The sequence below is a fragment of the Camellia sinensis genome, chromosome 15 (genome assembly GCF_055761805.1).
Source record: "Camellia sinensis isolate YWXY chromosome 15, ASM5576180v1, whole genome shotgun sequence".
Lineage (NCBI taxonomy): Eukaryota > Viridiplantae > Streptophyta > Magnoliopsida > Ericales > Theaceae > Camellia > Camellia sinensis.
This window is the reverse complement of record NC_138975.1, coordinates 67,128,657-67,272,835: the sequence shown is the minus strand read 5'-3', so window position 1 is coordinate 67,272,835 and position 144,179 is coordinate 67,128,657. Positions and strand designations below refer to the sequence as shown.

Below are 144,179 nucleotides of genomic sequence, written 5' to 3'. Positions count from 1 at the left end.
CCAAGCTACGTTAACAAACCACACACTTTTTGGGGCGCTACTCCGGAAGGAAGGCAGCACCTCTATCAAGCACCATGCTTTACCAGTCACAAGCTAGAAGGAACGCGAAACCTCCACATATCTCAACAGATTACACGCTTTTTCGTGCGCTACTCCGGAAGGAATACGGAACCTTTATTAAGCGCTACGCTTTACCAGTCACAAGCCGGAAGGAAATGGACCCTTATGCTAATATCACCATCCATCAATTCATCAAGTTATTCATTATTATAACTCATAGACAAAACCAACAATATCATTCATTATTTCCATTACACATTAACCCATCAACACATCCACCATAAGTATAAAGATTTATCTTTAGAAACAATTACAATTTGTTTCCCATTTCATTCTTTACTTCTCCACATTAACATCAACTCTTTATACTCAATCACACAACACAATTGTTATCATCCTCTACCCAAGATTTATTGATGCAATTTTCAATATTAGTTTCTCCAACATAACCCTCATATACCATAACTATTTTCACAACAACTGCTTATCAACATTTATACTCCTCTTAACCAAGAATAAACTTAATTTCAAGAATTTATGGTCAATTAAACAATCTTTCATCTTTGTAACAAAAAAACCATAACTAGAGTTTAACAACAATTGGGGATTTTTACTCTAAAGCACAAAACTACAATCTAGTAACTCCAATTTGTTCATATTCCACTTCAATCATAAGGTAATGCCCGAATTTAAATCTCACAAAGCAATCAAAATAGCATGTTCCAAACATCCAAATAATACCATTTCATTCAATATACTTCTTTCTCATTGAACTATAGATTCATTTTACAAGGATTTCCAAATATAAACCTCCGTTCTATGAGTTAGAGAAAGTTACAAAACAATTACATTCTGCCCCTTAATACAAAAATACAAAACTCAAATAAAATTAAGAAGAGGAGTTTCATTATTTCATTACAGCTTCAAGTTCACAAAAATTTAAACTATTACAATAAAAACAAAAGAAATATATTTTTCCTCTTCTTCTTCGTGAAAGGGTTTTGGGGCTCTCCATTGTCTGAAATGTTAGTAAAATAGGAATGAGCAATTGCCCAGTAGAGAATAACTTTAACCAAGTATATAAGCATTTGATTTAAATATGCATGGCCTATAATTAATGCCCAAGAGTTCATTTGTATTTTAAACTTTATTTTACAAACACAATTCATAATCAACCTCCACACCTTTTTTATCCTCACACGAAGGGCATGTGGACACCTCAAACCTTTCCACATTCGTTGTCCTCACACAAACCGGCCAGTGGATGCCTCACAACATCTCCACATTCACCACCCTCATGCGGACCGAGCAAGTGGGCACCTCAAACATTTCATAACATTTGCATTTTTCACACAATACCAACAATGAGAAGATTCTTCAATTCATAACCATCATCATCTCCAGTTTTGGTGTAAAAGTCTCAGTGTCTAACATTTCAACATCAAAGCCAAGTAAATACACTTAATTTTAGGTTTTAGAGACCAATTGGGCAAAACCCCTTTTTACTTTTTCAACCATTCATACACATTATACCAGAAGAAGAATTAAATAATGTATATGATGCATGATCTTAAAGTTTTCAATTTCCCTTAGGATGATTTCAATTCACAATAATCCAATAGTTCATATTTCAATCTCAAAGTCGAATAAACACGCCCAATTTCATGTTTTAAAAACCAATTGAGCAAAACCCCTCTTTATTGAACAAGTCTCGAAATAAAGTTTGTAGAAAATTAGGGGATTTCTCTCTTTCATGAATTCGAGACTAATTTTTATCATCAACAACAATAATTATCAATAATAAACATAATTTCATCTGTAATCATGAATTATTGCCTACATCCTTCCAAATCATTTACTAGCAAACATAATGCATACATATATATATATATATATATATACACACACGTCATTTATCTTGCTAGTTCCATACATCTTAAGATTCACACCTACTTAGATCAAAATAGAAATATACAAGGGTAAAGGTATTCCTACCTCCAAGATGAGAGTAAAGAAGCTAGATCAAGGAGATTCCTTCACAAATCCAAAATCCAATCAGTAGGGAGGAAGATCTTCACGTGTACATCATCTTTAATGCAAGATCCATGGTGGATTGTTGGTGAAAAATAGATGAAATCAAGGTTTTGAGGGCTAATGTTTCGGGTATGGAAGAGAGGGGGAGAAGAGAGGAAGAAAGAATGATTTTGGGCCAAAAACTCACTTTATAGTGCCTGATATCGACCTGACCGCTCGAGCGATCAAAGCTTGGCTCGAGTGGTGAAAACAAGCTCCCAGAATCTCTGAAATTCGCACAAACCGCTCGAGTGATGAAAAATTCGCTCAAGTTAACTTGCTTCCAACACAGATACTCAAATTTCAAACAGACATAACTCCTTCATCTAGACTCCATTTTAGGTCCTTCTTGTGTCCAAACCAATGCCCTAGAAACAAGAAAGGGGGAGAAGAGAGGAGGAAAGAATTAAGAATTTGGGCCAAAAACTCACTTTATAGTGCCTAATATCGACCTGACCACTCGAGTGGTCAAAGCTTGGCTCAAGTGGTGAAAAGAAGCTCCCAAAATCTCTGAAATTCAAGTAGACCACTAGAGTGATGAAAAATTCGCTCGAGCAAACTTGCTTCCAACACAAATACTCAAATTTCAAACAAGCATAACTTCTTCGTCCGGACTCTGTTTTAGGTCGTTTTTGTGTCCAAATCGATGCCCCGGAATCAAGATTTCCAATGGTTCTAGCCTAACATCCAAATTCAAATTGTGAAAAGGGAAAAAGAGTGAAGACTACTAATGGAACAATTATCTGAATTAATGTTTTTGGTTCAGTCTTACTTAACCATTATGATACCACCTTAATCAATATTCCAAAATGAACCAAAGGGGCTCCAAGTAAAATAATAAGAGTTCCATGAGCAAACCCACTAGTCCAAGATGTACCAAGTGTTACAATCTCCCCACCTTAGGAAATTTCGTCCCCGAAATTAAACAGTTCAAGATCTAAAGTTTAGACAAATCCAAATGAAACAGAGATTGAACTAATACTCCCACCAACTTATCACAAGTCACTTCTACTCAATAACAAGTTCCTAGAAGATTCTCCCAACGTAAAAGATTCAGTGTGATGAACTAGAAACAAGTTCCATGAAAGAAGATAAGACAACCCAAAATTTAAAGGGTAGAACAATCCTCAATAAAATTACAATCACCACTCTAGAATCTAGTTCAAAATCTAAGGTTAACTTTCATATTTTCAGGTTCCACATTAATATTTAGATGACCCCATATGATACGAATAACAACACTCAAGCGGTGTGTCTTTCTTCTAATTTATACACAAGGATTACCAAGGCCCACTCAACCCAAAAAGGCGACTCCCATTACGTACAGGTCCCCATTTAGCATGATTAAATAAAATGGTCACGAATACCTCTAACAAGCCACAAGAACCCATCGATTCTATGAAATTAAAAGTCAAGGGTCAATGTCTCACTAACATACTCTACAGTGTTCCTGCCTTAATAGACTAAACTTCCAGAGAATGAATCTTGGTTGTCTAATGGCATAGAACTTTAGAAAAATAGTTTTCACATCATATTTTACACTCTAAGAAACAACTACCAGTCACTTGGCAATCCAATTGCCAAAAGAATATTGCACATCATCTTAGAAGTCCTCAACCTGCTCTCAAAAAAGAAAGAGAAGGAAAAATTTCTGATAGGAATTCTATCCGCCAACCATGGCCTTTCAACGAGATACAACCCAACAAAATCAAAGCACCAGGCTAGGTTCTTACAATACCGCTAGTGTCACGACCCAAACTCGCCCCTATAGGTTTAGTGTCATAACCGGTCAGTAATCCTAGGATTAACAAAGGCCTCTGAACGGATCATCATGTAGTACAGGGCTGCGGAAGCAAATATATAAAAAATACATAGCCCATTGAGCTATGCAGACATACATGAGACATAATACTTAAAATTTAAATATATATATATATATGACGTCAAAATTACATAAGTCGTGCATCACCATACAGATATTATCAAAAAAGACTTAGCCCAGTTTACGGATAAACAAAAACAAAACAAAAATCCTTAACATGATCCATAAAAACTTGACTTCTTTAAACGAGAACAGACTTCCAGGCAGCCATCACTGAGCCTGGTCACGCTCCTGATCACCTACATACATAATATAAATAGTAAGCGAAAGCCTAGTGAATAATAACAGAGTAAAAGGTTTAATGAATGATGTCCCATATCAGATTCGGAAAGCAGAGTTCGGATTAGAAACAAATTCATATTCTTATTTAGAGTTCAGAAGTATGTACTTATTCAACTTCACAGATGATCATACGTGGTTTACCCATTAGTGCTAACAGATCAGATATAGAGCAATAAGGGTCATACTTGACCAGTTTCATAAAGGAACCTCTGGTACCAGGAACAGATATCATACTTAAGCCACGATATTGTCACCCCGAGCGAGGGCCATAAGACTACGGTATTATTACCCCCGGGCAAGGGCCTTGTGCTCATAGACCACGGTATTGTTACCCTAGGGCAAGGGCCATATGCCAAGAATGCCACGAATACTTTTCAATATATGAACAGTCATTCATTGATACAGAACATTGCATTTCATAAAACAGATCATTTCTTGTCATATCAAATAGGAAAATACTTAAACGTGAACATGGATTTACAAAGTTATTACTCACAGATGGCTCCAATGGAAAAACAGATATAGCAGACGGACCAAGTGATTTATGGCGCGTGACCTACACAAACACAGAACATATACATATTGAAACACACGCCCGGAATTTCTTTAACTCATTTTTTTTCTATCTCGGTGTATTTCTACTCCTTATCCTCATTATTGTGTCTCAATTAAGGCTTATGAATGCCTAGGATGTAATGAGGATGCCAAAATATATGTTGTAACACTTAGTCAAATTTCTGAAAACAAGGTCTTTGCTCGAGCACACCTTTGATCGCTCGAGTGGACTGCAAAACTCTGAAAAACTTCTAGGAGCTCTCATTTTACGCTCGAGCGCAACTTTTGTCACTCGAGCCAAAGTTCAAAAATAGGCATGGTTGCTGAAGCGCAGTTTCCCTTGCTCGAGCAGAGGCTCATGTTTGCAGAAGTACTGGGAGCATGAATTTTACGCTCGAGCCAACTTTTGGTCACTCGAGCGAAAGTGCAAAACCAAGTATGGTCGCTCGAGCGCAGGTTCTGTCGCTCGAGCTGTGAGGCAGAATTCTGGAGTTTCTAGATTGTACTCCCAAGTCCAAAACTCAAATTCAAAGCTACAAAACAGGTTCTTTTGGGCCAAAAACGTAAGAAAACATGTGTAAACTTGTAAGCCATGGTGAATTCAAAATCGTTTCGTAAAATCAAAGCCCAAAAGCATGTCAATTATTCAAAATTCAACTTGAAACATTCAAAACATAACATGCATGACTTGTCATGAACTTAAACCTTCCAAAACACGATCAAATGAGGTAAGATGATGAGAAACTTGGTAAATTGTTAAAACAAAGCCAAGTTAGACACATGCATGTGAGATTTGTCTGAAATTCAAACTCAAAATGTAATGAAAATGCGTGCATGCATGAATCATGCTCAATTATATCATCTAAGTTTATCTCTTGTATTTAATCTTTCAATTCTCTTGAATTCACATGTTAACTAACTCAATGTCACAAGTCGAAAGTTGAATTCTTACCTACAAGCTTCAATTCCTTAGAATTTTAGCAAGTCTAGTTTGATTCCTCCAATTTCTCCACAATTAGCTAGCAATTCCCTTTTCTCTTATTGATCTCCCCTTCTCAACCTCCCTTCTCTCTCTCCACATTTTTTTTCTTTTGAGTTCAAAAGATGAAAAAAGTGTAAATATGTGTCCTAGCACTCACATTAGCCTTATATAGGTTTGGTTAGGATTAAGCTAAGTAAGTGTGATTAGTTCTAAGTAATTTATTCTAATTATTTGGTTTCGAATTAAATTCGAATTAATCCTACCATAAATTTCTAAAAGTCCTGAATAACACAAATGAATTCAATTTCGTAATCGGATGCCGATAAGGCCTTCAATTCGCAGAACAAAACAAAAACACAAATAGATATTGTCGTAAATAATGCAACATACATACAATTAATTCATAATTTCTTCTTAGTTACTTATTAGGCATCCTTAATCATGGTTTAACAGTTAATCGCAGGTCGGGGTTGTTACAACTAGTGTTCCATAGCCACACATTACTCAACTCCGTTATTGAAATTCTTAAAGGTTAACAATATGTAAAAACAATCTATCTAGACCTTTGAAAATTGAAGGGATTTAAGACTGGTATAAAACTATATACATATATATATATATATATAAAGGAATGTTTTAGATACATAATAGTGAATGGCAAAAATGAAGAGTTTGAAAAAGAACAATTTTTGTAAAAATGGCTAAGGGTTATACATGTCATAAGATTCGATACACCCATTTCCTGATCATTTTTTTTTTCTTTTACTCATTAGTTTATCCATAACAATAAATTCTCAATTCCGGAAAAATAAGGTCTTACCCAATAGGAAAACTCCATTCTCAAGCATATTTCAACCGGTGACTTCCAAATATCACCCAACCAAGGATTCCATCACTATCACCGTGATGTCACACCCTATCGCAATCATACAGGCAACAATAATTCAAAATAATAACAATCAGGTGAAAGAAAACCAGCGGATAAGTTTTGCTCATAAACTTGGGAAGTCGCATTCCCCCATAACTACCATTACAAATTTCAAGCTCGCAAAAATAATCTTTCGCAACTATCCCATCTTAAGGATCACACGCGACCAACTAGAAACAATTATCAAGCAATTTGCACAACTCGCCACTCCCTTGAGGAGTGACACACACTCACCAAACAATCAATTCCCATTCACACACTTCATTTCTAGAATTTGGACAAGTTCTGAGGTGATTCCCTGTCAACCTGTCCTCATGCTACAACAATAATTAACACACTATCCAAGAAAACCTTCTACACTTACATCATCTATCCATACGTGCACAACACACTACATTCCTTGGAATCAAAGCCATGCTATTGACTCTGAAGCTGTAACACAACTCCGCACCACACTAAGATTATGATGTCCCACAAAATCAACCTAAATTCAATACCTTTCTATAACACAAACTTACTCAATGACAAATATTTACGTCGTTAATAAATAAATTAATCTCATATTACAAAAGAATCTCTCCAAATGAAATTCAATATACCTCTCTCACCAAAATAATACTACGCCTCTGTTACTAATTGCTAACAAAATCATATTTTCAATCATTCCAAAACAATCTCCATAACTAACTAAATAACAAAAAAAAAAATCGTATCAATTTATTTCCCAATATGGTGTCTGTCAAATAACTTCTAAAATAATTTCACCACAAAACACAATGGAATAAAATTGAAATAAGGAATCATCCTCTATCAAGTAAAACTAAATACCCCTTAATTTCACTTAAGCTCAAGCACACCCAACTTAAACTCATTGACAACACTAGGATAATATATCAATCAACAAAATTCTCACCACCCTTATAGGAAAATGAAGGACCAATACAAAGGAAATTACAAATTTCACATCAAGGATACAAGACAACGTATGGTCAAAGGTCAAAGGACACAAAATAAATCTTCATTTTGGTTTCCTAAACCACATTGTCATTACACACATCAAACTTAACTCAAAATACTCATCTTCACAATTTATAACTTTTAGCTAAGGTAACTTCAAAAAAATTAACATTAATTACTCTTGGTGGACCAATAACAAATTTCCATGTTCAAATTACAGTCGCATCAACTATCCCAACACAACTAGTCACAATCTCTACTGAATCATAACATTCTCACAATTTCATCCAAAATTAGTTTCTTTAAGGACACTAATTTGTTAACACAATTACTTATCATCTTGGTAAGCATCCATCTACCACACTCAAGTACATCAACAAGCAACTTCAAAACATTTGACTTTACTATTCCCAAAGGCATTCAAAGCTAGCCTACATATCCTTACCTTCAATACTCATAACACAATTTCATAGGTCCTTATTTTCCCATCACTAGAAATTTAATCACACAATGCAATATAAATCAAATTCATTCTTATCCCGAAATTATTTACCTACTTTGTTCACCTAAAACTTGTTACAAGATTCTAAACTAGATAACTCTCTGGAAAACACATCTTTTACTACACTCTACAATTTCTTTAATGTTAAGACCACACATAATTCTAAATACATACTGAGATCATTGGCCTAAGACCCAACATAATCCTCATAACTAGTCAATCAAACTATTAAAGCAATCTAACCACAATTAACTTAGTTTATCCCAAAGAAATTTGGAACTAGCTTTACTTATTTTGGCAACATTACTCTAACACATTTTACTTTAAGTCACTCCATTTATCTTTAAAGCCTTAACACTGTACTACTACAACTAGTCTATTCCTAACTAGCTCTACCTCCAAAATCCTCATATAGCTCACTTCCACAATTTGATATAAGACTTCAGAAATAGCTACTCCTCATAATGACCAACCATTTACTGTACATCATAGTCTCCACCATTTGATGGTCACACATACACCCATAATTCTACAAAACCATTTTGCTTATGATCCAATGTAAATTCTAAATCATATTGACCTATCAGTCTAGCCCTTGTAGTTTATCTTACGCCTTCTCCTAGGGAGAAACATCCTCAAGGTAAAGACAAAATCAATTCACAGTTTAATACTCTGTACAAGTTCCCACACGTCGCACATGAGTTAAACATACACCTATAAATATATCTACACCACATAAGGCAAACCATGCAAGCACATAGTCACATAGAGCATATACGAATCACTCTTCTAAGATATCACCTTGTCCTACGACGTTTAAAGACTTCTATAGACACCCCATTTTTGACCGACCTTAAGACTCAGACGTCATCGTCTGTGCATTCGGTGATTGTGCATGTTTGTGCTCGTTTTGAGTTTCCGGAGCCTTTGGCTGAGCGCCTTATCTCGGGACCTCTTAACTTTCTCCTCTTGGCCTGGTTTTCCGACCATGACTTGTTGTCTTTGCCTAGAGGGAAACAAAGGCCTGTAGGCCACTTTTTGTACCCGTAAACTAGTTTTCGGGGCTTCCGGCTGAGTGCCTTGCCTTGCGGACTCTTGTCTTTCTTCCTTTTTGGTTTGTTTTTGAACCAAACCTTGTTACCCTTTGCCTGGAGGGTGGAACAGGGGTGTAGACCGGTTTCCCCCCCTGTAGACCACTTTTGGTGGTCGGTCAGCTAGGGTGGGTGGTCGATCGACCAGCCTAAGTGGTCTACAGCCTGCCACCACCTTCTCCTCTCTTTGTAGACCCCTTTTCTCCCCTACTAGCCAGTTTTTTTCCCCTGTAGACCACTTTTGGTGGTCGGTCAACTAGGGGGGGTGGTCGGTCGACCACTTTAAGTGGTCTACGGCCTTTTTTCTGCTTTTGTAGATATTTTTGGTGCCAGCTGGTGGCCACTGAATGCATCCTCCATACACATGTATAGAGGGATTCAAACAAGTTTAAGCTTGTCAAGCAAGCTTGTGGTTGCATTGTTCTATAAGAGGGGAGCTCTCTCTCCCTTTCCAGAGGTTCTGAGATTTTGGAGTCAAAAATTTCACTCTCTCTCTTTATATTGTGTTACATTGTGCTCAAAAGTGAGTGTTCTTCACATTTTTGCCTACAAACACCTAGTCAAACACCACTACCTTGGAGCTGAAATTCTTGAAGGTTTGTTTGGAGCTTAAAAAGTTGGTTTTGGCTCAGAAAAGCTGCTGGTTTTGCTGTTCTTCAAGGGTAAGCCATATTCTCTTTAAAGCTTTGTTTTAGTTGCTTACTTAGCCATCTTTGCATGCTTCTTTTGGCTTAGCTTTCAACTATAAAAACCTTTGTTTTGAAGTGTTTAAAAAGGTTGTTTAAGGCCTTGTTTGAGTTAGGGGTGTCTCTCACTCTTTTGTGCCTTATTTGCTTTGCTTTGTGCTACCTTTTAAAGCCCTTGAAACTATCTCCTTTTGGCCTTCCTACCATTGAATTCCAGGGGAATTTCAGTGGTGGAAATGTGGTTTTGAGGTCCCAAATGGGTGGGGGTTGACCCCCCTCCTCTTCTCTTGTTTGCATATGTTGATGGCCCACCAAAAGAGCATGTGTTTCTACTTCTTAGTGGCTTTGTTTAGGCTCATTTTTGTGACTTTTTAGACCTACCATAACTTTGTTTTTGGCTGTCTTGGTCACTTCTTGCATGCTTATTGCACTTGTAGTGTAATCCTACTTGTAGTCTTGCAAAGTAGCATGTCTTTGTGCCTTGAATTTGCTTAATTCAAGCATGTTTTTAGCCATTATTTTCCATGTCATAACTCCAATTTTGGTTGTTGGAGTCACCTCTTGCTTGGTTTTGGCACTTGTAGTGCAATCTTGCCCATTTAGCCTTGTGTGCTCAATGCTTTGATCCATCATGCTAGCCTATTTTGGTTCTATCTCAGCATGTTTTTGGTGTTATTTTACCATGTTACAACTCTAATTTTTTTTGGTGAATTCATCTCATGCTCGGTTTTGGTATGTGTAGTGTAATACTTGCAAAGTAGCCTTGTATGCTTAAGGCTTTAGCTCATCTTTCTAGCATGTGTTGGTTCCATTCCAGCATGTTTTTGGGCATTATTTAACATGCCTTAACTCTGATTTTGGTTGGTGGAGTCACCTCTTGCTTGGTTTTTACACTTGTAATGTAATCCTCTTTGTTGGCCTAGTACGCTCCATGCTTCATGCCTCTAATCCTAGCTTGTGTTAGCTCTATCTTAGCATGTATTTGCCATTATTTTGACCTGCCTTAGCTCTTTTTTGAGTGGTCTTGGCAATGTGGGGCTTGTTGTGCATGGTTGTAGTATAAGGGCCTTGACTAGCTTCGAGTTTCAAAGACCTCTTGCATGCTTACTTGTGATGATTCCATGCCTTGGCCTCATTTCTCACATGATTTCAGTGTGTATAGCATAGTCACACTCTCACATATTCCACTTTTTCAAAGCTTTTGTGAGTTGTGCTTTGTGCCTCGTTTATGGGCCAACACGTATGCATGCTTGTCTAGGCTTTTGAGCTCCCATCTCAATATGTTTTGGTCTTTTTTTTGACCTAATTGAGCTTTGTCTATGGCTGGTTTAATAATTTGTGCCATGTATTGCATGCCTCTTGTGTAGTTCCCTTTACTAGCCTTGTGCCTTAGGCCATCTAACATGCCTTATTTGTGGTGTTTATGTGATATGGCATCATTTCTCACATGATTTCAGAGCATATAGCCTTCCTAAACTCTCATGTTTATCACTCTTTAATTACGTTTAAGAGTTGTGCCCTTATGCCTTGTTGGTGAGCCAATGCATGAGCATTATCATCTTGCCTTTCATGCTATCATTTCAGAGTGTTTTGGCCACTATCTTGGCATGCATGAGAGTTGTCTAGGGTTGGTTTAGTCCATTGAGCATTGTATTGCATAGCCCTAGTGTTGTGTACTTCACTAGCTTTCGTGCTTAAGGACTCTAGCATGCCCTACTTGTGTTGTTTGCATGATATGTCGTCGTTTGGCATATGATTTCAGTGCTTATACCTCTGCCATGCTCCCATATATGCCACTCTTTCGATGCGTTTGAAAGTCAAACTTTGTGCCTTGCTTGCGAGCAAACGAATGAGAATGCATTCATTGCTTTTTTGCGCCTAAGTTTTGGTGTGTTGGCCACTGTTTTGGAGCATCTTAGGTTTGTCCATATGTGGTTTGATCCCTTGAGCATTGTAGTGCATGCCTCATGTGTAATGTACTTCATTAGCTTTGATGCCTTAGCTTCTAAACATGTCTTGCATGCATTGTTCACATGATAGAGACTTGTGCATACCACTCTGGCATTGATAGATACACATGTTGTTTGCATGTTGTTGCATTGCATTGTGTTTGCATCGGACGTTAATCCAAACACGAGAAACGAGGGCGTTTCATACTTGAAGTGATGAAACGCGCCTCATTTCTTGGTCGCCGTCCCCCTTGATTGTGCATGATAGGCTGGAGGCCTCTCAAGTCTTGTATGTTACTTGTGCATTCATTGACTTGTGTAAACTTGGCTTCTTGGCCATCGTGCATTGCGATGCTCGGTTGGTGGCCCAAGAGTCGAGTACCGCACTCCCTTGAGCTTGAGAAATGATAGGGAGGGTGGTTGTGCACACATATCTTATAAATACACTGCTATGCCCCTTGTTGTTCTCTGTTGCAGCAAAACTGGAGTTTGGCAAATTTTCTGGTCGGCCGACCAGTAAGGATGGTCAACCGACCAGTTTTTCTGGTCTACAACCAGTTTTTCTGGTCTACAGCCACCTTTTCTTATCGGCAGCCCATTAGGAGGTTCCTGTGTTGGAGAAAAAGCATTCTGGAGATTGGCACAATTTTCAGAGGTCAAGGCAAATGCAAATAGAGGCAATTATAGGCATAGCAATGGATTTCCGAGCGAGGCGATCGAGCATGCATGCATCCTTCGTCCTGAGGCCTTCTAACTGTTTTGCTTAGCTAAGTTAGCTTAGTCATTGTTGTAACTGATTAGTTAAATGTGTTTAATTAATTCGGTTTGTAACTAATTAGCTTAGATTAGCTAGTTGTTCCAATTTTGTAAAATTTAGTTAACTAGGAATAGTTAATTAGCTGATTTGTATTAAGTAGCTTAGCTTAGCGTAGCTAGGTAGCTTATTATTCAGACCCTCCGTCAAGAGGGCAAATTTTCTATTAAGTGTACGTGTGTGTGTGAATGTCTTCCAACCCCACGTCTTTCTCCCTTTTACTTATCAGCTTTTGATGGTTAGTTTAGGGCATGTTTCAATTAGCATACTTATGCTTTGCATGCGTTCATCATTCATTTGTCTTGCATGCATCGGGCTCGGCGCATTATTCAAACTGCATTGTATTTCAGTACACTTTCTTCAATACGTGTTTCAAAGCATGTTATCAAGTGTTGCATTCATATGCTATCTTAGCTTGCCGAGCCTATTTTAGTTGCATTTTTGCGTATGTTGCATTAGGCATTGTTCACATAGCTAGGATCATGCATTGATTACTAACTAGCTCCAGTTTTGACTTGGAGTACACTGTAAGTGTTTATGCTTTAGCATCCTTGCATGCGTGTAAGTGTTGCCATGATAGCATGCTTGCCATGAGGCTATGTGCTTTTGTGTTTAAATGCATGAATACCTGAGGATAAAGGTTTGATTTGCCTGAATTAGAACAACTCGATGATTGTGAGTTTTAAGCCCATTTGAAGTGGCAAAATCATGTTTTTCTAAGCCCACTTAAGGGTGGCAAATCCGCGCTTTAGCCTACTTGCGAGTAGCATTTTCAAACCACTTTCAAAAACAAACATGAGTTGTGTTGTTCCAATCCGTGTGATTGAGTCTATACTTGTATGCTGTGCACATCACATAGTAAAATTAGCTAATAAACCAGAAAAAGAACACATGTGTTTTCAAAAACAACATATCATGTTAGTAAAGGCTGATCTTTGATCAGGCGAGCAGGGGTGCTCATTCAGGACCTTCCCCTCTCGTACCCAAGTTCCCGAGCCGAGGCAACTTTGGTGATGACGGACACGTGGCCTTAGGCACGAGTCAAGGTTTCCTAAATTTTCCAAAACAAAATATTTAGGTGGCAACTCTGAAATATGGCAAAGCAGTCCATATTTGGTACTTCTTGATTAAAATCGATTTTCCAAAACGATTTGCCAGATTTGGACTCTTTGGTGATTTATCAGTCTTACATTGCACTTTGTGAGATTAGATTCAGAACCGTGACAGGAGTCTGAACTATAGTAGCTAGAACTACAATTCGTGCCCTCGCGCGCGGAGCGGAGTTCAGGCGGTCTACAGTTTCTGGCGACTCTGCTGGGGATTTAGAGAACTTGTCTCGAACTCATGATATGTTGTTTTGTCTACACTTATGTGTTTCTTTGCATTGCATTTGCATTGGTGCGCCTAGGACACCGTGTTTGCCATCTGCTATTCTTGAACGGTTTGCCAGAGGCTTGCTTGGAAAAAGCGTGCCATAAGGCTGACTGATTACGGACTCTACCACGATGGGAACACAAACCTCGATTTTTACTGAGGCACCCTTTTCGACCATTCGACCTAGTTGCATATCGGAAGCCATAGTGACCATTCCAAACTAGGATAGGTTGCTTACCCGAATATAGGTTGTTTGAAACCGCTGCGTGTGTAGTGAAACCCTAGTTCCTGACGAAATTAGGACGGGGAAACCCTACCCCACCATAGGGGTGTTTTGGCTCCTACTTGCTTGATATGTGCTATCAGAGTGTGTCTCTACAGGGATGTATGTATCAGTTCCAAGTCTGAGTATCGGCCTGAGGGTATCAGTTTACAGGCAGAATTTTGGGGAGAATTTAGTAGAGAGCACGATCATTCAGCTATGCTCATATTTGTTCTGGTGAAATCAGGCTGAGGTGCTATCTGTCTTCTCTTTTGCTAGGGTACTCCTGGAACTATAGCTTCAGAAGGCTCTGATATCCCCCGGGTACACTAGACTTGTATTGATAGACTTTGTCAGGTCAGAGATTCAGTGCAACAGAGCAACTAGTGTTTCCTTCACCAGTGGGAAGGCAAAGAAGGGCCAGTCAGGCACAAATCACCAGTTCAACAGTCTCCAGTTCAGCAGTCATTATCCACCTCACCTGTGCGTAGTTGGGCTGAGATATCTGCTTTCACCTCAGAAAGGGGATACACACTTGTTTAGTTAGATCAGCAGTTTTCAGTTAATATGGAGGACATGATGCGTCAACTCCAAGAGACCATGCAAGCCTTGCAGCGGGATGCTGCCCGCCCAACGGAGGCTACTACCCGCCAGACCGAGGTCGTAGCCCAGCAGGCCGAACTCACTGCCCGGCTTCAACAGCAGTAGCAACAAACACAACAGGGAACAGCTTCTGCGTCCCACCCACCTCCAGTAGAAATTCCTGCACCGAGGGCTCATGTCCCTATCGCCAATGCCCAGGAGAATACAGATGTCCCAGTGGATCCCACTCCACCTCAGACTTCCAAAGCACAGGCCTACCCAATTGAGGCCCCTTTCGAGTTCGAAGTGGATCCAACTGCATTAAAAGTGAGCAAGCTTGAAAAGCTATTCAAGAAGGCTCAAGGCGTTAACTCCATTCCAGACATAGAGGATCGTTACACGAACTCAGCGGTGAGATTACCGGACAGGTTCAAGATGCCTTACATAGACCGTTTTGACGATTCTGGAGATCCTATAGTACATCTGCGGTTGTTCTCGGATATCCTACGGCCAATGGGCCTCTCCAGATTGCAAAAGCTTTATGTCTTCGGCCGGACCCTGTCGAGTGTTGCGGCTATCTGGTATGCGAAATTGGAAGATTCTGTCAAGAGGAGTTGGGAGGAGATGGCTGAGGCCTTCGTTGCCCAGTATTCATACAATACGCAAATCGAGGTCATGACTCGTGATCTCAAGACAACTAGGAAAGAGCTGAAAGAGGGCTTCTCTGACTTTGTAACCCGTTGGAGGGCCAAAGCTTCTATAATGACCACCAGGCCGGTCGAGAAAGATCAGATAAGGATGGCTGTGCGCAACCTGCAGCCTAACCTAATGCAGAAAATGATCGTCTTACCCCTCCCCACCTTTATGGATTTACACGAGATTGGGGTACAGATTGAAGACGCAATGAAACAAGATCTGATTGGTCATGAAAGGGAGTCACCCAAGAAGGGTTATACACGCAGTTCGAATGCGACCACCAGTGGTGATGCAGCTGCAAGATCTTCTGAAGTTGGAATGGTCACCACCACCACACCAAAAATAGCCACCCCATTCACCAGTGCGTCCGGAACCAGCTCACAAACAATCAAATATCCACCCCGAGGCAAGAGGGTTTTTACCCCACTTTATATGCCTTTGTCAAAAGCTCTAGGGGTCCTACTCAGGAAAGGACATCTGAAACCGTTGGAACAACGGCCTCTACCCGATCCTCTCCCTCCAAAGCATGACTCGGCTAAGTATTGTGCCTTTTATCAACAAACCGATCATGACACTAACTATTGCTTTCGTCTTCACCATGATATACAAGATCTGATTGACAATAAGGTCATCGCTGCACCAGTCTTGCAAAGTCTATCGACACTGGATCAGTGAACTTGGGAAATAATGTGATATGATCGGGGGATAAACCACCTGCGGATGGCGCTCAGTTTACTCTAGATGTAGTGGATGGCACGCACTATTTTGAGCAACTTGTGAATGCTAGTTTTTGTACTTTCTAACTTGGGTATTGAGTCAGTCTTGTTGTGTTGTGTTGAGTTAGTCTTTTTGAACTAAGTCAATCGAGTCTGTCTTGTTGTATCAAGTCAGTCCTGTTATGTTAGAGTCAGGTGATTTCGGGGGTATTACCTCAAACATCACTATCTTGTTTTGTGTTTGTCTTTTGCACTCTTTCTTTTGAGTCTATTCCTTCCTTGGAGCCAGTTGTGCCAGAAGATTTGAATGAAACAGTGGTGATTTTCACTCTTTTGTGTCTATTTCTTCCTTGGAGCCAGTTGTGCCAAAAGTTCTGAATGAGATGGCAGTATTTGACCAAAACTGTGTCTTTTTTATGCCTTGAAATCATTGCATTGACCTAAGTTTTTCAAAACTTTTTTTCTAACACTGTGGTGAAAACAAAAATGAAGGAATTCCTCGGGATTTGCAAAAATTTGATCAACTGAGAGAAAGAGAGGTGTGCTAAGCCCTTAATGAATGAGATCATGTTTGTTAATGTGAGTACTGAGAAGGATCCTGGCTTGATCCAAATTGGTTCTACATTGTCTTCGATGCGAGCGATTAGTCGCTTTCTTAAAAGATTTCAAAAAATATTTTGCGCAATCCTGCGAAGACCTGCGTGGAATCGCTCTTGAGATTGTGCAATATAGGATCACTCTCAGCCTCAAGACTTGACCCCTTTTGCTTTCAAACCTTGAACTTGGATTCAGAATGTTCAATGGTCAACCATCAAAGGAGGCCCGTCAGGCCAGATTCGAAGCAGCCCTTGAACTAAGGGCAAGAAAGTCAGATCAAGAAGGTCAGACGTCGTCAAAAGAAGCTTGCAAAGCTCAATCAGAAGTAGCCCTTGAACTAGGGGCAAAAATGTCAAATGTGCTCAAAGATTCAAAGGAGGGGTCATTCTGCAAACCAATGAAGACTGGCAAGAAAGCCAAATCCCAGAAGGGAGGAAAGAAGAAATTTTTTGCTAAAGGATAACTGAGTTCCTATCCACAACACTAGGGGCAAATTCAGCCCCCATTGGATGGACTTCTACATCATCAGCGAACAACAGTCATTCTCCTGGATTTAGATAGCTTCGAGATCCTAAAACCATTCGACATGGACAGGTTACACTTTTTTACCCTTGAAAGGCTCACTGGGCCGAAAACCCGGAAGGGCGACCCAGGCAAAAGTTAGAGCAAAGAAAAGAACAAAAAAAAATGAAGAAAGAAGAAAAAAATAAAAGAAATGAAAAGAAAAGAAAAACAGAGCTCGCAAGGTTGAAAACTCGGAAGGGCGGCCTTGGCAAAAGTTAGAGTGTAAAAGGAGAGGTTAATACCCGAGTGTACCTTAACCCGGAACTACGTCAGGCTTGATTCCCATCTTTGGGATACGTAGGCAACTTCATTCTAAAGTCCAACCATAAACACTTCCAAATCGACTGTGTCCATGTAATGGTTCCGATCATCTTTGTCACTTCTTTATCCAAGAGTTCGGTTGTGATCTTCACTATGAGAACTGGTTACAATGTGCTGAGGTGCTATTCAAACAAGGGACAACTTTCCGTTGTCGTGCAGTGCCATTTAGACAAGGGGCAATTTTCCATTGTTTTGGATCTGAGGTTGTGCATCTCAAGAGTAAATTCTATGTTGGTCGAGCAGTGGCCATTTACAAAAATAGTTTTGAGAATTTTTAATGAGGTTGACTAATTTTCTCGAAAATTATTCCATTTTCCAAAACTAGACCATTTCCTGGACCCAAAAAAGAAAAATTTTCGGTGCTTATAACCTGACTTGCATGATTTCAAATCAGAAAATCAAACAAGTATGTTAATCTAACTTTCATGCTAGTCAAAATTGTTTTAGTAGAAGCCAAAAACAAAAAATGGTCAAAATGATGAACTAGGGGCACAGTTGAGTTAGGTTTTCTGTCTTTTCCCCGTCGTCAGCATACTTGCCAAAAAGGGCACCATACTTGCCGAGAAGGGCACCATATTCGCCAGAAAAGGGCACAATTAAAGCTAACAGCAAAAGGGCCGAAAGCTCTCTCATCCTCCAAGAAGCGAGGTATAAAGCCAAGTGCGAAGCATGAGCTGAAAGGGAGCAGGATATTCCACTCCCTCATCTGGACAGGTCTAATCACATCTAAACTGGCCAAAGGCGTTGTCAACCGCTGTCAGTTATGGATCTACTGCACATCCTATCGCAACCCCTCTGTGGGAGAAGCTCACTGTTGTGAGAGGAAGAATAAGAATCTGGTAGAATACCAGGGACAAGAGCCCACAACTTCCTATTTATCCATCAACCACCCAGGGGAGGGATAAAAAAAAGAAGAGAGATTGAAGAATAGAGAGATGTGCGTGGGGAGAAAAGTGAGAAAATGGCTTTTCAAAAAAATAGAGATTGAGTGCCAGAGTGATGTGAGAATCACAAATGAGAAAGGGTGGGAAACAATACCCGAAGAAACTGGGCTCCCCATCAACCGAGAGGTCTCTTGCCGTTGGAACACATCTGTGTGTTGTGTGTGTTTTTGTTTGTCTCGATTCTTGTTTTGAGTCGTTTTGAGTGTCAATAGATGTGTTTAGGTTGTTTACCTTTGTCTTTCCTTTGTTGAGTCATTTTTACTGTGGTTAGTCGTAGGCTCAATACCCGGTTAAGAACTCATTTCTCAATTTCAAATTCAGAAATAAAATCGTTTTGTGCTCGGAGTGCTGTGCCATTCTCCACATTTGTGCAAAACAAAATTTGTTCTTTCATAAAACTGTAGGGTTCAACCCAGGTCATGTGAGAACAGTAAAACCAGGACCTATCTGAAGCTATATGGGTTCCAGACTGCAAAGCAAAAGAAAAGAGGGAAAATGTCGGCCATCTGAGTTTGTTTCAACTTCAGTAAGTTCCGAGATTGCACTCCATATGTACCTCTTCAGGCCTTGTCAATGCTCCGAAGTATGAGTGTGCCTCTACCTTAAGCTCAAGATCAAGCCTGCTTCAAGCCAGAATGGCAATCAAGAGTGCTCTTCCTGAGTACCATTCCCTGCCAAAGGCATCTTGGCTGTGTTTGCATTGAGTTCCTAGGAGACCACCTACGACGGTGGAAACTAGAGTTCGAATGGCTGATGCCTAGAACACGAAGGTTTGGAATTTCCGAGACTAAAGTCTGGTTTAAATACCCAGGGGTGTATCCCCGGCTTGAAATCTGTATGGCAGCCCCATAGATTGAGATAGCATGTGTATGCGCCTCAATTCTGGATACTGAACCAACCTAGTCTGTCATCCCGTTGGATAATAGGGAAAGTTGTGAATATGATCAGGAAGAAAAACGGCATCCGTGGCTTCTACATGCAGATGTCGCTACTTGTCAGCATTTCAGGACCTTCGTACTGTGAGTTGAAGGTAAGAGTTCGAAGAACACAAGGTAAGAGTTCGAAGAACACAAAGGGGAGATCCCTGTCAGAGTAGAGTGGTTCATCGCCACTCACCCCGTGAGGTGTTTTCTAAAGCGCCGCTATGTTTGTTTATTGCATTCTTTAAACATCATGCATTGTATTGCATTGTCCCTATCAAGTTTCTTTCTCATTCATGCACGATATTGTATGTACGGTTCATTTGAAGCTGGCACAACCAGGTGATATTGGATGTGCGGTTCATTCAGAAAAGTTCTGTTTAAAATTGATTATGTTTTGTGTATCTATCGCACATGTTCACTTTATGTATGTATCACACATGCTCACTTTGTGTATCTATCACACGTTCGCTTTGTGTATCTATCACACCTTGTTCGCTTTGTGTATCTATCGCACACGTTCACTTAGTGTATCTATCACACTTTGTTCATTTTGTGTATCTATCGCACATGTTCACTTAGTGTATCTATCACACTTTGATCGTTTTGTGTATCTATCGCACATTGTAGACGTCCCCGAACGTCCCGGGAGGGAATCCCATTTTGTTCATTGGGGCTTACTACAGTTTGGACTCAATGTCACGGTCCTGTATCTAATCTCGCGGAGTGCAATGCAAGACCGATGAATCATCAAAGAGTCCAAATCCAACAAATCGTTTTGAAAAATTGATTTTTAGAAAGAAGTGCCAAACATGGACTGCTTTACCAGATACAAAGTCGCCACCTAATTATTTTATTTTGGGGGAATTTAGGAAACCCTAACTCGTGCCTAAGGCCACGTGTCCGTCATCACCAAAGTTGTCTCGGCTCAGGAACTTGGGTACGATTGGGGAAGGTTACTTCGTGAGCACCCCCGCTCGCCCGATCAAAGATCAGCCTCTACTAACCATGATATTGAGTTTTGAAAACATTATATGCTCTTATTCCGGTCATTAGCCTAGAATTACTATTTGATGCACACAACATACAAGTATAGACTGGATCGTTTGAATTGGATGTTTTGTTCATTTGAAAGATGGTTTGATTGTGCTACTCGCAAGTAGGCTAAGACGTGGATTTGCCACCCTCAAGTGGGCTTAAGAAAACATGATTTTGTCACTCTCAAGTAAGCTTAAAACTCTCAATTGGTGAATTGTTCCAATTCAAATAACCCAACCTTCACTCACAGGCATTCAGGCAGTTATATCACATATGCAAATAGCCTCATGGTAAACATGCTATCATGACATGCTAAAGTATAAATACTTACCGAGTACTCCAAGCCAAAGAAAGAAGCTAATTAGAAATCATGCATGAATCCTAACTATGCTGAAATGCCTAATGCAACACATGCAAACATGCAACTAAGATAGGCTCGGCTATTCTAAAATGGCATATGAAATGCAACAGTTGATACACGTATTCAACTCGGAATTGAAATACAATGCAGTTAGTATGATGCGCCGAGCCCGGTGCATGCAAGACAGATAAATGGATGCAAACATGCGAGCATAAGTATGCTAATTGAAACGTGCCCTAAAACTAACCATTGTAAGCTAGTAAATAAAAAGGAGAAAGACGTGGGGTTGGAAGACATGCATCACACACACACGCACACTTATTACAACATTGACCTCCTCGGAGGGTCCGAATGAATAGTACAGAATAAACTAACTAATCTAAGCTAATTAAACTAATTATTACACAATATTAATTAATTAACGAATTAACTAAGTAAGTAAGGAAACTAGCATGCAAATTAAACAAAATGGACTGCCTCAGCTCTGTTCCGAATGATATGGATGCATGCATGCTCAAGTCGTCTTGTCGGGTAATCCATCGCGATGCCCCGATTTGCCTCTGTTTGCAACTGGTCCCAGAACACTGTACAAAGCTCCAGAAGGCTGCTGGCCAGTTTTTGTTGCTGGTTTCCGGTTTGCTGCAACAGAGAGCGAGAAAGTGGCATGGCAAAGTATTTTCAACATATGTGTGCATGACCACTCTCCCCACCATTGCACAAGCTCCAAGGAGTGTAGTCCTCGATCCTCGTGTCACCAATCATGCATCTCTATGCATGATGGCCGAGGAGTCAAATTGCATGACTCGATGTAAAATGAATGCACATATAAACCCAACAAAGCCTAAACTCCATCATAGGTAATCCGGAGTGTCGGCGACCGAGAATCAAGGCACGTTTCGTCACTTGGAGTACAAAACGTCCCTCGTTTCCCGTATTTGGACTAAACCCTATTCCAAACACAATGCAATATACATGGCATACACAATACGACTAGCATGCAACCCTAAACGCAATGCAACCTAATCATGCTAGCATGCGAGGGATGATATGCAAACATGCAAATAGCATACACAAGGCTATGAACTAAGAATGGCATACTCAATGCACATGAACTATATGGCATGCATACACAATGCACTAACATACGCAATGTTATGAACGAGGCATACTCAATGCAATGATCGAACATGCAACAACATGAATTATATGGCATACACAATGCAAGATGGACTTAAACTAAAATTAATGGGCCTCAGCCACACTCAAATCAATGGCCATACATGATGAAAGTGAAGTAACAACACACATGCAAACATACACAAATGCAAGGGACCAAACCTAAGGCACAAAGTGCAACTCCACCAAAGCATGGTAAGCATGAAATATGGCATACAATCACATATTTTTCAGCTCTGAAATGACATGCAAGATGGTCCCGGATCATGCAAACACCTCACACAATGCATGCTAGATGGCCTAAATACCGAAACTAGTGAAGTGGATTACACTATAGGCATGCAAAGCAATACTCAAATGGCCAAACCAACCCTAAACAGTCCCTATGCAGGCCAAAACAGTAGCAAACATGGACTAAAATGATGGCTCGCAAAGCATGGAAACGAAGCTCATGTAATGGTCCAAAAATGAGGTATTCGTGCATAACTCTCAAACATATTTAAAGAGTGGAAAACATGGGAATATGGCATACATATAAGCTCTGAAATATGATTCACAATGATGCCAAAACATGGAAACACCTCAAAATACGCATGCAATAGGCTTCAAAACTCAAAGCTAGGCAAGGGTATTGAACTACAACCATGCATAGAAAAAATCATTCGACCATGAGGCCCAAAAATAGAGCTAAGGCAGTCCAAAACATGCACAAAATCAGTTTAAGGCATGGCCAAAAGGTGCTAGAATCAAAGGCCAAAATAGCATGCAATGTAAGCTAGTAAAGAGGATTTGCACTACAAGCATGTGAGGCAATCAAGAGGCCACTAAACCAGCAAAATTTAGAGGTATGACATGCCAAGTAAAGCCCAAAAACCCACTGAAACATGGTTAATGCATGCAAGAATGAAATGCTCCTTTGATATACTATGAAGAGGGTTATTCTACACATGCAAGATGGGCATCCAATATGGAAAAACAAGCTCTGGACAGAGCCTATGCAGGTCCTAAAACTCACCAAAAATGGCCTGAAACATGGCTTGGAAGCATGAAAATAAGGGCTCCTTTGTTAGGCCAAATATGCTAGAAATCAAAACAAGGAGAGAGAGGGTCACCCCTCTCTGATTTTGGCACTTAAAACAGCATGCTAGCCACTGAAAATCCACTGGATTTCAGTGGCTAAAAGGCCAAACAAAGGCCAACACAAAGGCCAACACAAATGCTCTAAGGCATGGCTCAAAACAAGGTAAAATGAAGCATGCAAGGGGGTAGATGACCCCCAACAGAAAAATAATCTTAAACAAACATGTTAAGGGCCGCAAAATAAGACTTTTTTCAGTTTACACCAAAGCTCAAATATGCTTGCAAGTATGGCTAAAAGATGGAGCAAAATAAAGCTTAAAAGAGGGAATAGTGTATTACCCTTGTAGCTTCAGCAAAACCAGCAGCTTCTTGGACCAAAAACCAGCTCTTTGAGACCTCTCAAGACCCTCCAAGAACCTTAGATCAATGGTGGAGGTGTGTGGCTATGAGGTGTGGTGTTAAAGGCCAAGAACAAATACCCTTTCTAAGCCTAGAATGTAGAGATATAGAGAGATATATGTGCTTTTCCTTAGACAAATTTTTTTCAACCTCTCTAAAGGAGAGGGAGGCCCTCTCTTATAGAGAAACAAGAGGGTTCAAGTTTCTTGGAGAAGCTAGAGCAAAAGGTTCAAGCTTCTTGGAGAAGCTAGAGCAAAGGTTCAAGAGGTTCAAACTTCCTCAAGAAGCTAAAACAAGGATTCAAAAGGTTCAAGCTTCCTCAAGAAGCTAAAACGAAGGTTCAAAAGGTTCAAGCTCTCCAAAAACCGTGCCAAACGGAGAAAGTTAAGTGGTCCCGAACCGAGGCGCACGGCCGACGGCTCTAAAAATTAGAAACTGGTCTCCAAACGGGAACAGTGGTCTACGACCACGAAAAGCAGCATACTGTAGACACTCCATTTTTGACCGTCCTCAAGACTTGGATGTCACCGTTTGAACACTCGGTGATCATCCTTGTTCGTGTTCGTCTTGAGTTCCTGGAGGTCTCGGCTACGCACCCTGCCTCAGGATCTCTCGACTCGACTGTTTTTTGTCTGGTTTTGCACCAAACACTTGTGTTTTGCTTTGGAGGGCAGGGAATGGCTTGTGAGACATCCCCACACTCCACCGGCCATGGCTTGAGGCCACCGGCTGTGTTTTGTTGCCACCGGCCAAATATTTGGCCGACCGGCACTCTAGATGGTCGACCGGCCATCTTTTTTGGTCAAATTGCATTTTTGGCTGGCCGATCACTGTTCATCTGCTTTTGCAGATATTTTTTATACCAGCTGTTCTAGCTGGCATACACTCTGCTCCCCTCCATACACGTGTATAGAGGGATTTCCCTCTTGTTTAGCTTGATTTGGAAGCTTGACAAGAGGGATTGTCTATAAAAAGGAGGCTCTTCTCCCTCCTCTAGGTTGGACAACATTTTCCAGAGTTTTGAGTTCTAGGGTTAGGGTTTGCATATATCCTATCTCTATATCTCTTTCTCTTTGTGTATTTGTGTGTGTTTTAAGTCTTAGTATTGCACACAAACACCCACTATTACACCTTCTCTTGGAACTGAGGTCCTTGGAGGTTGTTCTTGAAGTTTTGGAGCTGGTTTGGACCTGAGGAAGCTGCTGGTCCACCTTTTTTTGAAGAAGGTCTTCAAGGGTAAGAACTTCACCCTTTATTCCCCATTTTTGCATAGCTTTTTTGTCTATCTTGCAACTGTTTTTAGGATTTGAATATAACATATAAAAGTTCTATTTTTACCTTCTTAAAATAGTTGTTTAAGAGTGTTTTGAGCTTTGGGGTTGTTTGACCCCTCTTAGGGCTTGTTTGGCCCCATTTTGTGCCATTTTGGGTGAGCTCCGGGACCATTGTGTTTGGGCCTCCTCACCGTTGAAATCTTGAGGGATTTCAGTGGTGAGGATGGTGCCTTGAGGTCCTAAGAAGGAGAGGGCCACCCCCTCTCCTTGTTGTCCTTGAAAATGGCCATTTTTGCCTCTTTAGTGAGCATCATGTTTAGGTTCATGTTGGCCATGCCTTGACTGATATTTATGCTTATTATGTCATGATATAGCTCTGTTTTTAATTGGTTTTGGTACACCATGCTTGCTTAGCATACATGCCTTGTAATGCCATGATTTGCCTCAATACATGCATAGCATTTAGACTACCATGCTCATGTGTTTTGGCTAAGCTTTGTGAAGCTTACATGCAGATTTTGATGTGCTAAGGGACTGTTTTAGGTCATTTGAGTCATTCATGTCTTGCTTTGTACAGCTACCATGCAATCCCTCTTGAATGCCTTAAGCTTTGGCCTCTCTAGCATGCCATCCTTGCTTTGTTTCAGTGGTTTAGAATCACTTGGTATGTTATTTCAGACCTCATGATGTGCTTATATGCTTGCATTTTCCATCCCTTTCATGCTTTGAAGAGTTGATGGCTTATGCTCCATGTTTAGGCCCTTGTTGATGCATATTTGTGTGTGTGTTTTCATGCCTTTGTTGCATCATTTTGGCCACTGTTTTAGGTTTGTTTGAGGGCTGCCTAAATTAGTTTAAGTCCACCCCTTTGCATGTTGTTGCATGCTCACCTTGTGTGTTGTTGCATACTAGTGTGTTGTTGCATGATTGAATGAAGCCACATGCTTGCTTGCATGCTTGAACATCCATATTGTGTCTTGCATACTTGTAGGTTGCATTGCTTCATGCCTTACATGCTTCTTTACTTAGGTTATGTGCCTAACCTACATTACACATTGCATTGCCATGTTGCATACTAGCCTCCATACCTAGGATGCATTGCATTGGCATGCATGCTTCACCTCTTGAGTTGAGTATGACAGAGGTTGAGCCTCCTTTGCTTGATTATGTGCATTGCATTCTATATCAAAATGCATACCTGGTTCCTTGGGCCATCATGCATGAAAATGCGTGATTGGTGGTCCGAGAATCGAGAATCATATCCCTTTGAGTCATGAATATGATAAGGGGTGTGATTGGTGCATACATTGCTTGAAATGCATTGCCATGCTATGTTTTGCCCTCTGCTGCTGTCAAAAACAGATTCTGCAGGAAGATTTGGCCTACCGGCCATATGCAGTGCCGACCGGCCATCCATAAGCAGCCGATGGATTAATTTGTGGCCGGTGACCATTCTCCATGGCCGGTGACCAATTCCCTCAGCCGGTGGTGTTCCACAACATTCAGGGAAGCAACCCTAAGATTTGTGCAGTCTTCAGAGAAGCAGAACAGTCAAAGCAGAGGCAGCTTATGCATGGCAGTGACTTCCGAGCGGAATTGAGCACGCATCGCATCAGACCCTCTTCCCGAGGCTGTTTATTGCTTAAATTAGATTAATTAATTTGCTTAATTAATTAGGTGGTCTGTAATATTTAATTAGCTTGTTAGTTAGTTAAATTGTATTATTCTTTTGGTCCCTCCGAGTGAGGGCTAACTTGTAATAAGTGTGGGTACGTGTGTGCATGTCTTTCAATCCCCACTTCTTTCTCCCTTTTACTTACCTACTTTTGATGGTTAGTATTAGGGCATATTTAAATTAGCATACCTTATGCTATGCATGCATGCATCCATGCATTTGTCCTACATGCACCAAGCTCGGTACATCATACTAACTGCACTTGTATTTCAATTCCAAGTTGAATACCTGTTAATTGCAGCATTTCACATGCCATCTTTAGGATAGCCAAGCCTATTGTAGTTGCATCTTGCATGTGTTGCATTAGTCATCTTAACATGAACTCGGATCATGCACATGATTACTAACTAGCTTCTGTTCTGGCTTGGAATACTCGGTAAGCATTTATGCTTTAGCATACCGCATGCGTGTGAGTGTTGCCATAATAGCATGATTACCATGAGGCTAGCTGCTTATGTGATATAACTGCTTGAATGCCTGTGGATGGAGGTTAAATTAACTAAATTGGGATAACGCATTAAAACTGTGAGTTTTAAGCCCACTAGATAGTGGCAAAATCATCTTTTCTAAAACCCACTTGAGGGTGGCGAAATCTACATTTTTAGCCTACTTGCGAGTAGCAAACCATTTTCAAAACAAGCATGAAATGTTTTGTTCCAATTTAGGCGATTTGGTCTATGCTTGTTTGCTGTGCGCATAACATAGTAATTCTAGGCTAATAACCGGAATAAGAACACATAACGTTTTCAAAACGGATATCGCGGTTAGTAGAGGCCGATCTTCGGATCGGGCGAGAGGGGGTGCTCATAGCTGACCTTCCCCAATCGTACCTGAGCTCCCGAGCCGAGGTAACTTTGGTGATGACGGACACGTGGCCTTTGGCACCGAGTCAGGGTTTCCTAAATTCCCCCATAAAAAATATTTAGGTGGCGACTCTGTATCTGGCAAAGCAGTCCATATTTGGCACTTCTTTTCTAAAAATCTGTTTTCCAAAACGATTTGCCAGATTTGGACTCTTTGGTTCAAATTTACGACCGTGACAATTTGAGAGTCCTGAACTGTAGTGTACCCAATATGAACAGAACGAGACTCATCCTCTTGGGACGTTCGGGGACGTCTATACCTACGGCCACTGAGAGATGGTCTAGGAGACCTCTCCCTCCCTTCGGGAAGAGAAAACAGAACCTGGTTCGCAAACCGAGACAAAGCACAAAAGAGTCTCGAGGTCCGAAGGTAAGGCTCTCAGCCGAGACTCTGTAACCTCAGAATGAGCACAACATGCGTCATCACCGAGCGCTCAATCGATGACGTCTGAGTCTTAAGGTCGGTCAAAAATTGGGTGTCTACACACATGTTCACTTAGTGTATCTATCACACTTTGTTCGTTTTGTGTATCTATCGCACATGTTCACTTAGTGTATCTATCACACTTTGTTCATTTTGTGTATCTATCGCACATGCTCACTTTGTGTATCTATCACTTAGTGTATCTATCACACTTTGTTCGTTTTGTGTATCTATCGCACATGCTCACTTTGTGTATCTATCGCACTTTGCTCGCTTTGTGTATCTATCGCACCTTGCTCGCTTTGTGTATCTATCGCACACGTTCACTTAGTGTATCTATCACACTTTGTTCATTTTGTGCATCTATCGGACATGTTCACTTAGTGTATCTATCACACTTTGATCATTTAGTGTATCTATCACACTTTGTTCATCTTGTGTATCTATCACACTTTGTTCATCTTGTGTATCTATCACACTTTGTTCACCCCTAGTGTATCTATCACACGTTGTTCATTTTGTGTATCTATCATACTTTGCTCACTTAGTGTATCTATCACACTTTGTTCATTTAGTGTATCTATCACACTCTCTTCACTTTGTGTATCTATCACACTTTGCTCATTTAGTGTATCTATCACACTTTGTTCATCTTGTGTATCTATCACACTTTGTTCACTTAGTGTATCTATTACACTTCATTCACCCTTTGTGTATCTATCACACTTTGCTCATTTAGTGTATCTATCACACTTTGTTCATCTTGTGTATCTATCATACTTTGTTCACTTAGTGTATCTATCACACTTCGTTCACCCTTTGTGTATCTATCACACGTTCGCCTTGTGTATCTATCACACACGTTCACTTTGTGTATCTATCACACGTTCGCCTTGTGTATCTATCACACATGCTCACTTTGTGTATCTATCACACGTTCGCTTTGTGTATCTATCACACTTTGCTCACTTTGTGTATCTATCACACATGCTCACTTTGTGTATCTATCACACGTTCACTTTGTGTATCTATCACACTTTGCTCACTTTGTGTATCTATCACACGTTCGCTTTGTGTATCTATCACACTTTGCTCACTTTTTGTATCTATCACACATTCGCTTTGTGTATCTATCACACTTTGCCCACTTTGTGTATCTATCACACGTTCGCTTTGTGTATCTATCACACTTTGCTCACTTTGTGTATCTATCACATGTTCGCTTTGTGTATTTATCACACGTTCGCTCTGTGTATCTATCACACATGCTCACTTTGTGTATCTATCACACATGTTCACTTTGTGCATCTATCACACGTTCGCTTTGTGTATCTATCACACATGTTCACTGCGTAGTTAAGTTTGCATAATTTTCTTACATCCTTTCTACATGAGACGTAGGTTCGTGTTTACTTGCTTATGTACGAGTTTGTTGTAGCATTTCTTTACATAACATTCGCTTAAAAGGTTGTATTTATTTTGCATAAATGCTTCATTATAGTCCTCTTTGCATAATCATAAGTTATGTTCTACATTGTGCATGTCAATTGCATCTTGCCCCTGCCTGCGGGCGCATCTCTTTGTTATCTTGCCTGTTTGTCTAAGTCTTCAGCCTTGTCAAAAATGGATCTTCTTTGGGCTTTAACATTCACTCCCGTCATTTCTTGACTTCCGAGTTCTGTCAAAGAGGGGCAACTGTAGACACCCCATTTTTTACCGGCCTTAAGACTCAGACGTCATCGTCTGTGCACTCGGTGATTGTGCATGTTTGTGCCCGTTTTGAGTTTCCGAAGCCATCGACTGAGCACCTTGTCTCGGGACCTCTTAACTTTCTTCTCCTGGCCTGGTTTTCGGACCATGCCTTGCTACCTTTTTCCTAGAGGGAAACAAAGGCCTGTAGGCCACTTTTTGTAGTCGTAAGCTACCTTTCCCTCTCGTAGGCTACTTTTTGTACCCGTAGACTAATTTTCGAGGCTTTCGACTGAGTGCCTTGCCGTGCAGGCTCTTGTCTTTCTTCCTTTTTGGTTTATTTTTGAACCAAACCTTGTTACCCTTTGCCTGGAGAGTGGAACAGGGGTGTAGACCAGTTTTCCCCCTGTAGACCAGTTTTCCCCCTGTAGACCACTTTTGGTGCTCGATCAGCTAGGGTGGATGGTCGGTCGACCAGCCTAAGTGGTCTACAGCCTGCCACCACCTTCTGCTCTCTTTGTAGACCCATTTTCTCCCCTGCCAGCCAGTTTTCTCCCCTATAGACCACTTTTCTTCCCTGTAGACCACTTTTGGTGGTCGATCAGCTAGGGTGGGTGGTCGGTCGACCAGCCTAAGTGGTCTACAGCCTGCCACCACCTTCTCCTCTCTTTGTAGACCCCTTTTCTCCCCTGCCAGCCAGTTTTTTTCCCCTGTAGACCACTTTTGGTGGTCAGTCGACTAAGGAGGGTGGTCGGTCGACTAAGGAGGGTGGTCGGTCGACCACTTTAAGTGGTCAACGGCCTTTTTTCTGCTTTTGCAGATATTTTTGGTGCCAGATGTGCCAACTGGTGGCCACTGAATGCATCCTCCATACACGTGTATGGAGGGATTCAAACAAGTTTAAGTTTGTCAAGCAAGCTTGTGGTTGCATTGTTCTATAAAAGGGGAGCTCTCTCTCCCTTTCTAGAGGTTCTGAGATTTTGGAGTCAAAAATTTCACTCTCTCTCTTTATATTGTGTTACATTGTGCTCAAAAGTGAGTGTTCTTCACATTTTTGCCTACAAACACCTAGTCAAACACCACTACCTTGGAGCTGAGATTCTTGAAGGTTTGTTTGGAGCTTAAAAAGCTAGTTTTTGGCTCAGAAAAGCTGCTGGTTTTGCTGTTCTTCAAGGGTAAGCCATATTCTCTTTAAAGCTTTGTTTTAGTTGCTTACTTAGCCATCTTTGCATGCTTCTTTTGGCTTAGCTTTCAACTGTAAAAACCTTTTTTTTGAAGTGTTTAAAAAGGTTGTTTAAGGCCTTGTTTGAGTTAGGGGTGTCTCTCACTCTTTTGTGCCTTATTTGCTTTGCTTTGTGCTACCTTTTAAAGCCCTTGAAACTATCTCCTTTTGGCCTTCCTACCACTAAATTCTAGGGAAATTTCAGTGGTGGAAATGTAGTTTTGAGGTCCCAAATGGGTGGGGGTTGTCCCCCCTCCTCTTCTCTTGTTTGCATATGTTGATGGCCCACCAAAAGTGCATGTGTTTCTACTTCTTAGTGGCTTTGTTTAGGCTCATTTTTGTGACTTTTTAAACCTACCATAACTCTGTTTTTGGCTGTCTTGGCCACTTCTTGCATGCTTATTGCACTTGTAGTGTAATCCTACTTGTAGCCTTGCAAAGTAGCATGTCTTTGTGCCTTGAATTTGCTTAGTTCAAGCATGTTTTTAGCCATTATTTTCCATGTCATAACTCTGATTTTGGTTGGTGAAGTCACCTCTTGCTTGGTTTTGGCACTTGTAGTGCAATCTTGCCCATTTAGCCTTGTGTGCTCAATGCTTTAATCCATCATGCTAGCCTATTTTGGTTCTATCTCAGCATGTTTTTGGTGTTATTTTACCATGTTACAACTTTGATTTTTGTTGGTGAAGTCATCTCATGCTCGGTTTTGGTATGTGTAGTGTAATCCTTGCAAACTAGCTTTGTATGCTTAAGGTTTTAGCTCATCTTTCTAGCATGTGTTGGTTCCATTCCAGTATGTTTTTGGTCATTATTTAACATGCCTTAACTCTGATTTTGGTTGGTGGAGTCACCTCTTGCTTGGTTTTTACACTTGTAGTGTAATCCTCTTTGTTGGCCTAGTACGCTCCATGCTTCATGCCTCTAATCCTAGCTTGTGTTAGCTCTATCTTAGCATGTATTTGCCATTATTTTGACCTACCTTAGCTCTTTTTTGAGTGGTCTTGGCAATGTGGGGCTTGTTGTGCATGGTTGTAGTACAAGGGCCTTGACTAGCTTCGAGTTTCAAAGACCTCTTGCATGCTTACTCGTGATGATTGCATGCCTTAGCCTCATTTCTCACATGATTTCAGTGTGTATAGCATAGTCACACTCTCACATATTTCACTCTTTCAAAGCTTTTGTGAGTTGTGCTTTGTGCCTCGTTTATGGGCCAATACATATGCATGCTTGTCTAGGCTTTTGAGCTCCCATCTCAACATGTTTTAGTCTTTGTTTTGACCTAATTAAGCTCTGTCTATGGCTAGTTTAATCATTTGTGCCATGTATTGCATGCCTCTTGTGTAGTCCCCTTTACTAGCCTTGTGCCTTAGGCCTTCTAACATGCCTTATTTGTGGTGTTTATGTGATATGGCATCATTTCTCACATGATTTCAGAGCATATAGCCTTCCTAAACTCTCATGTTTATCACTCTTTAATTGCGTTTAAGAGTTTTGCCCTTATGCCTTGTTGGTGAGCCAATGCATGAGCATCATCATCTTGCCTTTCATGCTATCATTTCAGAGTGTTTTGGCCACTATCTTGGCATGCATGAGAGCTATTTAGGGTTGGTTTAGTCCATTGAGCATTGTACTGTATAGCCCTAGTGTTGTGTACTTTACTAACCTTGTGCCTTAGGCCTTCTAGCATGCCTTATTTGTGGTGTTTGCGTGATATGGCATGCTCCCATATATGTCACTCTTTCGATGCGTTTGAAAGTTAAACTTTGTGCCTTGCTTGCAAGCAAACGAATGAGCATGCGTTCCTTGATTTTTTTTGCCTAAGTTTTGGTGTGTTGGCCACTGTTTTGGAGCATCTTAGGTCTGTCCATATGTGGTTTGATCACTTGAGCATTGTAGTGCATGCCTCATGTGTAATGTACTTCATTAGCTTTGATGCCTTAGCTTCTAAACATGTCTTGCATGCATTGTTCACATAATAGAGACTTGTGCATACCACTCTAGCATTGATAGATACGCATGTTGTTTACATGTTGTTGCATTGCATTGTGTTTGGAATGTTGTTGCATTGCATTGTGTTTGGATCGGACGTTAATCCAAACACAAGAAACGAGGGGCGTTTCATACTTAAAGTGATGAAGCGCACCTCATTTCTTGGTCAGCGTCCCCCTTGATTGTGCATGATAGGCTAGAGGCCTCTCGAGTCTTGTATGTTACTTGTGCATTCATTGACTTGTGCAAACTTGGCTTCTCGACCACCGTGCATTGCGATGCTCGATTGGTGGCCCGAGAGTCGAGTGTCGCACTCCCTTCAGCTTGATAAATGATAAGGAGGGTGGTTATGCACACATATCTTGCAAATACACTGCTATGCCCCTTGTTGTTCTCTGCTGTAGCAAAACTGGAGTTTGGGAAATTTTTTGGTCGGCCGACCAGGAATGGTGGTCGACCGACCACTTTTTCTGGTCTACAACCAGTTTTTCTGGTCTACAACCACCTTTTCTGGTCGGCAGCCCATCATGAGGTCCCTGTGTTGGAGAAAAAGCATTGTAGAGATTGGCACAATTTTTAGAGATCAAGGCAAATGCAAACACAGGCAATTCTGGGCATAGCAATGGATTTCCGAGCGAGGTGATCGAGCATGCATGCATCCCTCGTCCCGAGGTCTTCTAAATATTTTGCTTAGCTAAGTTAGCTTAGTCGTTGTTGTAATTGATTAGTTAAATGTGTTTAATTAATTCGGTTTGTAACTAATTAGCTTAGATTAGCTAGTTGTTCCAATTTTGTAATATTTAGCTAACTAGGAATAGTTAATTAGCTAATTTGTAATAAGTAGCTTAGCTTAGCGTAGCTAGTTAGCTTATTATTCGGACCCTCCGTCGAGAGGCCAAATTTTGTAATAAGTGTGCGTGTGTGTGTGAATGTCTTCCAACCCCACGTCTTTCTCCCTTTTACTTATCAACTTTCGATGGTTAGCTTAGGGCATGTTTCAATTAACATACTTATGTTTTGCATGCGTGCATCATTCATTCGTCCTGCATGCACCGGACTCAGCGCATTATTCAAACTGCATTGTATTTCAATACACTTTCTTCAATACGTATTTCAAAGCATGTTATCAAGTGTTGCATATGCCATCTTAGCTTGCCGAGCCTATTTTAGTTGTATTTTTGCATGTGTTGCATTAGACATTGTTAACATAGCTAGGATCATGCATTGATTACTAACTAGCTCCTGTTTTGGCTTGGAGTACACTGTAAGTGTTTATGCTTTAGCATCCTTGCATGCGTGTAAGTGTTGCCATGATAGCATGCTTGCCATGAGGCTATGTGCTTTTGTGTTTAAATGCATGAATGCCTGAGGATAAAGGCTTGATTGCCTGAATTAGAACAACTCGATGATTGTGACTTTTAAGCCCACTTGAGTGGCAAAATCATGTTTTTCTAAGCCCACTCGAGGGTGGCAAATCCGCGCTTTAGCCTACTTGCGAGTAGCACTTTCAAACCACTTTCAAAAACAAACATGAGTTGTTTTATTCCAATCCGCGTGATTGAGTCTATACTTGTATGTTGTGCGCATCACATAGTAAGGTTAGCTAATAAACCGGAAAAAGAACACATGTGTTTTCAAAAACAACATATCATGTTAGTAGAGGCCGATCTTTGATCGGGCGAGCAGGGGTGCTCATTTCAGAACCTTCCCCTCTCGTACCCAAGTTCCCAAGCCGAGGCAACTTTGGTGATGATGGACACGTGGCCTTAGGCACGAGTCAGGGTTTTCTAATTTCCCAAAACAAAATATTTAGGTGGCGACTCTGAAATCTGGCAAAGCAGTCCATGTTTAGTACTTCTTGATTAAAATCGATTTTTCAAAACGATTTGCCGGATTTGGACTCTTTGGTGATTTATCAGTCTTACATTACACTTTGTGAGATTAGATTCAGAACAGTGACAGGAGTCTGAATTGTAGTAAGTAGAATTACAATTCGCGCCCTCGCGCGCGGAGCGGAGTTCAAGCGGTCTACAACTTCCAAGTGGAAAAGCATTGATCAGGTGCCTTTCCAAAAAGATTTTGATGAATGCAATAGGCACAAATTGTATCCTAGAAGCTTAACCACATACCCACATAGCCACATAAACACACAAAGCATGCAAAGCACATAAGCGCCCCATTCTAGCCTATTAAACCTATTATGACAAATGTCACTTCTCACGAGCCCAAGGTATTCAAACCTGGTTAGGTTTGATAACAGTTTGTAACGCTCGGATTTAAATCCTACAAAGCAATCAAAATAGCATGTTTCAAACATCCAAATAATACCATTTCATTCAATATGCTTCTTTCTCATTGAACTATAGATTCATTTTACAAGGATTTCCAAATATAAACCTTCGTTCTGTGAGTTAGAGGAAGTTACAAAACAATTACATTCTACCCCTTAATACAAAAAAACAAAACTAAAATAAAATTAAGAAGATGAGTTTCATCATTTCATTACAACTTCAAGTTCACAAAAATTTAGACTATTACAATAAAAACAAAAGAAATATCTTTTTCCTCTTCTTCTTCATGAACAAGTTCTGTGGCTCTTCATTGCATGAAATGTTTTGTGAATTTGCAGAGTTGCTGATATGCTGAATAAATAAGCTGAATAAATGACATGCAAAGTAGCTTTGGAGCTTTGCCGAGCAATTGGCTATGAGTTCTCAGAATTGCCGAAATGCACATGTATGGGCTCGATTACCGAATATAAATGGAAAGTCTTACTGGCTTGCCTAACAGCTCTGTCCGTTTGGCCAAATATTATGGAATTGAGTGTTCCAGTCATTGACAGAACTGTTGGCTGGGCGGCATCATGTCTACACCGAAAGTGAGTCAACTCTCACTTGCCGCAAGCCAGTGGTCGGTCTTCGCTTTGGGTTTGACTGGCCGAGAACAAATGTGTAGTAATTCCCTTCTTGGCTTGCCGAATACGTGGTCGGCATGTTGGCAACGTGGGCTTGCTGAAATACTTCGATAACTCTGGCCAAGAATACGTGATCATCGCCGTTTGGCTTTTTTTCTTTTTTTTTTTGGCGAACAATAACGGTGACCCAATCCAACTCAAACTATGCAAACACTTGAGTAAAGATCATAGTTTTATATAAACAATAAATTGGTGAAATTATAGCTAGAGAGATACAGTTAGAAGTTTAAGGAAAGGAAAAATGATGAGCCTTTATGGTAATTGAAGTGGTCCTAATGTTGTCAAATTTTCTTGCCGAGGAGACTTCTAGAGAGGGTGAAGATAGTATAATTGCAATACGTGATTCTTGAACCCAACAGGTGATTAATAAAGTTTCGTATGCATGCAAGTATATATATATATATATATTTTTTTTTTTTAAACCTGCAAACGCAGAATTGAAAACATATGAAGCCAAGAGATAAATAAATAAACAATATATGTTGACTTCATATTATATGGGAAGATCTATTAAATTTAGTTTAGCCGAGAGATAAATAAATAAATAATGACCAGAGGTGAATTTGGATATCTTCAGTTTTGTCGAGATTTTGGTCGGTGTCATCACGAGCCATTCATGACAATTGAAGTTGCCTCCAGATCAGACTGTTGGAATTTATATGCAGATATATATATATACACACATATATAGCCTGCCAGCTACCATAATTAATTAAATAATAATAATAACGTTTTTTATCATAACTCATGGTCCATCCTATGGCAATGTCTCTTGCTGGGAATAATTCTAGAGAGAGAAAACCTGAAGACCCAGCCGTTTTGAGAAATAAAGAAGAATAAATAAATGAATGGACAGACCCATGTGTAGATTTAGTCGAACAACTTTATTGAATTGCCGAAAAAATGTTTGCACCAAGAAAGGTGTGAAACCCATTTTTAGAGAGAGAAAGCAGCTACAAACTTCATCTTGTTTTGACAACCTTTCTAAGCAATATTAATAATCAACAAGGGTTTGATCAAATCTGTGAGCATAAATAGACATATACATAGACGTGTATATATATATATGTATACCTGAACTTTAGCAAAAAAAAAAACCTAATCAGAATGAAAGAAGCCAAAAACCTAACTATGGTCTCTTTTTTTAGAAAGAGAATAGTTAACCTTAATGCTCACTGGTCCAAGTACCTTGGGTGTCGTATTGATTCTTCTCTTCATTGAATTCTTTAGTTCTTTCCCACAGACGGCGCCAATTGTGAGACCATGAAATATCCTCTCACATGGATGTTGTAGAGATCCAACGAAGAGATGAACTTTGTCCCAGTGTGTCTGCAAAGATAAGCACGATCGGCGCCACCCAACCGGGGTTGCCGGCCGGAAACACTCTGATGCTAAAGTTAGTCCTTTGATTGAAAGGATAAAGCTATGGAAATCAAGAGTGTTAGTGTGTAGTGTAGGGAAAGATCACATACCTCTCTTTTGGGATGCCCCCTCTTTATATAGATCGGGAGGTCTGATATTTGTTTGGGTTGGACCCATTCCTTGTTTGGGTTAACCCCAATGAGCGGATATATATTTTTTTCTGGCCCCCACATAGTAAAATAGGAATAAGCAATTGTCCAATAGAGAATAACTTTAACCAAGTATATAAGCATTTGATTTAAAAATGCATGACCTATAATTAACGCCCAAGAGTTCATTTGTATTTTAAACTTTATTTTACAAACACAACTCACAATCAACCTCCACACTTTTTCCGTCCTCACACGGATGGCATGTGGACGCCTCAGACCTTTCCACTTTCATCGTCCTTACACAAACCGGCCAGTGGACTCCTCACAACAACCCCACATTCGCCGCCCTCATGCGGACCAGGCAAGTGGGCACCTCAAACACAATCCCACATTTGTCGTCCTCACACGAACCGGGCAAGTGGGCACCTCAAACATTCCATAACATTTGCATTTTTCACACAATACCAACAATGAGAAAATTCTTCAATTCATAACCATCATCATCTCCAGTTTTGGTGTAAGAGTCTCAAAGTCTAACATTTCAACATAAAGTCAAGTAAATACACTTAATTTTAGATTTTAGAGACCAATTGGGCAAAACCCGTTTTTACTTTTCCAACCATTCATACACATTAGTACCATAAGAAGAATTAAATAATGTATATGGTACATGATCTTAAAGTTTTCAATTTCCCTTAGGATGATTTCAATTCACAATAATCCAATAGTTCATATTTCAACCTCAAAGTCGAATAAACACACCCAATTTCATGTTTTAAAAACCAATTGAGCAAAACCCCTCTTTATTGAACGAGTCTCAAAATTAGGGTTTATAGAAAATTAGGGGTTTTCCCTCTTTCATGAGTTAGAGACTAAATTTTATCATCAACAACAATAATCATCAATAATAAACATAATTTCATCCGTAATCATGAATTATTGCCGACATTCTTCCAAATCATTTATTAGCAAACACAATGCATACATATGTATATATATACACACATCATTTATCTTGCTAGTTCCATACATCTTAAGATTCACACCTATTTAGATCAAAATAGAAATATACAAGGGTAAAGGTATTCCTACCTCCAAGATGAGAGTAGAGAAGCTAGATCAAGGAGATTCCTTCACAAATCCAAAATCTAATTGGTAGGGAGGAAGATCTTCACATGTACTCCATCTTTAATGCAAGATCCATGGGGGATTGTTGGTGAAAAATGGATGAAATCAAGGTTTTGAGGGCTAATGTTTCAGGTATGGAAGAGAGGGAGAGAAGAGAGGAAGAAAGAATGAAGAATTTGGGCCAAAAACTCACTTTATAGTGCCTAATATTGACCTAACCACTCAAGCGGTCAAAGCTTGGCTCAAGCGATGAAAAGAAGCTCCCAAAATCTCTGAAATTCACGCAGACCGCTCGAGTGATGAAAAGTTTGCTTGAGCAAACTTGCTTCCAACACAAATACTCAAATTTCAAACAGGCATAACTCTTTGTCCGGACTCCGTTTTAGATTGCTCTTGTGTCCAAATCGATATCCCAGAAATAAGCTTTCCAATGGTTCTAGCCTCACATTCAAATTCAAAGTATGGAAAAAGAAAAGGGCAAAAGACTGAAGACTACTCATGGGACAATTATCTGAATCAATATTTTTGGTTCAATCTTATTTTACCATTATGATACCACCTCAATCAATATTCCAAAATGAACCAAAGAGGCTCCAAGTACAATAATAAGAGTGCCACGAGCAAACCCAGTAGTCCAAGAAGTACCAAGTGTTACACATAAGTTCAACTCCCATAATTTGGAAACCCTAACTTCCTTTACATGCTTTTATGAAAATTTCCTCAAAATGAAGTTTTTATGCAATATAAATCTTCTATCATCTATCTATAAGAAAATAATGAAGAGAAGCAAAGAAATCCCTACCTCTAGCAAGAAGAAACGAAACCCGATATTTTAACTTCGATGAAAACGTGATCCACTCGAATGGATAGAAAGCCCTCTGTATGCTCTTCGTTTTTATATAAGGAACATGGGGTAGGAAATGAGTAAAAAGCAATGAAAATCAAGCTTGAATGCTTGAAACCCTCAAAAATAATGGAATGGAGGAAGAGAGAGAGAGAGAAATAATATGAAAGAATGAAGAAAAGGTGGACCAAAAATGGCTCTTAAAGATGTTGATCCTGGATAGACCGCTCGAGCGACCACTCCTGCGTTCGAGTGTCAGAGACACCACACCGCTCGAGTGAACATCGATAGCTCCTAGAATCTTAGACTTGCAAAAGTACTAGAAGTTTTGCAAGACCGTTCTAGCGATCAATCTGTTGCTCAATCGATGAGAAGAAAATATATTTTTTCTTTCTTTTTTTTCCCCAGAGTGCTACAAATTAGGTTAGCCCAATTGCATATTTGGTACTTCTCCATAATTCGAACCCTAAATCTAGAAGTATAAGTTTCTGAGCTACACTCAAGTTCTACTTTGTTCATATATATATATATATATATATTTCACTAGATAAGACATTAGATGTTAGTAAGTTAGGTTCGTATAGGGCTGTAAACGAATCGAGCTATTCATGAACAAGCTGGCTCGTTTACTAAATAAATGACCTCGAGCTCGATTTTTAGGCTCATTTATTAATCAAGTCGAGCTCGAGTAGCCCTAAGCTTAGCTCAATAAGGCTCGTGAACATAAAAATAAATTAATTAATATTTTTTTTAATAATATATTAAATAAATTTTCAATAATCTATTTTATTTTTTATTTATGTTTGGTATTTGTATAAATTACATATTTGATTGGTGAAATTTATTATTAATATAAGTATTATTATGTATTTTACTCATAATTTTATATTTTTTTTATCTTAATAAGTAAATTAATTTAATTTTTTTTTCAAGATCGAGCTCGAGCTGGAGCTCGAACTCGGCTCATTTATGTAATCGAGAGAGCTCAAGCCGAGCTCAAGTTCAACAAATATTTGACGAGACGAGCTCGAGCTCAATTTTTGAAGCTCGACTAGAGCCCGGTTCGAGCTCGACCTCGACCTCGACTAATTGTTAATAAACGAGCTTAAACATTCAAAAACTTGGCTCAACTCTTTTGCAGCCCTAAGTTCATATAATTGGGATTCAACATTTTCCATAAGTTCAAATCTCAAACCTCTTTTAGAAACCTAAAAGTACAACCACTCAAACTAAGTTCAAGTTCTAACGACATCTTTAATTAAAGCACAAGAAAAATGTGAATTTTCTCCATTCAAGATAAGAACTTAATTTATTCACCCAAAAAAGATAAGAACTTAATGTTTCCAGAAATGAAAACAAGAAGAGAAAACAAAAAGCACAACCAAAACTGGCGAATTCAAGACCATATTGGTTTTTTCAGGATTGTGATAGTTATCCTTGAACCCATGTTCAGAAGAAAACTTGCAAACAAACACCAAGCCAATATTATAAGACTTTTTTTTTTTTTTTCCTTCTTTTTTTTTTTGGGTACAACCAATATTATAAGACTTCATTGCCAGATAAAAGGTTCGTTTGGAATGTAGGTTGATTTTTTAACTTTTTGACTATTTTAATTTATGCCAAACAAAAGCAAAATAAACAACGAACCAACAAACGAATTTCTTTAATCCTTGGGACAGCTAAGATTTGCATGTTAAAATCAATTGAGAAAGAAAAATCAATAAATTGGTAATTTTTCCTAATGTTTATGGCCACTTGGATGATGGAGACCCAAAAATTGACTAGTACGCTGGCTAAGCAAGGTTTCTGCTAAATCCATGACAATTCAGCTCACATAGGCTGCCAAATTGAAGCAACTACAAAAATTGAGGAAGTCAAACAATTTGATTATTGAAAGCTAGTCTATAACTTTGACAGCTTGTGCAATTAGTACCGCACACAACTAAAAAAATTGACATTAACGTGTGGGATGTTGACAATAAAACATGCTTAGTTTAAATTGACTTATAACACCATTGCAGTTGTATTATTTACTCAACTATTTGTTTATTTCCCAAATCAGCAAGCAAAATCCAATTTCAGATAGGTCCTCACCCTAAACGGATTCTCAATCCCCCCAAAATGTCCATCCCCAAGTTCTACGGCTTACAATCACACAATTTGATTTTTTTTTAATAAAAATTAATTCAATGCACGCAGGCCCGGCCCTGGGCATAGGCCCACCAGGCCATGGTTTAGGACCCTCAAAATATACTCAAAAAAGGGACCCCTCCTATTATAGTTTAGTGTAATATATTAGGTATGTTTTAAGTCCAAAAAAAATTAAAGAAGACTCAAACTATCTTAAAATAAATTGACCTATTGAAAAATTAAAAGGGCCCACTCTCTCTCCCTATCTAATTTCTAACCTTAACTCTTTTGACATGAAATTTTTGTTCTTTACCTTCAAAAAAAAATTTTGGTTGAATAAAAAAAAAATGTGAAGAGCCCCAAATGATTTAATGATATTTATTAGTTCATTATTGGCTTTGGGCCTCAAAAATCTCAGGTGCGGGCCTGAATACAAAGACTTTGAGAGGTCAGAAACCTGTAGAACATTTCCACATCTCACAGAAAGAAAAATTTAAGGTAATTGAGATAAAATGATTTGTTCCAACTAATCTCACAAAAAGCTTTATTATAAGTAAAAGTGACATTTTCAAAGTGAAGGAGCTAGAAAAATTCAAGTTTAAAATCCCAAGCAAAACTTAGTGTCAAATCTACAACTAAAAAAAACAAAAATGAAACAAACTGTGCATAACTCTGCCAATTTTTCTTAAATGAATAAAAGAATAAGATAAGTGGCATCACCAAACAATTCAAACTTTACCAATCCAACTACCACCCAAATCAGATTAGTTGAAAACAACTGAGCAGAAAAAAGGGAGTGAGAGTACCTGTAATGTGAGGACATGTGCGCACCACCTGCCAATGCCCTTCGCATATCTGTCATAAGAGGGCCAATTCAAGATATATAGTAAGAGTGCTGCCTGAATCATATCCGAGTGAAAGACTTCCTGTGATATGTGTAACATGCCCACTACTTGCTGACCTAAATAACCTTGTGGGTCGACCAACAATATCTAAAAGCTTAAGTCTAAATTATTTAGTAGCAAGGTAGTGGTGCTTTATATGCCCAAGATCACTCATGCAAACTTCCAATGTGGGACAAGGTGTTACAATATGTATGCATATTATGATCTATGCCATCTGTCTTTTAGACTTCACAGAGATGAAAAGCATCGGTTTTCTAGGATATCAAAATGCTAATCAGCTACTCAAAATCCCATTTGACTCAATGAGATCAATGTTGAAAAAACTAGAAATCCCCTAGATGTTGATTAGTGATTATGTATCAATTTTAAGCAGAATATAACAATCTCAATCAAACAATCAAGACAAAGAGACACAACGATTTTACGTGGAAAAAACCACAATTGGACACCTCCAACTGTGATCAAAAAACCACGGGCAACAGCCACAAGAACAATCCACTAGGAAGATTTAAAGGAATTACACAGGTATACTCTCAATTACCTAGCGAATCCACAACGCCTAATTGAACCAACCTCTATGTGCCTCTTCCAACCCCATCTTCACCACGGAATTGTCTTTCTGATGAGCCACTCCGGATTCCACCAAAGCTTCAGGCTCGAATTCTTCAAAATCCACAACTGAAGAATAACTCTCTCTTTTGTGTATAACAAACAAACCTTTGATGTACTCTCTTTAAATCATGAGTTGAAGACTCAGTAAAAAACATCAAAGAAAAATAAACAAAATATCCCCAGATATAAACCTTAAGAACCAAAAAGAAGATCTGGAGGACTTCAATCAATCACTTAGTTTTGGGAGAAAACCAAGTATTTATAGAGAACCAAAAGTAATCCAAGATTGAGAAGAAAACAAACTCCTTGAGAAATCCGGATTCTGAGGCTCGCTCGAGCGAAGATTTGCTGGCTCGAGCGAGGAGTGTATTTTTCATGATTTCTACTAGTGCCTTGGCTCGAACGACGGATCCTTGGCTCGAGCGAGGAATACACTTTTTCAGGTTTTTGTATGGACGCAATCCTTGGCTCGAGCGAGCAAGCCCTAGCTCGAGCGAGAATTCCTTGGCTCGAGCGAGCAACGACGGACATGCAATTTTGAATGCAATTTTGCATTTTGCTTCGGCCGCGAGCTGACCGGGCAGCTCGACCCCCGTAATAATCAGCGAAGTGGCAATCTTGAAAGCATTAACATCACAAACTTCTCTGCATGGTTCGATTCGGGTTTGGATTCGCATCTAATAAACTCATAGTCTGACTGAAATAAAAGAGCGAAAATAAATACATCTGAAAGGAGTTTTGTCAAACGGGGTTGCCAAGAATAAAAACCTAACAAATGTAACTGATTGTAGATTATTGTGTCTGGCCGGCTGTATTCGACCATGAGTTTTGAGAGGAATTTAGGGAGGGGAGAAGTAAAGGATTACAAAATAAAGAAAAAGAACACCAATAAAACTTAGTTATCAAAGTTTTTCCTTCTACCTTTATTTATTTTTTATTTTTTTTTTAAAAAAACATGATTCTGACATATATGTATATATGCATGCATTTACATTTGTTTCTTTTTTCTCTATTTTATTTTTTTTACATTAAAGGATTCGTAAACCCCAGTTGTAGTTTGTATGATTATGACTAGGTGGCCAAGTTCAGGGACTCAAACTCTGTGTGTATGTGTGTTGATGCACAGGAGGCTACATGCTTTTATTTTTACTTTTACTATATATCTCAAAATAATACTGCTCTCTGGCAGTCAAACCACAAAGAAAGGGGGGGGAAAAAAGAGGAAAGAGTGGTGAGGCAATCATACCACCAGAATTTTACCTTGATAGGACAAACTACAAATTTCATTGCCAATCTAGTGTTTCTATCTCTTACATGACACCCCTAGCAGTTGGATGGGTTGGGAAGAGGCTAGGCTAATTTCCCAAGGTTTCAAGTTCAACTCCCACCCATCAGGTGCTCATAGATCCACATGCCAAGGCTAACCTGCTAAGAAGCATGGACAATTCTAAAAAAATAACATGTCATGTCCAACACCATGTTCGACACCGACATGATATGACAGTCGTCGGACACTTTCCAACATTAGAACACATATGAAACACATTATAAGTTTGAATAAATTAACTACAAATCCAGTGATAAGACAAAAGCAATGTACATTTATACATATCCTCATCTTTTAGACTTTAAACAATTATTATCTTTGACTTAAATAATCATACATATATATAACATATAATAATTGTTTACTCTTATATATGACATAATAAATATATAATAATTATATATTGTTTACTCACGTCGTGTTCTATATATATATATTTTTAAATTATTGTGTCGACAGGTCCATATCGTGTCATGTATTTGTGCTTCTTAGTGCTTAGTTAAAGTGTCTTGTGGGGAAGTGTGCATAGTGGGGTTTACGTTGCAACCACACATCCAATGTGACAAGTGGTTGGGACCTGCCATCACACCCAAAAAAAAAGGTCCAAATAGTACACATTAATATGTGTTTGGGAGAAGAAAAATTAGATAAACACCTAATCTTTGGCATAATGCATAAAGTGGTTGTCCCGAAATTTGAACGCATCACACCAAAAACAAAAACAAAAAAAAAACCACTCGCATGCCTTGTGGTATCACAAATCAGAGTACTAACCTTGAAGGGTTGGAGCTACTCATTGAATTTTTTTTTTTTTTTTTTTTCCCCAAGTAAACACATTAAAGCTCTTTTTCACAGAAGCTTTGACCTCTGGTATATATGTAGTAGCAAATTATTTCAGAACTTGTTCACCAATCTTATGCATATTTGGCAGCCTCATGTTAGTGTCGTCTTGGGAAGGTCTTCTAGATTTTCATTTTGCAAGATATGGCCAATAAGTTTGATGAAAAATAAGGTAATGTTAATTCCATGAATGCATCATTTCTCAGTCTGCACAATCCATAATTTTGCTTTTTGTACATTTTGTTCAGTATGATAAAACGCAATAGTCATATAGATTTTTAGGGGCCAACTCACTTCCCAACTATAATGGTTTATAAATAAGGTCCTTTAATCACTACAAGAATTTACACATTTTGCGACCACTTTTGCCGACCAAAAAAAATTTTGTCGCAAAAAAATGACATTTGGCGACCAAATTTTAATTAGTCGCAAATGATCATTATTTTTGGCGACCAAATATTTTTGGTCGCAGAAGGTTATATTTTGGCGACCAAAAAATATGTTGGTTGCAAAAAGTGGTATACTTTTGCCGACCAACTACAAATTTGGTCGCGAAAGGTCACATATTTTTTGGCAACCAAAAATTTGGTCGCGAAAAACTTATTTTCAGCAACCAAAAAAAATTAGTCGCCAAATTAGTTCTTTTAGCGACTAATATTTTAGTCGCCGTTGATTAAGATTTGGCAACTAAAAAAATTTGTCGGCGAAAGAACCTGTTTTTGCGACTAATTTGACGTTTGGTCGCCAAAAGTTTGGAGGGAAATTTGATTTTCAGTGGGGGCGGGATTTGAATTTTCTTTCTCTCCTTCGGTGCCCACTCTCTCTACCAAGCCTCACTGCCAAGTCTCAGCCTTTCTTTCTCTCTTTCTCTCTACCTAAGAATCCTCCTCCACATCTTCTCTTTCTCTCTCTCAAAAAACCCCCATATTCAGTTTTGTATGGCAGTTCGCTTGCTAGCATACGAGGTAGCTAACCTCTGCCTAGGCAAGCCGCCTCTCAAATCTCTCTCATGGTCGATGTCATTTGCTACCTCTGCAAAGACGAAAACCTCTCTTCTCCTTCCTCTGCTCTCAAATCCCCTGTTTCTGTCTTGCTCCCCAAACTTCCTGGTCTTGTCAGGCACGTCGAACCCTCTTGCAGGTATGGCTCTCTTTCTCTTTCTCTTTCTCTTTCTCTTTCTCCACTTCCCTGTTCTTCCCCATCATCTATCTACAAAGGAATACATGATTTAGGGCAATCCATTTGCAAAAATTGGGTTTGTGTACTGAAATTGTTCATTGGGAAATTGATGATAGGCACTGGGTATAAACTGTTGATGATTTATTTGAAGCTATCAGATCTGAGGGCGCATCATTGTTTCATATTATTTTTGTTTGTTGGTCTGTATTTTCATGCTATTTGTGTATATTTAAAGCTGCATTCGATACTTTTTTTGGGATAAAAAATTGGGTTTGGGGTTTTATATTCAGTATTTATGCAATAAAAAATTGGGTTTTGGGTTTTATATTCAGTATCTATGCAATGTGCCTGGTAGATTGAGTGATTCACTTTTATATTTTGTTGTATTTGCTTTTATAGATTGCTTGATGATAGGTTTTTCAATGTGTAGAGGGGTTTCTCCAATGTCATCTACATGTTCGATAAATTGCCTCAAAGAATTGACCCCACAATTCCAACCAAGAATCTATGCATGTTTTATATTATGTGTTATTGATTGTTACTAATTGCAGCCAAGAATTGATTGTTACTGATGTGTAGAGGGTTACTGATTGTTTTACATTATATTACCCCACAATTCCAATCAAGAATTGTGAATTGTGAATTATGAATTGTGAAGAAAAAAAAAAATTGTTTGGGGTTTTTTTAATTGTTCTCTTTTTCAATGAAACTCTAAACTTACTAATTTGTAGATTTAAGTTATGATTTATGAAATTAGGGAAAACCATTTGAGTTTTAAGATTTTCTTTTTTTGATTTACAAATATCACTGATTTTTTGGGTTTATTCTATTTATGAGTTTTATTTGTAACACTAATTTGTGATTTACATGTAGATTGAGTTTTAGGGAATTTTAATCAGAAACTGAATTTTAATCAAAAACTAGTGGAGCATGTCTATTATTTGGTATACAATGATTTTTAGCTTTTATGTTTCTTTTTTGCTTACTCTCATGACTAATAGTAGACAGAACCGAACACTTGCCTGCTAAGGTCAGGGCAAGCTCATTGATGATGTAGTTGTTGTTATTTTTGAACTTTTTTTTAAAAGCAAAATATAAAAATGAAAATGATAAAGTGAGCCAAATCACAAATAGCCCATGTCGGTGGATGGCTGGAGCGTGGGGTGTCTAATTGTTAATAATGACTCCACTGTTTATAGATCTCGCTTATGACTTTCAGCTATTGAATTTATCAACCCATTGGGGCTGTCTGGTAGTTTTTCCCAGTTATGCTCTGTTGCAATTTTGTTTACTGATTTTGGGTCTATGATTTTTCTTAAAATAGACCTATTAAATCCAATATATTTTTCTTTGAGAATTTATTTGTGAAAGAGTAGTGATCATTAATTCCGTGCTTTATTTTTGGCCTCATGTTGATAAATGATATTCAAGGTTCATGTTATCCCCATCTTCAGTTGCCTGCAAGTGCTTTACTTGTGCTTTACAATTGTGAATCAGGAAAATTTTAAATTACTTTCAAAGATGTCCAATTATGTCCAATTATAAATTACTTTGTTCCATTATGAATCAGATTTGTCCATTATGTCCATTTATGTCCAATTTTAAATTACTTTCAAAGATGTTCAATTATGTCCATTATGAATCAGATTTGTTCCAATTTTAAATTACTTTCAAAGATGTTTATGTCCATTATGAATCAGATTTGTTCCAATTTAAAATTACTTTGTTCCAATTATGTCCACCATTCCCTAATTCATTATTTTTGGAATTAGGCCATGAATTGATACTTTTTTTTTCACTATTCTTTTTGTGTGGTATGAACAATTGTGCTTTAGATGGAATATCAAGGAAATGCGTATTTTAGCAACCTAATGAATGAGTTTGACGTTGACCATGATTTTACCACTGCATTATGCTGGTTTGAATTCTTGTCCATTCAAGTCCTGGTTTGAATTCTGCTGGTTTACATTTATTGCTATTTATATTTTGCTCTTTAAACCACTCACTAAATCCTGGATTGAATTCTGCTGGTTTGAATTCTTGTCCATTCAAGTCCTGGTTTGAATTCTTATCCATTCAAGTCCTGTTTTTGCAGGTGTTCTGGTTGCACTCAAGAGTACAATCTCCACCATCCGATCATCCTCGACGAGGCCACCGACTTCTTCAATAAACACGGCGTATCTGACTTCACCTTCGATACTTGTAGACTCGTATGTCCTCCTCCTTGTTTACTTTCTCAATTGGGTTTTTTTGTAATTAGGGTTTTGATAACATTTTCGCCCTTTACAGTGGGGATGGAGGTGCCGCGGAAAACTCGCAGTAAGTTTGAGTTCAGTTGTGTGTTTCTCTACACTTGATTTTGAAGAGGGTTTTTCGCGATCTGGGCCGTGGTTCAATCCTCTGTTCGGTTCGAATCTCAGTAAGTTTGAGTTCAGTTGTGTGTTTTTTAAGTGATGTGTTTCGACACTTTTGCCTTGATAGATTTTTGTTTTGTTTATTTTTTTTGTTTCTTCGAGATTCATATGTTTGAGTGGTCTCATCCCAGTTGGAACCACAATTCTATCTCCACCATGGTTCTAACAAGTTTCTTGTTTTAGATCGTAGAAACGTCACCCCATTAGGCAATTCTTGCAATTAAGTTTCTTGTTATGGTATTTTTTTTTGTTTATTTTTTATTTTTTTATCAATGGGATGTGTGTTAGTCCACTAGGTGGTATTGTTGTATCTTGTTTGATTGCATTCTTGAGTTTTCTAAGTAGTCTCAAGATAAGGTTGTTGTTCTTCACGTATAAACCGTTAGCTTGCAATTCCTTGGTGATTCTTTCAAGGGTTAAGTGCCCTTCTTTTGCATTAAGAGTATATGGTATTCAGCATGAAGACAACACTAAGAAACGACCCCTAAGGTAATTGAGTTACAGAATTGATCTAAACAAAGTAATAAACTAAGGATCATGTATAAAAACACAATAATGTGACACAAAAGAAGGCCCATGGAACACTAGCTGAGCCCATGCGCAGAAAATCTTAAAAATGAAAAAAGAAGAAAAAAAAGATTTTTGACTCTTGAAGCATAAAAAAGATGTGGAAAACTAAACTAGCAGCATGTCTAATTCAGGGTAATGAGATCAGAATTCAGTTGTATATACTTTCAACTTCTCCTGCCATTTATCTCCTAAATCCCTCCCTAGCTTGGAAATATATGATCCCAACCCAATGAGCTAAAGGCATGGCATATTCAAATTTTAAAGATAAATATCATTTTTTTTTTCTTCTCATGAAATGTGTATTGTAATTTGTATAAACTAAAAGACCTTTGCCTCCGCTCCATTCCTTAGACTTACAAAGACATTTTGCTCACAATCTTGTACATTGTTTCCCATTTTCCGAATTTTTCACTATGGTTGAGATATATATTCAAATATACTGTTAGAAGTAATTTAGGATTATGCAGCTTTTTCTTCCTCATTACTCCTTGTTTCTGTTCCGTGATTGATAAACTAATGACTTTAAGGAATGTAAGAGAGATCTTGGATCAAGTTTATCTTTCCACACACTTCTGTTTTCATGTTTGTTTTTTAGTTAGAGAAAGAAGTAAAACCGTCCTCGAAAGTACGTGCAGATGTTGTAAGAAATGGATTCTTAAATACCCAAAAGGGTAACGAATTGTTCTCATGAAATTCCTGTCATGCATTATTTTAGGGATTAAACTTGAAAGCTTAAGTCAAAGTAACATTCTGATGTTTCAGGAGCTTCTAATGGATGCCAAGATGGTAACAAGGTATCTGGTCAGCTGCATAGATATGAGCATCTGAGTAGAATGGCAGCAATTGACGAGTCAGAAAGCCTTTCTGATATCGATGATGTTGAGGTATGCTGCAAGTTTTAAAGCAAGTTGTGTTCTTGACTTAATTGGTAAATGTTACCTGATTGACTTATCAGATCAGTGAATTTATAACTTCGAAACAATGTCAAATTTTTTACAGGTTGACAAATATCTGCACAGTAAGGAAGAGATGCATTACAAAAAGATTATTTGGGAACAAATGAATAGTAAACATAATGCTGCCTTTTCTTTGTTCCTTTCTTTCAGATATTACCCTCTTCGAGTGTAGGTAATTTGGAGCAAAAGTTGGTTAATAGTCATGATGCTGTAAATACCCATGATATGTAGCTAATGAGATGAAATTGATTTGACAACAAAACCAATAACATTTGTTTTATTGTACTCACGGCCTTTTGACTGCTATAGTCTTTCTGTAAGTAAAATCATAGAAGAACGAGCACTAGTTTAGATGTGGAGTCCTTTGAATGTACTGATTACACAAATAAACACATGTAAAGCCCTTTGTTGTATTGTTGAATATGTTGCCAAGTTAGATATTGAATACATGCATTTGTCTAATCTCAAAGAGTGCCATTCAATTGAAGCATGTAAAACTCAGGAGATTGAGACACGCTGTCCTGCTTCATTTTCTGGTAGGAATATTTAACCCTCATTTCGCCGTAAAACTGTTCTAGTTTGCACCTCAGAGGATCCTCACATCCGTTCACTTTGTCTCTTCTATTAGCACCACTTTTTGCACTGAAATGATTTGAATAAAAAATCTAAATAACCATAGGGGGGAGAGAGAAAACATTAATTCAGAGTTCTGAACTTATATAGTAGAAAAATGTCGGTAGTTCATATACTACATAGCATGTGAAATGCTGAAAGCTCATGGAATACCCTATTAGCTGCAGAGATAAATCTCCTAGTATGTCATCAATGCCGCATTCTTTGTACTCTCGGAAGTGCTTTATGGTTTGATTATGAGATGTGAGCCAAACCTATCCATTTTGTGGCCATATGCACCATAGTTAATGGGAAAACTAAATAACCAAATCCAACCGATGTGTATTGGGCCAGTTTGGTTTGGTTAGTGATGGAAACAAATCAAAAATAAGAATTGGAAGGGTAGAACAAATTGACAAATACCAATCCCCACAACACAAATGGTCTCGACCTCAAGTTAATGGTCACTTGAATATAAACTTACCTTCCCACTGAATTTTACAAGACTTCAGCTCCATTGCAATGACTCCAACCAACGTTGCCCTATGGTAATTCAATGGCGCACTTAACAAAGGAAACTTCAGTTCTTCCTGCCAATGAAGGTTGCAGCCCTTTTTATAAATGAAAACGAGACGTGGAGGAAAATACAGTCGTCATTGTCATTTTCTAATGTTTTTTTTCAAATACAGTTTCTAAAACAGGTAATTGTATGATGATAAGCCGCGTGTGTTTGGATCAAGTTAGATGGAAGGATTGAAATAATCATTTGGTGGGATTATTCATCATATTTACATGAATTCTCAATTTCAAATCTAACAAATCAAGTTACAATATGATGCCATGTTATTTTACTGTTATTTTTGTTCCATTAATCTGAAATTTATTACTTGCTATGAGACAAAGCTACACTGAGAGTTGGCTAATGTATTTCTATACATCCATTTCAATGTCTTTACAGAGCCAAGGTGCCGAGAATGCCAACACGGAAGGCATAATTGCAAAATGCGATACAAAGTTTAACAAGAAGTTTAGCACCGACAGATTGAGTCTGAAATAAGAAAGTATGATAATGAATTTGACCGCAAGACTGATTACGGTGAAGGTGTTGAAAGCTGTGGAGCGTATGGTGTGGATTATGATTATGAGGATTGACATGAGATATGAAGAGCTTGGCTTTATGTTAAAATTTTAAAATTTATTATTTGATGTTACATTAGTTTATGAGAAAATTTTGTAAAAATATATTTTATTTTTCTATAATTTTTTCTTTCCTGACACATTCATCACATGACGATGAATATGCTATGAACATGTGCCCTTACATAGCTTGAGAAAGAAATAAAAGAAAATTTTGATATTATTTATTAGAGAGGCTTTGCACACCTTGTTTTCTGTTTTGGTAATATTAAGATAAAATAGTTCTGGAGTATTGAGCCCCTACAGCATCCGTTAATTTGAATGATGCTTTAAAATTATAGGTTTATTATGGATTGAATGAATTATTAGGAATTACAGGTGTATTGTTTTCCTGCTTTGGCGACCAATTTATTAGTCGCGACAAATAAATTATATTTTTTTCACAAAAAATGACAATTGCCGACCAAGAGTTTTGGTCGCAAAAAATACATCTATTGCCGACCAAAAATTTTGTTGGCCGTGGAAACTCACTTTTGCCGACCAACAGTTTTGGTCGAGAAAAGTAACAATTGGCGACCAAACTAATTTTGGTCGCAGAATGTCACAATTGGTGACCAAAAAATTTGGTCGCGAAATGTCACAATTGGCGACCAAACTTTTTGGTCGCGAAATGTGTCAATTGGCGACTAAGAAATTTGTTCGGCAAAAGGCGACTTTTCGCAACCAAAGTGTTTTAGCGACAAAATGAATTAGTCGCGGTAATTAAATATTTAGCGACCAAAAATTTAGTTGGCAAATCCAACTTTTGCCGACCAACGAAAATTTTGGTCGCGAATTACTTTTGCCGACCCTCAATTGGCGACCAAACTAGCGACCAAAAAAATTGGTCGTGGATAACTTTTTCCGACCAAAAATAGACTTTTAGCGACCAATTTTTTTGTTGCTAAAAATGTTAATTCTTGTAGTGAATCTTCGTAAAGAAACCATTTAATAACGATTTTTACATGTATAAGTAGTTGCTCAAGGGGATATCTAATAGTGCACAATAAGGAACACTAGGCACAACTATTGGGTGTTTGGGAAGTGAGTTTTTTGTAAGTTTTTTTAGTTGTAGTATATTATTGGAGAAAAAAAAAATTGTGTTTAGGAAGATAGTTGAATTTTTTTGTGGTTGGATGTGATGTTTGTGAGAGAAAAAGTTAAATGATTATGAGGTTTGATGTGATATTTTGTTTGGATTTGTTTTTTTTTTTGGTTTAACCAATTTGTCTTTTAGTGAAAAAAAAAATAAAAAACTATGTTCCTAAACACCCATGGTCCATGTGTGAAGGGTTTTTATTTATAGTTCCTTCAATTGACACCTTGTGTACTACATATAATTCTCTGTAACCCAACAATTTTCTCCATGTTGTTGTGAAAAATAAATATCCGAACTTAGTTCTTTACATTTCCTTCTTAATGGTAATTAAAAACGAACAGAGGCCTAGTTTGGATGCGTTAACATAATCTAGATGAGATGATAAGCACTCAAGTACGAGCATCATTTCAAAGAAATGAAAATATATATATATATATATATATTATTTTTTTTTTTTGTGCTTCAAAAGTGTAAGACACTTCTCATAATTTGTCAATTTGGCCTGTTTGGTGCAGCTTATTACAAGTTGAAGCTAATAATAAAAAGGGTCCAGCTTGTCTCAAGTTGAGATCAAGACTGGACCCGTCCAGTTCGGCCCATGGAGCCTATTTTTTGGACCCGTTTTGATAATCCGAATCGTTCAATGTGTAGAACTCGTCGAGTTCTACAGGCCTGTAAAAAATCACGTTGATCGAATATAAATAACTATGTGATCAAATCAGTTTTGTATAAAAAAAAAATGGACGGTGAAACAATTAACGGTTGATAAAAAACTGTTTTGTTCACATAGCTATCGATATCCGATTAACGTGATTTTTTACAGGCATATAGTACTCGACAAGTTCTACACATTGAACGGTTCAGGTTATCAAAACGGGACCCGTGGTGGCCCCCCACGGGCCCAACAGCACAGTCCAAGATTGGACTAGACCAAAGCCACTGCCTAATAAAAAAGTAGAAGCTAAAAGCACCTCTCCTCAACTTTCAGATAATTAGCTTTTTGTAACAACTCTCGCCACTGTTTACCGATAAACTACCGATTACTGCTAAACTGAGACTGATTATGATTGGTAATTGAACTGATTGAAATACTGGACTGACTGACTGAAATCTGAAACTGATTGATTGAATATATCTGTTTGAATTGCATTTCTATCTGTTGACTGTTTAATTATCTGTTCAGTTTTTATGTTTAAACTGTTAATTGAAGGCCTTATCGGCAGCCGAATCCGAAATCGATTAATGTTCTATGATGGTTAGAATTAATGTGAAATTATGGCATATTTATCTGAAAATTGATTTGGTATGTTTTAATTAGATTAAAATGGGTCAAATTGCATTGTGGACTTAATTACTATTTTGCCACTGTGAGTGGCCACTATCTAGACCACCTTTGAGCCTCATTACACCTAGATCAAACATTAGCTCAGCTCATTTCCCTTATTCTTGCCGACCAAGAGAGCTAGAGTGAGAGGAAGTGAGTTCCTCCTTGATAGTTGCTTGTAAACTTGGAAATTTTAGAAGATAATTGTGAATTTGAGCTCCTACACCTTATAATTCAAGACTTAGGTTAGGATTTCACATTTTCATTGATGTATTTAAGATTGTTCCTGCATGGTTCTTGAGCCTCTAGAGAGCTAAGTCATGTCTTAGTCTAATAATGTTGAATTGGAGCTCATTCCATGCATGCATGTTGGTATTGTTGAGTTTTAAGTTGATTTCATGGATAATTGTTGCATACTTGTACAAGTTCTAGCTAAGGTTCATGAAACCATCATGTTTTTGAAAGATTTGACTCATTAGAGCATGTATTGAAGCTTTGAATTGATTTACAACTCATGCATGTTCATTTGAATTGTTGTCATGAAAATTGATTTGAAATTGGGTTTGTTTGAACTACCCTTGGGCTTTGATTTTACAAATTGAGCTTTGAGCCATGTAATATTATGTGTTTACAAGAGTTTTCCAGAAAATGGGCCCAAAGGAATCGAATTTGATACATTTGTAGTTGAATTTGGGCTTGAGGTTCAAATCTGGGAATTCCAGATTTTGAACTCACGCTCGAGCGGGGTTACTGGCGCTCGAGCGTGGAAATCGTGCTCTCAGCATTTTGTTCTGTTTTTAGGTCAGCTCGAGCGGGGTAATTTACGCTCGAGCGGGACCTTGTGTTTTACGCTCGAGCGGGTGTCGAGCGCCCAATCGAGCGTGAATTTCACCTATCCAGCACTTTTGACTATTTTGCAGTACGTTCGAGCGTCCAAGTCTGCGCTCGAGCGGAAACCTTTGTCTGCATGTCCGCTCGAGCGGATTAACCTACGCTCGAGTGAGACCCCTGTTTTCTGAAAATGCTTTTAAAGTGCATCTTTGCATCCTCATTTCATCTTAGGCATTCTTAGGCCTAGTTTAAGGTATCTTAATGAGGATATAGATGTAGAACACACCGAGGCAAATTAGGGATTAAGTTATTATTTTCCCAACTGTGTAGCTTAGTGTGTGTTCAATCTATAAACTATGTAGGGTTGGCGACTGGGGATGCGCTCTAGCTTTACTGTAGCCCAGAACTCTGTGAGTAACAATTGTTTAAAGATATGTTCAAAAATGATTATCTTCTGAACAATTGAATTGTACTGTTTCTGAATTGATACTGTTAATAGAATGAATGTATGTCCTCTATTCTGAACTGTATTGTGGCATCCTTAGCAACTACTGTTACTAACTGTTACTGTTACAGAGATCTCTGTCGGTTCCCTTGTTGGAACCACTAGTATTTACTGATTGATGGCCATCATTAACTGTTCAGTCTTTTAAGATCTACTGTTTACTGTACTGTTATGCTAATGGATGTACCACATATGACTGTACTGACTGAACGACTGAAATACTGATTTAATGAACTGTTTTCATTACTGTAAGGACATTCATTCTAAACCTCTTTACGCATTATGTTATTTACTGGGCTTTAGCTCACTGCTCATATATATATGTAGGTGTACAGGCACCAGACCGCGGTTAGAAGCGTCGGGGTAAGCTCCAGTTTTGTCAAGCCAACCACTGTGCCTCACTGCGAGGTTCCGAGCCTGTCAAGCTTTGGCTTAGGGGTGTTTGAAATTCCCCCATCTGTTTTGTAGACTATATAGACTGTTACTGTACTGTTTAATAGGGATTAGGTCCCTGATCTAAATGATTATAAATGATGTACATACTGTTTTGTCACTGACTGCATATATTTATGAAAAGTCTTTTTGGCATACAGACTGTCACAGCTCATTGGACATTGTTTATTTACTGTATTGGCTTCCGCCAGGCCCCTGTACTCTATTTTACTGTATTACTGTTAAGCAGGCCTTTGGTAATCTCGGATTACTGGTCGGTTACGGTGCTAAACCCATAGAGGCGGGTTTGGGTCGTGACAGAGTGGTATCAGAGCGATACTTACCACGAGTTATACCGCATACACGTGTCCAAATGAGATATAGGATGTCCTAGAAAAGCAATTAGGGGCATTACATGAGCATGAAAAGTGTGTGTGGCTATGACATGACTGAATATATGCTGAAGTGATAAACTGTTTAAGTATGCAACTGCTTATGTTTAAAATTGCTTTAACTGCTTATAGTGAAATGGATAATACAAGAACTGCAAATGAATCTGAATCCTCATCCTCTGAGGCAAGAATGGAAAGACTGGAAAGAATGATGGAATTAATAACTGAAAGACTAGATCAACAACAGAATCAACAGCCCCCACCTCCTCCTCCAGTACAGCCAGAACAGAATATGAATGTTAATGATGGGGATATAATTGCTCTCACCCAGAAGTTCAGCAAAATGAAACCGCCATCCTTTCAGGGAGGCCTGGAACCGTTAAAAGCTGAAGCATGGGTTCTTGAGACTGAAAAATTGTTTGAGGTTTTTCCGTGCTCTGAAGCACATAAAGTACTATTAGCCACCTTTACCTTGCAAGAAGAGGCTAATAGGTGGTGGATGCTTATCCGCGATGATAACACTGTAATGACTTGGGCTCAATTCAAAGGTGCCTTCTTCGAAAAGTATTTCCCTCAGTGTGTTAGGGACAGAAAGGTAACTGAATTTGAACAGCTGAGACAGGGCACAATGTCCGTTGCTGAATATGAAACAAAATTTACTGAACTTGCCCGTTATGCACCACACATGGTGGACACTGATTATAAGAAGGCCAGAAAGTTTGAAGGCGGCCTTAATGTTGCAATACTCGACAGAATAAATGTTCTGAAATTACCGAATTATGTAAATGTTCTTGACCGAGCTTTGATGGCTGAATCGAACATCGAGGCACTGAAAACTGAAACACCAGCGTCTGAATGGCGTGGTAAAAGGCAGGGTTTCAAATTCAAGAAAGGCAAGCATAACCCTTTGAACAAGAAACAGAATACGGGGTCAACAATTAGCCCCAGCCAAGGGAGTGGTTTCATACCACCCTGTTCTGAGTGTGGCAAGAAGCACAAAGGGGTCTGTTACAAAATATCTAGAGCCTGTTACAAGTGTGGCAAGGTGGGCCACATGGTTAAAGACTGCCCCCCTGCTCCACAAGCCAATAGTAAAGCTGCACCAAGCATGGCAGCATCAACTGTTGCACCAAAACCGAACCCCAAAGCTACCGGGAAAGAGCCCATGAGGCAGGGCCGAGTGTTCGCCCTAGTACCAGGAGACGTGCAGAATACCGAGACCGTTGTGTCAGGTATGCTCTCTATTTGTACTCAAAATGCTTATGTACTGATTGATTCGGTGTCTACGCATTCATATGTGTCGCTATAGACGTCCCAGAACGCCCCGGGAGGAACGAGCTCCCGTTCTGTTCATTTTGGGGTCACTACAGCTCAGGACTCTCAAATTTGTCACGGTTCTAAGTCTGAACCAAAGAGTCCAAATCCGGCAAATCGTTTTGAGAAAAAACAGATTTTTTGAAAGAAGTGTCAAACATGGACTGCTTTGCCAGATACAGAGTCGCCACCTAAATGTTTTTTAATGGGAAATTTAGGAAACCCTGACTCGGTGCCAAAGGCCACGTGTCCGTCATCACCAAAGTTGCCTCGGCTCGGGAACTTGGGTACGATTGGGGAAGGTCACTTCGTGAGCACCCCCGCTCGCCCGATCAAAGATCGGCCTCTACTAACCATAATATCTATTTTTGAAAACATTGTGTGTTCTTATTCCGGTTATTAGCCTAGGTTACTATGTGATGCGCACAGCATACAAGTATAGACTGAGTCGCCTGAATTGGAACAAAACATTTCATGTTCTCTTTTTGAAAACGGTTTGCTACCCGCAGGTAGGCTTGAAACTTTTAATGATTTATTCCAATTTAAGTAACCCAACCTTCACCCACAGGCATTCAGGCAGTTATATCACATAAGCATATTGCCTCATGGTAAGCATGCTATCATGGCATTCACTCACACGCATGCAAGGATGCTAAAGCATAAAGCTTACCGGGTACTCCAAGCCAAAAAAGGAAGCTAATTAGAAATCTATGCATGATCCTAATTATATAGAAATGCCTAATGCAACACATGCAAAAATGCAACTAAAATAGGCTCGGCTATTCTAAACATGGCATATGAAATGCTACAGCTAACACGTATTCAACTTTGAAATTGAAATACAATGCAGTTAGTATGATGCGCCGAGCCCGATGCATGTAAAACAGATGAATGATGCAAACATGCTGTCATACTGTATGCTAATTTAAACATGCCCTAATCTAACCATCATAAGCGGATAAATAAAAGGGAGAAAGACGTGGGGTTGAAAGACATACAACACACACACGCACACTTATTACGGTTATGCCCTCGCGCAGAGGGTCCGAATAAATATACAGTCCCAAATAAAAGAATATTACAGTCCAAATAATATACAAATTCCTAATTAATTAATGATTTAACTAAGGAAAACTGTAAAACTGGCATGCAAGCCAGGGCCTGCCTTGCTTCTGATGGATGATGCATGTCCGGATTGTCTTGCGCGGAAATCCACCGGGATGTCCCAATTAGCCTCTGTTTAGCAGTTATTCTTGGAAAGCGTGCCGAGCTCCGAAAAGTTGTTGATTCTTCATTTTGCTGCAACAGAGAGCAAGAAAGGGGCATAGCAATGTATTTTCACAAATATATGCATGCCTCGATCCTCGTACCACCAATCATGCATACCGAGGCATGATGGCCGAGGAGTCGAATTGCACAACTCAATATAGAATGAATGCACATGAAAACACAACAAGAACCTAACTCCATCATGGGTAATCCGGAGTGTCGGTGACTAGGGAATTGAGATACGTTCCGTCACTCGGAGTACGAAATGCACCTCGTTTCCCGTGCCCGGGCTAACTCCTATTCTGAACACGATGCAATATGCATGACATGCATGAAATGCGACTAAGATACAATCCTAACATACACAATGCTATGAAAATGGGATGCCTCGAAATGCGTGCACACGGGCACGCAAACCGAGAAAATGACAGAATGCGATCTAAGATACAACCTAGTATGCACTATGCTGTAAAAATGAGATGCCTCGAAATGCGTGCACACAGGCACGCAAACCGAGAAAATGACAGAATGCGATCTAAGATACAACCAAGTATGCACTATGCTGTAAAAATGAGATGTCTCGAAATGCGTGCACACGGGCACGCAAACCGAAAAAATGACAGAATGCAATGCAAATGACATGGAAATAGGATATGGGCTTACACTAACATGAGAGAGTCTCAGCCACACTCACATAAGAGGCCGATAAATGAAAATGAAGTGCCTTGAAATGCGTGCACGCGAGCACGTAAACCGAGGCAATGGCATACGCAATGCAATGGCATGGAAATGACATATAGAATGCAACATGGACTTATACTAACATGAGAGAGCCTCAGCCACACTCACATAAGAGGCCGATGGATGAAAATGAAGTGCCTCGAAATGCGTGCACACGGGCACGCAAACCGAGGCAATGGCATACGCAATGCAATGGCATGGAAAATGATATGCAAGCATGCTAATGGATTTTCAGCAATGAAATGTGGGGGAAAACAGCCCCGAAGTGAGGCGAAAACACACCCGATGCATAGAATAGTCCCGAAGCATGAATTTTGGGACCCGAAATGGCCTATAGCTATACCAAACATGCACAATATGGATATGCAATGAATAGACAGAAGCAAGGCAGCCCCAAAATTAGCATTTTACTAGTACAAAGCATGGCCAAACAGAAAGCAAAGATAGGGCAACAATGGCATGCAAAAATGGCCCTAAACATGAGGTTATGAAGCAAGTGGTATATGTAAAACCCAAACTGAAAAATTCCCTTCTACAACATTTAAGAGGGACCAAAAATAAGCATATTTACAGAACTGTAAAAAACCCAAAAACAAACATAGACATGGCTAAGCTTTTGTGCAAGAAAATGGGCCAAAAGGTGGCCAAAGAGGCAAGTGGTATATGCACAGCCCAAACTGAAAAATTCCCTTCTACAACATTGAAGAGGGACCAAAAATAAGCATATTTACAGAACTGTAAAAACTCCAAAACAGTATACAAACATGCTAAAAATGCAATGCAAAATGAGGCTCAAAAGGTGGCTATAACACAAAGTATGCAAAGAATTCACCAAACAGCCAAAGACCCTTAATAAAACATGTTAATAAGGTCAAAATAAGACTATTTCTAGGCTTGTAAAAAGACCAAAAACAGAAGCATGATAGGCTGCCAAAGCATGCAAAAATGGGGACCAAAAGAGAGATATAACATGAAGTGACATATGGAGGTCCCAAACAGTGATGAGCCCTTCTTCAATGTTGAAGAGGGGCTCAAAATAAGCCTATTTACAGAACTGTAAAATGCCCAAAAATGGAAGCATAATGGGTTGCCAAAGCATGCAAGAAAATTGACAAACAAGGGGATATTGAAGCAAGTGCAATATGGGGGCCTCAAACAGGGTTGAGCCCTTAATGAAACAAGAAAATGAGCTTAAAAGAAGGCCACCTCCAGTTTTGGTCGGAGCTCAACTCAGCAAGCATGTATGGCTTAAAGATGGTGCCAAAATGAGCTAGAAAAGATGGCAATTGGACTTACCTTTGAAAACCAACACTTTTGTTGCTTCTTGGACCAGATTTGGTGACTCTAAGCTGCTGGAATCCCCTTCTTTGCTGCTGGAATGGAGTGGTGATGGTAGAGCTTGAAGATGATGAAGAAATGGAGCCCAAAACTTGAAGGAAATGGGGTGATATGTATCTATCTCCTCCAAGCAACTCTTGTAACCCTTTCTCTAGAGTTGGGAGGCTCTCTATATGGATAAGAGATGGAGAGAAGAGTCTAGCCAAAGTGGAGGGAAAATGAGGCCTTTTTTCCCTCCAAAAGGGTCCCCCGGATGTAGATATTTTTGGGGGAAAACCAAGGCACAGCTGGAATGTACTCAAACTGAAGAAGCAGGCCGGCCTGACATTTTGGACTTGGGATATTCTTGAGTGCAAAATGAAGCCCTGGAAGTAAGCTTTCCAATGGTGGTGGCCTCATATCTTAATTCCTCTTGTGCAAAGAGTTACGCCCGTTTCGGTGAAGCCGCGCAGATTTTTCTCCTTCCCGGATTCATGCTGAACCACTTTTGACCAAAAAGAAGTTGGATTTTCAGCAAAATTGCTGGCCTCCCACCCTCCTACAAGCTTTCTAACAGTGAAAATAAGGTCTCCACCAAAAATGAGCCCAAACCGATGCAAAATGAAGGTTCGGGGGCCAAAACGCACAGCCCGAGGCCCCGAAAACTGGCTGTTAGGCACCGGGAGTGGTGTTCGACCACGAAGTGGGTCTCTCAGACCTCAGTGTCCCTCAAAAGGGAGCAAATAAGAATTATGCCAAAAACCGGAGCAATAGGAGATGGTTAAGCGGTCCCGAACCGAGGCACACGGCCTGACGGCTCCGAAAACCGGGAACCGGACTCCGAAATGGGCAAAATGGCCCGCGGCCACAAAATGTAGCCCACGGCCACTAAGAGATGGTCTACAGGACCTCTTCCTCCCCTCAGGAAAAGAAACAGAGAAAACCGAGTCTGGTTCGCAAACCGAGGCAAGGCACAGAAGAGGGTTCGGAAGTCCGGAGGCAGGGCTCGCAGCCAGGACTCTGCAACTTCTGAACGAGCACGATATGAAAAATCACCGAGTGCTCAACTGGTGACGTCTGAGTCTTAAGGTCGGTCAAAAATGGGGTGTCTACAGTCGCATGCTTTTTCGCGAAAACTGAATAGACCATTAGAACCCATGAATTATCTGTTAGCTGTATCATCACCCGTTGGGGGATCCATGACTTGTGCATATATGTACCCTACTTGTGAAATTATTGTCGGAGATGCACATCTGTATATTGATTTACTGCCACTGAACATTGATCATTTTGACGTAATATTGGGAATGGACTGGTTAACGAAATACCATGCTACTATAGACTGTGTAATGAAACAAGTAGTTTTCCGCCCACCTGGTTTGCCTGAATTTGTGTTTGATGGAAGTGAAGCAGTACCTCATCCGTATTTGATTTCATCTGTGAAAGCTTGTAAATTGATTAGGAAGGGGTGTAAAGGGTATCTGTGTTCTGTATTGACTGTGTCTACTGATGATAATGCTGATGTGAACAGTATTCCCATAGTCAGAGAATTCCCAGATGTTTTTCCAGATAATCTACCAGGGGATTTGATTGACAGGGAGATTGAATTCACCGTTGATGTAATCCCGGGTACCCAGCCAGTATCTAAAGCTCCTTACCGAATGGCTCTGACTGAATTGAAAGAATTGAAAGTGCAATTGCAGGAACTGTTAGATAAGAAGTTCATCAAGCCCAGTACTTCACCGTGGGGCGCACCTGTTTTGTTTGTGAAAAAGAAAGACGGCTCACTGAGACTGTGTATTGACTACCGTGAACTGAACAAGGTAACTGTGAAAAATAAATACCCATTGCCACGTATTGATGACTTATTTGATCAGTTACAGGGTGCTCAAGTGTTCTCTAAGATCGACCTCAGATCAGGATACCATCAGTTGAAAGTTAAACCAGAAGACATTGACAAAACTGCTTTTCGAACGAGGTATGGACATTACGAATTTTTAGTTATGCCTTTCGGAGTTACCAATGTACCTGCTGCATTTATGGACCTCATGAACAGAATCTTTAAACCATACCTTGATGACTTTATTGTTGTATTCATTGATGACATACTGATTTACTCCAAAAGTATAGAAGAACATGAACATCATCTGAGACTTGCCCTACAGACCCTAAGAGAACAGAAACTTTATGCTAAACTGTCTAAATGTGAATTTTGGCTTGATCATGTTATGTTTCTGGGGCATGTTGTTAGCAAAGATGGAATTTCTGTTAATCCGCAGAAAATTGAAGCTGTAGTAAACTGGCCTAGACCAACAAATGTGACAGAAGTCCAAAGCTTTTTGGGTTTGGCTGGATATTACAGAAGATTTGTCAAAGATTTCTCCAAAATTGCCCTATCGTTGACTCAATTAACTCAGAAGGGGATATAATTTGACTAGACTGACCAAAGGGAATCAGCATTTCAAGAGTTGAAAACTCGACTTGTAACTGCACTGATTCTTACCCTACCTTCAGGTACGGATGGTTTTACTGTATTTAGTGATGCTTCTCATAAGGGTTTGGGATGCGTTTTAATGCAGAATGGGAGAGTTATTGCTTATGCTTCCCGACAACTGAGACCGCACGAAAAGAATTACCCAACCCATGACTTGGAACTTGCCGCAGTGGTATTTGCATTGAAAATCTGGCGTCACTATCTATATGGGGCGACATGTGAAGTATATACCGACCATAAGAGTCTGAAATATTTCTTCATACAGAAAGAATTGAATATGAGATAGCAGAGATGGCTAGAATTGATTAAAAATTATGACCTACAGATCTTGTACCATCCGGGAAAAGCCAACACCGTTGCCGATGCACTGAGTTGGAAATCGATTGGAAATTTAGCCTGTTTGCTTACCGGGCAGAAGGAATTGCTTTGTGATCTTGAAAAATCTGAAATTGAAATCGTTTTGCAAGAACAAAGTGGAACCTTAGCTGTTATTTCTTCTCAATCAGCACTGATTAAAGAGATTAAAGAGAAACAGCAACTAGATGACTTCTTGAAGATCATCGAAGAAAGGGAAACTAAACCAAGACCGGGTTTCAAATTTGAAAATAATGTACTGAAATTTCAAGAAAGACTATGTGTACCGAATGATACTGAACTGAAAAGAAGAGTTCTGCAAGAAGGCCACAATTCAAAACTGTCTATCCATCTAGAGAACACGAAAATGTACCAAGATTTGAAACTGAATTTCTGGTGGCCGGGAATGAAGAAAGAAATTGTTGATTTTGTATCGAAATGTCTTCATTACCAACAAGTTAAAGCCGAACATCAACGACCCACAAGCTTATTGCAGCCCTTACCCATACTGGAGTGGAAATGGAAACATATCACCATGGATTTCATTGCAGGATTGCCTCGCTCCAATAAAGGTATGGACTCAATTTGGGTTATTGTTGATAGATTGACTAAATCTGCTCACTTCTTACATGTTAAGACAATCTATAATGCGGACAAATTGGCTATACTCTATATTGATGAAATTGTTAGACTGCATGGAGTGCCTGTGTCCATTGTTTCTGATAGGGATTCGAAGTTTACATCGAGATTTTGGCAAAGCCTACAGACTGCATTAGGTACTGAATTGAGACTGAGTAGTGCTTATCATCCTCAGACAGATGGCCAGTCAGAAAGGACCATCCAGACTCTAGAGGATTTACTGAGAATGTGTGTCCTTGATTTTCAAGGAAACTGGGAAAGCCATTTGCCTTTACCTGAATTCGCCTACAATAACAGTTATCATTCAAGTATTGGTATGGCGCCTTTCGAGGCATTATATGGCAGAAAATGTAGATCTCCGATCTGCTAGGCAGAAGTTGGAGATGGGCCTTTACTTGGGCCCGAAATTGTTTATGAAACAACTGAGAAAGTGAAACTGATACAATAGAGACTGAAAACTGCACAGAACAGACAGAAAAGTTATGTAGATGTCAGAAGACGGGACAAAGAATGTCACACCCTTAACTTGCCCCTAAACGTTCGGGCATGACCCATTCAAAAACAGACATAAAACCTGGTATATATAGCATATGGGGCCTTGTCGGAAGCACATAACATTAAAAGAACACTAAACCAACAAACTCCATTGAGCTATTTCTAACATACCAGGATCTCATACATCACATGCATCATAATAGGTTGATAGAGTCCAAAATAAATATTTCTTAGCAGTACATATACTCAAACACATATACAGACCCAGCCCTAGCATCGGGCATGTAACAAAAACTGTTGAAGTTATATACATTCAACCTTGGAAGGATAACCAAGAAGTAAGCCAATTATCTCAATAAACTTCACAAAATAAATGGCCTCAAAAGTGCTTGGGTACACGAAGGTTGACAAAAGAAACCGGGCGTCATGGTTTAGGATTGACCACCTGGTTGATTGCCTACAGAAACAGACATAACAGATAGTAAGCCGGGCTCAGTGAATAGTAATACATGAATGAAACAATGCTCAACTTGAAACATGACATATATCCATACATATGGAAGTGCAGAGATTACAAAGTTAGCCTGATTCTGTATTCATCTTATAATGGCCTTAGGCCCAATCTTGAACATAACAGCTTGACATATCACATTCTTAATTCATAATGGCTTGAAGCCCTTGAGCATGGTGGCATAATGCCCCTGAACATGGTGGCAAGGTGCCCTTAAACATGGTGGCACAAGGCCCTTAAACATGGTGGCACAAGGCCCTTAAACATAGTGGCATGACGCCCTTAAACATGGTGGCACAAGGCCCGTGAATATGCTTATACGAACTCAAGAGGTGTCTCACACGGATTCTAGAGGTGGCTCACGTCGTAGCACTTAGTTCCGTGTAGCACTTTGTTTCGTATCATAATAACTTATATTGGATGGCCGTAGGCCCAGAGTCTTATAGCATGAAGGTATTTTATCTCTCCCATTTCTTTCTTACATACTTGGAACATACTTAAACATTAACATACATACTTGAAACATTAACATAGTTGCGTAAACGAAATGCTAATGAAGAGCATTAGCCCTATGTAAAGCAGATAATGATATTAATACTCACAGTGTTGCGATGATGTGCTTGTTCCTCCCGGAGTGTGCCCTACACACATTCAACCTTTACAATTTAGTTTCCTTTTCATATCAATTCACTTTCTGTTTCGTTTCACTTCGAAGGAATTTATACATATTAAAAGGCATCAAAGACATATTCTGACAACATTAGAGGGTTCTACACGCAAAACAGAGCGATCCATGTTTGTCAGCATGGGCCGCACGTGCGGCTGTGAGCCCTGCACGTGCGGCAAGCTCTCCCGCACGTGCGGTAAAATGCCCCGCACGTGCCTTTTAGACAGTGGCCGAGCCCCTGTTTTTCACCATTTCCCGCACGTGCGGCCATGACTCCCGCACGTGCGGCAGCACCTCCCACACGTGCGGCCATGACCCCCGCACGTGCGGCGATTCTGCTCAAAATTGTCTGAAATTCTTACAAAATCCCAATCTTTTGGTACATCCTCACAAGGCTCATTTTAACATTTTTAGTTGACAATACATAGCCTAAAATTCATGTTACAAAGGCTTCAAATACATACATTAAACTAGATAAACAGTAATTCTTGAACCCTTAACTATAATCAAATTTCCTTTTTTCATCAACATCACATATACCATCACATACATATATAAGGTAAGTTCTTCATGATCTTTCATGAGAAAGTAAGAAATCAAAGCTAGTTCTCCACATACATACATAAGCAACTTAGTTCAAACTCATCCAATGGATAAAACATGATCCAATTACACCTTGAGTTCAATTATCATGGTTGTGTCACTCTCAAATTCAAGAGAGGAATTATAAAAGTTAGACAAACTTACCTTGAGTTGAGATCTCCCAAAGTGTCACTAGGTTATTCAATCTCTAGCCTTTATTGAACTCCCTTCTCATTTCTCTCAATTCTTACTCTCTCTATCCTTTTCCATGAAATGTGTTGAACTAGGTCCAAGGCTCCAAGAACACACACACATATATATATAAGAGCTAATAAGACAAAAGTCAATCGTTTAAACATCCGAAATTGAAATTTCCCAAATATGCTTAATATTACCTAAAAATTATGCTGATTACATATCTAAAATCAATTTCAGATAATTAAGCCTTGAAGGCCTCCAATTTCGATTCAAACATTCTAATGTAACAGATACTTTTCTTGTTGAACAGATAGACATTCTTAAACATATGCTTTAAACATGGAGTTAACTTTCTTATCCCTAATTTCTCATGGAATTACACAATAAGCATCCAAAATCACAAAATAGGATCCGAAAATATAACAAGGAACATGTACGAGGGTCGGGTTATTACAAAGAATATGAAGTAGGTGATCACGTTTTTGTGAAAGTGACACCGATGAAAGGCCAGACTCGTTTTGGAGTCAAAGGCAAGTTAGCGCCGAGATATGTTGGACTGTATGAGATTATTGAGAAAATTAATTCCGTGGCGTATCAAGTTGCGCTTCCTCCCGAAATGGAGCATATGCATAACGTCTTTCACATTTCTATGTTGAGGGACTACCTCCGGGATCCTTTCCATGTGATAGAGCCTACTCGTGTAGTGCTGAGTGATGACTACACTTACGAGGAACGGTCTATTCAGATTGTAAACAGACGGATTAAGAAGTTGAGAAACAAAAAGATCCCGTTAGTGAAAATCGACTGGCAAAACCATGGTGGCGTGTATGCCAAAGGGAAGATGACATGGCTAAAAGATATCCTGAACTGTTTCCACTGAATCCTACTTTCTTCCAAAACGAAGGTAATTCGAGTTTAGAGGACTAACCTCTTTTAAGGAAGGGAGACTGTAACAACCCTCGCCACTGTTTACCGATAAACTACCGATTACTGCTAAACTAAGACTGATTATGATTGGTAATTGAACTGATTGAAATACTGGACTGACTGACTGAAATCTAAAACTGATTGATTGAATATATCTGTTTGAATTGCAGTTCTATCTGTTGACTGTTTAATTATCTGTTCAGTTTTTATGTTTAAACTGTTAATTGAAGGCCTTATCGGCGGCCGAATCCGAAATCGATTGATATTCTATGATCGTTAGAATTAATGTGAAATTATGGCATATTTATCTGAAAATTGATTTGGTATGTTTTAATTAGATTAAAATGGGTTAAATTGCATTGTGGACTTATTTACTATTTTGCCATTGTGAGTGGCCACTATCTAGACCACCTTTGAGCCTCATTACACCTAGATCAAACATTAGCTCAGCTCATTTCCCTTGTTCTTGCCGACCAAGAGAGCTAGAGTGAGAGGAAGTGAGTTCCTCCTTGATAGTTGCTTGTAAACTTGGAGATTTTAGAAGATAATTGTGAATTTGAGCTCCTACACCTTATAATTCAAGACTTAGGTTAGGATTTCACCCTTTCATTGATGTATTTAAGATTGTTCTTGCATGGTTCTTGAGCCTCTAGAGAGCTAAGTCATGTCTTAGTCTAATAATGTTGAATTGGAGCTCATTCCATGCATGCATGTTGGTATTGTTGAGTTTTAAGTTGATTTCATGGATAATTGTTGCATGCTTGTACAAGTTCTAGCTAAGGTTCATGAAACCATCATGTTTTTGAAAGATTTGACTCATTAGAGCATGTATTGAAGCTTTGAATTGATTTACAACTCATGCATGTTCATTTGAATTGTTGTCATGAAAATTGATTTGAAATTGGGTTTGTTTGAACTACCCTTGGGCTTTGATTTTACAAATTGAGCTTTGAGCCATGTAATATTATGTGTTTACAAGAGTTTTCCAGAAAATGGGCCCAAAGGAATCGAATTTGATACATTTGTAGTTGAATTTGAGCTTGAGGTTCAAATTTGGGAATTCCAGATTTTGAACTCACGCTCGAGCGGGGTTACTGGCGCTCGAGCGTGGAAATCGTGCTCCCAGCATTTTGTTCTGTTTTTAGGTCAGCTCGAGCGGGGTAATTTACGCTCGAGCGGGACCTTGTGTTTTACGCTCGAGCGGGTGTCGAGCGCCCAATCGAGCGTGAATTTCACCTATCCAGCACTTTTGACTGTTTTGCAGTACGCTCGAGCGTCCAAGTCTGCGCTCGAGCGGAAACCTTTGTCTGCATGTCCGCTCGAGCGGATTAACCTACGCTCGAGCAGGACCCCTGTTTTCTAAAAATGCTTTTAAAGTGCATCTTTGTATCCTCATTTCATCCTAGGCATTCTTAGGCCTAGTTTAAGGTATCTTAATGAGGATATAGATGTAGAACACACTGAGGCAAATTAGGGATTAAGTTATTATTTTCCCAACTGTGTAGCTTAGTGTGTGTTCAATCTGTAAACTGTGTAGGGTTGGCGACTGGAGACGCGCTCTAGCTTTACTGTAGCCCAGAACTCTGTGAGTAACAACTGTGTAAAGATATGTTCAAAAATGATTATCTTTTGAACAATTGAACTGTACTGTTTCTGAATTAATACTGTTAATAGAATGAATGTATGTCCTCTATTCTGAACTGTATTGTGGCATCCTTAGCAACTACTGTTACCGACTGTTACTGTTACAGAAATCTCTGTCGGTTCCCTTGTTGAAACCACTACTGTTTACTGATTGATGGCCATCATTGACTGTTCGGTCTTTCAAAACCTACTGTTTACTGTACTGTTATGCTAATGGATGTACCACATATGACTGTACTGACTGAACGACTGAAATACTGATTTAATGAACTGTTTTCATTATTGTAAGGACATTCATTCTAAACCTCTTTACGCATTATGTTATTCACTGGGTTTTAGCTCACTGCTCATATATATATGTAGGTGTACAGGCACCAGACCGCGGCTAGAAGCGTCGGGGTAAGCTCCAGTTTTGTCAAGCCAACCACTGTGCCTCACTGCGAGGTTCCGAGCCTATCAAGCTTTGGCTTAGGGGGTGTTTGAAATTCCCCCATCTGTTTTGTAGACTGTATAGACTGTTACTGTACTGTTTAATAGAGATTAGGTCCCTGATCTAAATGATTATAAATGATGTACATACTGCTTTGTCACCGACTGCATATATTTATGAAAAGTCTTTTTAGCATACAGACTGTCACAGCTCATTGGACATTATTTATTTACTGTATTGGCTTCCGCCAGGCCCCTGTACTCTGTTTTACTGTATTACTATTAAGCAGGCCTTCGGTAATCTCGGATTACTGGCCGGTTACGGTACTAAACCCATAGGGGCGGGTTTGAGTCGTGACACTTTTTTCAGTTTATTTCCAGATAATTAGCTTTTTTCAACTTATTTAAACTATTTTTGCCTAATAAGCTGTATTTGCATACAAAAGCTACACCAAACAGTGTCTGTCACACACTTTCAAATTAAAATAAGCTATAATTAGCTTATTTAAGCAACAACAAACAACCCCATTGTAGCCACCTTTCAACATCACTAATGTGTTGTCTTAAATGAACAAATCCAATCGTATTAAGATAGAGGACATGTTGTGTTGGTAGGTGTGTTTATTATTTTTTTCTTCATTGTATTGTTTTGTTTTATCCATAATTGTGTAGGAAGGTAGTGTTTCTCAACATTTCAATAAAAATGCCTTAGAATATTGGTTCATCTTTGAAATAACTTCAAATCTAGCTCTACTTATAAATTTATAGATAGTCTTTTATACTGAAAACTATAAAATTTCATTGGAGATATTAATAGAGGTATCAGAAAGTGAGGGGTTCATTTTGCTTATTTCTTTGATTTTCTTTTTATTTTCTTTTTCTTTCTACCTTTGTTTAAACCAGTTTCCCATAATGATAAAAACTCTGCTGGAAATAATAAGAACACAGGTTTGAGTATGGAGCAGCTCCGCCAACCTTGATTATCAGGGGGACCAGCATTGGAATAGCATTTTCTTCAGTCTTCAGAGCAGCAATCAAAGAATGCCATATGAATACCAAACAAAAATTGTACAGCAAGGAAGCTTAATCAAATGGGACACTCAAAGTAATGAATGATAATACGTAAATATATACAATAGGTGCTTCTGTTTTTCTGTTTTTTTTTTTTTTGTTTTTTTGGCTATCAGATTCTTGAGCATTAACTAACAAAGAGTAAGAGCAAATCAATTGTACGTAACAAATGCCTAAAACTGAATAAACAGGAATTTTTAGAAAAGGGTGTGATGCTAGCATGCTCCATATACAACATAATAATTGAATCATTCTAATCCATGGAATCAAAACTTGGAGCTGACCACCCCAACTGCTCAATGATCTTCTTCATTCTTTCTTCCTGTCCCTTTGAATCCCCTAAAGCTGTGGTGAAGGGGTATACATAGGTTACCTTTGTAGCCATACATCTATAAGTAACCACATCTCTTTTTACCAAAAATTCTAGCACATCTCGGCCGAACCCTCCATCAACCTCAGCTTGCAGATATGTGCCTGAATTTAGTTCCATGATCAGTAAAGATACAGAATCAGTATCACTAACCAGTGCCCCTACCAATACTTTTGAAACTTAAATACACATAAAGGAGGCCTAAATTGACCATTTTCCAACATGTCTTGTCTTCCATTTCTAAAACCATTAGTTCAACTCTCCCCTTCATAATTGCTAACAAAAATTACTCTTCTTTAAATACTTTGGGTAACCAACTAGGCCTCCGTTTGGGAAGTGGGTTGGCTTTTTGGCTTTTTTAACTATTTTAGCCTCGGCTAAAAGGTTTGGTTTGGGAAGGGCTTTTTGGCCTTTTGACTTTTTTGGCTTTTTTTGTGAGAGAAGAATGTAATGATTATGGGTTGAATGTGATATTTTGTTTTTTGTGGCTAAAATAGCCTATTTTGTCTTTTGTGGCTAAGATAGCCAAAAAAGCTCCGTTTAGCTCTTGCCAAACGGAGCCTAGGTCAGATCTGTTTTTTGTTTTTAGTTATTTGTTGGTATTTTGGCTTGTGGATTTGTGTGGTTAGACTAGTTTAACAGTTGATGATATCTGAAATTGTATATATTTTCCTAATGATTGACCAAAAAATTAAAAAACTTTGGGCTGAATTCAGTTCTAATTACCATGTGGGGTATCTTCAACAACTTGAATCTTGGCGTTTTTCTGTGTTTCTAGAATAGCTTCTTGCAATTTCTGCAATACAAAAGAAGAACCAAACCATGTTCAGATTTTCATATAATTCTTACCTCAAAATGCCAATGAATTACCTGAATAGCATTATCTAGACTATTTTCAGAAATTGTCCAAGGAAATGCGAATGAGGACGATCTTGGATTTGTCGACACGCAGCCCGGGTTTATAGACGGACAGGGTCTGATTTTCCTGCAAGAACAGAGCAAAGAATCTCATCATCAAAAGTCATGAAAACCAAAACACATATTATTATTAGGACCAAAATTAGCAAAAACTGGTATTAACCCATTAAAGAAAATGAGAATTGGGAAATACCCATTTTCCAATCCGGTGGCCAAGTTCTTGGATTGAGAGAATGGAGTGGTGAGCAAAGAGGGTTGAGAGTTGAGAGAAGGAATTGCTATAGAAGGTTGTGGAGGTGGAGAAGATAAGGTGAGAGCAACGGAGAAGGAAAGGAGGAGATTCTTTAGCAGAGAATGAGCCTTTTTTGTGTTGTATTGTTGAGGATTACATGATGATGGGATTGAAGGGTGAAGAAGAAGAAGAGGGGTTCTGGTGGTTGGAGAGTGTTTGAAGAAAGGAGGGAATGGAGAGAGAAGGTGAGCACTCAAACTCATGTTTGTTATCTATCTATTCCTTTCCCTACCCACTCAGGCATGAGTTTGGATGGAGAGAAAATAAAAATGTAAATAACTAACCTAGAAGAGATTCGAACAAAATACAATAGTACATCGCATGCTTTTTGACATGATTTTAGGTTAGGGCTCGTTTGATAATGATTTTTTTAGATTTTGTTAAGGATAAATTAAAAAGTTAAAAGATTATTAAAAAATTTATATTATTTAAGAGTAGCTTGTAGAGAAAGTTACTAAAACAAAATTATTTATTTATCCTTTAAAGGGGTTGTTTGGGATGACCTAAATAAATGTATTTTTTATTTTTTTACGAAAAGATGTGCAAAAAGTAGAGATGTGATATGAAGGAAAAAAGATAAAAGGATGGATTATTTTCAACTTTCCAAACTTGGCATTAACTACTCAAAAAGTCAAAAGTTAAAAAGTCAAAAGGATAAAATTGTCATTTTAATTTTATTACACATCTTTTCTTAAAAAGTCAAAAAGTTATCACAAACATACATATTTTTTTTCTATACTTTTTTAACCAAAAAGTACATAGGGTATATCCCAAACAACTACTTAGTTGGCTTTTTAACTTTTTTAGCCTAGAACTTTTTTGTTTGTTTAGTTTTCTTGATTGACCTTTTTGGCTTTGGAATGACAAACTTTTTTGTTAGGCCTATTTTCGGAAGTGGGTTATAATCCACTTCCCAGATTATAACCCACTTCCTCTCCCACAAAAAAGCTACTTATAAATAGTTTTTCACCAAAAAATTGATTATAACCATCTTCCCAAAATAAGTTTTTTGACTTCTTAACTTTTTTAATTATTTTTTTGCCTATATGTAATCATTTAGCCCAAAATATTTTCCAAATCGGGACTAAAAAATTAACAATAGATGGTATAAAGATACAAATGTAAGGTTACACTTGTTTGGTACATGTGACACATTTTTGTAATAAATATTATACACTCTTTTCATAAAGTTATCACAATTTATGTTTTAAAAATTAAATTAAATATTTTGTGATAATATTATGCATATTTGTAGCAATGTGATATATTCTTTCGTCGAAATATTTTTAAACCACAAATTTGTAGATTTATTGTAGCAATTGGGTTAAAAGTTAAAAAGCTTACTTTTTTTTTTTATCATATTATCTCTCTATTTTTTTTACACATTTTTTCAAAAAAAATTCCAAAAAATAAATAAGTAAATATCTCTCATTAGTTCCAATGATTGTAAAAAAATAAATAAATAACATATGCAGGTACACATTCACAAACCTTACCCTGAATCTATTAGATATGCTAGAAAATAGAGAAATAGAATGAGAGTTAAACAAATAAAAAATGCTCTAAAGGCTTACAGTTTTCCAAGACAGCACTTGGTTACAACAAAATGAATTTAAATCCAACACAATTAAAACCCTAGATTTGTACAAAGCAAATATGACAAAATAAATAAAATGAAGTTTCGATCAAAAAAAAAAAAAATGAAGTTCTTTTTTCCAAGTCCTTCAAAGCTATTGCATTGACAGAGACATATCGTCAGCATCTGAAAATGGTTTTCCCATATAGAGTAAACCAAAATCCAGTAGAAGTAATCCAATACAATATATAAATCTTAACAAAGATATAAGGGTGAAATGCATATGCAATGCTCGTGCCAAAATATTTTATATCTTTTTTCAAAAAAAACTATGTAATGCCAGCTTAATATCAGAATTTATAAATCACTTCCTTTACAATAGAAAATAGGACAGTGAATCACATTTTAGGAATCTCAAAACCATTTCAACCTTTTATGGAAATTTCATCTGTGGGAAACCGTAAACCGGCACCCATATAAATATAGGCTCTACAAGCACTACTATTACCGTTTCATGGAAATTTCATCCGCGGAATTGACACCCATACGCGCGGTTTTTAGGACTTTCACCATGAACACCCAGCCAACTTAGTTTAAAGAGACAACACATACTTCCCATATTCACCAATTTTTTTAAAACGATAAACATTTTCAATGTATAAATATAAAATAATGCTCGATGCAAATAGATGAGATAATAGTTCTTACATAATTTCTACAACAATCATAGCTATCTTCCATTGATAGCTCCAAACAGATATTTCTAAACAGATAAACGATTTTCAATAAAGATAAACTTTCCAAATCTCAAGATGTAAGTGATAATACATATCTAACTCCACCATCCTCATCAATATCAATCAAACTTCACGTTTCCAACATCAATCCCATTATTTATACAAAATCAACATTATATGTATATATTTAGGGCAAAACCCTAGTTTTTTCTAAAACCGAATCCAAGTTTCAAAACCAACCATTTTATCACAACTCAATCTCATTTCAAAGCCCACAATCATTTTCAAGAATCTATTTGAAAACCTCTTTTTTCATTTTTAATCAAAAACCCTAGATGTATCCAAAAAATTCCCAAATCATAATATTTTTTTAGGAATAACAAATACCTAAGTTAAAAATCATAAAAGAGTGCGAAGAATTCCTATCTCAAGCTTAGAAGACTAGAGAAAGAATTGAGATACTTCAAAAATACTGAAACCTAACTTTGTTCAGATCAAAAGGAAGCCCATAACGTGCTCCACCTTTTTAACAAAGTGACATGAGTAAGGAACTTGACGGATCTAGGTGTATTTGTAGAGAGAAGTAGACTTCTAGAGAGAGGGGGTGTAGATCTAGGATTTCTGGAATGTTTAGAGAGAGAGAGAAAGAAAAATGAAAAAGTGATTCAAAAGTGGCTTCTTACGAATTAATATATGCACAGATCGCTCGAGCACAGATACAACAAGTTGTACCGCTTGAGCGAAGAATATCAACTCCCAGAAGTTTTACAGACAGAAAACTACCGCTCGAGCTCAAGAAGGGCCGCTTGAGCACAAAAAGTGTCACTTGAGCGAAGAATGCCAACTCCCAGTATCTTTGTAGGCCTGCAAAAGTACTGAGAGTTTACAATTACCGCTCGAACGAAAAAGCCAAAATTTGGGCAACAACAATTTGAAAGACAAGCTATCAACCTGTTCCAAACGCAACCAATGCATCCCAATAGCCAAACTCAAAGAGAAATACGAGGAAACAAGACATGAACAACTATATAAGACAATGAAATCCAAATCCAAAACATCTAATGGATCGGGCTTAAACCAGAATCATTATAATTAATAAAATAACAAATAACATAAAATGAACAAGCGCATTAGACTAAGGTCCCTAAGCTCATCAATTAAGGCTAAAGCATTTCCTATGATTCTCAAATCAAATTCTAAGTTATCCCTTAACTTAAGGCATAAAACAAACAAGTTCCAAACATAACCTTTCAAACTTTTTCTTCTTCTCATCATATTACTAACAAGCCCTATATCATATAAGCATATAGTAGATAGCGTAATGTACGAATAATATAATATACATGATGCATGAATGGTTTGGTTGTCACAGATAGCCAGAGATAGAATCGAGTTTGAATAGATAGAATCAAATTTTCAACAGATAGAGCTGTTCAAATTTTGAACAAATAATAAAATGTTTAAAATTTGAACAGATAAAAAAATTAAATAGATAAAAGAAATTTAGATAGATAATAAAATTGGTATAGATAGATTTAAACAGATAAATGAAAAAATTGAACAGATAATAAAATTTAGACAGATATTTGAACAAACAATGCAAAAAAAATCAAACAAATAGTTAAAAAATTTGAACAGATGGTCAATGAAAAGTCAACAAATAAAAATAAATCAACATATAAATTAAGGGGTAAAATTGAAAATAAAATGTCCTCCAAAACAAACAAAAGGACTTCTCACCAAATTATTTTCAGAAAAGAGTGAACCTCTCACTAACAAAAAATATCCATTAAACCTAATGCCTTAGACAATTGATAGAGTGGATGTATCAGCAATTTTCTCAAAAGTTAATGATAATACTTTATGGAGTTGCAATCACCTTATTTGGTTTTAATTGATTTTTTGAAAATTGAGTATTTTATTTTTTGTGTTTTGTTTTTAGTGATTTTTTTAATATTTTAAGTAATTTTTTTTTTTACTTTCTAGATGCACATAACTTAGATGAACCTAAAAAAAAAATATTTAAAACATTTAGTAAATACAAAAGAATACAAAAATGCACTGAATTTATATATATATATATATATATATATATATATATTTGTATTTGATGAATATTTTAAAGATTGTTTTTGTCATAAATATTACTTACTTTTTAAGTGTATATCTAAAAAATAAAAAAAAAATCTTAAAATATTAAAATTCATGACTAAGAATGAATAAATACGAAAACTAAAACCAAATAAGGGGAATAATTTCCTAAAATCATTTAAAATTAAAAAAAGAAAAAGGAACTGATAACATAATTTTTATAAAATTAACGGGACCTTATCACACATCGTCGATATGTCCGAGTGGTTAAGGAGACAGACTTGAAATCTGTTGGGCTACGCCCGCGCAGGTTCGAACCCTGCTGTCGACGATTTTTTATTTTGTTAAAAAAAATCAGGGTTTTGGTGTCTTTCTCTGTCTCTGATCGCTTCAACTACACTGGAATTTCTTTGCTCACTTGGAGCAATGTCGGCATTAATTCATTATATCTTCTTCTATTATACATGCGAGCACTTACATTGGTTTTTAAAATTTTATCTGTATTTAGGACTAGTGTTCAGTTATTTATTAATTTTTTTTTTTAAAAAGATAATAAAACAAGACTTGAATTTAAAATTATAAATTTGACAGAGAAGTCTCTTATTACTTGAGGTAATAATTAGTGGGGGTGTCTAGGTATGGTTTTTTTTTTTTTTTTGATCGGAAGAAATATGTCAATCAAGAGAGTCAAACGGCACTTACAAGAGTCCAAACAACCCAAATCTTATACCAAACAAAGTGAAAATAAATCAAGAAGCACTCAGGAAGAAAAAATATGAAAATATTCAGACGTACATATCGTACTCGTGCTCATACTGCAAAGCAAAGCCGATCATAAAAGTTCGGCAATAGAGCATATTCGAAATATTTCATAGATCCCAACCACAATGAGGGTAAGCTAAACAAATCGCACATATGGACTCTAAGAAAACCAGACAAACCCAAAAAAATCCAACACGAACCAAAGGAAATAAAACAAAAGAAAAACACAAACACACCCACACCCAATCAAATCCGGCAGCGGCTTTGGCAGATCTGGCGTTGGAGAAGAACGGCGATGAAGAGGCAGCGGAGAAGAGGCGGAGAGGCGAAGAAGAGGCGATGAAGGCTGTGGGGGAGGCAGATCCGGCGTGAATGGAGAAGACGATGAGGAAGAGGCGGTCAAGCTATGGAGAAAACGACGGGGAAGCGGCGGTGAAGGCAACGGAGTCGGCGCAGATCCGAGAAGGGCACTCCTGGAGTGAATGGATGTGGGAGAAACATCTCACAAAGGAGGAAGAGAATGGAAAGTCCAAGCTTCCAAGTTATGGGAATGCAAAATAAGAAAAGGGAAGAACAAAAGAGGGGTAGGTAGGGGGAGGGGAGAGGAGGCCGGAGGCCATCGGAAACCCCTCCCCCACCGCCGGCAGCCTCACACTCAGAAACCCTAGGAGGAGAAAAGTTTAGAGAGAGAAACTCTCAAACCAGACTCCATAGATATATATTATTGAATCACGTAAATTTGTGTTGTCTAGGTATGGTTTGAGAAGACGGTTTGGCGGCTTTTTTTTGGCTAAAATAATCACAAAAAATAAAATAGACTTTTTAGTCCAATAAGACAAAATATCACATTCAATTCATAATCATTACATCACTCTCACGAAAAAAGCAAAAGCCATTTTCAAATCAGGCCTTTTAGCTCCAGACTAAAATAGCCAAAAAAAGTCAAAAAGTCAACCCACTTTCCAAACCATGCCTTAGAAAGTTGACTATTTTAGTGAACTATTTTAATTTTTAACTATTTTAATACATTAAAATAGTAATGTTTGGGAAGATGATTGGATTTTTTTTTAGTTTGATGTGATGTTTGTGAGGAAAAATATGAAATGTTTATGAATTTGATGTAATATTTTGTCTTATTAACTATTTTAGCCAATTTTAGCCATTTTTATTTTTTAGTATTATTTTAATCCAAAAAGCCAAAAAAATCTATTGCCAAACACCCCCAATATGTGTTACATATTTTATTTTATTTATTTAACTTACACAAGTGTTGCGTGTGTTGGGCGCTAATAAAATATAAAAAAAAGAATGAAACAAAATTTAAATTTAAGACCACAAATTTAATAAAAAAAACTTTTACTAGTTGAGATTACAATCAATATATGTTACATATTTTATTTTATTTAGGGCATCTCTAACGGTGTATCAATTCTTTCACTAAATTTGATTAAAAATTTGAGAAAAAACTCTCTTTGATATTAAGTGCTCCAACGGAGGGTTTTGTGGCTTCGTCAAACCATCGGGCAGATGTCCGCCAGGTCAACCGACCAGTGCAAATTTTTTACAATTTTTCTTATTGAGGTGATCATCCAGGGGGGTCCGATTGGGTGAATGACTGGGAGGACGATCAGGCGATCAACCGGCTAGTGTATTTTTTTCACAAACTTTTGCTTTAAGGTGGTCATCCGGGAGGACATTCGGGAGACATCCGGTAGTGAAAATCCAACGGCAATAAACAATGATTTAATGAAAGGCACATTAATCCTCAGTTTGATGAAAGAAAAGTGAAAATCTTGAATTTGATACCGATTTGATGAAACCGTTGGAGCTGAAAAATGAATCATTTTTCAGCCAATTCAAATTTGATGATAAGTTTGATGCATGATTGGAGATTGTTTTATTTAACTTATTTATGCCAACAACAAATAATGTATAAAAAAAGAGAATGGAATAAAACTTTAAGTTAGGGCATCTCCAATTGTTTATCTTTATTTATTTTTATTTCCTTATTTATTTATTTTTTTTGAATTTGAGTAAAAATTTCGTTTGATACCAAGTACTCCAACGGAGTTTTATCAAGTTACCGGTCTACCGGGCGGATGATCGGCCGTGCAATTGGGCGGACGATTGGACGAATGTTTAGCTGGTCGACCGGCCAGTGTTAATTTTTCACAAATTTTTGTCTTGAGGTGGACATCCGGTAATGAAAATCCAGTAATAATAAATAGTGATTTGATGAAAGGTACATCCATTTTTAGTTTGATGAAAAATTTGAAAAATTCTAAATTTAATGATCTATTTGATAAATGATTAAAGGAATAAAAAGTAACTTTTTTTTTTCCATTAAATTTAAATGTGATGAACCATTGAAAATGACTTTTAAGAACACAAATTTAATAGAAAAACTCTGGGTTGGTTTGGAATGGATTGGTTTTTTAATTTTTTGATTATTTTAACTTGAGCTAAAAAGTCTCGTTTGAAATGAATTTTTTGACTTTTATGAAAAAAATCAAATTATTATAATTTATATATGATATTTAATCTTATTAACTTTTAAATTTATTTTATTATTTTGTGATGCCAAAAGAAGGCTCTAGCCACTTGAGATTATGTGTTACATACATGTTACATATTTTATTTGTGTGCTGACTGCTTGTACTGAAAAGCAAGCAGTTTTGAATCAATGGAAGAGAAGGGCTTGATCTGGAGCGCCAAGAGCACACAAGAGTTTGGCAATGGAGCTTTGCAACTCAGCAGCAAGCCAAGTAATGGGCATCTTCAACACCGCCTCCAACGCCGTACTCGGCGACGCTTCCTCTGATTCCTCGCATCACAAAGGTATGTAAACCACTTTCAAATTTCAATACCCACGCCTACATACACCTCTTCTTCTTGTTACTCTGTGCACTCTGTTTGCTTCCCGAGAAACTTGGGGAAAATTGGCATTTTCTTATTTAAATCTTGTGTTTGTGTTGTTCTCATAGGAAAAGTAATGCAACCTAACATATGAAACCTAGGTTTCTTTAACTTGGATCATCAAACTTATTCTGACAGACATGGTTGATAATATATGAAACCTAACTCTTTTGGAGGTTGATGATATTGAAAAAGAGAGATATGGGATTCTCTGCACTTTAATGCATTACCTAAAAAAGAGTTGTGTGGGGAAAAAAATAAACCACATAGAGAGATTGACGAAGGAATGACCAACGTGCAATGAATTTGCAAAAAAGAGCACTGCCATTGTTGCACTTCAATGCTTAAGTCCGCACCACCTTCATGAATATAATGATTAATCAATTTACTGTAAAGATTGTGTATTGTGTACTTGACCCTTTGGGATTGTGCTCTTTATATTGTGCATGGATACCTCCACATGGAATAATTAACTCAAATTGTTGCTTTATTAATTGTGGATAGTGCCCCCGTATTTGAAAGTAATAAGCATTATCCAGAAATAAAACTGTTGGGATTCTCCTAGATTGTCTCTATCAAAATGGCCTAATAGAGTGGCCAAACAGCGCGGACAGAGTATCCAAATCGAATATTTGGAAAGAGTAGAGCAGCCGAACAAATGACTGCCTGGACATACAACCAACTTGACCGAACAAAGTATTTTTACCTACCACCATTGTGCCATGTGTCTGCGCCTGGTCCCACATAATTCTGTGCTATTTTTGGCTCTCACAACTGTGTAATTTCATGAATGAGAGATTAGGTGCTCAATGCTTGGGAAGATGTTTGGGGTCAAAAGACTTTGAATGTTACTTTGGTTATCACAAAGGTGACGTGCTCTGTATGGCCAACATGTTTTTAAGAATAGATCATCCATTTGTTGTAATATATATGTGATTTGATCATGTAAAATACTTATGTCTTATCAAACTAATTTTTTGCATTCATATTATTCTTAGCTTGTCATATGAGATGAACGGTTTAAATTATAAACATGAGTATAGATTAGTCCCATAATATGCCACCTTTACTTATGAAGTTGAGATCTTCAACTTTAACAAATCCAAACTCGAATGGGGGTAGGGTAGTGTGCAATTAGTAGGGCCGAGTGGATAGGCCTTATGGGCAGACTGGATTTTGGATTGGATTGGATTGGACTGGACCACCATGAGCTTGGTTGGTCACCTTTGACCAAGTGCCCTCAGAAGTGACAATACATAGAAGTAGACTTAGGACCAAGGAAGAACTAACCAAAGTGCCTATGTAAATTGGAGATGGTATGTCCATGGAGAGGTCTACACCACGAGAAGTTCTAGATATCGAATACGTTTAGATTAGGAAAGATCTTTTGTCATATAGGTAACAGATTACCCTCATTGAAGGGAAGCTTAATCGAATATGCAGTTCCTCCTCGTTGATCACATTGATGATTTGAGCATGGAGGATGTGAGACAATTATCTCATGTGCACCTTGAAGAGCAGGGAAGGAGAACAACACTATAGAGGGTTACCATCGTCTTCTTTAGCGGACATTCAATCTCTCTAAAGCCTAAATCTCTGTATTTATTTGCTCTTAAACTCTCATTCTTGGATTCTTGACTTTAGCATTGGAGGGGTTTTTCGGGCCATACCCCAGCCAGGTAGTGCTTGCAGTGTTCTTTGCCACGCAAGTCATGGTTCCTAGATTCCCTCAATCCGTCATAGAGCTCCAATTCTATAATTGTGAAATTCATCGTCACACAATTAGTGCCATCTGTGAGACCATTATCTTTGTGTTTAATTTGAGTAATGGGAATTGAAGATGGGCCTTTGTCAGTTCTTGAACGAAGGAGTAGCGTGGAGAAGATGAAGGACAAAAGCCTTGCACAACCAAAGGTGCAAACGGAATGAAACCGTGCATAAAAGCTCACTTCGGGCACATGGGAGTGATCTGAGATGCACCATCGTTTCCTTACTGGTGAGACCTCTCACCACCATACTCTCAAGAAAGGTTGGATCAACATATAAACCTTGACCATATACTTAATTTGTTTTGGTGAAAAATAATTTTCACATTTTCTTATTGAGAATTGCTTTTCACATTTTTTAGTGTTTAGTGCGATAAATAATGAAATTCAACAAAACAATTTTTGTTGTCAATGAAAAATGTGTTAATTTAGACAGAAAATATTTTCTATATTTTACAGGTGAATTTTTTTTTTTTCAAACCTAATGAGGCAGACCAAAATCTTACCAATGTCACCACCTCCATAATACACCACCTTGGTTTTAAAAAGCGGCCGCAATCGTTATGTAATGGTTTCGGTAGTTACGACCACTATAGCAGCGTGATAGAACTTTTCAATTGTAATGGCCGCCGCTGTTACATAAAGGCTATTACAGTATCATTACGATCGTTATGCTTCTGTTTTCAACATATTCTGTATATAAGTGATGTAGGACAAGTTTTTAAGAATTTCTGTATTTTTAGTTTTAATATTTTTGATATATTATTTTATTAGGATTCTTGTAATTTAGTATAAATATTTTAGAATTAGGTTTCTTAATTTAGATTTATTTTGTTTTCCTAATTTGTAGGCTACTTGTTTCCCAAGAATTAGACTAGTTGGATTGTTTCTTAATTTTAGATTTCTTGGTGTCTAGGAATATTTGGTCTCCAAGGTTTAGACTATTATAAATAGTTATGCAAGCCTTATGGAAAAATAACTTTTATTCAATAATATTAAGATATTTTCTCTTCCTTGTGAATGCAAGGTTCTATTTTCTCGTGGATTTGAGAGCCTCTTTCGTCTACTAGAACAATATCTAGTCTCTTGTGTATTCCGCTGAGTTAGTACGGCCACCTTTTATAAATTTTTTTAATCATTTGTTAAAATCATACAAAAGGCTCATAGAACTTATGTGAAAATTTTAAATCTACATGCTTTGGGTGTCAAATCTTTAAATTCTACAAGGCTTAAGTTTCTATCATAGTTAGATGAGCTTAGTTCTTTACCCCCTCAAACTTTCGTTACTTTTCTCATTTGATTCCATTCCTTCGTTATTACTCTAATAGTTAGATTCCATTCCTTCGTTATATCTATTTAGTTTTAGATTAAATCTTTCCTTCATTTCTATCATATTATATCTCATTTGATATCATGTTACGTATTTTTGCATTAGTAAATATGGTGGCATTTTGTAACTATCATTTTTAATATTAAACATTCTTTATTATTATTATTTTTTTCTCACTTCAAGGGAGAAGTTATTCATAGCCATATATACAATCAGTAAAGTTATAGGAAAAATTTCTATTGAGGCTTAAGACTGGAGTAAAAAATTAATACATATATTAGATTATGTTAAAGAACTAAACAAAACCCACAAAAAGCTATCTTGAACCTTACTAAATGTGATTTTGAAATAAGAACATGTGTATCGGCAAGTTTTTCCAAAGTTGTGAGAAAAAGTAAAAAATTCATGGCTATGGTTGCCGTTACACTATAGCTGTTACACCCCGCTACCATGTCAACACCACAGTTACTGTTATGGTGGTCACTACCATTATTGAAAACCTTGTACACCACACTACGTAGGGTTTCAATCAAACACAAGAAAAACATTTTTTCATGAAAAGAAATTCTAAAGAAAATATTTTTGGCCCAAAAAAGAAAGAAGGGTCATAAGCTTCTCCTACTGTCAGATTTCTGGCAAGAACTGTTCAATGAGTATTTCAAAGGGCTTCCTTGATTCCATTCTATACCTATGAACCTTCTCTGTCTTACAACACAAATAGTGACTAGCCGAAAAGCCCTCATATTGTATGGTCAGTTTGAACATCCAAAGCCATTCCTTGATGGTCACAGGACAGGACCACTTAGAAACACAAATATTCAGCAACCAAGCAAATCAGGCGGAGTATCAGAACACAAATCAAGCAAATAAGCTATTACATACTGCATGGGCTAAGCTTAACAAAGATTCAGCTGTTAAGCTTCCACAAACTCTGTATGCCATGTAAGTACCCCTTCCAAACTGTCTTTTAACTAGTAGAAAAGAGTCGTGACTTCAAAAGAAAACTGTAGGGTCTCCAAAACTATAAAGCAGTGACTGCGAACACTGCTGGATCAGTTTCAGTATTGTTAAGGGCTTTGGGAAAAACATTGTTTGACTGCCGAGATTGAAAAGAAAAAGGAAAAAAAAAAAAAAAAAGAGGAAAAAAAGAAAAGAAAAGAAAAGAGAGCATAGAATCTTACAACTACCTAATGTGGGTGATTTTCAGATTTCTAATTCTATTCTACCCAACCATTGTAGATTAAAAGAAAACCGGAACTGGTGATTACTTACCACAAAGCAGCCTTGTTTATTCCTTGGCTTCCTTGGTATTTTTCACCCTCTCTTAGCTTTGTTTGTTCCTTGGCTTCGTCCTTCATTGGTATCCTTCACAATCTCTTCTTCCTCGGATTCCTTTGCATTGCTTGACTTTGCTTTTGTGTCGATATTTTTGAAATCTTCAATCATCCCTTCCTGTGCAGTGCTTTTGCCACTCTCCTCCAAATCCAAGTCTTCCTTAGCTTTTCCGAAACTCTCCACCCCATCATCCTCTTTGGTAGCCTTTTTAGCTTTCTCCACTGTTTCTACCTCCTTGGCTTCTGCAATGACCTTGAGAAGTTCTGAAGGTATAGCTGCAGTGTCAAGCTCCCGGCAACCCTTGGGAGCATTTTTAGCTTCTTGATCTGTGAGCATGTAAGAAGGGACCTGATGAGAGAAACGAAACATTTCCTCTCTTGGAATTGTCTTCACTTCTCGCAGGTCCAAATTTTGGTGAAACACTGACTTGAAGCCAGCAACTTTAACTAGTGGAGCTACAACTACACCTCGCTGCTTGTTATAATCTTCAAGCACTTCTACCACATCATATTTGTGTATCACCTCATTTGGTGTAAGAACATTCCAATCGGGAGACCAGTTACTGTAAAGAGCCCAAATGTCTCCCTTTCTGGGAAAAATTTGAATGACCCCTCTTTTGCCTTTCATCCACTTGACCCTGTGCGAGAAGGAATTGAGATTGCTAAAGATTACATGCTTGCCTACCCTGAAATCCCCACTAGTCTTGGAAAAGCCAGATCCAATCCAATTTAGAGGGCCCAGTTCAGCATTACTTTTAGAGTTCAGCCAACTAATCTGCACCTCGAAGGGCTTCGTAGATATCAAATTATGAATTAAAGCATAATACCGAGGCATGCCATCATCATCATCATAGGCAGCCCAAACTTGGTTTTCACCGAAGGATTCCTCTGCCCGATCCTTATCAAACTCATAAAAATCTGGATCTAGAACACTCATTGACTTGGTTTCAGCAGCCTTTTCATTGAAATCAATATTAGAAGTGACAAGGGAAGAATTTCTGGGCTGTACTGAATTATTAGTGTCCACAAATGCAGCATTTTTATTTCCATCTTTCTTCCCACCATTTGGTTTTTCCTTTACCATCTTCTTACTCTCTTTAATTGAAGCCTCCAATGCAGTTTTCTTGTTCCATTCATTGAGCTTCTTCCTGATCTCCATCTGCGACTTTGCCATCAGCAAATTGCGAATTTCTAACTGTGACATCTCCTGTACACTGTTATTCTGGACAGTTCCTGAAGTGTTAAGGCTTTCTGTTCCCAAGCAAACCTTCTGATTAGGCATTGCCATTTGATTAAGCATCTCTCTTCCAGTAACATTCACCTGAATGCGACTCTTTTTCATAGGCCCAGAAGTGGAACCAGCATTGGAAGCTAACCTGGCACTCATTTTCATAGAAGCAATGTTTGGACTTTTGATTGAACCAACGCCTGCAGACCCCAGTTTTAACATATTTGAAGCAGATGTGTTGTTTGTCATATGACGGTTTACATTTTGCTGCTGCTGCTGCTGGTAGAAGGGCCATGAGGTGGTTGGATTCGGACCATTTTTGGGTGGGGCAGGCATCTCAACAGCATAACAGGGTTCATGACAGTTTGGACAGCGAACTTTTTGATTGAGGTAATCTCTTAAATGCTCATATTGGATCTTACATCGGTTGCATGCAGTCCAAAATGTGTTTGGTTTTGATGGACGGGGTGCAATTGGAATAAGTCGGGGACTAGCAGCACTCTTCTGATCCTTTACACTGGAATCATCATTGTTGGTTGGTGTTGATGAATTCCCAGTTATACCGCTTAGATTCCGTTTCTGATCATATGCTTCTCTCTTAGCCTTATCAGACAACAAACTCAATGCTTCAGCGATAATTTTGAAGGCCCCTTTAACCCCCACTGACTTGTCAGGGTGAAGACTGCGATACAATTTCCTGTAGTGTCTCCTCAACGTTTCATTATCAGCCAAGGGATTCACGCCTAGAACCCCATACCAGTCTACTTCACCGTTTATCTTTTTCTCAGCAGAAATGTACACATCAAGGGTTGCCATGAATTGAGGAAGACCCTCAAGCAGGGGAAACAATTTTTGAGCTTTCAAAGCAAATTTTTTGGCTCCAGCAAAGTCTCTCTCTTTCAACTTCTGCTCTGCAATTTCTTTAGCTCTCGCAGCATCATTCTTATTACACTCCATTTCTTCAATGTTTTGCACTCTCTGTTTCTTGTGTAATTCTTATGTTCCTCCCGTGTGCAGAGGTGGCTCAAGTTTGTTCACCTAAGGCATAAAAAACTTAAATGAGGCCTTTTTATATTTTTTTTGAAATACATTTCTTTTATGTTGAAATGCAAAAATACTAATTAAGTTAAAGTTTAGAACTTTCAATTCCCAAAACCAATTTAAACCAACAATATAATCTTTTAGAAAACATTGAAGATTAAGAAAGCTTTCCTTACTTTTTTAACTATTAGTGTGATCGCAATTTATTTTTATAATATTAAAAGACATAAAAGTGGGGCCTCTTACTGTGCAAGGCCTTAGGCAAAGTCTTATTTTCTTGGCACTCGAGCTGCTTCTGTCTGTGTGCAAGCACTAATACACCACAATAATGAATTGACAATAAAAACCCACTTTTGGCAAAAAAGGAGAATAACGACAAGAAGTTATCAGCATATAATTAGGTCATTGTTAGTCTCATAATCACAACGATAAAATCAAATAACAAATAAATACATCTTTCTATTTACCAAATCCAAAGGTTCATCTCTCCTTGTAATGAGCAAACGACAAAACTATAAAGATAATGATCATAATCGATTAACTAGAATACCGAACTTTAAAAATCCCCAGATTAATAGGTGGTAAGAAATCACAGAACACTATTTGATCAAAACATTATTGGCGCATAATCAGGTCATTTTTGTTAGTCATAACCATAACAATCAAATGAAACACAATTAAATGCATGTTTCTATTTACGAAACCCATAGATTTGTATCTATCCTCATGTCGAAAAATTCTTAATGAACAACCGACAAAATTAAAAAGGTAATCATGTAATTGACTAACTAGAATGCCAAAAACCTTCTTAATGACCAACCGTTATGAAAACAAACCAACTAAATACCGAACTTTGAAAAACACGAATAAATTGGTGATAAGAAATTCAAAACACAGTACTTTGATCACCATCTGCATTAATGACCAACTGTTATGAAAATGGACTAACTAAAAATACCGATCTTCTGAAAAGCACAAGGAACAGTAGTTGGCACACCATCCGCATTAGTCATTCCTACCCAATTTCAGTGATCATGAAACAAATACAGAGAAAATGATAATATAAAAACCCTCTGTCTCTTCAACCACTAATAGAAAACTTTGTCATGAGATACATTGTATGGACTGAACAAACCAGAATGGAATCCAAAACTCAAGAAAGCAGAAAATGCTTAAGTGTTAACTACTCAATCTTACTTGCAAAGAGCAAAATTAACCAAACCCATCAATCAGAATCTGGAAAACTCGAGATTTCACATCTACAGTACCCAAATTCAGTATATCAGACCAAACCCTAGAAAGCCCTTATCATCATCAATGCAAATCTAAAAAACACACTTAATGATTAAAATCACTTCCATGCAAAGTACAAATCAAAGACTGTACATAGATATACAGATGCATAGATAGAATTCAGATTAATAAGAGAGATACGATTGCTTACCCTATTTGAGAAATGAGAACTGTATACAGATACATAGACAGAATTCAGATTAAAAAGAGAGATACGATTGGTTGCCCTATTTGAGAAATGAGGACTGTAGAGAGAGACACCGTCGATGAATTTCCACCAAATTAGATTTTGTTCTTATTTTTACCAGCCAGATCATACACAGTGATAATTCCCGAAACAGCATTTATTGTGAAAACTTCGCATACCCTAGTAGAGATTTAACACAGAAAATATAACAAGAAGTAAAATAAAAATATACGTATATAAATAAAAAGTAGTACATTTTTTCCTTCTGTGTATGAAGTATTTTCTCACCCAATGCCAAAACCAAATAACCTACCTTTTGGCATTGGGTTTAACTCTGGTTTTTGTTCTAAATATAGTAAATTAATTAAAGTGAGTATACATATTATAGAGCACTCAATTAAATTTCTTTTGTCATTATTAGAAATTACAAAAAATTTGGTAAGTAATAGTACCATATTTATTGTTTTTTGTTTTTCACAATTGAATTAGCATTTAATGCCTGTTTTTAATTTGAGTTATGTTTTTATTTCTGTAATCCCTGTTTCTTTCAAAGTTGAATTATGTCTAATTTGAAATTTGAGTTTAGCTCTTCAGCCTAAGTTAGTGAATTTCATATAAATAAAGTTAATCCAAGAATATCAAATAATTAAGAAATAAATAGAAGTACATTGAAAAGCTAATTTTCGAAGTTCTTTACATTTTTCTATTGTTTAGCTAAATCTTTGAATACATGAACTGAAATTGTACGTCTGTTGACATAATGTATAATAGTAGCAAGATGAAATTTCCTTTGTACTTCAAAGTATAGGACAGCAGAGTCGAGTCGAGTAATGTAACGCCCCCAAATAATACAATAATTACAACCCAAAACATGTGTTAATAACTACATCAATCGGAGTAAATAGTCCTTTCATTACATAGAGTTGATGATACAAAAGAGTTTAACAAAGTAAATGCCCTATCGGCTTACACCTTTCCAAGTCTGGACTTGGTTACAAAAGAGAAACTAGCTCACACACATTTAGCCCTTAGCTTTACAAAAATATACAATTCAAATAAAGAAGTTCTTGCTTCCAAATGTCCCTCCAAGCTATTGCCTTGGCGGAGCATGTCACCAATACTTGAAAATGGTTTTCCCAAATAGGGTGAGCCACAACCCAGTAGGAATAATCTATCACAATATATGAGGTTTAACAAAGGTATAAGTACAATATGCATAAACAATGTCCGTGATAAAGCATCCACATTTTATATAGTCATAAGATACCCAATCCAATTTCTAATCCATTTCCATTTGATTCATTTCATTACATGAGCCAATTTAATCATTTTTCAATAACCCAAATGTGACTACAACTCATTAGTTTTATAATCACATCATCATCATATAAATACTTCAAACTTGCCAATTTACAAATATTTCGTCCGTGGGATCAGCACCCGTGTATAATTTTGAGACTTTTACCCAGGACACTTCGGCCACCTTAATTATAATGGAGTCCATTCCCTTTCTCCTCCCAAACAATCATTTATACATATGCAATGTATTTAAACACATAATCATACGTGGAGTACATTCCCTTTTCACTCTCAAATTATCATACATATACAATGTATATAAATAGTCATATTCAATGACAACCAACAAGAGATTAGTTTCAATTCACATAATCTGTATGCAATTTCTACAACAATCATAGCTATTCTCCACCGATAGCCCAATACAGATATTTCTAAACAGATATATAATCTCATGACAGATAATTTATCCAAGATTTCCAAAGATGTGAAGTATTACATACTCATTTCCATCATCTATTTCAACCCTCGCTCAATTTCATGTTTACTACACCAATTTCAATCATTTATACAAAATAATCATGATAGTCATTTTAGGGCAAAAATTCCCTTTCTCCAAATATCAACCCAAATATCAAAATCAACCATTTTGACACAACATGATCTCATTTTCAAATCTCATACTTATTTATTTCATACTCACCAAAACCCCTATTTCCATTTCATACCTAAACCCTAGGTTTGTTCACATTATCCCCAAATCCCACCATTGTTACACAATTGACAAATAACTAAGTGAAAACCCATAACAAAGTGTAGAAAATCTCGACCTTAAGAAGAGAAGACGGGCAAAGCAAGGTTGAAACTCCAAAGACACCGAAATCCAAGTTTGTTCGAATCAAAATGAAGATTTTGATGCACTCTACCTTTTTCTCAAAGGCATTAGGGTGAAGAGATCAACGGATCTAAATGAAATATAAGAGAAGGTGAGTTTTAGAGAGAGACTTAAGATTTAGGTTTTTGGAAAGTTTTAGAGAGGAATGAAAAAGTGATATAAAACATCATCTTCACGGACTGTTATACATGCAGTCCGCTTGAGCGTGGAAAGTGACGTTCGAGCGTCAGACACAAAGGTCCGCTCGAGCGTGGAAAGTTACGCTCGAGTGTAGAATACACAATTCCAGAAGTTTTGCAGACGAAGGACTCCGCTCAAGCGTAAGATTGGATGCTCGAGCGTCCAATGCACTCTCCCAGTATTTGCAGATCTGCAAAAACATACCGAGAGTTGACAAATCCCACTTGAGCGCAAGAATGGACACTTGAGCGGAGGAGCAAAATTTGTGAAGCCCGCTTGAGCGCAAGAATGCCCGTTCGAGCGAAAGAGTCAAAATCTGGGCGTCACAGGTTTGGAAAAAAAACAAGCAACCAACCTGTTCCAAACGCACAATTACAAAACGATAATCAAAATAGAGAGGAGACAAGGGAAACAAGATATGAATAACCATTCAAAATTGTACGGATCCAAGTCTGGAATACGACAAGTGACGGGTCAAAACCCAAATCGCTATAAGTAATATGTTTGTTTAAGTTTGGACTGAAAACTTTGCAAACTTTAAAATGTATTTTAGCTTGGCTTGTTTACTTTTTGAGCCTATTTGAAATGAGTTTTAATTGAGTTTATCACTAGCTGAAATCAAATAATTATTTATAGAGCGTATAACGGAGTCGAACTAAGCTATGTAGGTTATTCAAGTTTGGCATGAAAACTTAACGAGTTACAAATATGTTCAAGCTTCTCTTGTTTACATAATGAACCAATTTCAATTCAAACTTTTAAGAAGTCGAGTTAGAGCAATATTTTAAAAGGCTCTAGGCGCACCGAGGCGATAAGGTTTCCCATAGCCTAAGTGCGAGGCGAGGCGAGGCACGCACCTTACCAAAGCAAGGCGTAAGTAGTAGAAGAAAACCAAAATTATAAAAGGCAAACTTTTCAACATAACAAATATATATAGAATTCCAAAAATAATAAAGCAAGCTTCGCTATTTCAAATAACTAATAAACATAACATTCAATCTTCTAAAAGTAGAAATAGAATATCTAACAAAAGATATAAAGTATCTCATTCACATCCACCAAAAACCTCAAGTTTTAAGGTCATTCACATAAAGTTCAAAACAGCTAAGCTTCTAGTTTGCAGTTCAAAAAAGAAATAAAAAGCACTTAATCAATAGTTGGAGTAGAAAAATAGGTAAAGCCTACGAAGCCCATGCCTCGCACCTCGAAAAACAGCTCTTGCCTTAGCACCTAAGTTGCGCCTTGCGTATTACGCCTCACCTTGACCTGTTCGAAGTGCAAGGTTGTACCTCGTTGCGCGTCGAGCTTAGGCGCGAGCCTAAGCGTGCCTTTTAAAACACTGAGTTAAAGTAGCTTGGTTTGTTTTACAACCCGGTCAAATTTTAATGCCAATCATAGTTAATTGTTGTCTTTGGTCTAAATTTGTTAATATTTTGCAGGGTTGGTTCTTTCACTATTGGAATGAAGGTTTCAAAAAGCGGTTTTACGTAATTACATAATGGTTGTGGCGGTAGGCGCTATCCGTTGCACTTGCTTGTGCGGTGTGACGAAAATTCACGTGTAATAGTTGTTTCAGTGTTATGTAACGACTATAGCAGTATTGTAATGGCCATAATGGCTCATTACACACATTTACAATATTTTGAATAGCTTCCATTCCCACAAAAAAAAAAAAAAAGAAGCCAAAAGCTTATAAAAAAAGAATGAATACTCAAGTGATCCAAGCCTAAAGAAAAAACCTTGTATAAATTTTTTTTCTTTATAATTTATTTTTTAATTTTTATTTCATTACATTAGCATGTAAAATAAAAAATATATAAATAGTTACTCATTCCATCCCAAAATATTAGTCCCTTATTCCATTTTTTATTGTCCCAAAATATTAATCCCTTTTAAAAAATCAATGACTAAAATAATATGAATTTCCTGTTTTGCCCTTCTTTTAAATTCATTAATAATACAAAAAATACAATTATGACAATTGATATTCCCCAAAAAATGTGCTATCAAAGGGTAATTTTGGACAATTAATATTTTTAAAGTACAATAATTATACTACCAAAAAAAGTTGGATTCCCCAAAAGAGACTATTATTTTGGGACAGAAGGAGTAATCATTTCATTTAATATTTAATTTGAAATATTTTTTATTTTGCTACTGTAATGTGTTGTCTAAAAAATGCCTTTAAAACAATAAATAAAATAAGTAGCTCAAAAATAATTTTTGTTTATGGCACAATTTTTTTTTAATAATAATTTCATTTAATACTTAATTATAAATAATTTTATTTAGTTAGCTATATAATGTTGTGTAAAAAAATGTCTTTTTTTAAATAAAAAAAAAGCTCAAAAATAATTTTTGTTTATGACACATTTTTTATTTTTATAATCATTTCATTTCATAATTGTAAATATTTTTTATTTATTTAGTTAGTTTAGGTATTGGTCAAAAATAATTTTGTAGATATTTGAAATCAATTATTCTTAAAGCTATTAATAACATTGAGGTTCCTACAAGGATTCATTGAACAGACCCATTTTAGTAACATCATTACTTTTAACTTTAACCAAGGTTTCGAAAAATGGTTACGGTTGTGGTTGCACGGTTGCGGTTACAAGGTGTAAAGGCTATGGCGCAACGGTTGCAATAATCAGCACCGTGATTTTTTTTTTTAAAAATTTTTTTGCACAATTTGAAGAAAACTTACTGATGCGCATATTTTTATTTTTATTTTTTCTAGAATCACATTTATTGGGGTTTAAAATATATTTTGATTAATTTTTGTTAATTTGTAAGTATAATGTAATATATTTTATATTTTCAAATCACTATAAAAGGAGCTTTTTACATTTAATGGTTAATGGCTTTCAGAATAATTGATTTTAAATGTCTACAAATTATTTTTGACCAATACCTAAACTAACTGAATAAAAAATATTCACAATTATTAAATGAAATGATTATAAAAATAAAAATTGCGCCATAAACGAAAATTATTTTTGAGGCATTTTTTAGACAACACTTTACAGATAACTAAATAAAATTATTTACAATTAAATATTAAATGAAATGATTATAAAAAATAAAAATTGTGCCATAAACAAAAATTATTTTTCAGCCACTGATTTTATTTTATTTTTTAAAGAAATTTTTTAGACAACACATTATAGTAACAAAATAAAAAATATTTACAATTAAATATTAAATAAAATGATTATAAAAATAAATAGAACCACTATTTATATATATATTTTTATTTTACATGCTAATGTAATGAAATAAAAAAAAAAATTATGAAGAAAAAAATTCATGTGAGATTTTTTTTTTTTTGGCTTGGATCACTTGATTATTTGTTATTTTTTTGGGGAATGGAAGATATTTAGAATATTGTAAAAGGATGTAATGGTGTGTAACAGACCATTACGACCGTTATGGTACTGCTACAGCTGTTATGTGACATCGAAACAGTTATTGCACATGTGAATTTCTGTCACACCGCTATAGCGGCCGTAACGGGTGGTGGTAACCACCACAACCGTTATGTAACGGCGTTACGTAACGGTTGCAGCTGCTTTTTAAAACCTTGGTAAGAATGTATTTATTTAGATATGACAACCATGACTATAATGGAGAAACTTCTAGGAATCATTTTTTCACCAAAACAATTGATTTACTTTATTTTCTTTCCTTATTTTCTACTCCATTTTTTTCTATATTTTTTAAAGCCATGTTCAATACATGACAGTCTAATGTACGAGTACAATTTCTGACCAAATAATCATTCATTAACTCAGGAGCACCAACTCAGCACGTTAAGGTTCACACTGTAAAGATTATAAGGTCCACTCTGTAGTTAAGGTAAGCTGAATAGGATATGAGAAAAGCATGCACTGTCAATATCTCATTGATGGCAAAAGATGCCTGACTGTGCTCATTAAAAATATAGATAGATGCAGCATTAGACAGATAGATAGATGCCTTACTTTGTAGAGATGTTTGGGGAAGGATTGGCCATACTGGTGTACTTCCTCTTGAATCCACCTCTCATGATTCTCCAATTTCATTGATCTCAGAAGATAAATTAGCGTTCCAGTATATAATCTGTGTTTTTTTATATGTTTTTGTTATAGGGAAAGTATCAAAGCATTTTTTCACCAGGAAAGTTGATAAAAAAGATACCATAAAAGTGAAATAATCTACCTGAATGGAACATTTTCAACCATCCAAACAAACAAACAGCTTCCTCCATACAGAAAGTCAAGTTCGACAAGTGGTGAGCTGCCACGTTATCAGATTTCCTAGTGAATCCAAAATTCTCAATCACTGCCTGCATATATACCTTAATAAAAAGAGCCACAAATCACAATTTCCAGTTATCAACTGGAAAATCACTTGGTTAAGATGCTGCACAACCTCCTTTTGTAAATCAATCAACCAAAAGATTACAATCACCATGCTCGTGGAGACCTTTTGACTATAAAGTATCATTATATTACTTCCATCTGAATTAGTAGTCATTAAAGTTTTTGTGACAAGTAAAATATTCCACTGGAAGCTAGAAGTGAATGAAAAAAAAGGGGGGACCTGAAATAAATGTAATCGATATTTTTTTCAGTTATAATAGTATGAGCTGCAAATGCAAATTACAAAGTCATGTCCTTTGGGTAATGGTTTACAAAAGAATGAAACAGCCTTGTGTAGACACTTTATTTTGACCAGCCCTAGGACTTAGGCATTTTGGATGCTCCCCAATAATTAAACTGTTACATTTCCAATTCTCGGGCCACTGTTGAGACTGAGGACTATTTTCTATCCCCTAAGTCCGTTCTCCCAAAAACATTGTTTTGCTTGGCTGAAATTACCTTTTCAAACATCTTTCCAAAAGGACATGGGATATGTGCCCGGTCAACTTCGAATTGTCAATTTTCTAAAGAAAAACTTATGCTATGATAAAAAAATAATGTCAACTTGGAGTTAATCAGATGCATAAAAGTAACAAAATTGTTCGGAAGTCAAAGTTGTTGACTGAGTTATCGTGGGGCCCAATGGTCAACCACGTGTGGCCGCCCATTCTGAGTCAAACCGCAGGTTGGCACCTGCGGCCGCATTACAGGATTACGGCCACACATTCCATGAGCTGCCGCACGTGCTTAAGCAGCACATATTTGATTTTCAGAAGATTTTGTTTACTAAAATGGTGTATTGCACCGCTAGGCTGTGTATATTTGCATTAGAGTTTCGACCTAATGTGTACATACTTGCCCCCCAAGCCTCCCCTCCTTTTTGAGGATAGCCAAGAATTTTCTAGCAAAACTTCCTCTCTCTCTCTCTCTCTCACAGACACACACACACACACACATACTTTAGCTCCGAAAGTCACACCAATTCTAGCAAGTAATGCGGTGCCCTTTAGCATACCAAAAGCAAAGGAAATCAAAGCAGATTGTGAAATATGTTATGTTTATGTTCTTGTTATTTAGTTTAGTCATTAAGGGTAGTTTAGTCTTATTATTTGTAATTAGGCTTTTCGGGTTTTGGTTGCCTTATTTATATTGTTCTTCCGTCTTTAGTGATGAATAACATAATACATACTTTTGCTCACCTTTTGTAATATGGTATTAGAGCCAATTAACGGCATCCCTAGCAACTAGGCATTCCGGCACCGGAGGTTGAAGTTTGCAAGCCGAAAGTCAGTCGGCAGTCACAGTTCGCACCATCACAGCAGTTCGCAGCCTTCGCATCATCATTACAGCAGTTCGCAACCTTCGCATCACCATTACAGCAGTTCGCAACCTTCGCATCATTGCACCAGTGTGATTCTTGCAGTTCTTCACAGGTTTGACTTCGCAGGCAGTGAAACATGTTATGTTTCTGTTTGGGTGAAGCTTTATGGTTCTGACAAGGCTTCCCTATGATCCTTGTGTGCTTTATACACTGAACTTTGTGACGGCAACACTAGGACTTGAGTTCCTCCGTCATCAAAAATTGCATATTGCAGGCCATCTATCTCTCAGGTCACTTGGCAGCCTGTGTCTTCTCTCAGCCACATCGCAGCTTATCGCAGGTGCTCTTTCTCTGTCGCACCTTCTCGTACCTTCTCGTCTTCAGTTCTTCGCAGCAACAGTCCTGCTTCAGTGCACTTTGTAGCCCTTGATTGCAGCCTTGACGAATCAGTCTTTCTTGTGATTCTGCCGTTCATCCTGGTTCTTCTTTGATTTGTCTCTTTTGTTCGTCTATGTTGTGTTCGTCATTCATGGCTGCCCATCAGGACCTTTCTTCTCAGGCTTTTGCTATGACCGCCACTTTGTTAGGTTTGCATAGTTCTTTACCTCAGGTATTCTCTCTACCACATGGATTTTTGACTCGGTCATTCTCATCATATGACTCCTGTTTTCTCTCTTCTCAATAATTGTGTCTGTCCCTCTTCCCCTATTACTTTTGCTAGTGCTAATGGATCCCCTATGTTTGTTAGTTCAATCAATTTTATATCTTATTTCCTCGTCCATACCTCATGTCTTTTATAATCCTCAACTGTCTCTAAGTCTCCTATCTATTAGTCAACTATCTGAGTTGGGTTTTGATGTTGTCTTCTCTATTTCTGATTGTGTTGTGTAAGATCGGGTATCCAAGAGGCAAATTGGGATTGGGCGTAGAGTTGGTGAACTTTATGTCTTGGAGCATTTGCATCTCCCTCTGACATCGCCTTTCACTACTATGTCCTCTTTTTGTCTTAATCACCAGTCCTTTCCTTTTTAGCTTTGGCATTCTTGACTAGGGCATTTATCTAGTGATCATTTGAAACTTTTAGTCAAATCTGGTCATTTAGGCAGTATCTTTGTTAATGACATTTCTAAGTGTAGAGGGTGTAAGTTTGTATAGATGTTTGCTCTTCCCTTTAATAAAAGTAGTTCTATTTCTTCAATCCCTTTTCAATTGGTACATATTGATTTATGGGACCTTCCCCAATTGCTACAAAGGGCAATTCCCAATATTATGTATATTTTGTGGATGACTATAGTAGGTTTACATGGATTTACTTAATGACCCGAAAATCTAATTTGTATAAGATTTACTATAATTTTCACTATATGGTTGACACTTCATTCTCTTACCACCCTTAAAATTCTTCGTTCTTATTTGGGATTAAGTTCTTCCTTACTGAGTTTATTGAGTTCTTAGCTACAAATGGTACCATTCATCAATCCTCTTGTTTTGATACTTCTGCACAAAATGGTCGAGCTAAAAGAAAACATTGTCATCTCCTTGACATTGCTTAATCCCTTCTTATCTCCTCGTCTCTCCTTTCTGTTTTTTGGGGGGAATTTGTGCTTATTGCTGCCTATCTTCTTAATTGCATGCCTACTCCTCTTTTCTCTAGTGCTTCTCCATATGAGTGTTTTTTTTGTTGAGATTCCTAATTATTCTCTTCTTCGTGTATTTGGTTCTACCAACTTTGTTCTTCATTCCAAATGGGACTGTTCCAAGCTTAGTCTTGTGTGCTTTCTTGGGATATGGGATTCATCAGAAGGGTTACCGTTGTTATGATCCTGTGGCCAAAAAAAGCTCTATGTGACTCGGCATGTCACCTTTCTAGAGAAATTACCTTACTTTACTCTTACTCGCATTGCCAAGGATGAATTAATTCATATTAATCCCTTTCCTCTTGATGTACCCGCAGATGAGTTTGTCTTTAACCTTTGAGGTGTCCTCTCTGCCTCCTGAAAGTGCTCTAGCTTCTTTGCTTGCTTCTCTCCTCCGAGCTCCCCTTCCTCTAGCTCTACACCTCCTCCCTCTGTCACTTTGGATCTTGCTTCTCTTGCTTCTTGTTATCCCACTCGGGACCGTCATCCTCCGGTAAGACTTGATTTGAGCCCAGGTCCTACAAAAAAAGCTTGTTATGATCTGAATTAGGTTACTGCCATGAATGATGAGTTAACTGCTTTGACTAAAACTTAGACTTGGGACTTGGTTCTGTTACTTGCTGGCAAGAATCTTGTGGGTTACAAATGGGTCTACAAGGTTAAGATTCTTTTTGATGGCTCTTTGGAACGTCACAAAGCCCATTTGGTTGCAAAGGGATTTTCTCAAGAATATGGGGTTGATTACGAAGAGACTTTCGCTCTTGTTGCCAAGATGAACACTGTTTGTACTCTTATCTGCGTTTCTGCTGCCCATTAATGGCCTTATTTCAGTTAGATGTCAAGAATGCTATTTTTGATGGACATCTTGCAGAGGAAGTGTATATGCGACTCCACCTAGTCTTTCTCATCCTCCGGGTCTTGTTTTCAATCTTTGCCGTGCTCTCTAAGTAGTCTCCACATGCATGGTATGAGCGGTTTCAGTTTGTTGTCTCCAGATTGGTTTTTGATTCAATTATTTACATCCTTCGAGCCTTTAAACTTAGGTTGAACCTTGTCTCTCGGGCTTTAAATATTTCAAATTAAGGATAATTCATTTCGCAAGCCTGAATGACCTACACATATAAACTCATTAAAACCGTTAAGTAACAATAATTCAAGGACTAACAATTATATTTTAGGGGGCCTAAATGTGTTCAATTTTGGCACCTATCAGTTTCTATCCTAGCTTACATGATTCGGCTCTTTTTGTTCGTTTGCTTATCTTGTTGTTCTTCTTCTATATGTGGATGATATGATCATCACTAGATCCGACTCTAGTACTGTCTAAGTGCTCAAGCAGCAGCTTTTTTAGGAATTTGAGATGAAGGATTTGGGATATCTTCGGTATTTTCTAGTTATTGGTTGCCTTCTGTTCTACTGGGTATCTTCTGTCTCAAACTAAATATGCTAGCGATATCCTTTCTTGTGCCAATCTCACTAATGCCAAGACTGTAGATACTCACATTAGATTCCATGCTATGTTTTCTGCTTCTGATGGGGTTCTTCTTGATGATCCTACTGTATATCGTGAGTTGGTTGGTTAACTTGTTTACTTACTGTGACTCACCCAGATCTCTCTTATACTATGCACATTCTCAACCTGTTTGTCTTTGCTCCTCATTCCACCCACTAGGCTGCCTTGTTACATGCTCTTTGCTACATTTAGGATACCTTGTTGTACTGCTTTTTATTGTCTTCCTCTTCAGATTTGACTCTTTGTGCCTGTGCTGATTGATTGGGCTAGTGGTATCTCTTATCGCAAGTTTATCTTTGGTTTATATGTTTTTCTTGGAGATTCTCTCATCTCTTGAAAAAATAAGAAACGATCTGTTGTTGCTCGCTTCATCGTTGAAATTGAGTATCATGCCATGGCTCATGCTACTTCTGAAGTGGTTTAGCTTCGCTGGCTTCTTTTTGATATGGGAGTTTCTCTGTGTTCCTCGACTTCGTTGTATTGTGACTATTAGAGTGCTGTTTAGATTACCCATAATTCGGTTTTTCATGAGTGTACAAAGCAAATTGAGATAAATTATCATTTTGTTTGGCAGCGTCTTCATGCTGGCACTCTTACTCTCCCTTTTGTTCCGTCCTCTCTCCAGTTGGCCGATTTCTTTACAAAGAATCATGCTATTGCTCGGTTTCATTTTCTTCTTAACAAACTTTCAATGCTATTTGCAGGCGCATCCTCAGTTTTATTTGTTTTTTTGGGTGAATAGTTTTATGTTTATGTTCTTTTTATTTAGTTTAGTTGTTAAGGGTAGTTTAGTCTTATTATCTATAATTAGGCTTTCAGGGTTTCATTAAGTGGGTGTTTGGAAAGTTGTTATTTTAGTAGGTTTTTTTAGTTTTTGATTATATTAGGAGGTTAAAATTTTTGTGTTTAGGAAGATAGTTGTGTTTTTTTGTAGTTGGATGTGATGTTTATGAGAGAAAAAGCGAAGTGATTGTGGATTTTATGTGACATTTTGTCTAGATTTGTTTTTTTTTGGTTTTTTTAACCAATTTTGTCTTTTAGTGTTTTTTTAGCAAAGGAAAAAAAAAAAAAACACTTCCCAAACACCCCCCTAAGAGTAATTTAGTCTTATTATCTGTAATTAGGCTTTTAGGGTCTTGGTTGCCTTATTATTTATATTGTACTTTTGTCTTTAGTGATGAATAAACAATACATACTTTTGCTCACCTTTTTGTGATATAAACAACTCCTAAAACCTGAGGGAAGCATCCGAGTTTTCAACCCTACACGTTTCATTGCGTTTTCTTCGGTTTGACTTAACAAACCAGTGGTTAGTCCCCCTTTTCTCTTTTATTTATTATTTTTGATCATGTTCTATCTCTTTGATAATGCTTAGGGTAGTATTCATGCACATGTCATCATATAGCTTAGATTTTACTGTTATTTTGTCGATTTCCTTACTTATTTCATGTTAAATCATTAGTTTAGGTTGCATATCATACATATCATGCATATAGGCCTGGTTAGTTGCTATTTATACATGTTTATCACTGTGTTTTATTATTCTTGGTTGATTTACTTGTTTAAACCATTGAGTTTACTGCATATATGTCATATTTAGTGGATTCTAGGTCTTTAAGGTTTCATATTATGTATGTTTGCATTAGTTGTTATAGCATCTAGGATCATGCATTTAGATGGCTGTTCTTCTTTTTCTTCCATGTTCTTGAGTATGTGTGCATGTTCTTCATCCTTAGCATATTACCATGATTTATTTACCATATGTTACATATTCGATATGATTGCGTAGTTGGAAGAGTTGCTTGCTATACGTGGTGTATTTGAGATATGTTCATGCTTGGAGGTCGTATCCTTCTAATTGGGATACTTGCTACTGTTATTTTCAGAAAATCTTCACTTTCAAAAAAACTTTCTATTTTGCGGGCGGACTCTCTTAATTGGAGATTGATCAAATCCTTATACAAATATGCAAGTATTCAAGTTAAAATGATGTGGTCTGTATTGTGTGTATCACATAGATGGTAGGTTTGGTTTAAAGGAATAAGTGAAATTAATGAGTATGTGAAAGCAAATTGTTAGAATATAATATGTAAAGTGCTGCTTTAATAATTAGGTTAGTATAATAATTAGTATGCTTTAATCATTCTGTTTTCTCTTTTGGCTTGTAAGCTTGTAACTCCTCTATATAAAGGAGCTAACCTATAACATTCAATACATCTATCAATACACAATTTATTCTTTCCTTTTATCTATACATGTTATACATTAAATCTTTCATGGTATCAGAGCTATAAGATTTAGACCTATATTTCTTTCTCACCGGTGGGCAGTCGGCCGGCAACCTTGCCTTCACTGCCTGCTGGAGTTTTCTACACATACCTTCACTCCGCTGCATCTTCAACTCTCTCTCTAATTAATTCTTCCAAATCCTGTTTCCCTGAAGCTCGGGAATTGCTTCAGTATTTGAGTTATTAGCTCCGTCTTCCAACTTGTCACCAGTTTCAGGATTCCCATTTGGCTTTGCCATTACTGAACCACTAGCAAGAGCCCCATCCATGTTCTCCAAAACAACACCTACTCCAAGGACATGAAACTCCATTTCCATGGCTCATGCCATTTTCCGAAACAGATTATCTACTTTCAAGTGGTCGGCCTACGAGTGCTCCATCTGCCACAAGTCTTTCCTTACTAGCCAAGTCCTCGGCGGCCACAAGCGCCGCCACAAGTCTTTCCCCACAAGCGCCGCCACCACCACCGCCAACGGTGGAGCCGGTAGCGGTGCACCTCATCGGGGGAGGACAGACGGAGCACTCACACACACAGATGCACACACGGGTTTAGGGAGAGGGAGAAGAAACCATTAAGAGACACCCATGCACACCTACACACGGACATGCACTAGCTCTCTCTCTCTCTTCTCTCTCTCTAACACAAACCCAGCACCCACACTGATACACACTCACGGCACACACACACCCATCACTGCCATACACCCAGCAGCTCACATACACACCCATCACCTCTCCCTCTCGGCATACACACACATATGCATGGCAGCTCTCTCCCTCTCGGCAACTCTCTCTTCTTCCTCTCTCTGGCATGAGCTCTCTCGGAGATGAATAGCCACAAAACACAGACCTCTCTCTCTCTCTCGGGGGCAAAACCCAGCTTGCTCACAGCCCATGGCTGCCACTCCAGGCGCCGTCGTTGTCACCGGCGACCAACACCACCTACAGCCTCATCTCCGAAGCTCTCTCTCTACTCCACAACCGAGCCACCATTACAGCTTTCATGTTCTTCTTAGGCCGAACCTTCAACCAATCCAACACCCCAAACCGTGGTCCCTCTCTCTCTCTGATACATATATTCTCTCTCTCTTCATCCAACCCACCAACTTAAGCCGCTTTTTGTCCCCCCACCATAATTGTTTCCACCACCCACCTTTCTTTTTATTTTCTTTTTATATATATATATATATATATATTTGTTTTATTCTCACCAACACGGATACCAATCTTCCTTTCTTTTCTTTTTTTTTAATCACCCCCATCCACCGCCTAAACTTTATTTTTTTTTATTATAAAGCTTAATTGGTACTCTCGGCTGTTCCCCACTCCCTCCTTTATTATTTTTATTGCTCATTATATATTCATCATCACCATACTTATCCTTTCATCACCGTCACCATATATATATATATATTTTTATTCGATTCCCTTACTTTTCACACCAAAAAAAAAAAATCCATTCACCCCAACTCGGTTTTCATTCCACACACTTGTCATTTCTTCATGCGGATCACCCCCGATCACAATTTTACACCCAAAAAAAAAAAAAAAAAAAAAAAAAACAACAACAACAACAACAACCAATACCACAACCACCACATCCACAGGCGGAATTTTTCTTCTCTACTCGGCCGCCGGTCTCTTCTTCTTGCCTCCGTCCTGGGCGGCCCTTGCCGGTGCTGCCTCCGTGTTTCCCACTCCACTGGGCACGATCACTACTCCCTGCTCCTCCCCTGCAGCATATGGCGGCCCTCCAAATCGGAATATCACGGTGGCCTTCCGCTTCAGCTCCTTGTTTTCTGCCTTTAGCACACTTATCTCTGCTCGCGCATCCTTATACATGCGCTGGAGCAGAGCCAGTTAGGCGTTTAACTGCTGCACCTCATTTGTCCTACTCTGCAACCGGTGCGACAAGTTTGTGACCGCAGTCATGGTTTCCACGCATGACTTCAAAGTATACTGATTGGCCTCAATATCAGTTTGCACCGCCATTTTTTGCTCCACAGACCGCATCGGAAAGTTCAACGGAGCAAAACCAGAGGTGTTTGGTTGAAGTTCACTGGCCACCGCACTGGTTATCTCTCTTGTTGACTCGTTGAGGTCGGGAAAGAGAGTGAGTAGACCACGGGACGAAGAGGCCATATTATGGGTAGCTGAACGGGAAGAAGAGGCCATTGTTCAGATGTTTCAGAATGAAAATATTCAGCGGTTTCAGACTGGTTTGCACAGCCTCCGCCTCAACCTTGGTTTAAATAGCCAGGGCCGATCCGCGCATCGCGCGCCACTTGACGCCAGACGACAAAACGGGCGCGCAAGCCAAGGTACTCACGCGCCTCGCCATCATGTCCGGCACACCTTTTTATGGGTTGGGCACGCCTTTTGATGGCACGCCTTTTGAAAGATTGGGCACACCTTTTGAGGGCTCGATATATCTATCTACATGTATATCTTTTGGGCAGCCTATCTACACACTCATACAGTGTCTTCTACAACGGTCAGCTTTATCACTCCCTTTGTTTCAACCTCAAATAGGTTTCTATCTTCACACCTATTTGAGTTTGAGGGGGGTTATACATATATCATGTATCATGGTGAGCATGGTTACACACCATGGGAACCACCCAAGCCACCCCATGGCGCACTCCCTAAGTCGCCCCCTTGGTGCACCACCACTAGCTTCTACAACGGTCCGATATGACCCCATAAACTGTCCCGACATTGATTCCGGTCAGCTTCTACAACGGTCCGACATGACCCCATAAACTGTCTTCTACAACAACGGTCTGACACGACCACACAGTGTCTGCTACATCGGTCCGGCATGACCTCGTAAACTGTCCTGCTACATCGGTCCGGCATGACCTCGTAAACTGTCCTGCTACAACGGTCCGACATGACCCCATAAAATGTCTCCTACAACGGTCTGACACAACCATACCGTGTCTCCTATCCTGTTTTATTTTATTTATCAGTTTATTTTCCTGTTTTGTTCCTCTCTCCGAACTCAAGTTGGTTGGTTCCTATCCTCCTTGAGTTTGAGGGGGGCTGTTAGAATATAATATGTAAAGTGCTGCTTTAATAATTAGGTTAGTATAATAATTAGTATGCTTTAATCATTCTGTTTTCTCTTTTGGCTTGTAAGCTTGTAACTCCTCTATATAAAGGAGCTAACCCATAACATTCAATACATCTATCAATACACAATTTATTCTTTCCTTTTATCTATACATGTTATACATTAAATCTTTCACAAATAATGAAATAAATCTCATTAAGAAGAATTAGTGGAGGCCAATTAATTGATTGGGCGAAAGGAGGTGTTCACTTTAATGATCTTCCCCTTTCGTACCTAAACTTCCAAAGATTTTTGAATGTGATAGATCAGTGGCCTAAACTAACACGGAGTTAGGGTTTCCAAGTTTTCCGTAAAAATTAATTGGCGACTCCTATCTTTGAGAATCGATCTCTGTTTGTCAATTTGTAAGCTAAATCGATTTGTGGGAATATTATGGTATATTGCCAATTTAGACCTCAATGATTCACATATTTTCAATAGTCAAATCCGATTGTGGGTGCACCAAAAGGCGTGGTATCCACGCCGTGATATCTTAAAAACTTAAGAAACGAATTGTTCAAGGAGAACCGGTTCCAGTAAATTATGCAAGTTGAGAATCAAGATGAATTTTCTGCATTTAATGCCAAACATTAATGGGCTCAATTATGAGAGAAACTAATACCAATCAATAATAATGTGGTTTGTTTTTGGTTTATTGTTTTGGGAACACGAGCAGGTAAATGCTGGCTTCAAGTTTGCTCCCGCTTAATTTATCTGGAAAATATTTTCAGCTAAATAACTGAGAGATGAGGGAAGTTTCCACACCCTCGTGCTTATGCAACATCTTTAGCAACATGTCCATCTCCATGCATCTCAAACATGCTACTTTCCGTAGAATTGTGCATACACACCCGTAGTCCGATAGACAACAATCAAACTCCACATGATTGCATGAGTGCAAAGTCTTGACATAATACAACAAGTGAGCGAGTAAAATTTTACTGGTACAAGAGAGTGATTCATTCTCCATATGAGGTACTGTGATAGGTTCCAAAACTTGCTGCTTGAGAGAAGCTTGTTTCTTTGCTTCATAGTTGTAAGCAAAGTTTTGAAAAGCGTTCTTAAGGTGTGCATTGAGGTGAGGCGTGAAGAAAACGCACCTGTGGGTGGATTTTTAGGTGCAGAACCAGCTATGCGTAAGCCTCAACCTAAGAGGCATTCGCATCAGGCACATCTTTTGTGCTTTTCACACATCAATGAGTGAGGCGTATGACTTCGAATAAGAAGATATACATACCGTATATGCAGAATTGCAAAAGATCAACCTTCTTTGAAGTCCAAACGACTTCAGCTTGACTTCAAGAACAACAGTTTAGGGTTTTCATGCTTGATCGCTGTCTCGCCATTCTCTCTCTCTCTCTCTCTCTCTCTCTCTCTCGTTTTCTACTGTTGGTCTGTCTCTCTCTATTTTTGGCTGAATGACCTTTGGTTGGACTCTTTGTATTATCACATAGTAGGTCTCTTCCTCCCTCTTCTTTCTCTGTTTTTTTGGCTGAATGATCTTTGGTTGGACACTTGTATTTGTTGCATAATAGGTCTCTTCCTCTTTCTTCTTTCTTTTTATTTATTTTTTTGTTGAATGACCTTTGGTTGGACTCTTTGTATTTATTACATAATAAATCTCTTCTTTCTTTTCTTTTTTATTAATGTTATTGTCTTGCTTATTGGCTGATTTATTAATTCATTTTATTTTTAGGCATAAAATGGTTTTTGTGAATTCTATTTTCTATTTCTTATTTTTTATACTCTTTTTATGCTATATTTATTTAATTTTATAATTAAAAAAATCAAAATTCAAAGGGTTTACCCCTCAACGCCTCGAGGGTAAGCCTTGCCTCATCAAGAGTAAAACGCATCGCCTTGCACTTTCACCTTCAAAAAACATTGGTTGTAAGGGGTGGTCAAGCGAGGAAGCTTTAAAATCTCACCGGAGGAGTCAATCTCCAAGATTGCTTCAGTAGGTCAAGCATGACCGTGCTTCTAGAAATCACAATCCCTCAATTTTGGTGCTAAGTAAAGGAGCCAACAGTCATCCTTATGTTGTACAAGCAAGCACGACAAAGTGTCGATGATTAGCTAGCAATCAAAGGTTCTGTCCCACTGTTATGAGGGACTTCCAGATCTGTGAGAACATGGTTAGATTAGAATGGTGAGGACAAATGAAGGCTGAGCTCGGATAATTTGAACCACTTGGTTCACTAAAGGGTGCACTGAGCTCTAGATCGACGAGTGTCTTCACATTTCTCCCTGAAGATTGAAGCACTGGAACCCTCAGAAGTTCTCGCACCCCAATTGTACAATCTATGATTGGTTGATGGACAGCATCACCCATGTTAGCTACTATTGTCAAGTGATGTCACTCTAAGAATAGGAATGACGCCTTGATGTGCAAAAGGTTAGGCTTATGTTGGTTCGATTGTTTGGAGATTGGATCAATATTTGATTGGAAGCAACTCTCTGAAACCTATTTGGCCTGTTTCATCACCAACAATAAGATCCCGAAGGAGGTGGATGGATGCTCTTCTCAACTTAAAGGGAAATAATGGATTGCTAAAGGACTATTCTTGCTAATATTTGGAGACATACAATGATATCGACACCAGTACCTGCAACAAGCAATCAGCCATTGTGTCAGTCAAACATGACTTGCTTTCGAAACACTCAGGATGGTTTACAAGGAGCCCCATAGCGGATGGGGAGGAGAGCATAGGGAAACCAAGGCCAAATTGTAAACGTAGTCTTCAAGGAATCGATCTACAAACTCCTAAACAAAATCAAGGATGAGCCCTTCTTCTTTTGGCCACTCAAGATGATAGGGGACCTAAGTGGAACCAAAAGTTGAGGTGTTCTTACCACAAGGACTGATGGCACATGATGCATAATTGCAAGGCCTTCAAACAACACCTGGAAGATTTGATGGCAGTTGGGCATCGTTAGGACTATGTCGATGCCGAGAAGGCCCTTCCAAAATTGTCATCAATATGATCCATGGAATGGTGGATCCCGATCATGAGAACACCCTCCAGGGGGAGATATAGAAAGTCATTCATCTCCAGGAAGTCATGTTAATCAAGCAGGTGGCTAAGAGGATGAAAACCAAGCCCTTAGTTGCCAGTTTGATGTAGCTTTTACAGACAGAGATTTGGAGGGAATCCAACACCCTTGCACAGTTGCACTGATGCCCTTATTGTCACCATTGGAATATGGAAGAAAAATGACATGAAGAGGATTCTTGTGTATCAAGGTAGCTCAACTGAAATCATGTACTTCAAATTGTTCAAAAAACTCAGTCTTGAGTAAGCAAGACTTGAAGTCGGTCATCACTCTGTTCGGATTTAATTCACAACCGAAGTGGCCTTCGGGTAAATTAACTTTGCCCATACAAGTTGAATTAGTAACCTTGGATGCTGAAGTTTTGGTGAACATTCAAACACCCCCCCCCCCCCCCCCCCCCCCCCCAAATGCGTGCACATATAATCTGATTTTGGTAAGACCATGTTAGTACCTTTTGCCTTACAACTAACCTAGATGCTCTAGCCTCATGGCTGGTGTAGGATTTTGGTAAGACCATGTCTCCATCAGATGAAGGCAGTGCCAAGGTTTGCTATAATTCTTCACATAAGTTATTTATATAAAAAAAAAAAATTCTTCGCATAAGTACCTTTTGCCTTACAACTAACCTAAATGCTCAACCTCATGGCTAGAGCAGGGTCATTGAATGGATTAGCTCATTGGATTTTATGTACAAGAAGTTGAACTCTTTCATGGAAAACAGTGCGTAGGAGATTGGTGGATAATCAAGCGGAAAAAGCCTCAAGGATAAAACACTTGGAGGTCATTTGTTTAAATGCTTGGCTATTTGTAAAAAAAATATTTACTTTTAATTTGGAATAATGCAAAAATTAGGTTATTGGTTTAGCCATTGTTTGGGAAGTGGGTTTGGGTGAATTTGGGGCTAAAATAGCCACAAAAAACAAAATAGGCTTTTTAGCCCCAATAAGACAAAACATCACATCTAACCCATAATCATTACATTCTTTTTTTCACAAAAAAAATCAAAAAACCCAAAGTCCTTTCCAAACCAGGCTTTTTAGCCCTAGGCTAAAAGGCCAAAAAGCCAACCCACTTCCCAAATCAAGCCTTAGCTAAGATCCAACTTGCAATTCACATTTAATGTCAAAAGTAAGATATATCCTAAGAAACACGGACACTTCTACGAAGGAAGCACACGACGCCCGTGTCGAACATTGACTCTTCGGATACTCCTAAATATGTGTCTGACACTTCTTCAACGTATCTTAATTAAAAAAATCAAATTTATAATATCGAACATTTATCAACACATCAGTGACACTTCTTGAACCCTCTGGACATGTCCTATGTAATAACAATATTCTGCATTCTTCTATGCACTTTGAATATGATTTGAAGCATTAATAAAATGAATATATCATGTATTGTAATGTTCTATATGTAAGAATGGAATTGTCACGTAAATGGTATCTTAGTATATTTAAGTTATGGAGTATATAGCTTTTAATGTAATTAGTGTTATTTTACATATTTTTTATTATCTTTGAATAAATTACTCATATATATTATATATGACATAATAATTTTGTAAAAATATAAATTTTTAACGTGTCTCAAGTATGTTGTATCCTGCATTATTTGAAAGTCCAAGTGTCGGCACATCAGTGTTGTGTTACGGGTTCGTGTCTACGCTAGTTAGGTAATAAGCCAAAATTCAATGTCATCATATTAAATTACTATCAAACCAAATTTAAAAAAAAAAAAAAAAAAAAAGGGTCTAATGAAATTGACTTCACCTCTGCATAGAAGAAAACATTATTCCGGCTGAGGTATGGCTTATTCTAGGTACGTCTGGGATGCAACAAAACTTAAGGAGAAAAAATTTAAGTACGTATTTTGTGTACCCATGTTTCGTTTACGTATGTAGAATTACCATGCAAAGTACGAGTACTTGGTACGGGTATGGTGTGTTTGTCAAAGTACCCATGCTTCACAAGGTAAAGACTAATTAACCATAATAAATTTCACTTGTTGGACAAATAGCTTCTGTGCCTCCTACCTATCAAATTTTGGATTATATACAGCTTTGTATTGAGCCCACCGAGTCCAGTCCCTAGGTATCTGGCATGTATACACTTTTAATCCCTGTGTGAGAGGCTGTCTACTATAAAGAAGTAAAAACAAATGTCACTTTAGTGTTCTCCCCATCTTGGATGTTCAGGCCAGGGGGATGGCTTCATTTCTTACTAGCTTGTTGATGTTGGTGGGAGAGGATTGTGTGGACTGTAGAATGTTTGTCTGTAATGCTTTCAATATATTCTTGGTTTTTTATTTTGTGAAAATACGCTTAACTGTTCATTTTTACATCTCTGTCATAATAACACAATTTATCTAAATAATTGTTCACCATTCATCAGAATTTTTGTCCAGATCTTAAGATATGGTAAACATTTCTAATTAATAAATATATATCTATAAAAAAATTATAACTGATAAATGGAAAATTTTCTGCTCCCATTTTAATGCATTAATCTTCAAGATTTAATCTTCTTGTGAAAAGGTTTATTGCTGAGAAAAATTGGTGACTTTTAGGCCTTAGATATGCTTGTGTTGTGCCTACTATTCTAGAACCATGTTTTCCATAACTAGTTGATTAAGCTAACACCATCTAATTTTTGTCTTATGATAGGCAAAAGAATATGCCCGTTCAACAAGAAACCGTTCAATATCCACTGCAAGCCAAGCTGAAATTGGGAAGAAGTTGGAAGAGTGAGCTTCTGCGTTAAAACAGGTCCTACTGCGATTGCAGATTCAGATTATGAATTTACCGTTTGTAGGATTTGCATTTTGTCATTGCATTTTGTTGCAATGGCAGGACTCTATGTGGGTGCTAATGTATGGTTTAAATCATTAACTTGCTTTGTGCCATTGGGCAGGTGCAGTGCTACCATCTGGGCTGTGTAGCTGTTTTCATTTATTTGATTTTATTCAAAGTTATTGCATGCATTTGGATTTTTTGGTTCCCCATAGTGGTATGATTTTATTTTACTTTCTATAAAAAAGAGGAATTTCCTTTTGGAGAAACTGAGCTTTTATTAGGAACCTTTGTAAAGATCTTGCTCTTATGGCATGTAGTATCAAAATTTCTGTAGAAAATTTACTGATATCTGTTTCTTGTATTATAGGAGCGTGCAAACAAAAACAAGTATCTCAAGCTTCTCATAGATCAGCTACGGGATCTTATTGCTGATATATCAATGTGGCAAAGTCCTTGTTCTATCTGAAGTTCACCGTAGTAGATATACTTGCTCTTTCTGGAATTCTTGAACTTGAGACTAATTGAGTTTGACAATCTTTGAGGTGATTATACTTGAATCTCTACATTGTTGGTTCAGTGAAGCTGCAAATTTGTTCATCGAAGCTGTTCTTAGATTGATCAGATGTGGGTGACTAGGTTCTACGAGACAAACCATCCACTGGTTGCAGAAATGCTATGAAACAAATGGTGCATCGTTAAGGTTCTTGATGTGTTAAACACTACAGATGAAGTTATTGATCAAACAAATCATCAATATTATGGGTGATTTTTGCGGTCATTTAAATGATTGAATCTGTTGTTTCGGTAAATGTACATGTTGACATCAATTAGAAGTCAATAAATACACTTTCTTGTGGTCAATTTCGTGGTACTTTCATTTCTCCTTTATTGTTATGGTGGCTTTGAGGTATGGCTTATGGATCATATTCTTAGGAACATTATTAGTTCATTGACGCAATTATGAACTTTGTGTGGTCCTGTAATCTGGCAATCTCTCTCTCTCTCTCTCTCTCTCTAGCACAAACATGGGCGCACACAATGTTAAAAAAGTGTCAGACCTTTAAAGCCCAGAGAGTTATTAATGAGAGTCCATGTTTCAGTCTAGATATAGATAATGGTGTCATTTTCTCGCCCTTTCAGAGTTATGGACCAAGGACAAAATTAACTTATTCCTTTAATTTTTTTTATTTCTGTTTATATGTTTGTCCATCGAGCAGCATTATATTGTAATTGTTTGCTGCATTCTATTTAACATCCATGATTACCACGTGAGTTTCTTTGGCCGTTACTGACAAATTAACTAATGTTTCTGTGAGGGCATGTGCAGTTGGATTCTATTGGAACTTACTTGATTCAAAGTTGTTCCCAACTAGATGACAATTGGGTAAAGCTTTTTAACAGTTCTCTGTCACTTGTGTCTGATCTTGTAAAGCCCTGGTTGTGTGGTGGTGAGATAGTAGTGGCGGTGGTGATGGTAGAGATGGAGATGTGTTCTAGGTCTACCCTACAGCCCATGAGATGAGACTCATTTGCGATTTACATGTCATAAAGCGTTGTCACAAGAACTCAGGCAAATGAGGAACTGTCTACATAACCATTGATTCTGAACACCAACCAAGATTAACAACAGTTACAGCTCAATATCTCTCAATTGCTGCAAAGGTAATTATTTACGAAAGTCCATTGCCATCTTTCAAGATAAACAGAGGATTGATTATATGATGCAAGCACAGAAACTCGACTTTATAAAACATTTTTTAAAAACAGCTTTCAGAAGCGGGTTACTTCAAGCAAGCTGTTTTGGTTCAATGCTTGGAAAGGCCACAGAAGCAACCAACCAAATGACTTTTGACTAGCTTTCTTTTTATGGGTTCGCTAACTAAGAACAGACATTCCTAAAGTGTATATCAACTAGAAACGTTGAGACAAGAAGAACAAAATGGGTGGTAGGATGATTTCGATTAGTTGTGGGGTGGAGATCTGGTGGTGAGGGAGGACCTCATGTCGACAATGGCAGATTGGTCTGCACCCAACTTGATGGCCTCTTTGCTTGCCCTTATAAACCTCGACACAGCACCCCTTACATACTCATGAGCTTCCTTGACATTCAATTTCTTGCTCATCTCATCTGGAAAACTGCTCAGAAAGTGGTCGCCATTAAGAACAGCAGCCAGTTGGACTACCTCGCTCTGAAACTCGGACAACCCCCTATTTTCATCTGCTTCTGTTCTTCTCAATGGAGCCACATCTGGCAGGACCTCTGTTACCAATACAACATAATCCATAAATATACAAATATATATTTCTTGTATGAGCTTATAGTTACAAGCTGTAAAAGTAGAGCAGCATATAATTGTGGTGAGTTCTTTAATTTTTTGAGGCAGCAGGTTCTGAATATGATTGGTTTTTTCACCATAATCCTTTTATGGATCTCCCAAACACTCTGATAAATTCTAGCAGATCAGTGTCAATAAATTGTAATCTATTCAAAAGCCGTGATCAATCCTAGATTTGATTTGCACAACTCTTTCATAAAACCATGATGACAGCCTATGTTACTCTCTATGCTTTCTGTTTTCTGGTGTAGTTCAAATGACCCATGCTACTTCACTGTCTTCCTTTTCCCATTTATCTTAGATTTTGTATGCTTCTTGCCTGACTTGCATTTATATTTTTCCAATCAAAATATGTTCCAAGGTAGCCTTAGCAGCAAATAATTTCAATTGTGTAGTGATTTTTAAAAACAAATACCTGGGCAATCAGTTCTGGGAGAGGCTAATTCTCCAACAACCTGCTCGAACGTGCCAGCCCAAGCATCTCTGTGAGTCAAGAAGTTAGAGGACAGGTTGAACATTTTCTTTATCGTCGCAGGGATCGAAGAATGCTCGTATTCTGAATTCGGAGCAGGTCCTTTTGGGCTGCTTATGACTGCATGGAGAACAGGGAATAAACAAAGATTGCTAAGATTACTCTTGATATTGATGAAGATTGGTAAGATTACTTCACTTATTATTTTCTATTTTTTAGTTAAATTTTCCCCTTATGAATGTCAATATTTAACCAGTTTCTAATATGATATATGAAGGGCAGTGCATAAATTACCAGTTCCTTTCTTGATCCAAGGAGAGACCATAATTGTTGGGACACGAACTCCGAGCCGATCGAACTTAAAGAAATATGGAGCAGGCCCAGTGTTCCCATCTGGATTGGGAACATTTTCATAAGGTGTTTGCACATGGTCATAGAACCCACCATGCTCATCATAAGTAATAACCAACAGTGTCTCATTCCACTGAGGACTAGCTCTCAGTGTCTCATAAACCTCCTTCACTAGCTGCTGCCCATTAGCAACATCATGTGATGGATGATCATCATTTGCAGGCAGTCCCTTTATGTCAAAGTATCTCGGCTCGATCACCGACAAGTTAGGTAACTTACCATCTCTAGCATCTTTCTTGAACTTCAAACCATACAGATGGAACTTGCATATGTACTTCAATTTCCTCAAATTTCTATAGAAAAACGTTGTGGGTATGTTTTGAAAGTATATACCAAAATTGAACCCATTGTCATGAAGTGAATCAAATATGGTTTGTTGTGGGTACCCTGTAGCTAATTGTTTCTTGACATGGCTTGTTGAGCCATGAGAGGTTGCTGAGTACACAAATAGCCTATTGGGTTGGGTTGGACCCGGAATTGAACAGAACCATCTATCAAAAACAGCAAATTCTTGAACCAAAGCTGCGAAAACCGGCACATTTTGGGGTTTAAAGCCTTTCATTACAGTTTCAGTGAGGTTCTGAGACATGGAAAGAGCTTGTTCTACAAAGCCAGTCATTGAAGGGATGGGACCAGACCCAAATACCTGTTGTTCAACAGCTTCAAATGAGTGACCCGGATCCGGATCCACAAACTCAGCATCATCTTTGAAACAGATGGATTGAGTTTGAGGGTGGTCTTGGTCTTTGGTTGAAACTGGGTTGCATTCTTTACCTGTGACACCATCGATTGATGGGTTGATAGAGTTCTTCATCCACCCAATCATGTGATCAAAAGATCTGTTCTCCAAAACCAACACAACAATGGTTTTGATGGGTTGCTGCTGCTGCTGTGCAATTGCATACCCATGATTGTTGTGCTGGGAAACTGTAGAAAGGGTGAGAAAGAGCAAGAAAATGGAGGAAAATGGAGGTGCTCTGGCCTTCAACCTTCCCATTTCTTGATTTTCTTGGTGAGATGTTTGTCAAGCTTCTGCTTTTTAGCTCTCCCTTTGGCCTTTTGGTAGTGGAGCAAGCAATGTGGAAATTAAATATGACTACTTTTGTGTGGAGCAGAGTTGATTAGGTACCTTAAAGTGTGTGCATATACACACATATAGAGATATATAGATGTATGTGTATGTATACCTGAATCTGTTAAAAGAGCAAAATTGGTGTTTGAATGAAGATATTTTTCATTTATGATTTACTGGGTACAGAATGGAGAGAGAGTAAAGATGTGAGGGAGGGAAGAGACGAAGGTTCTGGTTCTATCACTATCATGTGTGTTCACTGTGAGAAATAAAGATAGGAAGCAATATTAAAAATAGTGATACTGTTAAATCTTTATAATTTTGAATGGTTAATTTGCAATAAAGGTGGCCAACTAGCCTTGTCTTTAGCAAATTCTGTTTTCCTAGGAAATGATTGCATGTTGCAAGGTACCACCATTATAATTAACCTCAAATATATATAATTTTTAATTTTTTATCACAAAGTACGGGACTTAATACAATATAGAAAAATGACTTAGACCTTTAGTGGGGGTGACCCCCACCACCCCCATTGATTTTTGATTGACTGAATTTTTTTTTTTTTTTTTTGGGTCTTCCTCTCATTGTCCTTCACGTGTATGTAAGGGTGTTGGGGGTCACCCCCACTGGGTTCTAGAGCACTGTTGTACATTATATATCTAGTAATAAGTCATTTAGGCCTAGTTTGGGAAGATTAAAAAAAGACAAAAAGTCACTATCTTATTTCAGTCACATACATCACTTCAAACCCAACCCAAACCCAACCCATATTTCATAAAAAGTCAAAAAGTACACTTATTTAGTCTTTTCAAACTAGGCCTTAATAAAGTACATTTTCACATAAGAAGAATAACAAACCTCCATGAAGAGTGAAAGCTTTTATACAAAGAGATATTATTAAAACAAAATAAATAAATAAATAAATAAAAACAAAAACAATAAATGCCACCAAATAATTTAACCTATAACTATGCCGTAATTTTCCCCTTTACGTTACAAAATAAATTATTTTAAATGAGGTATAATCTATTATGTATAAAAACGTATTTAGCAGGGTAATTTAAAATGTTTGACGGAAAGGGATTGGTGATCAGTAAACATTATACCAAGATTGTTTCTTTTATCTTGACAGTGAGTAAAGTTATTTTTTTTTCTTTAATATCAAAAGTAAAGCTTTTACTTTTAAAAAGAAAAGATTGCACTAATTTACTTGATTAATCAACCAATGACAACTCTATGAAATGAACCGTCATTAAGATTAAAAAAAATGTCAAAATGGTAGAATTTCAATTAACGTTTTTGGACCTACATATTTTTATACTTTTCTAACACATTTTAATATAATTTTTTTTATACATACATCCATATTAATGATGGTCATTAATATTTTTTCCCCTATTGTTTAGCATATGATCATATGGGGTGCCTTGAAAGATTATAGCATATACTATTTCCATTCAAATTGTTTGTCTGACATGAAAAATGAAAACTTAAATATATACTGTATTCACGTAGTAAAATTTGCTTTTAAAAAATTACTAATTAAAATATCTCTTTAAGCACTTATAATTTGTGATTTTTCAATAAAAAATTATACATAATTATTTTTAGATCTTCGTTTTTCGTCGAATAAGCAATTTGAATTAGAGGGAGGAGTATTTCTTTTCAGGATTTCAATAACTAGATTTTCAGGTTATCCAACAGCACGGTCCAGTCCGATCTTGGACTGGACCAAAGCCACTGCCTTTAAGGAACATATAATACGCATAGAGGTTTAAAAAAAAAAAAAATACCTTTGATTTAGGGTTGGTTTAGAAAATAATTTTTTTGATTAAAATATAAGGTAAAAAAATTGAAGTGTTTTGAAATAACTTTTGATTTTTTACAAAAAAAAAAAGTGTAGAAAATAGATAATGAAAATAAATTTTTAACTTTTTTATATAATTTTTTGACTTTTTAATTAGGATAAATTATAGTTATTTCTCCTGATATTTCTGATATTTACAGGGACCTCCTTTAATATTTTGAAAATTACAATGGCCTCCTTATGCAAATACTTCTATTATGCTAATTTTTTCTTAGACACCATTAACTTTTGCAACAAAATGTCAAAAATACTCTCTATTTACTCTTTTCTGATCTGTTTTCCTTCCCCCAATCATTACGTATTGCCTCTGCCCACTTTGTAACTATCTTAGCTATTGCTCTCTGCCTGTAATTCAATTTCTAAAGTGAAATTATATATTTTTATGATAATGTTATGCCTTTTTATCAAAATATTACTTAATAATTTAGAATATGATATAATTTATTATGATTTAGTAACATTTTGATAAAAATAAAAAAATAAAATAAAAAAAAGAATGCTACCATCAAAACTATATCACAATTGTTATAACAAACAATATCTAATAATAAATTATCATAGCATTATCAGAAAATTAGATAACATTTATTACAAAAATTTGTAACATTTAAAAAAAAAATACATAATAAAATGGTGTATTTGTATATTGTCAGCTAAAGTAAGGGTGGTTAGTATAATTTTCAAAACTTCAGGAGAGTTCCCTATAATTATCAAAAACTTCAAAGGAGATTAGTATAATTTGCCCTTTTAATTATATTAGTGTGTCGTCAAATGATACCTTAATTATCGAGAGAGAAATGCATTATAGTATTCTTTCTCCCCAAAAAAGAGTAAATTATGCAAATGGCCCATGTAGTTTACACGATGTCTCAATTTGGTTCATGTTATTTTAATTTGCTCAATTTTATCGTTTAATTTAACAGATTGTGTCCTATTAATCCAATAAATAATAGCCGTTAGGTTTGGTGGATGGAAAGTCGTCACATGTTCAAACGATGTACTAATTTGGTCTTTGTAGTTTACACGATGTGTTAATTTGGTTCTTATTATTTTAATTTGCTCGATTTTAACATGGACTAAATTAATACATTGTGTAAATTACAAGGACTAAATTGACACATCGTTTAAGTTTTCATCCACCAAACTTAACGGCAATTATTTATTAGACTAATATAACATAATCTATTAAATTAAAAGATAAATTTAAAAAAATTAAAATAATATAAATTAAATTGACATATTGTATAAACTATGTAATTATTTACATAACTTTAAAAAAAAAAAAAAAAAAACTGAAAAACCTACTGGAGCTCTAGCAAGCGGTGTGTACAAAGTTGAATATTGATGCCAACCCATATTCACACAAAACAACAATCACACGTGATCATATATGTGACACTGAGCATTTATTATTACTTATCTTTATTTAGAGCAACTCCAACCCTGGTGATTAAATGCCTAGAAAAAATATACTACATAAAAATATTCTTTTTATTTTATCTAATTAATTTAATTAACTAGTGTTAGTTTGATTGGTTAGCTAATATATATTGCCGTCACAACATTATTTATTTTACTTAACTAATTATATTATTTTAAAAAAAAATACTATAAAACATAAATAAAAACTAGAATTTTTTTATGACATGTCACATGATATGATTGTTGTGTTGGAAAAAACTACTCACATTACATAATTTTACATTGCATTTCGCAAAATTATAAGATGAACAAAACAAACCTTCAATCCCAGGAAAAATAACATGCTGAATAAAATACAGATAAAATATAAAATGGTTAAAGGAAGCAAACCGAAACCTGTGTGATACCACAGTCTCCTTAAAATAGATTCGCCACCTCACCGTTGGGTGCTGGAGGTACGCCGGCGTCTACTTCCCAGGATACGACGGTTTTTACCAGCTACAACAAAAACACCTTCTGATTAGCTTAACGAACGGACAACGGCAGCACTCTCTCTCAGGAAGAAAATTATAGGAGATGTAGACTGACAGTGTATGGATGTCAAGAAAAAATTCTATATCTCTTTTCAAGGAATAGGGCCTCCTTTTATACACCATGGGGAGAGGGGAGGAGCCTCTAGCCATCAAGGCTGGCAACTAATGCTAGCAAAACTGCCCAATCAATTTTGTAAAACTGATGAGCCTTAAATGTGTGAGTCATATACACATTTATGAGGCAATTTCTTATTCAACCATTTTTCTCCAACAGTCCCCCACATGAATAAAAATTGACCAAATACAGCAAACGCTCAACGTTTATCAACAAAGACTCGGAAAGAGAGAGAGCACATAGACTAACCCTGCATCAGAAAAGGAAGGTGTTGGCCTTCAACCTTTCGTAGTGAAAGCCTATCGGATTTACTGGCTGACCAGTGAACGTGATGTCTTGAACTGTTCTGCCGTTTATGTAAACCGAGACAATAGACCTCACACAGGAGTTAGTCCAACCATTGTTCTTGTTCTCACTGGTGTATCCGGTATGGCCCTGGAACACTAGCCTGGTTCTGTGAGTGTTTTTAAAGAATTCGGCCTTGGCAATTCTTAAAGAAGCGGCTCCACTTTGCACCCACATAGGTGACCTAGATACGGTATTTCATTATACCACATCACTAAGGTCATTAAAAGTATTAGCTTAACCTTCCACCCTCACAGGGCATCACTGTATAAAGGAATGGGCAAGAGGATTTACCTCTTCAGTGACTCACCCGTTACACGAAGTTAGGTTGTCCATTTGAACCTAGATCTTGGGATCTCCAGTCAACTAGGTTGGGTTTTCCATTCCGGTAACCGTAATCAAAGGCTTTAACCCCATTCCTCTTGACTACTTTTCTACTAACTCTCAAGTTAACCCTTTGGTTAGCGGATCCGCAATGTTGTCCTTAGACTTGACATAGTCTAGAGAGACAACTCCATTTGAGAGTAGTTGTCGCATGGAATTATGTCTACGACGGATATGTCTAGACTTTCCATTATACATATCATACTGTGCCCGACCAATCGTTGATTGGCTATCGCAATGAATACTGATAGCTGGCACAGGTTTCGGCCAACGTGGAATATCCTCAACAAACTGGCGAAGCCATTCAACTTCTTCAGTTACTTTATCTAAAGCAATAAACTCAAATTCTATCATTGATCTCGAGATACACGTTTGCTTGGCAGATTTTCAAGACACGGCTGCCCCTCCGAGGGTAAACACATAACCACTAGTGGATTTGGAATCTTTTATATCAGATATCCAATTTGCGTCACTATACCCTTCTAGTACCGCTGGGTATCTGGTATAATGCAGCCCATAATCCAGGGTGTAACGGATATACCCCAACACCCGCATAATGCCCTTCCAATAAGTAGCATTAGGATTACTCGTGTATCTACTCAGCCTACTAACAGCGTAGGCGATATCCGGCCTTGTACAACTCATCAGATATCAAACTCCCAATGACCCGAGAATATTCCAGTTGAGAGACACTCTCACCATTATTCTTGGTCAAATATAGACTTAAGTCTACCGGTGTCCTAAACATACTTGTATCTGACTTTTCAAATTTCTCAAGTATCTTATTAATATAATGAGCTTGAGAAAGTACAATACCACCAGATGTTCTGGTGATCTTAACACCCAGAATGACATCTGCAAGGCCCAAATCCTTCATGTCAAACTTAGAGTTTAACAATCTTTTGGTAGCTTTAATTATTTCATCATTGCTACCAACAATGAGTATGTCATCAACGTATAGACACAAAATGACATAACCTTTGTCAGTGTCTTTAACATATACGCACTTATCACTCATTGATTCGAAACCCATTTGATAACATAGCATTGTCAAACTTCTCATGCCATTGTTTGGGAGCTTGCTTCAAACCATACAATGACTTGACAAGCTTACAGAGTTTCTTATTTTTTCCTGGAGCTGAAAACCCCTCGGGTTGCTCCATGTAGATTTTTTCATCTAAATCTCCATTTAAGAAAGCTGTCTTTACATCCATCTGATGTATTTCTAAACCACATAAAGCTGCTATTGCAATCACCATGCGAATGGATATAATCCTTATCACAGGTGAATACGTATTAAAGTAATCCAAGCCTTCTTGCTGTCTGTATCCTTTGATAACTAGTCGAGCTTTATATTTGTCAATTGACCCATCTGCTTTCATCTCTCTTCGAAAGATCCACTTACTCCCCAAGGCCTTACTGCTTGGTGGTAGATCAACAAACTCCCAAGTATGGTTCTGTAAGATGGAGTCAATCTCACTCTTAATTGCTTCTTTCCATAAAGGACTTTCAGGTGAAGTCACAGCTTTATGGAACGTTCGAGGTTCTCCCTCTAACATATAAGTCAAGAAGTCTGGACCAAAAGACTTTGTGGTTCTAGCCCTTTTACTCCTTATTGGCTCATCTACTTCATCAGCTTAATCATCTACTTGATCAGTTGTTTGATCATCCATGTGATCATCTATGTGATCGTCTTCGTGATCATCTATTTCTTTCATGGAACTCGGAACCCTATCTTGGGAACGACACGGAAATACATCTTCAAAGAAAGATGCACTTCTAAATTTCATGATAGTATTCTTGTGTTTATCTGAAATATCAGACTTGTGCACAAGAAATCTATATGCACTACTATTTTGTGCATAACCAATGAAAATACAGTCCACGGTTTTCGGACCTATCCTAACCCGCTTAAGTGTAGGTACCGCCACTTTTGCAAGACACCCCCACATTCGTAGGTATTTATATGAAGGCTTGTGACCTTTCCACAACTCATATGGAGTCTTGTCCACTTTCTTTCGTGGTATTCTATTAAGAATATAATTCGCGGAGAGAATTGCTTCCCCCCATAAGTTCTGTGACAACCCAGAACTTATCAATATTGCATTCATCATGTCTTTCAGCGTCCTGTTCTTCTGCTCAGCAACACCATTTGACTGAGGCGAATAAGGCGCTGTGGTTTGGTGAATAATCCCAAATTGAGCACAAGTCTCGACAAACAGGGATTCATACTCACCACCACGATCACTTCTCAATGCCTTGATTTTCCGACTTAATTGATTCTCAATTTCATTATTAAAAAAGAATAAATTTATCAATAGTCTCGTCTTTGCTTTTAAGTAAATACACATAATAATATTTAGTGCAATCATCAACAAAAGTGATGAAGTACTTGTTGCCACCACGTGATTGTACAACTTTCAAGTCACACACATCACTATGCACTAAACCCAAAGGCTGGGTACTTCTTTCAATAGAATGAAAAGAAGACCTTGTCAATTTTGCTTCTACACAAGTTTCACACTTGTGTTGTGGATTAATCTTGAAAGATGGTATGTGATCTAACTTGATTAATCTACGTAAAGAGTCAAAATTTACATGAACCAATCTACCATGCCATAAATTAGGGGACTCAAGCATATAAGAAGAAGAAGAAGCTTTCTCATTAATCTTAGAGATAAGTGTCATTACATTCAATTTAAACATACCACCTGACATATATCCCTTCCCCACATAGACCCCGCCCTTGATCAACACGACCTTGTCTGATTCAAACACCATGCGGAAGCCATGCTTGCTTAGGAGAGACCCCGAGACAAGGTTCTTACGAATGTCCGGCACAAAAATGACATCATTCAAAGTCAGTTCTTTTCCTGAAGTCATCTCCAGGATCACTTTGCCTTTACCCTCAACAGCTGAGGTTGCAGAGTTTCCCATAAACAACTTCTCCCCATTTGAAACCGGTTCGAAAGTTGTGAACATTCTCTTCTCTGCACAAATATGGCGAGTGGCCCCGTGTCCACCCACCACTCCCTTGGGTTTGACCCCACCATGTTCACTTCTGACACGACAACTGACAGATGCATGTCGTCCACATCGTGTGACAATTCCTCCATTTCAGCCATATGTGCCCGGTTTTTGTGTTGGAGAGGGTTTTTCCTGTAGGGCTTCTTCTTCAGACAATCAACTACCCGATGCCCGTCGCTTCCACAGTTGAAGCATTTGCCATCGAACCTAAAAGTAGGCTCCTTTGGCTTGTAGGCTGGCCTTTTGGAGATTCCTCCTCTAGCCCCCAACTTTGAGCTTTTGCCTGTCGGTAGTTTTTTCCTCGCCCCCGAGGACTTGCCATGCTCAACCATGTTGGCTTTGACAGTGGAGGTACTCCCTCCTTTCTTCCTGTTGTCCTCTTCAATCCGGAGCCTGACAACGAGCTCTTCGACTGTCATCTCCTTTCGTTTGTGCTTCAAGTAGTTCTTGAAGTCTTTCCAGCCGTTAGGTAGCTTCTCAATCAAAGCAGCTGCCTGGAATGACTCACTTAGGACCATCCCTTGTGCATATATCTCGTGCAGAATCACTTGGAACTCTTGGACTTGACTCAGGACAGTTTTAGAGTCCACCATCTTGAAGTCCAGGAACCGGCCGACGATAAATTTCTTTACCCCAGCATCCTCGGTCTTGTACTTTTTGTCCAAGGCATCTCACAACTCCTTAGCCGATTTCTTGGCATAGAACACGTTGAAAAGCGGATCCGCCAAGCCGTTCAGAATGTAATTTCGGCATAAGAAGTCTGCTTGTTTCCAAGCGTCCAGAGCTATGAGCTTTTGTTTATCTTGCTCATTCTCCTCTACGGCTGGTACATCTTCACTCAGAAACCTCGCAAGGCTTAGAGTAGTCAAATAAAACAGCATCTTCTGCTGCCATCTCTTGAAATTCACTCCCGTGAACTTCTCCGGGCACTCGTGATGATTGAGCGGTCCTCCCAGAACAGCCGGAGTAACAACAGGAGGATTGACCACAGAGGTCACAGCAGGGGTTGGCAAACCAGTCGCCCCGGGGTTCGAATCCCCACCAACATTAGCAACAGCAGTAGTAGCATCAGAGACAGTTGTCATTTCTAAAAAATTATAGCAGAATTTTCACTATTCTGTATTTCCAGAAATCAAACTTAACACTAGAAAATCCCACAATTGGAAATTTAATTCAAAACTAGTCTCACCACGCAACCTAGAATCGAACATGATCAGGAAAGTTTCCAGGAAGACTGGAGGGGTCACACCGGTCCCACTTAAAACCCAGTTAACCTTAGACAAAACTTTCAAGAGCATGTTGACTCCTAGTCCATGGGAAACAACTTTAAGAATTAAATTTTTCAAGGGATGAACTAGGTTAAACACACCAAGTTCCAAACTGTACAAGCAATTACAACAAAATTGCTACAATAATTATAGGCAAATAAAACGTACTTTACATATTGGTGAATAACCACAAATGAACACTCAAGCAAACAATTGCTTTAAATATTTAGTCCAAATTAATTCTTTTTCCCATTTCCATAGGTATTCCTGCAATAAAGAGTTAGCAGCAAAATACAACAAAACCTCCCTCAGTTTTTCTTTGTTTTTGGCAAAGTAGTGATTGAAGGGGAGGATACTAGCAAACAAACTAATAAATAACTGTAAGTAAAGATTAAAACCAACCCTTAAGTTACACATCTAGAATTTAAACTAAAAAAAATTGTAAAAAATTAATTACATAATAAACATGTAATTAACTATATAAGTTACAGACCTAAATTAAATATAATTAAACCATATTTTAAATTGGTAAAGGTTACATATGAACTTATGGTACACTAAATATGCAATTAATTGAGGCAAGTTACAAACATTTTATAATTCCTAAATACTAAAATCACATTACTAGGTAAGAATTGCAAATGACATGATTAGCATGCAAATAATTCTAGAAAAATTAACATGAATTTAAATATAGGCAAGTTATAAACTTTACAACTCCACACCTAAATTAAAGATTAATAGGTACAAGTTACATGAAAAATTTACTACCTAATAGACATGCTAGAAATGTAAATTACACTAAAAATTATACCCGAATGAACATGTAATTTATATTGTAAACTAGAAGCATGTAAATCTAGAAATACAAGATATGAACTGGTACACTATAAATTAATAAATTAATTAGAAAATACAGTGAATTAACGTTGCACCAATGGAACTCTTCTTCCCTATTGATAACAGTAGCCTATTCCATGCCATGGGAAGACCAAACAGTAGCATATACAAAATGGCAAAATCAAAAGCTTAACTATGTGTACATGCATCTAATAAACCAATTAACTCGCTAGTACTACCAGTGGCCAATTACATGCAAAATTATTACACACACCTATGAATCTATTAATCTAATTCTATGATAAACGTCAAATCTATTTTAAGCTTGTTGGGAAAAACTACTCACATTACATAATTTCACATTGCATATCGCAAAATTATGAGATGAACAAAACAAACCTTCAATCCCAGGAAAAATAACATGCTGAATAAAATACAGATAAAATATAAAATGGTTAAAAGAAGCAAACCGAAGCCTGTGTGATACCACAGTCTCCTTAAAATAGATTTGCCACCTCACCGTTGGGTGCTGGAGGTACGTCGGCGTCTACTTCCTAAGATACGACAGTTTTTACCAGCTACAATAGAAGCACCTTCTGATTAGCTTAGCGAACGGACAACGACAGCACTCTCTCTCAGGAAGAAAATTATAGGAGAAGTAGACTGACAGTATATGGATGTCAAGGAAAAATTCTATATCTCTTTTCAAGGAATAGGACCTCCTTTTATACACCATGGGGAGAGGGGAGGAGCCTCTAGCCATCAAGGCTGGCAACTAATGCTAGCAAAACTGCCCAATCAATTTTGTAAAACTGATGAGCCTTAAATGTGTGAGTTATATACACATTTATGAGGCAAGTTCTTATTCAATCATTTTTCTCCAACATGTTGATGTGATATTTATAAATATTTATTTTTTAAGATTTATTATTAAATTATTCTTTTAAATAATATTTTTATATAATCATATTCATAAGGATAAGGTCATATTTGTTAATTAATGTATCAATTAATCTATTAACGGATGATGTGGTATAATTTTAAAATTTTAAATCTTTATAATTTGTATAATGGATATGGTTTATAGTTTTAAAATGATAATATCATAGTATATATTGGTACATACTAATTAATATAATTGTACGGGGAAGAAATAATTCTCCTCATATAATCCTGTTGACCAAATTCACGCTCCTTCGTACGACGTCGCTTTGTTACCTGAAAACACAAACGTAAGCTAGCCGGCGGGTGTGTGCCGGAAACCTCTCCGATGCCTAAGTCAGTAAGCTTGACAAATAGACAAAGTTTTATGCTCTCAGAAAGAATTATGTTCAATTACCTCCTCCAAGGTGATGTTTGTGGGCTTTTATATGTTTCCCGTGGCACAATCCTAGTAGGACTTGTATTTCTACTTGCAGAGTCCTCCTAGGATTCATACTCCTAAGGATAATGCTTATCCTTTTACACCCTCCCCCACTGCTTAAACCAAGTGGGATGGTTTTCTCCATGACCGAACTACCATTTGACCACGGTAAAGTAGGTTGAACTAACCTTAGTTCAGCCCTTCCCTTTACTCTTCCTTATATCGGTTTCTCATCTGTTCAACCCATGGTGTGTTTGGACCGAACCAACGACTCTCGACCGGTATAACTCCCAAACTGGTATACCTCTAAGGTCGGTATAACTTCAAGTTGCTCCCAGACCGAAGTACATTTACAATCCTCTAACCGAAGTAACTTTATCATTTGTGAGCCGAAGTAATTTCACCTCCTTGGGCCGGAGCAACTTTGTCTCTCCAAGGCCGGAGTAACCCTGCTCTCCTGGGCCGGAGTATCCATTACGCCCTTTTTACTTAGTCCTTCGCGTTTTGGGCCTCAAAGCCCAACTCGCAACTCGGCCCAATTTTTCCCAAAAATTACCCTCTCAATTGCCCCTTAATTCCATCTGCGCAACATGATTGGGATTACCAGTCCACTGGCCGAGCTAGAGTTTATTAAGCCTTTTCAGCCGAGCTAAAAACCCTTTAGCCTCTCCAGCCGAGCGAAAAACCCTCGGGCTCTCCAACCGAGCTAATTTTACTTCGGGCTTCACTATGTCCGGTCAAAACGTCTCTTCAATCACAGCGACTGTAACGCTTCCCTTTCCAATGACACGTGGCAGATTCTGATAGGCTGAGGACGGCTGTCACGCCGTCTTTCGTACTTCGTGAATTTTGAACAGTCCCGCCCAAATTTTGGGCTTTCTAACCAAAACAATCCCTGAGGCTAGGATCCCTTCACTTTTGCTATTCCTTCATCTTCTCTCTCCGCTCTCTTGCTGCTCGTGTTCCTCCTTTTACTGCAACAGATTTTCAACTTCAGTCCCTTCTTCTTTAACCTGGTAAGCAAATCCACTTTCCCTTCATGTTTTTTTTTTTTTTTTTTTTTGCTTTTACATTTGTTTTATGCACCTGTATATCTTGTTTCGTATGTTTTTTGCAAACATTTTGTCCATTTCTGGTTTGCTTCTGTATTTTCATGAAAAAACCATAGAACTTGTACGTGTATGAATTGTTATGTAGAAAAACCAGTCTTAGATCCAAAATCACATAGCAACCGAACTAGGATCCTGTTTGCCCCAAATACGTAGATCTCTGTAGTCAATAACCGAACTAGAACTTAAAAGTTTCAAAGGGTTACCAGAGCCTGACTTTCTTGAGCCGAAATAAGATCAACGAGTTTTGAATATAGCAAACTAGGAACCTCAGTTGTCGACCGAACTAAGTTTTTGGGGCCAAACCGGCTTTCTTGGTTCCTAAACCGAACTCAGAAAGCCGCCCCAAGGGGTTCAACCAAAGTAACTTTCTTCACACTGCAACCGATTTAGGCCTTGGGGCTAAACCAGCTTTCTTAGTTTTTTAGACCGAACTCAGAAAGTTGCCCCTAGACGTTAAACCGGTCTACCGAGCAAACTGCTCAAACCGAGCTACCAAACCTTTTGATGAAAGGACCAGTTCTTTGAGGCCGAAGTAGGGCTTTTATACCTTGCTTTTAAATTGTAGCACGGTCCGTTGATTAGTGCTTTAACCCCCTCTGTTTTTTACTTTGCAGACTTAGGTTACCCAGGCACTCCTGCGTGCGCTCAACCGAGCTACTGAGCACGATTTTTGCACCGATATAAATTATAAGTAATTTATTCATCAGATGGGTAAGTATAGGTATCTAGTTGAGACCCCTGGTGGCATGGCCGAATTTAGGAAAGATTACCAAATTCCTGATGACGTCCACCTGGTGTTGGCCAAAAGAGATGTTATTCCTTGGGAAAACGAAGGCTTCGTCCCTTTTACCCTTCAATCCATAATAGAAACCGGACTACGATTTCCTGTCCAACCATTAATCTGTGAATTTCTTAGGCAGACTAGATTATGCCCCACCCAACTGTCCACCAATACATACCGCATTATTATGGGAATAGCCACATTAAACCATCAAACCGGATTAAACCTTGGCCTGGCCGAAATATTCCATCAATACTCCATCGGTTCAAAAGATGCTGGGTGGGTCTATTACCTTAGGATTCGCCGCCGCCGAGAGAAGATAGTTAAACACACACCGGACAAAAATCTTAATGACGATGATTTTTTCTGGGTCTCTGGGAACTTTGAGGACTTTCAAGCCTAAATTCCTGGCCGACCTATAAATTGGAAAAAGGGAGAGCCCGGTAATTTGACTTCAGTCTTCTTCATTGTACTTTATTTCGGTTTTTTTAGTCTATTGACCGAACTAACACTTCTTTTTTTGCAGATTTCGCCCACCTCCGTTCCCTGTATAGCTATCCCAACCTTGCGATTTTGCGAGCCGCACTACGGATTAAAGAAAGAAGTTGGGCCAAGCTTCTAAACTTTGAACCGACCTACCGATATAGCGGTCGCCGAAAAGCAAGAGTAACGGATTTCCTTCTTGAGGAAGCACCAGAACCGGACCCAACCTTACCAGAAATACGACTTGTCCCATTAACTGCTGAAGAAGAGATGGCAAAGAAAAGCAGAGTTAGGGCCCTTCTGACCTCGACAACCAGAGCCGAAGTACGACGATTGAGGCGCAGCCTGCCGTTGTGGCCCTCCCTTCTCAACGGCCTTCTTCATCCCGCCCTTCCAAATGCGCCCGATCTACATCGACCGAACAGCCACTTGTTGATGAGGTTGAATCCATCCCCCGAAGTCCTGAACCTTCCCCCCAACCGGAGGAAACTGACCGAGCTGAATCTCCGAAGTGGGCTCCGCCGCTGACCTTCAACGACCGAGACATCAAAGCTACTGACTCGGTCGTGGCTGAAAAAGACCACCAATTGGTCTTTAACCTGGCCAAAAGTGTGTGCCTCCCCAAGGACATGGAGCACCACTTGAAGCAACTGAACACCGAAATGAAGTCAATTCGGTCTGCTTCCAAGTCCATGATCTTGGTAAGTAGCTCTGTCTGTTTTTTCTGCCTAAATTTTTCTAACTTTTACTTCGGCTCACAGGAAATCTTTGTTTTGCCAGGCCTTACAAAAGAACAATATTACATACAAGAAAGTCCAAGAACTAAGAAAAACCACAAGGCAAGCAATGGCGGAAGCCGAGGCAAAGGCGGCCGAACTAGCGGAGGCCGAAAGGAAAATGACCGAGCTTCTAGCAGAGAACGGTCGACTTGCCGATCTGGTTAGCTCGGCTGAAGCGGAGAGGCAAAAAGCAGCCATTGCAATGAAAGACAAATATCTGCGTGAGCTGCTAAAGCTAGAAAAGAGAAAGGATACCGAAATAAGCCAACTAAAAAAGAGTGCGGAGGGAGCCGAAAAGCAGGGTTACAAGCAGGGCTACAAGAAGGCGGAGGAAGCCTATGTGAAACAATGTGATGCTGCCAAGGAGTTGTTCTTCAAATGTGGCTGGAGGGCGGCTGTTGAGCAGCTCGGTTATGACCAACAGACCGAGGTCTTCAACCCTCCAGACTACTTTATACCGAAGTCCCTTGCGGAGTATGCCGATACCCTGCAGCAAGAGTTTCTGGAAGACTCAAATTCCGATGACTCCTCTTCTGAAGATACTCCGGTCGATAATGTGGACCAGCCAGTTCGGTCGGTGCCCACTGTTGAAGACCTAACTGTTGATCTTCCCAGTGAAACCGTGGTTCCAGCCGAAGTAACTCTCCCCATTGTGAATGAGCTCCCTCCAGAAGCCGGTCTTCAAGTTGGTGGTGATGCAGGTTTTGATGCTGATATTGAAGAACTTTTTTCCTGATTTTGTATTTTTTCTTTTTCTTTTTCTTATGTAACCGAACTATGCCCCTTTGTAATGACTTTTCTTTGAATGAAAAAATTTTGCTTCAACTCTTGTTCCGGTTCTGATGGGTATGCCTGTACTTTAGATGGTTAAACTATACTTGCCAGCCAACCACTCCTTAGCCGATATGATTACTTCGGCTGAGGAGTACAAAGTGTTGGTTTATTCCAGCCAACCACTCTTCAGCCATGCACTTACTTCGGCTGAAGAGTAACAAGAGTTGGTTTATTCCAGCCAACCACTCTTCAGCCTTACCCTTACTTCGGCCGAAGAGTAATAAGAGTTGGTTTATTCCAGCCAACCACTCTTCAGCCCTACCCTTACTTCGGCTGAAGAGTAACAAGTGTTGGTTTATTCCAGCCAACCATTCTTCAACCTTACCCTTACTTCGGCTGAAGAGTAATAAGAGTTGGTTTATTCCAGCCAACCACTCTTCAGCCATGCACTTACTTCGGCTGAAGAGTAACAAGTGTTGGTTTATTCCAGCCAACCACTCTTCAGCCTTACCCTTACTTCGGCTGAAGAGTAATAAGAGTTGGTTTATTCCAGCCAACCACTCTTCAGCCATGCACTTACTTCGGCTGAAGAGTAACAAGAGTTGGTTTATTCCAGCCAACCATCGAAGTTAGTTTTTCCAGCTAACTTACAGTATTTGGTTATTCTGACCAAATGTCCTGCAGCCTGGATCCTTATCCTGGGCTTAGGAAGGGTGTTGGTTTAATTCAGCCAACCTCTAAGTTAGTTTTTCCAGCTAACTTACAGTATTTGGTTATTCCGACCAAATGTCCTGCAGCCTGGATCCTTATCCTGGGCTTAGGAAGGGTGTTGGTTTAATTCAGCCAACCTCTAAGTTAGTTTTTCCCGCTAACTTAGAATAGAATGCTCGCAATATACTTAATCTTTACTAAAGCTAACTCTTACAAAAAATAACTTGTGGTGAAAAAGAATTGCTTGTTTTATTGAAGGAAAAAGAAACTACATATGTTTGAGGAAGAAAGGCTAAAAGTAAAATAACTTGAGATTAGCCGTATTCCATGGCCGAGGGATTGCCTTGCCATCCTTGTCTTCTAGGTGGTATGCCCCTTTGCCTGCTAACCCAACCACCTTATAAGGACCTTCCCAATTTGGGCCTAACTTGCCGTCTCCTGGGATCATGGTGTTTCCCATTACTTTGCGTAATACCCAATCCCCAATCTTGAATTGTCTTGGATGTACCTTTTTGCTGTATTTTCTGATTAACTCTCGTTGGTATGAGGCGATGTGGACTAGTGCTCTTTCTCTTCTTTCTTCTGCAAGGTCGAGTTCTAAGGCTATGGCTTCTCCATTTAGGTCTGGATCAAAATTTTCGCTTCGAATTGTGGGGAGGCCGACTTCTAGTGGGATCACTGCTTCCATTCCATAGGCCAAGGAGAATGGTGTTTCTCCAGTTGATCGCCGAGGCGTGGTGCGGTAAGCCCATAAGACGTGAGGAAGTTCATCTGCCCACTTGCCTTTTGCTTTCTCTAGCCTTTTCTTTAGGCCATCCAAGACGACTTTATTTGATGCTTCAGCTTGCCCATTTGCTTGAGGATATGCCGGTGTAGAATTGTAGAACTCTATCTTGTATTCTTCACAAAAGCTTCTAAAGATACTGCCGTCAAACTGAGTTCCATTGTCTGAGATTAGTGCTTTTGGTATACCAAACCGAGTGATGATATTCTGCCAAACAAACTTTTTCACGTCTTTTTCTTTGATTGACGCCAATGCTTCTGCTTCCACCCACTTTGTGAAGTAGTCTGTTGCTGCGAGAAAGAATTTTCTGCCCCCGGGCGCTGTTGGAAGTGGTCCTACTATGTCCAAGCCCCACATTGCGAAAGGCCATGGGCTAGTTAATGGTAGGAGTTCCCTTGCTGGTTGATGTATTTGGTGCGCGAATTTTTGGCATTTTTCACACTTTTTTACATATTTTTCTGAGTCTGCTTGCATATATGGCCACCAATATCCTTGCGAAATAGCCCTGTAAGCGAGCGACCTTCCCCCTTGATGACTTCCACACACCCCTTCGTGTATTTCGAACAAGAATGCTTCTACTTTGCTGGGATGAACGCACTTGAGGTAAGGCCCAGAGAATGACTTCTTGTATAATGCCAAAGATGGAGATAGCCAAAATCGCTGCGACTTTGCCCTTATTTTGTTGGCTTCTTTTTTCTCTTCTGGTAGGATGCCGTCTTTCAGGAACAGGATGATGGGATCCATCCAAGAAGGGCCTAATTCTGCGCAACATACTTCTTCTGCTTCTGGGTCTTCTATGCTTGGTCTTGGTAAGAAGTCGATGAGTAATGGATGAGGGATTGATGTGTCTGCCATTGAGGCCAGGCCTGCTAGTTCGTCTGCTCGGCAGTTTTCCTCCATGCCAATTTGTTCTATCCTTACTACATCAAACTTCTTGATCTCTGTTCTGACTAACTCTTGGTACTTGGTCATTCTGTCGTCCTTTGCTTCGTATTCGCCAGAAATTTGGTTTACCACCAGCAGAGAGTCACTGTATACCATTAGTTCGGTTGCCGTCATGAAGTGTGCTGACTTGAGTCCTGCGAGAAGCGCCTCATACTCCGCTTCGTTGTTGGATGCTGGGAAGCCAAGGTTGATTGCTTGCTCTATAACCAGGCCGTCTGGAGAGATGAGGACTATGCCAAGCCCTGCACCATGTCGGTTGGATGCTCCATCCACAAAGAGCTTCCACATCTCTCCAACGAATAGTTTCCAGCAAGTGGAAGGATCAGATGATGTCGTGAGGTCAAGAATGGTGTTTTCTTCAAGGTCCGTGTTGGCTGTCTGCCCTTCGTCTTTTGTTTGAACTGCTGGTGGACCTTTGTTTGTCTCTTTCTTATTGTCCTTAGTATGGTCTGCCCTGGTGCTTGATTGACTACCTTCTACTAGGGGTTGCGCTATTCCAGCGTCAACTTCTGTCCCTAGTTCGGTTGTGTCAGTGTCACGACCCAAACCCGGCCCTATGGGTTTAGCACCGTAACCGGCCAGTAATCCGAGATTACCGAAGGCCTGCTTAACAGAAATACAGTAAAACAGAGTACAGGGCCTGGCGGAAGCCAATACAGTAATTAAACAATGTCCAATGAGCTGTGACAGTCTGTATGCAAAAGATTTTCCATGCATTCATACGTAAACAGTACTGAACAGTATGTACAATACTTACATCCATTCAAACTAGGGACTCAACCCTACATAACAGTACAGAAACATTCCATCTGTACAAAACAGTACGGTCTATACAAAATTAACAGTCACACAGTACAGGGACCTAATCCCTGTATAACAGTACAGTAAACAGTCAGTCTATACAAAACAGTGAAACAGTACAAAAAGGGGGAAATTCTAAAACACCCCTAAGCCTTAACAGTAGGCTCGGAACCTCGCAGTGAGGCACAAAGGCTGGCTTGACAAAACTGGAGTAACCCTGACGCCTCTAGCTGCGGTCTGGTGCCTGTACACCTACATATATATATAAGCAGTGAGCTAAAGCCCAGTGAATAACATAATGCGTAAAGGGGTTTAGAATGAATGTCCTTACAGTGATGAAAACAGTTCAATTCAATCAGTATTTCAGTTGTTCAGTACAGTAAACAGTCATATGTGGTACATCCATTAGCATAACAGTAACAGTAGGTCTTAAAAGACCGAACAGTAATGATGGCCATCAGTCAGTAAACAGTAGTGGTTCCTCAAGGAAACCGACAGAGATCTCTGTGACAGTAACAGTAACAGTAAACCGTAGATACTAAGGATGCCACAGTACAGTTCAGAAATAAAGGACATACATTCATTCAGTAAATAATACCAGTTCAGTAAACAGTTCAGTTCAGTATTCAGAAGATAATCAGTTGAACATATCTTTACACAATTGTTACTCACAGAGTTCTGGGCTACAGTACGCTAGAGCGTGTCTCCCCAGTTGCCAACCCTACACAGTTCACAGGTTGAACACACACTAAGCTACACAGTTGGGAAATATCATAACTTAATCCCTAATTTGCCTTGGTGTGTTCTACAACGATATCCTCATCTAAATGCCTTAAACTAGGCCTAAGAATACCTAGGATGGGATGAGGATGCAAAAATGCACATTTAAAAGCATTTTCAGGATTTTCAGAAAAACAGAGTCCCGCTCGAGCTCAGGTTTCCCCGCTCGAGCGTACAGGCAAACAAAGGTACTCGCTCGAGCGCAAACTTTCCCGCTCGAGCGTACTGTAAAGGTACTGGATGGGTGAAATCCCCGCTCGAGCTTGAGACATGACTCCGCTCGAGCGCCCAATCCTCCGCTCGAGCGGACTGTAAAACAGTGCGAGATGCTGGAAGCTCGATTTTCCCGCTCGAGCGGCACTTCCCCCGCTCGAGCGGACGACTGAAATCTGGAAATCCCAGATTCGATCTCCAGGTCTAAAACCAAGCTCAAAAGCATCAAAACCAATCCTCTTGGGCCCATTTTCTGGAAAACACTTAAAAACACATAGGATATCATGTTTCAAAGCTCAATTTTTAAGAAATCAAAGCCCAAGGGTGTTTAATTCAAACCCAATTTCAAATCATTTTCAGGAACAATCTTCAAACATGACATGCATGATCTTAAATCGTTTTCAAAGCTTTAATGCTGTTTCAAAAGAGCTCAAGCCTTCAAAAACAGGATGAACTCATGGAGTATATTCAAAAGATGGACATGCATGTGAGGTATGGTGAACTACCACCTCAAAACTTCAATATATTTACATGCAAATCCACTTTCCCTTCATGTTTTTTTTTTTTTTTTTTTTTGCTTTTACATTTGTTTTATGCACCTGTATATCTTGTTTCGTATGTTTTTTGCAAACATTTTGTCCATTTCTGGTTTGCTTCTGTATTTTCATGAAAAAACCATAGAACTTGTACGTGTATGAATTGTTATGTAGAAAAACCAGTCTTAGATCCAAAATCACATAGCAACCGAACTAGGATCCTGTTTGCCCCAAATACGTAGATCTCTGTAGTCAATAACCGAACTAGAACTTAAAAGTTTCAAAGGGTTACCAGAGCCTGACTTTCTTGAGCCGAAATAAGATCAACGAGTTTTGAATATAGCAAACTAGGAACCTCAGTTGTCGACCGAACTAAGTTTTTGGGGCCAAACCGGCTTTCTTGGTTCCTAAACCGAACTCAGAAAGCCGCCCCAAGGGGTTCAACCAAAGTAACTTTCTTCACACTGCAACCGATTTAGGCCTTGGGGCTAAACCAGCTTTCTTAGTTTTTTAGACCGAACTCAGAAAGTTGCCCCTAGACGTTAAACCGGTCTACCGAGCAAACTGCTCAAACCGAGCTACCAAACCTTTTGATGAAAGGACCAGTTCTTTGAGGCCGAAGTAGGGCTTTTATACCTTGCTTTTAAATTGTAGCACGGTCCGTTGATTAGTGCTTTAACCCCCTCTGTTTTTTACTTTGCAGACTTAGGTTACCCAGGCACTCCTGCGTGCGCTCAACCGAGCTACTGAGCACGATTTTTGCACCGATATAAATTATAAGTAATTTATTCATCAGATGGGTAAGTATAGGTATCTAGTTGAGACCCCTGGTGGCATGGCCGAATTTAGGAAAGATTACCAAATTCCTGATGACGTCCACCTGGTGTTGGCCAAAAGAGATGTTATTCCTTGGGAAAACGAAGGCTTCGTCCCTTTTACCCTTCAATCCATAATAGAAACCGGACTACGATTTCCTGTCCAACCATTAATCTGTGAATTTCTTAGGCAGACTAGATTATGCCCCACCCAACTGTCCACCAATACATACCGCATTATTATGGGAATAGCCACATTAAACCATCAAACCGGATTAAACCTTGGCCTGGCCGAAATATTCCATCAATACTCCATCGGTTCAAAAGATGCTGGATGGGTCTATTACCTTAGGATTCGCCGCCGCCGAGAGAAGATAGTTAAACACACACCGGACAAAAATCTTAATGACGATGATTTTTTCTGGGTCTCTGGGAACTTTGAGGACTTTCAAGCCTAAATTCCTGGCCGACCTATAAATTGGAAAAAGGGAGAGCCCGGTAATTTGACTTCAGTCTTCTTCATTGTACTTTATTTCGGTTTTTTTAGTCTATTGACCGAACTAACACTTCTTTTTTTGCAGATTTCGCCCACCTCCGTTCCCTGTATAGCTATCCCAACCTTGCGATTTTGCGAGCCGCACTACGGATTAAAGAAAGAAGTTGGGCCAAGCTTCTAAACTTTGAACCGACCTACCGATATAGCGGTCGCCGAAAAGCAAGAGTAACGGATTTCCTTCTTGAGGAAGCACCAGAACCGGACCCAACCTTACCAGAAATACGACTTGTCCCATTAACTGCTGAAGAAGAGATGGCAAAGAAAAGCAGAGTTAGGGCCCTTCTGACCTCGACAACCAGAGCCGAAGTACGACGATTGAGGCGCAGCCTGCCGTTGTGGCCCTCCCTTCTCAACGGCCTTCTTCATCCCGCCCTTCCAAATGCGCCCGATCTACATCGACCGAACAGCCACTTGTTGATGAGGTTGAATCCATCCCCCGAAGTCCTGAACCTTCCCCCCAACCGGAGGAAACTGACCGAGCTGAATCTCCGAAGTGGGCTCCGCCGCTGACCTTCAACGACCGAGACATCAAAGCTACTGACTCGGTCGTGGCTGAAAAAGACCACCAATTGGTCTTTAACCTGGCCAAAAGTGTGTGCCTCCCCAAGGACATGGAGCACCACTTGAAGCAACTGAACACCGAAATGAAGTCAATTCGGTCTGCTTCCAAGTCCATGATCTTGGTAAGTAGCTCTGTCTGTTTTTTCTGCCTAAATTTTTCTAACTTTTACTTCGGCTCACAGGAAATCTTTGTTTTGCCAGGCCTTACAAAAGAACAATATTACATACAAGAAAGTCCAAGAACTAAGAAAAACCACAAGGCAAGCAATGGCGGAAGCCGAGGCAAAGGCGGCCGAACTAGCGGAGGCCGAAAGGAAAATGACCGAGCTTCTAGCAGAGAACGGTCGACTTGCCGATCTGGTTAGCTCGGCTGAAGCGGAGAGGCAAAAAGCAGCCATTGCAATGAAAGACAAATATCTGCGTGAGCTGCTAAAGCTAGAAAAGAGAAAGGATACCGAAATAAGCCAACTAAAAAAGAGTGCGGAGGGAGCCGAAAAGCAGGGTTACAAGCAGGGCTACAAGAAGGCGGAGGAAGCCTATGTGAAACAATGTGATGCTGCCAAGGAGTTGTTCTTCAAATGTGGCTGGAGGGCGGCTGTTGAGCAGCTCGGTTATGACCAACAGACCGAGGTCTTCAACCCTCCAGACTACTTTATACCGAAGTCCCTTGCGGAGTATGCCGATACCCTGCAACAAGAGTTTCTGGAAGACTCAAATTCCGATGACTCCTCTTCTGAAGATACTCCGGTCGATAATGTGGACCAGCCAGTTCGGTCGGTGCCCACTGTTGAAGACCTAACTGTTGATCTTCCCAGTGAAACCGTGGTTCCAGCCGAAGTAACTCTCCCCATTGTGAATGAGCTCCCTCCAGAAGCCGGTCTTCAAGTTGGTGGTGATGCAGGTTTTGATGCTGATATTGAAGAACTTTTTTCCTGATTTTGTATTTTTTCTTTTTCTTTTTCTTATGTAACCGAACTATGCCCCTTTGTAATGACTTTTCTTTGAATGAAAAAATTTTGCTTCAACTCTTGTTCCAGTTCTGATGGGTATGCCTGTACTTTAGATGGTTAAACTATACTTGCCAGCCAACCACTCCTTAGCCGATATGATTACTTCGGCTGAGGAGTACAAAGTGTTGGTTTATTCCAGCCAACCACTCTTCAGCCATGCACTTACTTCGGCTGAAGAGTAACAAGAGTTGGTTTATTCCAGCCAACCACTCTTCAGCCTTACCCTTACTTCGGCCGAAGAGTAATAAGAGTTGGTTTATTCCAGCCAACCACTCTTCAGCCCTACCCTTACTTCGGCTGAAGAGTAACAAGTGTTGGTTTATTCCAGCCAACCATTCTTCAACCTTACCCTTACTTCGGCTGAAGAGTAATAAGAGTTGGTTTATTCCAGCCAACCACTCTTCAGCCATGCACTTACTTCGGCTGAAGAGTAACAAGTGTTGGTTTATTCCAGCCAACCACTCTTCAGCCTTACCCTTACTTCGGCTGAAGAGTAATAAGAGTTGGTTTATTCCAGCCAACCACTCTTCAGCCATGCACTTACTTCGGCTGAAGAGTAACAAGAGTTGGTTTATTCCAGCCAACCATCGAAGTTAGTTTTTCCAGCTAACTTACAGTATTTGGTTATTCTGACCAAATGTCCTGCAGCCTGGATCCTTATCCTGGGCTTAGGAAGGGTGTTGGTTTAATTCAGCCAACCTCTAAGTTAGTTTTTCCAGCTAACTTACAGTATTTGGTTATTCCGACCAAATGTCCTGCAGCCTGGATCCTTATCCTGGGCTTAGGAAGGGTGTTGGTTTAATTCAGCCAACCTCTAAGTTAGTTTTTCCCGCTAACTTAGAATAGAATGCTCGCAATATACTTAATCTTTACTAAAGCTAACTCTTACAAAAAATAACTTGTGGTGAAAAAGAATTGCTTGTTTTATTGAAGGAAAAAGAAACTACATATGTTTGAGGAAGAAAGGCTAAAAGTAAAATAACTTGAGATTAGCCGTATTCCATGGCCGAGGGATTGCCTTGCCATCCTTGTCTTCTAGGTGGTATGCCCCTTTGCCTGCTAACCCAACCACCTTATAAGGACCTTCCCAATTTGGGCCTAACTTGCCGTCTCCTGGGATCATGGTGTTTCCCATTACTTTGCGTAATACCCAATCCCCAATCTTGAATTGTCTTGGATGTACCTTTTTGCTGTATTTTCTGATTAACTCTCGTTGGTATGAGGCGATGTGGACTAGTGCTCTTTCTCTTCTTTCTTCTGCAAGGTCGAGTTCTAAGGCTATGGCTTCTCCATTTAGGTCTGGATCAAAATTTTCGCTTCGAATTGTGGGGAGGCCGACTTCTAGTGGGATCACTGCTTCCATTCCATAGGCCAAGGAGAATGGTGTTTCTCCAGTTGATCGCCGAGGCGTGGTGCGGTAAGCCCATAAGACGTGAGGAAGTTCATCTGCCCACTTGCCTTTTGCTTTCTCTAGCCTTTTCTTTAGGCCATCCAAGACGACTTTATTTGATGCTTCAGCTTGCCCATTTGCTTGAGGATATGCCGGTGTAGAATTGTAGAACTCTATCTTGTATTCTTCACAAAAGCTTCTAAAGATACTGCCGTCAAACTGAGTTCCATTGTCTGAGATTAGTGCTTTTGGTATACCAAACCGAGTGATGATATTCTGCCAAACAAACTTTTTCACGTCTTTTTCTTTGATTGACGCCAATGCTTCTGCTTCCACCCACTTTGTGAAGTAGTCTGTTGCTGCGAGAAAGAATTTTCTGCCCCCGGGCGCTGTTGGAAGTGGTCCTACTATGTCCAAGCCCCACATTGCGAAAGGCCATGGGCTAGTTAATGGTAGGAGTTCCCTTGCTGGTTGATGTATTTGGTGCGCGAATTTTTGGCATTTTTCACACTTTTTTACATATTTTTCTGAGTCTGCTTGCATATATGGCCACCAATATCCTTGCGAAATAGCCCTGTAAGCGAGCGACCTTCCCCCTTGATGACTTCCACACACCCCTTCGTGTATTTCGAACAAGAATGCTTCTACTTTGCTGGGATGAACGCACTTGAGGTAAGGCCCAGAGAATGACTTCTTGTATAATGCCAAAGATGGAGATAGCCAAAATCGCTGCGACTTTGCCCTTATTTTGTTGGCTTCTTTTTTCTCTTCTGGTAGGATGCCGTCTTTCAGGAACAGGATGATGGGATCCATCCAAGAAGGGCCTAATTCTGCGCAACATACTTCTTCTGCTTCTGGGTCTTCTATGCTTGGTCTTGGTAAGAAGTCGATGAGTAATGGATGAGGGATTGATGTGTCTGCCATTGAGGCCAGGCCTGCTAGTTCGTCTGCTCGGCAGTTTTCCTCCATGCCAATTTGTTCTATCCTTACTACATCAAACTTCTTGATCTCTGTTCTGACTAACTCTTGGTACTTGGTCATTCTGTCGTCCTTTGCTTCGTATTCGCCAGAAATTTGGTTTACCACCAGCAGAGAGTCACTGTATACCATTAGTTCGGTTGCCGTCATGAAGTGTGCTGACTTGAGTCCTGCGAGAAGCGCCTCATACTCCGCTTCGTTGTTGGATGCTGGGAAGCCAAGGTTGATTGCTTGCTCTATAACCAGGCCGTCTGGAGAGATGAGGACTATGCCAAGCCCTGCACCATGTCGGTTGGATGCTCCATCCACAAAGAGCTTCCACATCTCTCCAACGAATAGTTTCCAGCAAGTGGAAGGATCAGATGATGTCGTGAGGTCAAGAATGGTGTTTTCTTCAAGGTCCGTGTTGGCTGTCTGCCCTTCGTCTTTTGTTTGAACTGCTGGTGGACCTTTGTTTGTCTCTTTCTTATTGTCCTTAGTATGGTCTGCCCTGGTGCTTGATTGACTACCTTCTACTAGGGGTTGCGCTATTCCAGCGTCAACTTCTGTCCCTAGTTCGGTTGTGTCAGTGTCACGACCCAAACCCGGCCCTATGGGTTTAGCACCGTAACCGGCCAGTAATCCGAGATTACCGAAGGCCTGCTTAACAGAAATACAGTAAAACAGAGTACAGGGCCTGGCGGAAGCCAATACAGTAATTAAACAATGTCCAATGAGCTGTGACAGTCTGTATGCAAAAGATTTTCCATGCATTCATACGTAAACAGTACTGAACAGTATGTACAATACTTACATCCATTCAAACTAGGGACTCAACCCTACATAACAGTACAGAAACATTCCATCTGTACAAAACAGTACGGTCTATACAAAATTAACAGTCACACAGTACAGGGACCTAATCCCTGTATAACAGTACAGTAAACAGTCAGTCTATACAAAACAGTGAAACAGTACAAAAAGGGGGAAATTCTAAAACACCCCTAAGCCTTAACAGTAGGCTCGGAACCTCGCAGTGAGGCACAAAGGCTGGCTTGACAAAACTGGAGTAACCCTGACGCCTCTAGCTGCGGTCTGGTGCCTGTACACCTACATATATATATAAGCAGTGAGCTAAAGCCCAGTGAATAACATAATGCGTAAAGGGGTTTAGAATGAATGTCCTTACAGTGATGAAAACAGTTCAATTCAATCAGTATTTCAGTTGTTCAGTACAGTAAACAGTCATATGTGGTACATCCATTAGCATAACAGTAACAGTAGGTCTTAAAAGACCGAACAGTAATGATGGCCATCAGTCAGTAAACAGTAGTGGTTCCTCAAGGAAACCGACAGAGATCTCTGTGACAGTAACAGTAACAGTAAACCGTAGATACTAAGGATGCCACAGTACAGTTCAGAAATAAAGGACATACATTCATTCAGTAAATAATACCAGTTCAGTAAACAGTTCAGTTCAGTATTCAGAAGATAATCAGTTGAACATATCTTTACACAATTGTTACTCACAGAGTTCTGGGCTACAGTACGCTAGAGCGTGTCTCCCCAGTTGCCAACCCTACACAGTTCACAGGTTGAACACACACTAAGCTACACAGTTGGGAAATATCATAACTTAATCCCTAATTTGCCTTGGTGTGTTCTACAACGATATCCTCATCTAAATGCCTTAAACTAGGCCTAAGAATACCTAGGATGGGATGAGGATGCAAAAATGCACATTTAAAAGCATTTTCAGGATTTTCAGAAAAACAGAGTCCCGCTCGAGCTCAGGTTTCCCCGCTCGAGCGTACAGGCAAACAAAGGTACTCGCTCGAGCGCAAACTTTCCCGCTCGAGCGTACTGTAAAGGTACTGGATGGGTGAAATCCCCGCTCGAGCTTGAGACATGACTCCGCTCGAGCGCCCAATCCTCCGCTCGAGCGGACTGTAAAACAGTGCGAGATGCTGGAAGCTCGATTTTCCCGCTCGAGCGGCACTTCCCCCGCTCGAGCAGATGACTGAAATCTGGAAATCCCAGATTCGATCTCCAGGTCTAAAACCAAGCTCAAAAGCATCAAAACCAATCCTCTTGGGCCCATTTTCTGGAAAACACTTAAAAACACATAGGATATCATGTTTCAAAGCTCAATTTTTAAGAAATCAAAGCCCAAGGGTGTTTAATTCAAACCCAATTTCAAATCATTTTCAGGAACAATCTTCAAACATGACATGCATGATCTTAAATCGTTTTCAAAGCTTTAATGCTGTTTCAAAAGAGCTCAAGCCTTCAAAAACAGGATGAACTCATGGAGTATATTCAAAAGATGGACATGCATGTGAGGTATGGTGAACTACCACCTCAAAACTTCAATATATTTACATGCATGCAACACTTAAGCTTCAATTGATGCTCTCAGGAGCCAATTCTTTTTCAAAACATGGTGAAATCATGGACTTAAACATGATTATGAACATGCATGTAACCTTTTGCCATGAAAACAACTCAAACATCTACAATACAAACATGCATGCAAAGATTGAACTTCAGTTCACCATTAATGGACCAATTCATGACTTAGCTCTACAACTAGACATGAACCATACAAGAACCAGTTCAAACACAAGAATGAGAAGATAAAATCCTTACCTAGAGCTTGTATTCAAGGTTTAGGAGTCCAATTAGGCAAATCTCCTATGATCTCCTCAAGCCTTTCAAGCTAATTCTCTAGAACAATTCTCTCTCTCTCTAACTCTCCTCTTGGGTCGGTTGAGTGCAAGAATGGGAGAAGAAGAGTTTGTTTTGATCAAGCACGTGGAGTGTAATAAGGCTCAAGAGGTGTGAAGTGGTGGCCACTAAGTGGCGAAACGGTAAATAAGTCAACTCTGCAATTAACTCATTATTTAATCTAATTTAATCACACCTAATCAGTTTTCCGATAATTATACCATAAAATCATATTAATTATGAGGGTCACGGAACATCAATCG

At 38.5% G+C, this 144,179-nt stretch overlaps 3 protein-coding genes, 2 long non-coding RNA genes and 1 other non-coding gene across 6 annotated transcripts; 3 read left to right on the top strand and 3 right to left on the bottom strand.

Moving 5' to 3' along the window:
- Window positions 1–48,238: 48,238 nt before the first annotated feature.
- LOC145813383 (uncharacterized) lies at window positions 48,239–49,702 on the top strand. The gene is made up of 3 exons (XR_014356389.1): window positions 48,239–48,358; window positions 48,522–48,650; window positions 48,730–49,702. It is a non-coding gene; the product is annotated as an uncharacterized LOC145813383 (long non-coding RNA).
- A 21,713-nt stretch (window positions 49,703–71,415) lies between these two features.
- Window positions 71,416–73,327, bottom strand: LOC114323296 (thylakoid lumenal 17.9 kDa protein, chloroplast). Its single transcript, XM_028270866.2, has 4 exons — window positions 72,885–73,327; window positions 72,644–72,758; window positions 72,500–72,569; window positions 71,416–71,877 (listed from the first exon to the last, which is right to left on the bottom strand). The coding sequence occupies exons 1-4, from the start codon at window positions 73,184–73,186 to the stop codon at window positions 71,657–71,659; spliced, it is 708 nt and encodes a 235-aa protein (XP_028126667.2). The 5' UTR covers window positions 73,187–73,327; the 3' UTR covers window positions 71,416–71,656.
- A 4,309-nt stretch (window positions 73,328–77,636) lies between these two features.
- Window positions 77,637–77,718, top strand: TRNAS-UGA (transfer RNA serine (anticodon UGA)). Its single transcript has one exon. It is a non-coding gene; the product is annotated as a tRNA-Ser (tRNA).
- Window positions 77,719–80,785: 3,067 nt separating this feature from the next.
- LOC114323295 (uncharacterized) lies at window positions 80,786–114,615 on the top strand. Its single transcript, XR_014357311.1, has 4 exons — window positions 80,786–80,987; window positions 111,618–111,719; window positions 112,114–113,408; window positions 114,478–114,615. It is a non-coding gene; the product is annotated as an uncharacterized LOC114323295 (long non-coding RNA).
- LOC114323293 (uncharacterized) lies at window positions 85,337–88,103 on the bottom strand. Its single transcript, XM_082909919.1, has 2 exons — window positions 88,011–88,103; window positions 85,337–87,761 (listed from the first exon to the last, which is right to left on the bottom strand). Exon 2 carries the CDS (start codon window positions 87,678–87,680, stop codon window positions 85,476–85,478), a length of 2,205 nt encoding a protein of 734 aa, XP_082766045.1. The 5' UTR covers window positions 87,681–87,761; window positions 88,011–88,103; the 3' UTR covers window positions 85,337–85,475.
- NPC6 (non-specific phospholipase C6) lies at window positions 113,322–116,343 on the bottom strand. Its single transcript, XM_028270865.2, has 3 exons — window positions 114,849–116,343; window positions 114,498–114,674; window positions 113,322–114,006 (listed from the first exon to the last, which is right to left on the bottom strand). The coding sequence occupies exons 1-3, from the start codon at window positions 115,960–115,962 to the stop codon at window positions 113,708–113,710; spliced, it is 1,590 nt and encodes a 529-aa protein (XP_028126666.2). The 5' UTR covers window positions 115,963–116,343; the 3' UTR covers window positions 113,322–113,707.
- Window positions 116,344–144,179: the final 27,836 nt, after the last annotated feature.

Bases quoted from the DNA above. Each gene is read 5' to 3' on its own strand.
- NPC6 (XM_028270865.2), bottom strand. From the start codon at position 115,962: ATGGGAAGGTTGAAGGCCAGAGCACCTCCATTTTCCTCCATTTTCTTG. The intron at 114,675-114,848 runs GTAATTTATGCA...TTCTCCATGCAG, and splicing joins TTGGATCAAGAAAGGAACTG to TCATAAGCAGCCCAAAAGGA. The intron at 114,007-114,497 runs GTATTTGTTTTT...TATTGGTAACAG, and splicing joins TCCCAGAACTGATTGCCCAG to AGGTCCTGCCAGATGTGGCT.
- LOC114323296 (XM_028270866.2), bottom strand. From the start codon at position 73,186: ATGAGTTTGAGTGCTCACCTTCTCTCTCCATTCCCTCCTTTCTTCAAA. The intron at 72,759-72,884 runs GTATTTCCCAAT...CTGTTCTTGCAG, and splicing joins GCCACCGGATTGGAAAATGG to GAAAATCAGACCCTGTCCGT. The intron at 72,570-72,643 runs GTAATTCATTGG...TTTGTATTGCAG, and splicing joins GTCTAGATAATGCTATTCAG to AAATTGCAAGAAGCTATTCT.
- LOC114323293 (XM_082909919.1), bottom strand. From the start codon at position 87,680: ATGGAGTGTAATAAGAATGATGCTGCGAGAGCTAAAGAAATTGCAGAG.